Below are 126,122 nucleotides of genomic sequence, written 5' to 3'. Positions count from 1 at the left end.
CCCGATGAGCTTCCCCAGTGCACCCAGTAAGAGTATCAGAGGACTACTTTGAAATCAAGAGAAAATTTACTAATTCGGAGAGTTTCTACCAAGGAAGGGAAAGACAAGCTTACAAGCATTCTCGGGTTCTTTGGCTGCTACACAGATGTCCTGCAGGGGACTTGGGTCGTAGGCATCGGCAAAGGACAGTGCCAGAGCCAAGAGTGCCAACTGGCGGAAAGCCGAACCCTCTTCGTCATTTCGATTTTCTTCTGCCTCTCTTTTACCTAATCTCAAGTGTTCTGATGGATGCGACCACTTGCTTCCAAATGATGCCTATTTATAGATGCCAGAACTCATGCACATCTCATATTTTTCTCCACAAAGCACAGAAACATCGACAAAAAGAAATGTCTTGGTTGTTAAGCAATTGTCCTTCGATGTTAGAGTCAGTACAGATTTTCCATTAGCTACCCACACAATAAATTTTCTCACTCTTACTCAGATCACCTAAATCTTCTCATGGGAAAGCAACAGACAAACCTTTCTGCTTCATATAGCTGTGGTTGTTGACAGGCTGATGTCAATGCAATCTGGCACACTTGAATTGGTTTCGTTCCAATACCGAGTTGCTGATGATACTGATGCTTTGGCATTTTTGAACTAACACGTAGCAAATTCATCCTTGTCCTGATCTGACAATAAAGTAAAAGTCCCGGTAAATTCTAGAGATGAGATCTAGGATCCAGCAAGCTATGAGAGTCGTAGTTATTCAATCTTCGGCCGCGAAAGTTCCAAACCAACGGTGAAGGGTTTGATGTCACAACAAAGTATGGTGGCATAATGAGACGGATGTTTAACGATCATGATTAATAACTCCATCACCATGCAAGTGTTGTGCATGACTTGTTACTAAAGAAGGAGTCAAGTCCTACTCGAGGCAATTGATGGCAATATCAATGTTGCATTCTTGGAAAAATTTCGAACTTGTATGGGCGTTTGAATTCCCTGCAAACCCATTTTTTGAGCTCTTTATCTACTTAAAACGAAATCGTATGCGACGATCGATGTGGAAAATATTTTTCGAGACTTTGTACTCTTCAATCGAATTGTCAAAAAATGCGAGCAGCCATGCGTGGCGGCACGTCTGGCGGTGTCCGGCGACGATCTATCCATAGTTTTGCTTGTCTCAACCAGCACAATTTGAATATGTGATCAAAATTAATTTTTACCAAATAAAAAAATTTCGAAAATTAGTCAAAACGTAATTTTGAGATCTAAATTATGGAGGCTCTAATACCACATGTAAGGTGCGATTAAAACCTTAAGCGGTGCCTCATGATCACCATAATCAGTATCTCGAATCACTAAAATGGAATAGAGGAATTTACGAACCTTGTTTGAGATCCATCATTCTTGATGCGAAATACCGATGAACTAATGATTAAGAGCTTATCCTCTATTACCCTTCGAATCACTGACTTCAATGAGATTGCCGCTTACGTATCGCATTCTATGACAACTACTTTTGTGAGGTTATTTGTGCATTGGGGTTAAAGGAGGGACTTGAGCTATGTTTATAGAGTTTTAGCCAGACCCTTTCATCACAGATCGGGCTTAGATCAGCCCATACTAACCAGCCCCATATTTTACTAATTAAGAAACCTTATATCTTTTCTTATTAGAGTAATTAAATAATGACAATATTAATTAATGTAGCCCACACGAAAACACTCTTACAAGGCTTTATACCCAAGCCCACAACTACTCTCAAGACTAGCAGCCACATCCTAGGTTGGAGTCCCCTAGCAATCTTCAAGACAAGTTACAATCAGCAAGGTTGCATTTCCAATAGATCACAGTATCAGGACTCACATACTGCTATCGCTTTTGTACACTGGCTTTTTTACATGACTACAACATCAGCACCACACACACACATTGATATTAGGAACAAACAGCAACTAACAACAAACATAGAGCAAAGAAGAAGACTCAAAGCACATTACTCATTTTGTTTGTTTCCACCCGACCTTTCTACTTCTCTTGGACTCAATATAGAGCCATACATCCTCATATGACCGTTACCAATCAAAATCCTCAAGTCACCATTGGTTCCACCGTTGTTAGCAACTGGACATCGCCAGAAATCGTTAGAACGGCTCTCTGGCAATCTTTAACGTCTCTCTAACAGTGGCAATTTCCCAAACAATGTTAGTGATTTTTGTCAGACTTGCTCATTTTTGCCATAACTGCTCCAGATCAACTCAGGTGATCTTTTTGTGAATTCCCAGCCTTTGTATTTGTCCAACGAACATCCTCACATGCTCGTCATTCAAACATCACCAATGACCCGATATCTTCAACATCATCATTAATGTCGTCATCAGCTGATCTTTATGTTTGTTGGTGCTATTGAAGAAGTTGTCGATGCTGATGTCCACTTGACTCCCAAAACGACTGCACGAACTAGCGCACGAACCAAGACTTGTCTTTATTGTCGGGTAGTGTTCAAGAGCAATTACTAGTTGAGTTTATCAAGAGTCTGTTCGTACTATGATGTGTGGTTAATATTATGTAAGTACATCATGACTGTATTGAAGTCTTTATTGAAGCGTTGCTTTTAAGAAGTCATTTATGAGTTAGTTCAAGAGTCATGTATCAAGCCTATAGATAGGCATGTCTTATAACAATTTTTTGCAGGGGTGATTCAAGGCGAACACATAAGAAAAGTTTTTCGTCTCCTTCTTGAGTTGTCTTGTGAGTGTTTGTGAGTGCTTCTCTTTCACCTTATCCCCATCGGCCTTACAAAACTAAAGTAGAAATCATTCATCATTTTCAATGTCATAAAACTTGACGAGTCCAAAACTAAATGTCACTATTCATGTTTGGAAACATTTCATTTCATGGATATACCTGCGGCCATCTATGACTATGCTAAGTTAGAATTTGGAGTCTATGTGCATTCACCAATTGACCACGAAGCAGAGAAAAAGGCTGACGAAAATAAACATTTAGGGGTCAACAGTGTCCCTTTATATTGTAGACAGTACAAATGTTCAACATTTGTACATAAAAATCAACCGATTTGCTCTTCCTTAAGCAAACATCACTTTTATTGTCCAAATGATATATATGTCTCTTGGGAAAAGTATACTAGAAGTGCCATAACTTGTGTACAGCATTCACTTGAGTGCCATAACTTTCAAAACGTTAACTTGAGTGTCATAACTTTCAAAAATCGTTCACTTGAGTGCTACGTCAGAGCAAAATCGTTCACTTGAGTGCTACAGTAACTTTTCAGGCGTGCCACGTCAGCTTTCCAGCATGTCACGTCAACTTTCCAGCATGTCACGTCAGCTTTTCCAATGTCCACATTAGCTTGACATTCAAGTGGACGATTTTTAAAAGTTATGGCACTTAAGTGAACGTTTTGAAAGTTATGACACTCAAGTGAATGCCGTACAAAAGTTATGGCACTTCTAGTGTACTTTTCCCTATGTCTCTTGCTTTGCAATTGTTCAAAAACTACACAGCCGGATCTTTCTTCCAGCAATAACATTTTCTCCCACATAAAATGCTCGACCTTGCTCTTCATCTCATGCATATGAGTGGTCCCCTTTGTACTCTAGCACTCCTGATTTGGTCATCTTAGTGCTGATGCTATACTTGCTTTATAGTTATCAGCATGAAACGGAGTTCCTAATGAAAAAGGACAGAAATGGTGGACCGTCTGAGTGAAACAATCGTTTTTGAGATGAGAATTATGCAGCGTTATCATTAATTAATCTATCGTTAAAAAGTCTCATTCATGGAACCTTATGCCTTTTAAATTTCAGAGTTCAGTGCAGGGGCTGAAAGAGTAACAGAAAAGTTGCCAATTTGGTAGTAGGAACTGCACTAATTAAACACTCAAAATGATGAAATCTGGGTTGGTGGAACCTTAATATAGCATCTGTTGGCAACACAGGAATATGCTGAGTAGACTGAGGAAGAATAGTCAGTGTGCTTCAACTAGAAAAATTACTAACATATGTATGAAGAAACCTACATCAGAGCTGTTGTTTTCTTTTTCAGTACTTTTAACACTTACTGACCCCTCTTCTTGTTCATAGATTAAGTAAATATCAAAAGGACAATAAACTACGGTGAGCTAAATCTAAAGGAAATGCAATATGAGAACCCCAACCACCATGTACAACAGAACGTGGAAGAAAAAGAAGGGATGCCAAGTGGTGGATCAAATCAAACTGGCGCGTACAGCAAGCAAACAGCAATAATAGTTTCTCATAAAACAGGAATTTTTTTAGGCTCCATTCCCTATAAACAAATGCAGCATCGTGATCTCCAACACTGCTGAAGTTTTGTCATTCCAGATTGTTCATTATTAGTTGGTTTAGCAGTTCGTGCTTGTAAAGCATTCAGATTGGAAATCCTCTAATCTAACATGTTAGTGTCATGTGCCAATGCAATCTGAAATTTTCAAGTTTTGAAGTCCTCCATCACTTGTCGCGACCTAAAAATAAATTTAGGTTAATGGATTATTAGGTTAATTAGATGAATTAACTAACCTAATACGGACTCTCCCAAGCCCTACCAATTCGCAACTTAGGTTTGATTTTTTTTTTTTTTTGTAGGAGCCGCCACTAATCTTTTTTGGTAGGTAGATTAGGTACCTAAATAAAGTATGGGAGGATACTTTATTTTCTGCTAACCGGAGGTTTAGGGTTCGGGGATTTGATTATGTTAATTTTTAATTAACACCCTTTCGGTACCAAATTTCATGAAAATGCCTTTTTCTTGATTGATGATTTGTGATTTTGATTTCCTCTTTTTTTTTTTATTTTCGAATTTTTGAATTGAAACAGATGAATTTGAACAAGATTAAACAAAAATGCCCATAATATACCTTTAAATCCGATTTTCCGATAAATCTTCTCATTCCCGAAGATCCGGGCCAGAGCGAGATTTTATCCGCTACATCCTCGAAGATTCGAGCCAGTATGCGGATAATATATAGAAATACAACATCCCTTCTCGCCAAAGGGCAGAATACGAATTTCTATATTTAAATCACCATCCCATTCCACGAGATCGTGGCTAAGGCGTGTGATTTAATTTTCCGACAGGACAAGGCACAATGGGAGCATATATTATAGGCATGTTTGTTTAAAGATGTGCAAATATTTATTGAATTTTTTAAAATCCTTAAGGGATTCTGAAATTTTCAAGGAGATAAGCTCCTATCCACAAAGGATTTCATATCTTTTAAAAATTGGAAAGATTATCTTCTGAAATTTTTCAAAATATATCAGATAATTTCCCGAATTTTAAAGATGCGCTCAATATCTAAAAAATTAGATTGGATCTTGAGTTATTTGAATATTTCGAAAATATATCAATATTTTACAAGATATGATTGCCTCAAAATCCAATGTGATCTTATTCTGCAAGATTTTATTTTTTCGAATTTTCGAATTTTCCAAATCAGATTAGGGACAAATCCGAAAAACAAGGGATATACTTCAAATCGGCATCTATCAATCCAAACAAACAGATATCCGAAAATTCCCCTCGTCCACAAACATTCAAATCAAACAAATAATTTCCAGCCCAAGCATGGCAATTTACACGAATTTGATGAACAATTTCAAAGCAATCTGACTGAATCTATGCATAATAACATAACAAAACGCTTGAGCTCCGTCTAGAGGACATGGAACATGCAAAACAACTAAAAAAAACATGCAAACAATGCATGACAACAACACAAAGTAGCAATTTCGATTCTATCAAAAACGTGACAGATTAGCGACCATGAAAACAACGAACGCAGGCGTGTTTTTTTTTGCCTTGAATCAAACGTGCACATGGAAACATCATCAAAAACAGCATGAATCACGTGTAGAACAGCATCTAAAAACAATCAAAGACTCGCCTTTTAGCTCCCGCAAATTCCTACATGAATTAGTTGTCACAGAGCATGCGAAAGCAAATATTTTCAAACCAAACAGCATGCCATAGTAACAGAAACAGCATTAAAACAGCAAACAAATCACCCAGAAAACATGCTTATTTCAACCCTAAAAGTGCGCGAGAGTTACCTTGATTCGTTGGACGAAACTCGAGCTAATTTGATGCGAAAAACTCCACCGGACAGTAGCGAAATAAACCCAAACAGCAGTGTATTATCCTTGGACAGCAGCAGATATTTTTGAATTGAACAGCCGCACGTCGTGAGGTTGAGCAGAAACCAGCAGAGCAACAGGATCGGACTCACAACAACGTCGTTTTAGCCTTTTGGAATTGTTGAGCTCCTTCTCTTTCTCTAGCCTACCTCACGTGAATTCTAAGTATGTGAGCAGAAAAATTTTTGCCGACCCCCCTTAACCCTAGGCATCAAGATGTATTTATATAGAAGAGTAGGGCTTTGAGTTGCAGGGTTTATTTAAACCGTTAGATTAAAAGCTCCAATTAGATGTCGATCGTTAGATCGAAAATTCTGAGCTTGAGGAGTCCTATTGGACTTAGACTCTTACAATTTTCGGCCAAATAAATGAGGAGGGAAAAATGGGCTATTTTTCAATGTTTTATGGGCTCGTTTTGTGATTCCGGACTCACCTAGACCTTAACTAATAAAATGGGTAATTAATTAAGGCCTTTTTGCAATTTTAAGATCTCGAACGGGCTGTTTTGAGTCCAAAATCATAGTAAAAAAATTCCGCACCCTCCCTAATGACTTTCGGGTCGATTTTAACTCGGTCGTCTGTTGGAATCATGCTCAATTGACTCATCTCTGGACCTACCCGACATGACGAAAATTAAATATGCAATGCATGAAAATTTATTTTTTGTGAGAATTATGAATAACTCTCATTTTTATGAATGATTTTCTAAAAATCAAAATTTAGGTGTCAACATCACTCAACCACACTTGAATTGGGTATTTCCTAATGCCAAGTTCCTGATGACACTGATGGTTCGGCATTATACTACTGACAAATAACAAATTCATTGTTGTACAGTTCTGGAAAATAAAGTGAAAAGTTGACAATGAACTCTTAAGATGAGATGTGATATATTCTACGCTATGAAATATTCAATCTTCAGCCCAACCAACAAGTACAACGAAACTTGGAAGAAAAAAGGGACACAAAGTGTCGAATAAAATCAATCTAGTACAAACAGCAATCACAAAGGAGGTTTCGCATTGAACAGTGCATTCGCGATAGTGATGACTCCTGGACTTTGGCTGCTTAGACCGGTGATCATGACTGCATTGGTCTTTCCAACGTTGAGCTGGAAGTGAATCATCCCAATCGGGAAAAAGAAAACACCTCCAGGGTTGAGGACTTTTGCAAATTGAGAATTGTTCAGTTGGTTGGACGCGACAAAGGAGGCCAGTGAAGAGGAAGTCCTTTGCTGTGGCAAGATTGGGGTTCTTGCAGAACTTTCCATTCACAAGCACAACATAGAGAGGAGTTCCTGTTGAGAGGAAATGGTTGCTAACATAATGCCTTTGAGGCACATCCTAGGACACAATAAGGTCGCAGCGAGAAGGAAAAATGTATCAACTTGTACTTAATTGTCCTGTTTTGTGTGAAATTCAATGTCTTGTTCTGAAGATCGTAATGCCTAATGAGCTTCCATAGCGCACCCATTTAGAATGTCGTCTTAAAGGTGGACTACTCTAATATCGAGAATAAAATATATCAATTCAGGAAATTCTTTGACTGCAACACAGATCTCCTGCAGGGGACTTGGGTCATAGGAATTGACAAAGGACAGTGCCAGAGCCAAGAGTGCGAAACCGGTGGAAAGTTGAATGCTCCTCGACATTTTGGTTTTCTTCCCTCTCTTTCTTTCTACTCTCAAGTGCTCTGTCGGATGGGAAAACTTGCTACAAAATGTTGCCTATTTATAGATGCCAGATCTCATGCACATCTCATATTTCTCTCCCCAAAGAACAGAAACATATACATAGAGTAACAATTAGTGTTTATGCCATTGTCTTTCTATATTCAGGGTCACTACAGCTTTGCCAACCGGAGCATGCAAAACTCAATTAATCTTCCCATCCTTAATAAACATCACCGCAATCTGCAAGGGGGACAGCAACAGAATAAACGTTTCTGCTTCATATAGCCGTTGTAGTTACATGCTGATGTCAATGCAATCCGATCTTTTCTAGTTTTGAAGTCCTCACTTAGAACTGGGTCTTTTCGAATGCTGAGTTGCTGATGATACAGAAGCTTTGGCATAATACTACTGACAACTAACAAATTCATCGTTGTACAGATCCGGAAAAAACAAGTGAAAAGTTAACAATAACCTCTGAAGATGAGATCTGGGGTATTCTAAGCTATGAGGGTCCGAGTTATTCAATCTTCAGCACAGGAAGTTGCAAACCTATGGTGCTAGATTGGATGTCACAACCAAGTATCACGGTACTATGAGACGGATTAATATCGATCATGACTAATAACATCTTCACCATGAACTGTCATGCATGACTCGTTTGGAAAGGAAGAAACGAGTCAAGTCCTGCTCAAGGTAATTGATGGCAATACTGATGCAAAGGAAGATATACTCAGAAAGGATTCCAAAAGATAATGTTTATGCTGAATAATGAGTGCCGTTACAATGCCTTAGGTGCCTATTTATAGCGAAGTGGCCTTTAGGAAACAATCATATAATTAAAATCGAATAACACAATTATTTGAAAAGTTGATAAAGGGGGAAGCCTTCAAAACGCGTCCCAAAAAATCTTCTGGAAATGCGTGAATTTGGAGATCAAACGTTGCCCAATTCACCTTAGCCAATTTGCAGGTTCGAAGATCTCACAATCCTCTTTGATTTTATATGTCGTACGCGTCACAACTCCTCCCACATCAAAAGTTACGACCCTTTGAAGCTGTCCTGTCATTTATGGCATGGGTGGAATCGCCCGCTCTTACGACGCTGAAGGTTTCCATATAAGTATTTGCCAGCCAGCTGTTCTACATCAAATATCCATGTTACATTCGTGGAAGAATTTTCGAACTTGTCCGGACACATTTTAGATTCACTGCAAACGCATTTTTTGACCTCTTATATTTACTGAAATGCGAGTTGCACGCTATGATCGACGTGGAATCCATCTCTTGCATACGCCGTTGTCCTATACTTTACTTGAGCACACTCGTATCAGGTCATTTCAATCCTGATGCTATCCTTGTTATATAGTTTTTCCATGAACTGAAGTTCAGTAACAATCGGCATAACAATTACTTTTGAAGATGCCATTTGTGCATTCTTCCAGAATTTCAGAGTCTGTCTAACCTGTCCATATGGGTCCTTGACCCATATTTTGCATAAATAAGTTCTATATGAGTTGTCATCTCTTAGAAGACCCAGTAAAAATGAGTCTAAAATATTGAAGTTAAATCTGATGGGTCAAAAATGGATTACACTAGAACCCACGTAGAACTTATTTTTGATCCATTTTCGACCCATCAAAAGGTTAAGTCATGGACATGTTGTACGCAACGTCACGTCTTTCTTGCCCTCGCAACTCACAAGCAGCCGTCACCCTCCTCCACGCGTGCCTTCGTCGCCCGCCTCCGGTCGTGTCTCCCTTCCCTTCACTCAGATCCTCGTCCTCTCCTTCCCCATTCACGTTTGATCGCCACCGTCGTCAACCTCCGAATCACCCTCTCTTTCCCGACGCCTCCCCTTCTGAACTCGCCAGAGGTAAGCCGTCGTCCTACCACCTTGAAGTCAACCCACAAATGTGTGATCTATGACTTCCCCACCGCCCTTAAGGCCGAGTTGAGTTCGAACCTCCCCCTCGACACGAGCATGTTCCCCTTCTGGAGCTGCGACTAAGTGATCCCTGTGAGCCCGAACACGTGGAACATGAGCAGGACACAGAGGAACGCATAGTGCAAATCCCCCGCCATTTCTTGATCCGTGGTCATCATCAGAGATGCTGCGATGAAATTCCCGTGAGTCAAGATCACGCCTTTGTCCGGGGATGGGCAGCAGGGACGAGCAGCAGCTGCAGCAGCAGAAGGCTGGGTCGTACCCGACCTCCACCACTGTGAGCGGAGGCTACGGGGCGGAGCCGAGCCAGCAGCAGGAGAAGAAGGGGATGATGGAAGATCAAGGAGAAGCTCCCCGAAAATCATTAGCTATAATATTGTATATTGCATCAGTCCCTTGATCAGTACTAGATATCTAAGAGGAATTATCATTTCATAAAGTCAATTTTGGTTTGGACAGAGTGTGCTTATTTCCCACATCTAAATCTGATTTTGTCTTAGACGTTGGTTATATTATTCACTGGATTGGTTTTTTGGCTTTCGCGTTCAATAACTGCAAGAGATACTCAGTTTATGGAGATAAGTACATTGTGAGTGCCATAACTTGTGTACGGTTTTCATACCATAACTTTCAAAATTCATTCATTTGAGTGCTACGTCAACTTTTTCGATGTCCACGTCAGCTTTTCGACGTGCCACGTTAGCTTTCTCGCGTCCACATTAGTTTTCGGCGTCCACGTCAGTAATGGCACTCAAGTGAACGATTTTTCAAAGTTATGACACTTAAATAAACGTTTTGAAAGTTATGGCACTCAATTGAACATCGTACAAAAGTTATTGTACTGAAAATATATTTATCCCCATTTTTTGGTTCTTATGCCTATGCCAGTGGCTTTTGTCTTGATTGCTAGGATGCCAAGAATCAAGTCATGGAGAATTTGGTCGTGGGTTGATGTACTCTGATAGATGATGTGCGTGAATCAAGTAGATGGATTTTGCTTATCACTGGATTCTCTATCTCTCGTCTTGAAATCGAAGAGCACTTGCGAAATTTCGTTTGCTTGGTGAAATAGATTCGAGGTTCGTGTTGACCAGATTGGATTGATTTTTAACAGAAAAACTAGCTAACCATATGAAACTAGGCTCATTAAATATGGGTCACAACCGATTAAAAAAGGGGATCACAACCCATTTTGTGAGCCTTTTTTTCATAAGTATTTGAACTTATAGATTTTTTATATTTTTATTTTATTTATTAATTTTATTATTGTTTAATTTGCTTTTTTATTTGGTATGAATTTTTTATTTATTGGTTTGGTAACGTGGGTCAAAACGGATCGGGTTGGGTATGGGTCGGTTGCTCGTCGGATCAAATATGGATTATTAAATATTGGTCGAAACGGGTTAGACGGGTCAATATGAGTCAGACCATATTCAACCCGATCAATCCATTTGACACATCTAGGACTACGTAAGAGGAGCACATATATGACAATGAATTTTGAAAGTGCAACCAGGATAGCCTATTTGGCAGTGTCTACTGTACCAGTTGAAGAGGCAAAGGTAATGAAAATTGGACTGGCCAGTGGCCACAACCCTAACAGGGTATCTACAAAGGAATATGCTGAAGTAGACTGCGGAAGGATTGTCAATGTGCATGATAAAAACATTGGGCATCATGTAGAACGAGATGGATCGTTACACCAGAAAGATTGGAGTAGTTCGAATCCGTTGATTGTATTCAAATTAGCATTGGGTTTTGAAAGATTAATCAAAGCACTAATAGTAATGAAGCCTTAGAATACTGACTAAAGGAGCAACAATGTATTATTATTTTCCACTTCCTAACACTTGACCAGTCCACAACTAAATATCACTTTTCCACCTGGGAGGCAACTTATTTTATGGATATACGCTTGTGATTCTCACCGTTCAACAATTATGCCGGACGAAGTTACATTTACTAAATCAAGCTTCTATCATCGCAGTGACCAAGGATTGGAACAAAGCTGTACTGACCGGCTTTTGGAATGAAAATCAATTAATTTGCTCTTCCTTAAGCAAACGTCACTCTCGAGATAGGAATTATGCAGCTCATCATTAATTAAGCTATCACTGAAAAGTCTAATTTGTGGAATCTTTTGCTTTGCCTTCTAAAATTTTAGGGTACAGTCTAGGATTTGGAGTTGTAACAGAAAACTGCCCTTTTTGGTAGTAGGTGCTGCACCAATTAAACAATCAAAATGAAATCAGGGGTGGTGGAACCTTAATATAGCATCTGTTGACAACAATGGAATATGCTGAGTAGGCTGAGAAAGAATAGTCAATGTGCTTCAACCAGAAGAAGAGGAATAATTGCACCAGAAAGATTGGATTAGTGGAATAAACTGCAAACAATTTATTTCAGCGATACGCCCTTATGATTTTGATCATTTTTCCGCAATAATGCAAAGGATAAAAATTACAGAAGATTTTCGGACATTAACAATATTGTTCTGCAACTCAGTTGATGGATGACAAATTGATAGTTATAATTCTTACAACTTTATAACCATGCTTTACAGTAGCTCATGCAGCTGCTAATGCAGGAGAAACCTTCCCTGCATCTGCAATTCAACTTATCTTAGCACCTAAGATAACATAAGGAGATTAGCAAATCAATTAGGAGATTCATTCACTAGTGATCTCATTACAATCATGGGGACTTCAGGAAACTTGCTAATATACGTACGAGGAAAACTGCATCATAGCTGTCGTTTTATTTTCTTCATTTCTTTTATTAACTATTTTAGCACTTCTCAAAGATTAAGTAAATAGGAAAAGGACAATAGTCAATGGTGAGCAAAATCTTAAGGAAATGCAATTTAAGAACCCCAACTGACATGTCCAATTCAGGAGAGCCTCTGCTTCATCCTTATTCTCAGTCGCATTGATAGCGGAAATAGAAGCAGAGGAGGCAGAAACGCCTGCACAATGAAATGAAGTGGTGCCAACCAAGAAGAGCGAGAAGAAGAAGAAAACGGCTGAAGGAGACCAGGTGGACAGCAAAAAGGAAGAAACCATAGTTTTGGGGGATAAATGGTTTTTTGGGAGGTGAGATGGTGCAGGTCTATATACACATTGTTTTGTAATTGGACATGTGTATTAATCTTCCCTTCTCGTGTATTTATGTACGTATTCGGTCTAACATCACAAGACTTTGACCCGTTTCGTCAAAATCAACCCGAGTCCATCAGCTCCCACGTTAAAAGTGGAATCATTGCATGATTCGCCAGTTTTATTTTTTCTTACGGGTCGAATTTTTAGTACATAATAAAAATCGTGAATCTATGTTTTCAGAAAAGATGAGAGTCGATAGATAAGATATTAATTTAGATGATATGAACACCGATATTCATAATCTAATTTGGGGGTGGAATTGCAATTGAAAAATCGGTGGGAAATGCACACTAAACTTCACAAATTAAAATCTAGGTACGAATTCCGCATATTTTGGAATTACCAGAAATAAGGCAAGAAAAGAGTGAAAAAAAGAAGAAAGAAATTTCTCCAGTTGCCCAAACCACCACCCCAACCCACCCCCCTCCTCTTCTCTTCCTCTCTCCCGCTCGCTTGGATTCCACACGACCTTGACGCTTATTGCAAGATAAAATCTTTTCCAGTTTCAATCAGTTTATCGGGCACCTTAGGGGATAATGAGTAACTGGTACAGAACGATGATTTACTTTTCCAAGTTTTCTTTGTAATTGACATGTCAAGGAAATTGGTGGAAAATGGTGGATGTGAGTGTCGGTTGTGACGCCCTGAAAATTTGACCTTTGTTTAATAGTAAAATCCAATCGATGGAATGATTGTGGATTCCAGTTCGTTACTCGAGATTGGATATTAAGGAATCAAAAATCAAAAATTGGAAATTTCCCAAATCATTGATCAGATTGGATTAGGTTTCTGTTAATTGAATATTCGCGCTCTAGAACTAGAAATTTTTGTACCATGTCTTATTCTGACTGAATCAGCTCGAGTTTGGATTAAATTACCCTTCATCAGATTTCCGGATGGCTGGATTACCCTAGGATGTAAAATTACCAAAATGCCCCCGGCCAACTTTCAAAATTACAAAAATACCCCCAGCACTTTATGAGCTATGGGACAAGACTATTTAATTAAGTGGGTCTCACCTTATCAATTCAGCCCTTAGTCACCAGATCTCTCTCTCTCTCTCTTGTGTCCACGACAGCCCCCCAAACCAACATTCACCCTCTCTTTCTCTCCTTTTTTCTTCATTTTTCTGTGGCAAAAACTTTTGCACCAAGCCACCACCTCATACTATGACTACCACAGAACGCCACCGTCACCATCGAACCATCGCCACACAGTCGGAGCCGCCGGAAAGTCGGCTGGAAGGAGCTCGAGCAACCTGCCGTGTTTTTGTCGGGTCTGTGTTGCTGCTGCCCCTCTGTCTCTGATTGCTGAAGATCAGCCACCACCACTCGTTCCGACCCTCTCCTCAGATCTTCCCTGACCTCCAACCACCACCACCGATTCCTAAAAGCCGCCACAAAACCGCCGGAGGAGCTAGAACAGCCACCGTCCCAGCCTGCCCTGTTTTGACCCTCTGTTGTACCAGTTCTGTTCTTAACGGCCATCCGCCGCCACACCGCCTTCCTCCGCCCACCTCCGACCACCATATACTCCCCGACACCCCCCTCAGATCTTCGTTACCAGCCCCACGAAGCTCCGACGCCATTAGAGTCCCAGAACAGCCCCCGACCAGCTGCCTTATTTTTGTCCTTCTGCTCTGCTCCGCCTACTGCAGCTTCTGTTAGCTGCTGCCGGTGCCAGCTCCAGCCACCACAAGCCACCGCCGACCGCCTCCAGCTAGCCCACGGCCTCCTCAAGCCTCTTGCCACTCGTCACCTTCTCAACACTCGCTGGAAAGGCTGCCACAGCCGTGAACAGCCACCCCCCCCCCCCAACCTGCCATGTTCTGCTATGCTCTGTTTTTGCGGGCTGGACCGGTTTTGTTGGGCCTGTTCTGTGGGCCTGCGTTTTGGGCCAAGGCCCAATCTGTTGTGGGCTGTGAAGTTGGGCCTTGTACTAGGCCGTGGACCCATTAAGCCGGAAGTTTGGACCGTAGTTCGAGGGTTTTGATACGCGATCCATTCAAGCCTAAAGTCCACGCCGAGGAATTCCGCAGGATCATCGTTGGTCTTGCCTTGCTCGATTAATCGTGAGTTAACCTCTAACCCCCGGTTAGGACGATAATTGTGTTCGGAGTTAGTTCAATTAGATTAATAGGGGGTTTAGGTAGATTAATTAGGGTCGGGATAGGTTAGAGACTCGGCTTAGGTTAAATGGCCATAATTACCTAAGTTAGTTTGAATGTGATTTGTTGTGACTAAATTGACTGATTGATTGGATGATTATGTGTGATCGTAAGCATATGGTAGGTTAGGGGCGAGCGTACGATCAAGTGGACATATGAATTTAATCATGTGCAATTGAATTGATTATTCGTTGCTAAGTTATTATCCCTGCTCGCTTCATGGTTTATATAGATTGTTGGATTAATCATTTTGATGGATGATAGATTGAATTAATTGATAGGTTTAGGGTCGACCACCCCGGTTACAAGTACGTAGTCCGGTGGATAATATTTACATTTGGGTGGATATATGTAAGCATAAGTTGCACGAATTGCATAACGGAGGTTGTGGTTGATCTCGAGCACGTTTGTATGACAATTGGTTAAACGTAAAGATAAAACGAATTGGTTGATAATTGTGCTTGAATGGTCACACGACGGAATATTCCCGACAATGTCATGTCGTATCGATCGGAATTCCATGACTTGTTAGATGCACGCCTTTCCATGTCGTTGAATTGAGCGGATGCCGGTTGTAGCTTGTGACGGACCGAAGCTCTTCTTGGGATTTCAGGTAGTTTTGTGATGTGTCAATCAGAGTCACACGGACTATCAAATGCCGTCGCCGAAAGTAAGGGACAAAGCATGGTCCCGCCAATAGACAATGCCAGTCGTAATGTAAAGTCACACCAGTCGTGTGCAATTGGGCCAGATGACCGTTAATAATCGGACCACATGTGGTGTCTGCGTGTGCGATTGACGTGATGTCCATGGATTGTTATGTGTGGCATACTAAGTCGAGAATTACATACTTGTATGATTTTCAGCAGTGAGCTGCATGTGATTGGAATATTTATATGTCAATATGTGATTGACTGATAGGACCCTCTGGATGAATCAACGCCCTAGCCGGGCTTAGGTGTTGACTCACGGAGATTTTTATCTCACCCCGTGTTAACCATTTCAAGCCCACAGTGATGCAACGACCTGTTAGGTTCGGGATCCCGGTTGACCAATCCTACAATATCATGTATCGTTCGGAACCGGGTACGAATAGGACTTGGGAACTTCACATCACTACGGTCCGGGTCGATGAAGGCTTGCCGTAACGTGTGGCACATGTCTTCAAAGCCTGGTTCTTGGATGATGGGGTGGAAACTTGAGGCCCACTCCATGGACTCAAGGGGCCACCTAACACGGTTCCATCTGTTCCATCCTAAGTTCCGGTGGAACTCGATACGCCGGACGGTGAGATCGTAGACCCCGAGCACAACTCTGACCCCGACCCCGACCCAATTGAGAAAGATATCGTTGAGTCTTCTTCAGAGCATTCGTTGGCTTCCGATTGCGATCCTTCACCATGACTTCAAGGGCTCGTAGTCTTTTGATAGATACCGACAGGATTTTTTTGGGAGTAGATGAGAACTTAACCCTACCTAATCCTCATACCCTTTTTGTTGGTTTTAGAGAGCCGCCCTGAAGAATGGGGTTGTATTTGACTATAGCTCAGTAGGGTTAATAATCATCTGCTTTTGGTATTGTATTGACAGTTGTTCCGGTATATGGCTGATGTTGTTGATATTATTTCTATTCCTAGTGTTTTTCTTGATTTGGGAGAGTTCGCGTTTCCGCATGCGCGCTATAGCATCGACAATCGATAACGTACTCGGGACATTATCTTTTATAATTAGAGGCGTTTTGGTAGAGATGTCGTGTACTCGAGAGTCGGGGCGTAACATCGGTATTCTTGAACCGCTAGTTATTCGGGTCGATTCGTGAGTCTTCCCATCCGGCTCAAATCTTTTAGTCGACATATGGATTTTCGTTCCAAGTAATTTCATTCATTGAATTGGAATCTCTTCTAATTATTTGAGGGATACAAAATTTCGGATTTTTGAAAGAATTTTCGAAATTCCTCATCTGCCCATGGACTTGTTCAAACCGTCGCTTTCAGATGGTGATGGGCCACACAAAAAAAAAAAAAAACCTTTCGGCTGCCCTTTTTCCTGCGGGCTTTGTAAAGACCCTTCAATTTGACAGTAATAAAAGCAAGCGAATAGACACGAACCCTTCCGAAATGGGTCTCGGCTTGCAGATTACTTCCATTCAGTTGCTTCTTTTGACTGATGATATCCAAAATACAATAGTCCTGTGAGGCTTCATTCCCAATAAACTCAACGCAGCATCATGATTCCTCTAACTACTGAAGTTCCAGTTGTTACTGATTCGTTCCTTATAACTAGTAGAACTGACGATGGTTATCAGCAGTTCGTGCTTGTAAAGCATTCAGGTTGGAAATCCTGTGACATGGTAGAGTGTAGTGTCGAGCTTGCTGTCTTTTTTGTGTCTTAGTTCCGTGAAATAAGTTCATCACAAGTAGATGGCCAGGCCCAACGGCAAGTGGTTGCCCAGATGGCAATGCATGATCCATGCGCCTATAACATATACATACCATTTCGAAACGAGCTAAAGGTTAATCAACTAATCAATTAAATTTGGTTGTTATGATTATAATTTGTTCGATGAAAGTCATACGAAACAATAATTAAGAAAAAATTACCAAAACAATCCTAAATTTATTGCAATTATACTAATTAAGTCCTAAACTTTTTTTTTCAATTGAGTCCTAAACCTTTTGTATTTGTGCCAATTCAAGTTATTTTGCCAACCGGCGCCATGGCACCGATGTGGTCAATTTTTAATAATATTTTAATAATATATTTTATTATTTTTTGAATTTATTAATTGATTTTTTTTTTAATTTTTCTTGTCTTTTTTTGTTCTTCCTTTCTGATTTTGGTCGGCGACCGGCTAGAGAGGATTGCCAGAGCTCGTAGGCGACTCGCGAGGGTAGCTGAACTATAAACATTATAGAGAGAATTGTCCAAACCATTGAGGATATAGTTGCGACACACGAAGTCAGAATACTTCCACGCATTTACAGCAGCAATCCTTTCCTTATTTGACTCTCCTTCATTCAACTTAGGAGCATCATCATCAAGGAACGTTACCAAATTCAAAATCGTGAGATAGAACAACATTTTCTGTTGCCATCTCTTGAAATCAACCCCATTGAACTTCTGGCTTCTCTCCATGAGTAGGAATAGACACAATAGGAGTTATTGATGTTGAAGCCATTTATGAAACTAAATGAAAAAGTACCCTTGAAAAATACCCATACATAGGGTTCCATATGCAATTTCCATCCACAAAAGCCTCAAACATGTAACATTAATATGCCACAGTATAGAGCATCTTCATACGAGCACACCGATACAAAAAACTCCCTAATCGGAGTCCGATTGCCTGCTCAAACGCCCGTTTGAAAATCCGGTCAATGAAAGTCAATGCAGTCAATGCGGGTCAATGGTCAACGAAAATCAGCACCGGTCAACGCAAGTCGATGAGTCAGATCGATCCAAACCGGATCAAACCGAACCGGGCAAGTCAATCGATTGAACCGAACTGGTCGGGTCGGGTTCACTCGGGACGAGGGACGCCGACGTCATCATGATGTCAACGAGTTGTTGAAGTAAATCGTTGTTGCACGGTTTCGCGCCAAAGGTGCGTGAGGTCCAAGTGCACTGTCCCACCGACGCTTGGGGGCGCATGAGCCTCCATCAGGTGGCCTCTGGCAACAAACGACCAGTCTAAATACTCGCATCGATGAGCCTTCTCCGGCTATGAGATTATTTCAAAATTTCACCGAAAGAAAATATACAAAATTGACATGAACAGTAACGTTCCTCAGTGATCGTCGCGCACCTCATTGCTTATATCCATGCTCTAGTGCATAAACTCTAAATCCTCTACTTCCAGATGTGTTAAACTAATATTGCCAAATGAACAGAACGAGGAATAGTTTCGTAGTTCTCCAAATGCATCTGATGTAACCTAAAACCCCACAATGGCTCAGTTGTGCTGGAAAATGTGGCGGCTTTCAAAATCTTAACGAGACTAAAGCCGGAACCAAGCAATGAAATTGGATTTCAACCTAATCAATAATCACGCGCCTCATTGCTTTGTAGAACTGACGATGGTTATCAGCAGTTCGTGCTCGTAAAGCATTCAGGTTGGAAATCCTGTGACATGGTAGAGTGTAGTGTCGAGCTTGCTGTCTTTTTTCTATCTTAGTTCCGTGAAATAAGTTCATCACAAGTAGATGGTGCAGAAAGCAAACGGTCTTATTATACTGAAATCCATATAAGATGTTACACAAGGGAACTTTCTTCATGCTTGAACTGGGAACTTCATCAGACGACTTAAAGTTCTTTTAATCAAGTACACAGAGATGACACCTTTGTCAGATGCATCTCTCAGGCTAATTGTCGTACCAGAACTTCTTCTGAAGTGTCTCAACGAGCTTCTCATCCACCTGGAACCCCTTGGCTAGTACCACAGGGGAAATAGGAGGTTTCGCATTGAACAGGTCATTAGCGACCGTGGTGACTCCTGGGTTTTGGCTGCTAAGACCCGCAATCGCGACTGCATTGGTCTTTCCAACATTGAGCTGGAAGTGAATCATCCCGAACGGGAAAACAAAGACGTCTCCGGGGCGGAGGACTTTCTCAAAGAAAGTATTGTTCAGTTGGTTGGACGTGACAAAGCCTGCATAGAGGGTGCCCTCCAGGACGAGCAAAATCTCGGAGCCACGAGGGTGAAAGTGCGGAGGATTTAAACCACCTATTCCAAAGTCAATACGAACCATGGAAATGCCGAGAGTGTTGAGTCCTGGTAGCTGGTCCACGAACACTGTGGTGACTGTGGAGCCCAGTGGATTGGCCGTGCTTCTAGGAACTTGGAGGCCAGAAAAGAGGAAGTCGTTCGCCGTGGTAAGAGCGGGGTTCTTGCAGAACTTTCCATTCACAAACACTGCATAGAGAGGAGTTTCTGTTAAGAAGAAATTGTTGCTGACTTTCTAATGCTTTGAGGTACATCCTAGGATACAATAAGGTCCCACCAAGAATGAGATATGTTCTGGTTTTGTTAACTTAATTGTCTTGTTTTGTTTGAAATTAGTGTACACTATGTCTTGTTTAAAAAACCGATCAAAATGCCCGATGAGCTTCCCCAGTGCACCCAGTAAGAGCATCAGAGGACTACTCTGAAATCAAGAGAAAATGTACTAATTTGGAGAGTTCTACCAAGGAAGGGAAAGACAAGCTTACAAGCATTCTTGGGTTCTTGGACTGCTACACAGATGTCCTGCAGGGGACTTGGGTCGTAGGCATCGGCAAAGGACAGTGCCAGAGCCAAGAGTGCCAAACTGGCAGAAAGCCAAGCACTATTCGTCATTTCAATTTTCTTGTGCCTCTCTTTTACCTACTCTCAAGTGTTCTGATGGATGCGAACACTTGCTTCCAAATGATGCCTATTTATAGATGCCAGAACTCTTGCACATCTCATATTTTTCTCCACAAAGCACAGAAACATTGACAAAAAGAAATGTCTTAGTTGTTAAGCTGATGTGGTTGTTGACATGCTGATGTCAATGCAGTCTGGCACACTTGAATTGGTTCGTTCCAATACCGAGTTGCTGATGATACAGATGCTTTGGCATACTAGTACTGACAGGTAACAAATTCATCCTTGTCCAGATCTGACGATAAAGTAGAAGTTAAGATAAAACTCTGGAGATGAGATCTAGGGTACTGTAAGCTATGAGAGTCCTAGTTACTCAAATCTTCGGCCGTCAAAGTTCCAAACAATTGGTGAAGGATTTGATGTCACAACTAAGTACCGTGGCACAATGAGACGGATGTTTAACGTCTTATAATATTTTATGGATAATGTGATCCCACTTTTGATTCTTCATTTGATTATTTCATTAACGTTTATTGATCGCATTAACTTGAGTGATAACTGTTCTCGCCCAAGAGTCACGATGCCCAAAAGTTACGATAACGTCTTGATGGACGACGTTATTCGAAGGGTTGCGAAGGGGAGAATATAAAAGGATCATCTAAGTCAAACCTCTGTCGTCAGTTTTTATTCTAACGTACATGAATGTACGTTTCTACAGAAAAGACACACCATCGCATAGAGAGGGCAATTGGCTAGAAGCACCCATCGTTGATCGTTTAACGCTCCACGAATTCCGATTTGTCAATCGTCATTTTCAATTTCCTAAAACTTGACCAGTCCAAAACTAAATGCCACTATTCAAGTTTGGAAACATTTCATTTCATGGATATACCTGCGGCCATCCATGACTGTGCTAAGTTAGAATTCGGAGTCTATGTGCATTCACCAACTGAACACGAAGCAGAGAGAAAGTCTGACGAAAATAAACATTTAGGGGTCAACAGTATCCCTTTATATTGTAGACAATACAAATGTTCAACAACTGCACATAAAAATCAACTGATTTGCTCTTCCTTAGGCAAACATCACTTTCATTGTCCAAATGATATATATGTCTCTTGTTTTACAATTGTTCAACAACTACACAGCCGGATCTTTCTTCCAGCAATAACATTTTCTCCCACATAAAACGCTAGACCTTATTCTTCATCACATGCATGTGTAGTCCCCACTGTACTCTAGCACTCCTGAATTGGTCATCTTAGTGCTGATGCTATACTTGCTTTATAGTTATCTGCATGAAACGGAGTTCCCAATGAAAGAAATGGTGGACCGTCTGAGTGAAACAATCATTTTTGAGATGAGAATTATGCAGCGTTATCATTAATTAATCTATCATTAAAAAGTCTCATTCATGGAACCTTATGCCTTTTAAATTTCAGAGTTCAGTGCAGGAGCTGAAAGAGTAACAGAAAAGTTGCCAATTTGGTAGTAGGAAATGCACCAATTAAGCACTCAAAATGATGAAATCTGGATTGGTGGAACCTTAATATAGCATCTGTTGGCAACACAGGAATATGCTGAGTAGAGTGAGGAAGAATAGTCAGTGTGCTTCAACTAGAAGAAGAGGCATAGTTGCACCAAAAGATTGTATTAGTTAGAATTGGTTGATTGTATTGAAACTAGTGTCAGTTTTTTTTTTTTTTTCTCTTTTTCTGTTTAAAAGTACTTGGCAGTACTGATAACTTTTCAGTTGTTTGGTCACATATGGTGTTGATACTTTGGAAAATTGATTAAAGTAGAGAATTTAAAGGTTTTCCCATTTTCTAACCCTTGACCAACAACCATAATAACCATCCATAACTAATAACAACTATCAAAGCATCCATTCATGGGGACACCCTTCGTGTACTGTTCATTGTCCTGTAATTTTGCAAAATGAATTCGCTTTTTTTTTTTTGGGATAACCGTGCTTTACAATCAGGGGACTTCAAGAAACCTGCTTACATATGTATGAAGAAACCTACATCAGAGCTGTTGTTTTCTTTTTCAGTACTTTTAACAGTTACTGACCCCTCTTCTTGTTCATAGATTAACTAAATATCAAAAGGACAATAAACTACGTTGAGCTAAATCTAAAGGAAATGCAATATGAGAACCCCAACCAACATGCACAACAGAACGTGGAAGAAAAAGAAGGGATGCCAAGTGGTGGATCAAACAAACGAGCGCGTACAGCAAGCAAATAGCAATAACAGTTTCTAATAAAATAGGAATTTTTTGAGGCTCCAATCCCTATAAACAAACGCAGCACTGTGATCTCCGACACTGCTGAAGTTTTGTCATTACAGATTGTTCATTATTAGTTGGTTATGCAGCCTTAGCAGAAGTGGCAATGGTCATTAGCAGCTCGTGCTTGTAAAGCATTCAGGTTGGAAATCCTCTAATCTAACATGCTAGTGTCAAGTGTCAATGCAATCCGATATTTTCTAGTTTTGAAGTCCTCCGTCACTCAACCACACTTGAATTGGGTATTTCCTAATGCCAAGTTGCTGATGACACAGATGCTTCGGCATTATACTACTGACAAATAACAAATTCATTGTTGTACAGTTCTGGAAAATAAAGTGAAAAGTTGACAATGAACTCTTAAGATGAGATCTGATGTATTCTAAGTTATGAAATATTCAATCTTCAGCCCAACCAACATGTACAACGAAACTTGGAAGAAAAAAGGGACACAAAGTGTCGAATAAAATCAATCTAGTACATACAGCAATCAAAAAGGAGGTTTTGCATTGAACAGTGCATTCGTGATAGTGATGACTCCTGCACTTTGGCTGCTTAGACCGGTGATCATGACTGCATTGGTCTTTCCAATGTTGAGCTGGAAGTAAATCATCCCAATCGGGAAAAAGAAAACACCTCCAGGGTTGAGGACGTTTGCAAATCGAGAATTGTTCAGTTGGTTGGACGTGACAAAGGAGGCCAGTGAAGAGGAAGTCCTTTGCTGTGGCAAGATTGGGGTTCTTGCAGAATTTTCCATTCACAAGCACAGCATAGAGAGGAGTTCCTGTTGAGAGGAAGTGGTTGCTAACATAATGCCTTTGAGGCACATCCTAGGACACAATAAGGTCGCGGCGAGAAGGAAACATGTATCAACGTCTACTTAATTGTCCTGTTTTGTGTGAAATTCAATGTCTTGTTCGGAAGATTGTAATGCCTAATGAGCTTCCATAGCGCACCCATTTAGAATGTCGTCTTAAAGGTAGACTACTCTAATATCGAGAATAAAATATATCAATTCGGGAAATTCTTTGACTGCAACACAGATCTCCTGCAGGGAACTTGGGTCATAAGCATTTGCTCCTCGACATTTTGGTTTTAATCCCTCTCTTTCTTTCTACTATCAAGTGCTCTGTTGGATGCAAAACTTGCTACAAAATGTTGCCTATTTATAGATGCCAGATCTCATGCACATCTCATATTTCTCTCCCAAAAGAACAGAGACATATACATAGAGTAACAATTAGTGTTTATGCCATTGTCTTTCTATATTCAGGGTCAGTACAGCTTTGCCAACCGGAACATACAAAACTCAATTAATCTTCCCATCCTTAATAAACATCACCGCAATCTGCAAGGGGGACAGCAACAGAATAAACGTTTCTGCTTCATATAGCCATTGTAGTTACATGCTGATGTCAATGCAATCCGATCCTTTCTAGTTTTGAAGTCCTCACTTAGAACTGGGTCTTTTCGAAGATCTCGCAATCCTCTTTGATTTGATATGTCGTACGCGTCACAACTCCTCCCGCATCAAAAGTTACGACCCTTTGAAGCTGTCCTGTCATTTATGGCATGGTTGGAATCGCCCGCTCTTACGACGCTGAAGGTTTCCATATAAGTATTTTCCAGCCAGCTGTTCTACATCAAATATCCATGTTACATTCGTGGAAGAATTTTCGAGCTTGTCCGGACACATTTTAGATTCACTGCAAACGCATTTTTTGACCTCTTATATTTACTGAAATGCGAGTTGCCCGCTATGATCGACGTGGAATCCATCTCTTGCACACGCCGTTGTCCTATACTTTACTTTAGCACACTCGTATCAGGTAATTTCAATCCTGATGCTATCCTTGTTATGTAGTTTTTGCATGAACTGAAGTTCAGTAAGAGTCAGCATAACAATTACTTTTGAAGATGCCATTTGTGCAATCTTCCAGAATTTCAGAGTCTGCTCTAACCTTTTTTGACCCATATTTTGCATAAATAAGTTCTATATGAGTTGTCATCTCTTAGAAGACCCAGTAAAAATGAGTCTAAAAAATTGAAGTTAAATCTGATGGGTCAAAAATGGGTTACACTAGAACTCATTTTTTATCCATTTTCGACCCGTCAAAAGGTTAAGTCTGGACATGTTGTACGGAGCGTCACGTCTTTCTTGCCCTAGCAACTCGCAAGCAGCCGTCGCCCTCCTCCACGCCTGCCTTCGTCACCCGCCTCTGGTCATGTCTCTCTTCCCTTCACTCGGATCCTCGTCCTCTCCTTCCCCATTCACGTTCGATCGCCACCGTCGTCAACCTTCAAATCACCCTCTCTTTCCCGACGCCTCCCCTTCCGAACTCGCCAAAGGTAAGCCATCGTCCTACCGCCTTGAAGTCAACCCATAAATGTGTGATCTATGACTTCCCGACAGCCCTTAGGGCCGAGTTGAGTTCGAACTGTTGGCCGCTATAAACCTCATTGCGGCTATGCCAGGATCACCATAGCTAAAAATGGAACGCTATACTGAAAAAATAAAGAGTTTGTGCACTTGATTTCGAATCCATTGTACTTCAGACGGAATCGCAATGATCCGACGCTCCGGATCTTCTCCTCTATTGCCCTCCGTATGACTAGCTCGATGAGACGCCCTTCACTTTCTCCGAACTTTATGTGAAGTGATTTCTGAATCCTTAAGGGCTAGAGGAGGGACTGAGCGCTATCTATAGAGTTTATGGCGGGCCCTCTCATCACGGGCCGGGCCGAACTCGGCCCACACTAGCCAGGCCCATATTAGGCCCATTAAGAATCTTTATATCCAATCTTTATTAGACCAAGTCAATTATTACAATCCCAATTAATATATGCCCACATTAGGATAACTCTAACATTCTCCCACTTGGGCTATATTAATTGAAAGTGTATTGTAGTGCGCACCTTTATGCTGGTCTAGGGATTATTCTTAATGGCCAATCCGATCCCATAGAGTCTCAAACACCGAATCATGGCAGAATCTGCATAAAATTGTACACAGAGCCATCCATGGTCACAAGTGCCATTAACTCTGCTGATATGGATTCAATATGGTAGTGTGGCAATTGGATGACACCTCATAAAATAGGGATATCTTTTGTGTCATTCCCTTTGTTAGTCACCATTCTCTCACCTTATGTGTCACAAATCTTAATGTGTCACCAGAGAATATCCATATGGTTCCGATGAACCCACATATGTCTTATCTTTATAGTTAACTTTACTTTATGTGTAACAAGACATATTAAAACGGCTAGTAACCAAATGCCCATAGCCAATACTCAAGGTTTACACACACCTCAAGATTTTCATCATATGTATGTACTCATTATAATTATTGTATACAAACTTTAATACATATGAAAATGTTACACTATGTAACAATTACAGATATAATCTTTATTAGAGCAAAACAAAAGGCTCCCACTAGACTACAGCATCCAACGATGCCACTAAGCCCATGCTAATGACATGTCGTTCAAATACACAAGGGCGAAGACCTTTAGTCGATGGGTCTGCAACCATATCATCTGTGGAAATATACTCTATTGCAACGTCACCATTTTGCAAAGATTCCTTTATGGTCAAAAACTTGACCTCCATGTGCTTAGACCCCTTGAGACCTCTGTTGTTGTTAATAAACAACACCGCAGAGTTACTATCACAATACAGTTGTATGGGCCTATCAAAAAAATCAAATACGGTCAACTCCCTAATGAGGTTCCGGAGCCAAATAGCCTGAGTAGCGGTTGTATAGCATGCTATAAATTCCGCTTGCATGGTAGAGGATGATACTATTTTCTGTTTCTCGCTTTTCCATGATACCGCAACGTCTGCTAACATGAAAATGTATCCTAATGTCGACTTTTTGTCATCTTGACAGCCAGCATAATCTGAATCTGAATATCCTACTAGCTGCGGGTCTTGAACGTGTCTGTAAATCAGCATATAGTCTTTCGTCTTCTTTAAGTACCTCAAAACTTTCTTGGCAGCAACCCGGTGATCGTGTCCTGGATTTGACCGATATCTGCCTAGAAGTCCTGTTGCAAAAGCAATATCCGGTCTTGTGCATACATGATACTACCAACTGCTCTTGCATAAGGTACATCCTTCATCCGGGCTTTCTCAATATCCGAATGAGGACACCGTGAAAGACTCAATTTATCACCTTTACAGACAAGAACAATTCCCGGCTTGCAATGCTGCATGTTGAATCTTTCCAGAATATGATCAATATATGCCCTCCGAGATAAACCCAATACCCGGCGAGAACGATCCCTATGGATCTCAATGCCAAGAACAAAAGACGCGTCACCAAGGTCCTTCATATCAAAGTTCTATGACAACATCCGTTTTGTTTCACGCAGTAATTCAATATCGCTGCTCGCAAGTAGAATGTCGTCCACATAAAGAAGGAGAAAAATGAATTTCCTCCCACCGACCTTGCAGTATATACACTGATCCACTCTATTCTCCACAAAACCAAAAGAAGTCATAACGCTATGAAACTTTAAATACCATTGTCTGGAAGCTTGTTTGAGACCATAAATAGACTTTCTCGGTCTACACACAAGCGTATCTGAAACATCAGCTGCAAAACCTTCGGGTTGTTCCATATAGACTTCCTCATCAAGATCCCCATTTAGAAAAGCGGTCTTTACATCCATCCGGTGTAACTCCATATCTAAATGAGCTACTAATGCCATGATCACTCTGAAAGAATCTTTAGAAGAGACTGGAGAAAAGGTTGCTTCATAGTCCACTCCTTCTCTCCGAGTGAAACCTTTGGCTACCAGTCTAGCTTTAAGCTTTTCTATCTTTCCTTTAGAGTCTCTTTTTGTCTTATACACCCATTTGCAGCCAGTTGCTTTATGACCGTCAGACAATTCAACAAGTTCCCGCACGCCATTATGTCTCATAGATCGCAACTCATCTTTCATCGCATCCATCCATAGATCCGATTGAGGACAAGAAACAACATCTGTATAAGTAACTGGATCAACCACACGGCCGATATCGTAGTCTTGCTCTCCCGGATAGACTATATGGTCCGGTGGAATCGCTGATCTTCTCTGCCTAATAGACCTCCTAACCGGAGCTACCTCGCCTTGATCCCGCAATAGTGGGGTCTGAATAACTTCATCAGGAATAATTGGATCCCGAAGCCCAACAGGCTCCATCCGAGGTATAGGAGGCTCCATAATTGTCTGTATTGGTAGAGGAAACGATACGATAGTCTCCACCGTCTTGTTTTCTTCTAAAGTCTTCGAACAGCTACCCTTTTCAGCTACATCAAATTCCAGAAACTTCATTGCCTGTGACTCCACAATTCTTGTACCTCCATTAGGGTTATAAAACCGATACCCCTTTGAATGATCTGGATAAGACACGAAATAACATCGAGCAGTTCGGGAGTCCAACTTACTCAATGTTGGATCATATAATTTCACTTCTGCAGGACAACCCCAAACTTTTAAATGATTTAAACTGGGTTTACGTCCATTCCATAACTCAAAAGGAGTCAATGGAACAGCTTTAGTGGGAACCCGATTTAAAACATAAAGAGATGTTTTCAAAGCCTCACCCCAAAGAAAAGGTGGCAAGTTGGTTCTGCTAATCATACTCCTCATCATATCCATAAGGGTGCGATTACGCCTTTCGGCTACACCATTCCGTTCGGGACTCCCAGGCATAGTAAACTGAGCTATTATTTCGGAATCCTCTAAATATATGGCAAACGGCCCTTTAAGCTGTCCCAGATCGCCATGTCGACCATAATATTCGCCACCTCGGTCGGATCTGACAACCTTTATGACTTTTCCCAACTGTTTCTCGACTTCGATCCGAAATATCTTGAACTTGTCAAGAGACTCGGACTTTTCCTTAATCAAATACATATAACCATATCGGGAATAGTCATCAATAAAAGTGATGAAATAAAAATTTCTACACAAGGTCGCAGTATAAGGTCCGCTGATATCGGTATGAATGACCTCCAATAGGTCAGAACTACGGACTTTTGTCTTCTTCTTTATCTTAGTCATCTTACCTCTACAACAGTCTACGCAAGTTTCCGGGTCACTTTTAAGAGTAAGTAGGATGTTAGCTTTTATCAGCCTTTCCACTCTTTCCCTAGAAATGTGACCAAGACGTTTATGCCACAATGCGTAAGACTGTTCCTTAGGTAGAGTTCTTTTGGAGATAGTATTCTCAACTATATAAGCGACGTATATATCATTGGGAGTTAAACACAATCAGTACAATCCATTGGACATATTGCGGTACCCAACTTTATCTGAATTAAAAAACATAGAAACCACATTGTTCTTTATTTCAAAAGAGTAACCACACATGTCCAAACATGATACGTACACTAAGTCCCGTCTAAAGGAAGGTACATAAAAAGTGTTTCTCAACATCAAGTTGAAACCAGATTCTAAAACCAAGATTATATCTCCCACAAACTCAACGTCGACTTTATTGTTATCTCCCACTTTGAGGTTTGATTCATCCCGATTTGGCTTCCTCCGATTTATGAATCCCTGCATGGTAAACGCAACATGATTAGTTGCACCACTATCTAACCACCATGAACTGGATGGGGTTTCAGATAGGTTGGATTCACAAACAGATGCCAAAGAATCAATACCCGCATCCTCACGTTTAGACAGCCAATTCTTATACTTGAAGCAGTCCTTTTTCTTGTGACCTCTCTTCTTACGTAAGAAGCAGCGGTCATTATCCTTCTTAAAGGACGCTTTCTTATGACCCGTCTTGTCGGATGAACCGGTGGCAAGATTAGTTCCTCTACGAGTACGAAGTTTGAACCCCTTACCTTTCTTAGTGCCAGAACCGGAGGCAACCATGGCGTAACGCCCCCCTTCCTTTTTCAGCTTTTCTTCTTCCGCCACCACCTTGGCAATCAAATCATTAATAGACCAAGTCTCATCCCGTGTGTTGAAACCGGTCTTGATCATACCAAACTCAGGGGGGAGGGTGTTTAAGGCTTGATGTACCATAATAGCATCAGGAATTATAATACCCAGGATCTTAAGTTTTGTTTGCAAATCCAGCATTCTCGGGATATAATCCCTAACTCCTCCTGCACCCATATTATACTTCATGTTAAAAAGTACCTTGACAAGTGTCCCAACCTCAGCATTAGATGATACTCGGTTTCTGGCCATCAAAACTTCCATCATTTCCTTCGCAGTGCAGTCAACCGGCGCAGACTACTCTTTAAATGTTCCCGTATGGATCGCTTCATTGATAACAAGCAGATCCTGTTGCTCTTTTCCCAAGCGGCAAAACGTGCTATCTCAATTGATGTACTGGTCTCAACGAGATTGGCTGGCTTATCTTCATAAAGAGCCACATGAACATCCGCCAGCTCCATAGAGAACAGAAAATCCTCTCTCCATTTCTTAAAATTTGAACCATGAAGAACCTCAATCGTAATGGAGTTGCCGTTCACAGAGAAGGTGACTGGAAAAATAAGCAGTGCATATAATCAACATCCAATGAGTACTGTGTAACTTAAAAATCATATAAGTACACAACTAGAGAGTTACATGCACCATCATACAATCACCTTTGGGTAGATTGTATAACGTGCGATTGTAAACTCTCTACACGTTAGCGGTCATTAGAATATATTCCAATCTTTGTGAATCACCACCTTTGGGTGTATGAACCACTAGGATTAGTCAATCCTTAACCATATGCTGTACATGTATCCCTCCATAACCAATACGCAATCACCTCCTTTGGGAGTATGATCATGCAGTAGAATAGGAGACATCCCATCACAATACGAGACCGATATTTCTCAAACTCAATCAAGTGTGCCACTTTGGCGGTCACGACCCAATTAAGTCTTTGAAACTCTCTCATACCAAGGATATAATCTTTATGTCTCACTTTCATCATATACATGTAGTTTTAAACTTAATGACATGGGCAGTTGTCATTAAAATCACATATGATGCCAATGACATTGCTACATTTATTGATGCATGTTAACCTTTATACATGCCAATACTTAAGGATACTCTACACATCCCGTATGTGGTCATACTCATATGAGCTAGCCTTAGTATTTCCGAGACTATATGGAAATATAAGAAAAATGCCAAAAATGGCCCCAGAAATACACTTATATAGGGTTTTTTATGCATTTTTCAATCCTTAAAAGCTCCCAATATTTAAAATAAATATACCACAATGTAGAGAATCTTCATACGAGCACGCCGGTACAAAAATCGCCGCAAACGGAGCCCGGACGCACCCGCATGCGCCGCCTAAAGCCTCGGCGCGTGGGCCTCACGCGCCACACGTGCCATGCACGTGCTAGCCCCCTTCAGCCGGTCCGACCGGTTTGACCGGTCCACCTAAACCCGATCCGACCGGTTTCCAGTCCGACCATTGACCGGTCACGGGTCGGGTCGACCCGGTTCGACCCGCGGCACAAAGGCGGTGGCCCACCGACGTCAGCGGCCACGTGGGCGCGCCACGTCGCCCGAAGGCGACACGTGTCCGGGACATGTGTAGCACGCGTGCGTGGCAGCTGCCTCGGCGCACGCGTGCTATGCACGCGCCTGAGGCGTGCCGCGCACGCCGCGCGTGGGCGCGCATGACTCGCGCCGTCCGACGCCACGGTGGCGCGCATGCGGCGCCGTGCGGCCTCCTCCGGCGGCCGGCCACCCCTCGAAACGCTCGAAACGACGAGTAGAATCCAAAAATGTAATAAAATTCAACTTTCATCCGTCCAAATTTTCGGAAACAAGCAAAAACTAAATGTTCCAGATTTAGACTATGGAACCGCTTTGATACCAACTGTTGGCCGCTATAAACCTCATTGCGGCTATGCCGGGATCACCATAGCTAAAAATGGAACGCTATACTGAGAAAATAAAGAGTTTGTGCACCCGATTTCGAATCCATTGTACTTTAGGCGGAATCGCAATGATCCGACACTCTAGATCTTCTCCTCTATTGCCCTCCGTATGACCGGCTCGATGAGACACCCTTCACTTTCTCTCCGAACTTTATGTGAAGTGATTTCTGAATCCTTAAGGGCTAGAGGAGGGACCGAGCGCTATTTATAGAGTTTCTGGCGGGCCCTCTCATCACGGGCCGGGCCGAACTCGGCCCACACTAGCCGGGCCCATATTAGGCCCATTAAGAATCTTTATATCCAATCTTTATTAGACCAAGTCAATTATTACAATCCCAATTAATATAAGCCCACATTAGGATAACTCTAACACGAACCTCCCCCACGACACAAGCGTGTTCCCCTTCCGGAGCTGCGACTAAGTGATCACTGTGAGCCCGAACACGTGGAACATGAGCGGGACACAGAGGAACGCATAGTGCAAATCCCCCGCCATTTCTTGATCCGTGGTCATCATCGGAGATGCTGCGATGAAATTCCCGTGAGTCAAGATCACGCCTTTGTCCGGGGATGGGCGGCGGGGACGAGCGGCAGCAGCAGCAGGAGGCCGGGCCGTACCCGACCTCCACCACTACGAGCGGAGGCTACGGGGCGGAGCTAGGCCAGCAGCAGGAGAAGAAGGGGATGATGGAAGAACAAGGAGAAGCTCCCCGAAAATCATTAGATGTAATATAGTATATTGCATCAGTCCCTTGATCAGTACTAGATATCTAAGAGGAATTATCATTTCATAAAGTCAATTTTGGTTTGGACAGAATGTGCTTATTTCCCACATCTAATCATCTGATTTCGTAGTAGACGTTGGTTATATTTGTTATATTTATGTTTCGAGTTTAAATCGTTTATGAATATATATTGATTTGTTAAATTAATTTGGAAAAAGAAAATCTTTAACGAATCAAGAATTGGGACGCGTGGAAAACTTCTGCGGATTTCCTTAGCACTACAAGACAAAAGAAAAGACTATTATCATTATATATATATATATATATATATATATATATATATTAGATCTTGTGTGGACGCAGGTCAAAAACTAGAAGAAAAGTTGTTGACCCTATAATACGAGAAAAGTACACTAGAAGTGCCATAACTTTTATACGGTGTTCACTTGAGTGCCATAATTTTCAAAACGTTCACTTAAGTGCCATAACTTTTAAAAATCGTTTACTTGAGTGTCATGTTGACGTGGTAGCCGGAAAGCTGATGTGACAGCCGGAAGCGATTCTGTAGAGGCCGGAAAAGTTCTCGTAGCACGCTGGAAAAGTTACTATAGACGCTGGAAAGATGACGTGGCACGTCGGAAAAGTTACTGTAGCACTCAAGTGAATGATTTTGCTCCGATGTAGCACTCAAGTGAACGATATTTGAAAGTTATGACACTTAAGTGAACGTTTTGAAAGTTATGGCACTCAAGTGAATACCGTACACAAGTTATGGCACTTCTAGTGTACTTTTCCCCTATAATACAAAAGGTACTATGGCGTGGGTTTAAAAGAGAGTGCACTGTAGCTGCTAGGGGTTCCTTCGTGCTTCTCATCGCACAAAGAAGACGAAAAAGAAGCCGCGCAAATTAAAAAAAAAAAAAAAAAGGGACGCCCAAGTAGCCCTCGTACGAAGAAGAAAGAAAACCGAGAACTCTACGCGTTCTTGGTTTCAGGCTGTACAAAAGATTTCGACCGCAAGGGGATTTGTGCGTAAGTTTATTATATTCACTCGTGAGTTGTTTATCTAGAATAACTTTGGGTTTGGGTATAATCTAAGTGCGGGAAACACGAGCATATTGAGTAATTGTAACTGTGATTTCTCCGATTATAGTAGATTATTCTTGTTGGCTCTCCCCGTGCATGTAGGTACCGATATTCGGACCGAACCATATAATCTCTTATGTCCTTTATCGTTCATCGTTATTTATCCGGGCTTTTCGCATTGACTTATTTGCAAGATCCTGATTAGTTTTTGCGCGTTTATATTATAACAATATTATTCACTGGATTGGTTTTTTGGCTTTCATGTTCAATAGCCGCAAGGGTACTCGGTTTATGGGGATAAGTACACCGTGAGTGCCATAACTTATGTACGGCGTTCACTTAAGTGCCATAACTTTTAAAACGTTCACTTGAGTGCCATAACTTTCAAAAATCATTCACTTGAGTGCTACATCAACTTTTTCGTCATTCACGTCGGCTTTTCCGGCGTGCCATGTCAGCTTTTTGGCGTCCACGTCGGCTTTTCGACGTCCCCGTTAGCGATAACACTCAACCGAACAATTTTTGAAAGTTATGACACTTAAGTGAACATTTTGAAAGTTATGGCATTCAAGTGAATGCCGTATAAAAGTTATGGTACCGATAGTGTACTTATCCCCAATTTATGGTTCTTATGCTTGTGCCGGTGGCTTTTGTCTTGATTGCTAGGATGCCAAGAATCAAGTCGTGGAGAATTTGGTCGTGGGTTGATGTACTCTGATGGATGATGTGCGTGCATGAATCAAGTAGATGGATTTGGCTAATCACTGGATTCTCTATCTCTCGTCTTGAAATCAAAGAGCACTTGCGAAATTTCGTTTGCTTGGTGAAATAGATTCGAGGTTCGTGTTGACCAGATTGGATTGATTTTTAATAGAAAAACGAGCTAACCATATGAAACTAGGCTCATTAAATATGGGTCACAACCGATTAAAAAAAAAAGGGATCACAACCCAATTCGTGAGCTTTTTTTTTTTATAAGTATTTAATCTTATGGATTTTTTATATTTTTATTTTATTTATTAACTTTATTATTGTTTAATTTGCTTTTTTATTTGGTGTGAATTTTTTATTTATTGGTTTGGTAATATGAGTCAAAACGGATCGAGTTGGATATATATATATATATATATATATATATATATAAAATCTTTTCTTGTTTCAATCGGTTTATCGGGCACCTTAGGGGATAGTGAGTAAGTGGTACAAAACGATGACTTACTTTTCCAAGTTTTCTTTGTATTTGACATGTCAAGCAAATTGGTGGAAAATGTTGGTATGTGAGTGTCGGTATTCTTGAACCGCTAGTTATTCAAGTCGATTCGTGAGTCTTCCGATCCGGCTCAGGTCTTTTAGTCGACATATGGATTTTTGTTCCAAGTAATTTCATTTGTTGAATTGGAGTCTCTTTTAATTATTTGAGGGATACAAAATTTCAGATTTTCGAAAGAATTTTCGAAATTCCTCAGCCGCCCATGGACTTGTTCAAACCGTGGCTTTCAGATGGTGATGGGGCAAAAAAAAACAAAAATAATCTTTGGGCTTTCCCTTTTTCCTGCGGGCTTTGCAAAGAACGCTTCAATTTGACAGTAATAAAAGCAAGCGAATAGACACGAACCCTTCCGAAATAGGTCTCGGCTTGCAGATTACTTCCATTCAGTGTAACTGTTATTTACTTCAGTTCTACTAAGGCTGCACAACTAATAAGGAACGAATCAGTAACAATTGGAACTTTAGTCGTTACAGGGATCATGACGCTGCGTTGAGTTTATTGGGAATAAAGCCTCGCAGGACTATTTGTATTTTGGATATCATCTGATAGCAGCCGTATGAATACTTGGGCAATCGGAATTCGTATAACTGTTATTTACTTCATGACTATGTCAATTCGGTCACGCATCCTAACGAATCATGTGGCAGGTCGGCTTCGTCACGGCAACTTGCTGCACTTGCTTCCTGATAAGATGTCTAGTGGTGAGTTACCACAGTACAAGCTCTAGACTTCACTAGTAAAAGCCAGAATCCCCGAGTTCCTAACGGATGTTTACACCGGTCCATCTTTCAGGTCTCTATTTCGGCTTTCCACGACAATGCGGACGTCGACGTCTTGGATCATCCGATTTTGAATCGAATCTATTACACGATAACTTTGTAATATTTGAGTTCTTTTGACTAGGTCAAAACAAGTGGTAGGACCCACTAGTAAAATAAAAAAATAAAAAAATAAGAGAGCAGATGGTTTCTCCAAAAAGTGGCATCAGGAGTCTTCCATCGTATAAAGAGAAGAAAGAAAGAAAACAGAAAGGGGAAAGGGAGAGAAAGAAGAGAAGAAAAAAAAAGGAGAAAGGAGAAAAGGGAAAAAGAGAAATAGAAACCAGTCACGTGCGCGCGCCACCCTCCACGAGCGCCTTGCTGAAGTCGTTTCCCTACGTGTCGCAGCACGTGGTAAGCGCTCGCCCTCTCTTCCCTCTCTATTGAAGTGATTTTTGGATTTAGGGCAAAATTCGGATCTTGAGGGAAACTGAGTTGCTATGTCCTATCTCATGGGCGATTGGCCACGTTTTTGCTTGGGAATGAAACTTTAGGATGTTATGAAACCGTAGGATTCGACGGATCACGATTTCGTGTTATGGTTTGGCCGGACCGAGCAATTCAAATCTGGTGCGCAGACTTACTGCGCGAACAGTGGACTTTGAGGGCTATTTTGTTAGTTTCCAGTTATCGGCTGAAGTTGGCTATGTTGAGACTTTTGTAGTACGTTAAATAATCTTCGTTTTGACTACAATATTGCATCAATCGGACTTCGTTTGATCGAGTTGAGGAAGGTCTTGCAATTAGGGCTGGAAAATCCGAGTTTTGGAGAATTTGATGTCGCAGGGCCTGATTTTGGTTTCGATCAGCCGTGATTATTTTACGAAATAAACTTAAGGATGTTATGGAGCTAATTCTTTTGACGGTTTGTGAATTGGATTTACGGTTTGTCCAAACGAAATTTCTGAAGTTCGGCGTGCGAGCTGTCCAAGTGCACGACCGGTAGTTCTTTGGCCCCTAGGTGTCCGATTGTCGACGTTTATACGTCATTCAAGCAAGTTTTTCGCATGCGTAGTATTTTACAAGCTTTTAATGTTATTTTTCAACTAATTTTTAGGATTTCAAGCTTTGCGGTTCAAATGACTACTATAGGTTGGTTTGCGACTTTTTAAGGTGAGATGTACTTTATCTTCTAAGAATTTATAAAACTCATGCTTTAAAGATGAGCACATGTACTGTGGTTTGATTTTCTTGACAAGGTGAAGTAAGGTGATGTTTCGAGCATTATTTTTGCATAAACCGGATCGAGCTATTACTACCCCTTATATTATTTGATATGGTTGTTGACGATTATCTTGCTGAAATACTGTTTGAGAAATATGTTTCTGAGAAAGGCTATGTATTCGGTTTTTAGCCTTTTGTTTGTGAAACTGGATCATTGTGGTTTTTCTGGATTTTGGTATTGGGTTTCAATACTCATGTCCCTATGATTAGAACCCACCGAGGTGGGGGTAGTATGCATACTGTCAGGACGTCATTGAGCCGAACCACCGGCTAAAATGGGTGGTAGACCTAACCAAGAGGGGTAAACTTGGTCGCCTTGCCACGGCGTTAAACGTGGCCATAGTTGATGATGAGTATGAGATTATTCGATGGATGGACCATCGAAAGTTAGTTTAATGAGATTAATCAATGGTTTAAGCCATTGATAGTTGTTATTACTATGAGTTGCTTTTGTTTTACTTTAACGATTGCATAGTGATTTCTCGATCCGCTTAGAAGATATTGTACTTCTCATCGAGCTGTGGTTGCTCACTCCGTTATCTCTTTTGTCTTTCAGGTTTATCGGCGAGTCGCAAATAGGGTCGAGCGTACGTTAGCTGCAAGACTACTTTTGGATAGTGGGGATATATTTTTTGGATAAATTGTATATAGTTGGTGAGTTCGGGCTAGATGAAAAGCTACGTTTGTTTATCTTTTTGGTTATAGTAGATGAGCTCTACTTTTGTGGACATGTGTGACCTTTTTATCAAATATATATGGAGGTATATATTTGGATATCAGGTTTTAGTTCGAGCTCTGTTTGAGGCTGCGTCCTTTGATTCAAAAGGACGGCCGTGTCATGTCCTTTTTCTCGGAGAATCGGGATGTGACAAACTTCATTATCAGTGATATCATTTATCTATCAGTGATATTGATGTCTGAATATGTGATTCTTATTGCGCCCACGGCAGCAAGAAACTTGATGTGTTCGACGTAATTGCTTTTTGATGCAGTTGGTGGAGATCGTGCCCTCGGCCTTGGTTCTCTATGTCTGAATATGTGGTTCTTTTGACTGATGGATATCCAAAATACAATAGTCCTGTGAGGCTTCATTCCCAATAAACTCAACGCAGCATCATGATCCCTGTAACTACTGGAGTTCCAATTGTTACTGATTCGTTCCTTATTAGTTATGCAGCCCTAGTAGAACTGACGATGGTAATCAGCAGTTCGTGCTTGTAAAGCATTCAGGTTGGAAATCCTGTGACATGGTAGAGTGTAGTGTCGAGCTTACTGTCTAGTTCCATGAAATAAGTTCATCACAAGTGGATGGTGCAGAAAACAAGAGTCTTATTATACTGATATCGATACAAGATGTTACACAAGGGAACTTTCTTCATGCTTGAACTGGGAACTTCATCAGATGACTTAAAGTTCTTTTAATCAAGTACACAGAGATGACGCCATTGTCAGATGCATCTCTCAGGCTAATTGTAGTACCAGAACTTCTTCTGAAGTGTCTCAACAAGCTTCTCATCCACCTGGAACCCCTTGGCTAGTACCTCAGGGGAAATAGGAGGTTTCGCACTGAACAGGGCATTAGCAACCCAGGTGATTCCTGGGTTTTGGCTGCTAAGACTGGCGATCGCGACTGCATTGGTCTTTCCAACATTGAGCTGGAAGTGAATCATCCCGAACGGGAAAACAAAAGCATCTCCGGGGTGGAGGACTTTCTCAAAGAAAGTATGGTTCAGTTGGTTGGACGTGACAAAGCCTACGTAGAGGGTGCCCTCCAGGACGAAAAAAATCTCGGAGCCACGAGGGTGAAAGTGTGGAGGATTTAAACCACCTATTCCATAGTCAATACGAGCCATGGAAATGCCGAGAGTGTTGAGTCCTGGTAGCTGGTCCACGGACACTGCGGTGGCTGTGGAGCCCAGTGGATTGGCCGTGCTTCTAGGAACTTGGAGGCCAGAAAAGAGGAAGTCGTTCGCCGTGGTAAGAACGGGGTTCTTGCAGAACTTTCCATTCACAAACACTGCATAGAGAGGAGTTTCTATGAAGAGGAAATTGTTGCTGACATATACCTTTGAGGCGCATCCTAGGATACAATAAGGTCGCACCAAGAATGAGATATGTTATGGTTTTGTTAACTTAATTGTCCTGTTTTGTTTGAAATTAGTGTACACGATGTCTTGTTTGAAAAAATCGATCGTAATGCCCGATGAGCTTCCCCAGTGCACCCAGTAAGAGTATCAGAGGACTACTCTGAAATCAAGAAAAAATTTACTAATTCGGAGAGTTCTACCAAGGAAGGGAAAGACAAGCTTACAAGCATTGTCAGGTTCTTTGACTGCTACACAAATGTCCTGCAGGGTACTTGGGTCGTAGGCGTCGGCGAAGGACAGCGCCAGAGCCAAGAGTGCGAAACTGGCGGAAAGCCGAACCCTATTCTTCATTTCGATTTTCTTCTGCCTCTCTTTTACCTACTCTCAAGTGTTTTGATGGATGCGAACACTTTGCTTCCAAATGATGCCTATTTATAGATGCCAGAACTCATGCACATCTCATATTTTTCTCCACAAAGCACAGAAACATTGACAAAAAGAAATGTCTCAGTGGTTAAGCGATTGTCCTTCGATAATCGAGTCAGTACAAATTTTCCATTAGCCACACACACAATAAATTTCCTCAGGAAAAGTGCACTAAAAGTGCCATAACTTTTGTACGGTGTTTACTTGAGTGCCATAACTTTAAAAAATCGTTCACTTGAATGTCATGTTGACGTGGACACCGAAAAAACTGACGTGGTAGCCGGAAAGCTGACGCGGCTCGCCGAAAAAATGATGTGGCTCGTCAAAAAGCTGATGTGGCATGCCGGAAAGCTGATGTGGTACGACGGAAAAGTTGTTGTAACACTCAAGTGAACGATTTTTTAAAGTTATGGCACTTAAGTGAACGTTTTGAATTGAAAGTTATGGTACTCAAATGAACGCCGTACATAAGTTATGGTACTCATGGTATAATTATCCCAATTTCCTCACTCTTAACTCACATCACCTAAATCTTCTCATGGGAAAGCAACAGACAAACCTTTCTGCTTCATATAGCTATGGTTGTTGATATGCCGATGTCAATGAGACGGATGTTTAACGGTCATGATTAATAACTCCACCACCATGCAAGTGTTGTGCATGACTTGTAACTAAAGAAGGAGTCAAGTCCTACTCGAGGCAATTGATGGCAATATCGATGTTGCATTCCTGAATAAATTTCGAACGTGTGTGGTCGTTTGAATTCCCTGCAAACCCATTTTTTGAGCTCTTTATCTACTTAAAACCGAATCGTACGCGACGATCGATGTGGAAAATATTTTTCGAGACTTTGTACTCTTCAATCGAATTGTCAAAAAATGCGAGCGGCCATGTGTGGCGGCACATCTGGCGATGTCCGGCGACGATCTACCCATAGTTTTGCTTGTCTTAACCAGCACAATCCGAATATGTGATCAAAATTAATTTTTACCGAATAAAAAAATTCCGAAAATTAGTCAAAACGTAATTTTGAGATCTAAATTGTGGAGGCTCTAATACCACATGTAAAATCAACTGATTTGCTCTTCCTTAAGCAAACATCACTTTCATTGTCTAAATGATATATATGTCTCTTGCTTTACAATTGTTCAACAACTACACAGCCGGATCTTTCTTCCAGCAATAACATTTTCTCCCACATAAAACGCTCGACCTCATTCTTCGTCTCATGCATAAGTGTGGTCCCCTCTATACTCTAGCACTCCTGAATCGGTCATCTTAGTGCTGATGCTATACTTGCTTTATAGTTATCTGCATGAAACGGAGTTCCTAATGAAAAAGGACAGAAATGGTGGACCGTCTGAGTGAAACAATCGTTTTTGAGATGAGAATTATGCAGCGTTATCATTAATTAATCTATCCTTAAAAAGTCTCATTCATGGAACCTTATGCCTTTTAAATTTCAGAGTTCAGTGCAGGAGCTGAAAGAGTAACAGAAAAGTTGCCTATTTGGTAGTAGGAAATGCACTAATTAAACACTCAAAATGATGAAATCATGATTAGTGGAACCTTAATATAGCATCTGTTGGCAACACAGGAATATGCTGAGTAGACTGAGGAAGAATAGTCAGTGTGCTTCAACTAGAAGAAGAGGAATAGTTGCACCAAAAAGATTGTATTAGTTAGAATTGGCTGATTGTATTGAAACTAGTGTCAGTTTTTTTTCTCTTTTTCTGTTTAAAAGTACTTGGCAGTACTGATAACTTTTCAGTTGTTTGGTCACATATGGTGTTGATACTTTGGAAAATTGATTAAAGTAGAGAATTTAAAGGTTTTCCCATTTTCTAACCCTTGACCAACAACCATAATAACCATCCATAACTAATAACAACTATCAAAGCATCCATTCATGGGGACACCCTTCATATACTGATCACTGTCCAGTAATTATGCGAAATGAAGTCGCATTTTTTTTTTGGGATAACCGCACTTTACAATCAGGGGACTTCAGGAAACCTGCTTACATATGTGTGAAGAAACCTACATCAGAGCTGTTGTTTTCTTTTTCAGTACTTTTAACACTTACTGACCCCTCTTCTGGTTCATAGATTAAGTGAATATCAAAAGGACAATAAACTACGGCGAGCTAAATCTAAAGGAAATGCAATATGAGAACCCCAACCAACATGTACAACAGAACGTGGAAGAAAAAGAAGGGATGCCAAGTGGTGGATCAAACAAACTAGCGCGTACAGCAAGCAAATAGCAATAACAGTTTCTCATAAAACAGGAATTTTTTTAGGCTCCATTCCCTATAAACAAACGCAGCACCGTGATCTCCGACACTGCTGAAGTTTTGTCATTACAGATTGTTCATTATTAGTTGGTTATGCAGCCTTAGCAGAAGTGGCAATGGTCATTAGCAGTTCGTGCTTGTAAAGCATTCAGGTTGGAAATCCTCTAATCTAACATGCTAGTGTCAAGGGTCAATGCAATCCGATATTTTCTAGTTTTGAAGTCCTCCGTCACTCAACCACACTTGAATTGGGTATTTCCTAATGCCAAGTTGCTGATGACACAGATGCTTCGGCATTGTACTACTGACAAATAACAAATTCATCGTTGTACAGTTTTGGAAAATTAAGTGAAAAGTTAACAGTGAACTCTTAAGTGAGATCTAATGTGTTCTAAGCTATGAAATATTCAATCTTCAGCCCAACCAACATGGACAACGAAATTTGGAAGAAAAAAGGGACACGAAGTGTTGAATAAAATCAATCTAGTACGTACAGCAATCAAAAAGGTGGTTTCGCTTTGAACAGTGCATTCGCGATAGTGATGACTCCTGGACTTTGGCTGCTTAGACTGGTGATCATGACTTCATTGGTCCTTCCAACGTTGAGCTGGAAGTGAATCCCAATCGGGAAAAAGAAAACACCTCCAGGGTTGAGGACTTTTGCAAATAGAGAATTGTTCAGTTGGTTGGACGTGACAAAGGAGGCCAGAGAAGAGGAAGTCCTTTGCTGTGGCAAGATTGGGGTTCTTGCAGAACTTTCCATTCACAAGCACAACATAGAGTGGAGTTCCTGTTGAGAGGAAATGGTTGCTAACATAATGCCTTTGAGGCACATCCTAGGACCCAATAAGGTCCCAGCGAGAAGGAAAAATGTATCAACGTGTACTTAATTGTCCTGTTCTGTGTGAAATTCAATGTCTTGTTCGGAAGATCGTAATGCCTAACGAGCTTCCATAGCGCACCCATTTAGAATGTCGTCTTAAAGGTGGACTACTATAATATCGAGAATAAAATATATCAATTCAGGAAATTCTTTGACTGCAACACAGATCTCCTGCAGGGGACTTGGGTCATAGGAATTGACAAAGGACAGTGCCAGAGCCAAGAGTGCGAAACCGGTGGAAAGTTGAATGCTCCTCGACATTTTGGTTTTCTTCCCTCTCTTTCTTTCTACTCTCAGGTGCTCTGTTGGATGGGAAAACTTGCTACAAAATGTTGCCTATTTATAGATGCCAGATCTCATGCACATCTCATATTTCTCTCCCCAAAGAACAGAAACACATACATAGAGTAACAATTAGTGTTTATGCCATTGTCCTTCTATATGCTGGGTCAGTACAGCTTTGCCAACCGGAACATGCAAAACTCAATTAATCTTCCCATCCTTAATAAACATCACCGCAATCTGCAAGGGGGACAGCAGCAGAATAAACGTCTCTGCTTCATATAGCCATTGTAGTTACATGCTGATGCCAATGCAACCCGATATTTTCTGGTTTTGAAGTCCTCACTTAGAACTGGGTCTTTTCGAATGCTGAGTTGCTGACGATACAGAAGCTTTGGCATAATACTATTGACAAATGACAAATTCATCGTTGTACAGATCCGGAAAAAACAAGTGAAAAGTTAACAATAACCTCTGAAGATGAGATCTGTGGTATTCTAAGCTATGAGGGTCCGAGTTATTCAATCTTCAGCACAGGAAGTTGCAAACCTTTGGTGCTAGATTGGATGTCACAACCAAGTATCACGGTACTATGAGACGGATTAATATCGATCATGACTAATAACATCTTCACCATGAACTGTCGTCCATGACTCGTTTGGAAAGGAAGAAACGAGTCAAGTCCTGCTCAAGGTAATTGATGGCAATACTGATGCAAAGGAAGATATACTCAGAAAGGATTCCAAAGGATAATGTTTATGCTGAATAATGAGTGCCGTTACAATGCCTTAGGTGCCTATTTATAGCGAAGTGGCCTTTAGGAAACAATCATATAATTAAAATCGAATAACACAATTATTTGAAAAGTTGATAAAGGGGGAAGCCATCAAAACGCGTCCCAAAAAATCTTCTGGAAATGCGTGAATTTGGAGATCAAACGTTGCCCAATTCACCTTAGCCAATTTGCAGCTTCGAAGATCTCGCAATCCTCTTTGATTTTATATGTCGTACGCGTCACAAGTCCTCCCACATCAAAAGTTACGACCCTTTGAAGCTGTCCTGTCATTTATGGCATGGGTGGAATCGCCCGCTCTTACGACGCTGAAGGTTTCCATATAAGTATTTGCCAGCCAGCTGTTCTACATCAAATATCCATGTTACATTCGTAGAAGAATTTTCGAACTTGTCCGGACACATTTTAGATTCACTGCAAACGCATTTTTTGACCTCTCATATTTACTGAAATGCGAGTTGCACGCTATGATCGACGTGGAATCCATCTCTTGCATACGCCGTTGTCCTATACTTTACTTTAGCACACTCGTATCAGGTCATTTCAATCCTGATGCTATCCTTGTCATATAGTTTTTGCATGAACTGAAGTTCAGTGACAATCGGCATAACAATTACTTTTGAAGATGCCATTTGTGCAATCTTCCAGAATTTCAGAGTCTGCTCTAACCTTTTTTGACCCATATTTTGCATAAATAAGTTCTATATGAGTTGTCATCTCTTAGAAGACCCAGTAAAAATGAGTCTAAAAAATTGAAGTTAAATCTGATGGGTCAAAAATGGATTACACTAGAACCCACGTAGAACTCATTTTTGATCCATTTTCGACCCATCAAAAGGTTAAGTCATGGACATGTTGTACGCAACGTCACGTCTTTCTTGCCCTCGCAACTCCCAAGCAGCCGTCGCCCTCCTCCACGCCTGCCTTCGTCGCCCGCCTCCGGTTGTGTCTCCCTTCCCTTCACTCGGATCCTCGTCCTCTCCTTCCCCATTCACGTTCGATCGCCACGGTTGTCAACCTCCGAATCACCCTCTCTTTCCCGACGCCTCCCCTTCCGAACTCGCCGCAGGTAAGCCGTCGTCCTACCACCTTGAAGTTGAAAGGTTTTATCGGAACCGAATCAGATGATCACACAGAGAATCGAGAAAAATTGAAAGACGCACGAGATTACCCAGGTTCACCCCAAGATTAGGGCTACGTCCCGCAAAGAGATTTTCACTATATTTTTCGGTTTTCAGCCAATTCGCTAATTACAATAATAAAACCGAGCAAAATATATATGCCCAAAAACGGGCTAAAAAACCTAAATCTCTTAATCCCAACCATACGGGCCAGCTTAAATAAAAGCCCAAACCCGTAGAGGTTTCAGGGGCACCGCCCCCAAACCCCCGCCCGCTCACCGGCGAGCGGGGCAGCCGTCCGCCGACCCCGAACCCCCGCCCGCTCATCGGGCAGCGGGACACCCGTGTCGGGGGCGCTGCCCCCGAACCCCCGCATCCCGCGCGTAGGGGTCATATGTCGTTAGGTAACACTTCGGTTTCCTTAAGCTCACGTGGGCGTACCCGGTGTGAGAAACAAGGGTCCCCGAAGTATTCGCCAACTCCAACAGAAGTCAACCCACAAATGTGTGATCTATGACTTCCCCACCGCCCTTAAGGCCGAGTTGAGTTCGAACCTCCCCCTCGACACGACCATGTTCCCCTTCTGGAGCTGCGACTAAGTGATCCCTGTGAGCCCGAACCCGTGTAACATGAGCAGGACACAGAGGAACGCATAGTGCAAATCCCCCGCCATTTCTTGATCCGTGGTCATCATCAGAGATGCTGCGATGAAATTCCCGTGAGTCAAGATCACGCCTTTGTCCGGGGATGGGCAGCAGCAGCAAGAGGCTGGGTCGTACCCGACCTCCACCACTACGAGCGGAGGCTACGCGGCGGAGCCGGGCCAGCAGCAGGAGAAGAAGGGGATGATGGAAGAACAAGGAGAAGCTCCCCCAAAATCATTAGATGTAATATAGTATATTGCATCAGTCCCTTGATCAGCACTAGATATCTAAGAGGAATTATCATTTCATAAAGTCAATTTTGGTTTGGACAGAATGTGCTTATTTCCCACATCTAATCATCTGATTTTGTCTTAGACGTTGGTTATATTATTCACTGGATTGGTTTTTTGGCTTTCGCGTTCAATAGCTGCAAGAGATACTCAGTTTATGGAGATAAGTACATTGTGAGTGCCATAACTTGTGTACGGTTTTCATACCATAACTTTCAAAATTCATTTATTTGAGTGCTACGTCAACTTTTTCGATGTCCACGTCAGCTTGTCGACCACTACAAAAAAATAAGGCTTTAGCCACGAAATTTGCCACGAAAATTTTGGCAAAATTAGTCGCTAATGGATTTTGCGACGAATTTTGCCACGAAAAAGAATTCGTGGCTAATACGGCGTCGCAAAAATTAGCGACGAAAAAATGAAATTTCGTCGTTAATTTGCGACGAAATTTGCGACGAATATAGTTCGTCGCCAATTTGCGACGAAATCCTATCATCACCGATTTGCGACGACATTTGTGACGAATTTAGTTCGTCGCAAATTAGCAACGAATTTTGCGACGAAAAAATTTCATCGCTGATTTGCGACGAACAAATTTCGTCGCTAAACGTTGCCACGAAACTTAGCAACGGAAAATAATTCGTCGCCAAGTAAATTTAGCCACGAAAAGTAAGAGTTCGTGGCTAATTTGTGACGAGATTTGCGAGGAAAATATTCGTAGCAAATTAGCAATGAAAGCATTTCGTCACTAATTTGCTTGCGACGAATTCAGCTTTACGAAATTTAGCGGCGGATTTTTTTTTTATTTTTTACCATGAATGTTGTTTAGGGATAAATTTGGCGACGCACTTTGCGACCAAATTTGTTCAACCATGAATTTTGCGACGATCGGGTATGGGACGAATTTTGCGACGAACTTTTATAATTTGTGAGCGTATAATAAAATAATTTATTTTAAATCTAATTAAAAACAAAATTAATTTCTAGAATTTGTATTTAACATTAATAAAGCAAGATCCAAATATTATAATAATATGCAAACAAAATACATTTCATCTACCATTCTCTTTTCGCACAGATTTAGCCAAAAATAAGAGAATGTCGTGAACTAGACCCATTTGAAAATCTTTGTAAAAGCTGCAGCATGTATTGCGTTTGCCAGGTGAGGGACCTTGTTAGTGCTCAGCCCTGCCATGTTGATCATCCTCCTGCATAATAAGACTTGACATGAGACAAGGGATATCGATAATATAGCTAAAGTGAAACTTTTTATTTTGACCAATGTATTTCTCGATTGTTTCTTGTGAGCTAAACCTTCATACGTTATAAGGAAAAGACAGGAGCTTGCTGAACATCCCCGAAAAGAAAAGAACTTTACGGTATAGCAGTTTGCTGAACATCCCTGAATCAAGATACAGTAGAGCCGTTTACTGCATATTCCTGATTCAAGCTTTTAAACATCCAGAACATAACACATTCGTGAAAATGGAAACCTCCAAGTCAATGGTTATAGACCTTGCCTGAAGTATTTTCTTGTTTAAAGCCCAAGATCATGTACATAACGAACTCCATTTTCTACACTTTCTACATTCTACAATAAAAGGACAATAAACTAGTTCTGTTGTTATTTCCCTCTCATCTAGTTAACGATATTAGCTAGGACAAGTAAGAGATGTACTCAACACGCATCTTACATCACATATTCAGGATGAGTAAGACATCAACAGCAGCATTTCGAATTGCCTCTTGCTTTAACTTCCCTTCACTACATACATCCCTCTATTCACACAAAAACCAAACACTAGCTAAGCAAACGTTTCTGTCTTCTCTGCAAAGTACAATATTCAACAAGATCCTGCAATTACATAGCAGTAGAATCCTAAATGCTAAGGTGACAATAAATGGCTTTTCCAAACTACCTATAGACATAAATCACAGGAAGGCCCAACCTTTTTCCATATTGTAAAGCAAGCCAACCAGTAAAAGATACATATGCCACAAACAAACAAGCATGCTTCAATCGGTTTGCAGTAACTGTGCAAGGAAGCATCCTGGTTGGACACAACCAATGCCGAGATTTCATCTGTTGAAAGAGTCTGATAAAACTCATTGATATTAAGGAGGTTGAAAAATCAGTAACCACCCCAGCAATTGTTTCCCATTTCCAATATCTAGCTCTGATCTTGCCGGTAACCAAGGATTTCAAAATCTCTAAGAACCTGATGATGCACAGCCCACATTAAGTACCTTAGAAACCATGATGCAAGAGAAACAAAAGAATGTGTACAGGCTAAATGTAATTCAAGAGTAACTTCAAAAAGAAATGCAAATGCAGCATTTGGAAGGTTACATAATGGCGAATACGATCTTTCATGCCAGAAAAAAATCAGACATTGTGGTCTACAAGTTCAATAACAACTGATGTGTGAGCAGATAAGACAGTAATCAACTATTTGTCCAATAACACTAGCCATCTTGCTTCCACTTTTGTGTATTCAGCTACAGTCGTCATTATCGTGGGGGTGGTGCCATCAAACCGTTGCCATAAACCCTTAAAGGAAACAGAACACTAGACCTAATAGGACATTGAATTATAGCACAACAAACATTGCATTGAACGACCACTTACTTGAGATTCAATCCAGGCTTATTAAGGAGACTGCTTGGAACTTGACCAGTCAAATTATTGTTTTGCGAGAAACTGAAAGACAACAAGCACAAGACATAAGATTCATACCCTGCAAGTTACATCAAAATCTTAGCAGAAGATGAAATGCAGGCAACGCAGGTAAGCGTGAAGCAGGAGCAACCCATCACTACACACTATACATCCATATCTGAACAGAAAGCAGTGAAAATGCCTATATGAGCAAGATGAACAAAAGTTGATGACGACTGTGCTCCCCAGACCAATTCCACTAACAGTGCTCGGCTTCTACAACTGAAAATCCGGAAAGACAAACGATTAGACAAACCAAACAAACCCCTCTTTCGAAGCAATAGCGCAATGAGCTCAATCACCTAAGGAGGGGTGTTGGGTCAAGAAAATAGATGGGGTCGAAGAGAGGGTCGCGGTGCGGTATGGACAGAGGGCGAGGCAGGGTTCTTGGCCGGGGCTGGGGTTGGAGGCCAGCGACAGGACGTGGCGGAGCGACGAGAGGGTGAGGCGATGCGCGGTTGAGTGCTCGAGGCCAAGAGGGTCTGGACGCGGCTTCGGTGGGTGTCGAGGTCCGGCGAGATGGGATCTTGCAAGTCGAGCGAGGGGGCCGCGATGGAAGCGAGAGAGAGGCGAGAGAAGACGATGAAAGGAGAGAGGGTCTCAGACGCGCCTCTCTTATTCTCTGTGGGGTGACCTTTCCGACGAATTTTTATTCGTCGCTAATTTGCGACGAGAACAAGGTATTCGTAGCTAATTTTGCGACGCAAAATACTTATTCGTCGCTAATTTTGCGACGAAAAGATAATTCGTCGCAAATTAGCCACCGTCACATTAGCATTTTAAATTTAGCGACGAAATTGTTATTCGTTGCTAATTAGCGACGAAAACAATCGTTAGTCGCAAATTAGCGACAAATGACAATTTTCGTCGCTAATTTTTAAGAAGAGAATTTCCGAGCTAATTATTCATCGCAAAATTAGCATTTTAAATTTAGTGACGAAATTGTTATTCGTCGCTAATTAGCGACGAAAAACGTGGTTCGTCACTAATTAGCGACGAAATAGATTTTTGTCGCTAAATGCTTAGCAACAAATTTGTGACGAAATTTGGTTTTCATCGGTAAATGCTCAATAGGAGTTTAGCGACGAAAAACACTATTCGTCGCTAATTATTTTTTTATTTTTTTATTTATATCGTATTAGCGACGAAAATAGTGATTCATCGTTAAATTTAACATTTTCTTTGTTATTTTTATTCATAGTTCTAATTTTGCGACGAAAAGAAGAGTTTGTCGCTACATATTGCTAATTTTGCGACGAAATCAATGTTAGTCGCTAAATGCTTAGCAACAAATTTGCGACGAAATTTGGTTTTCGTCGCTAATTGCTCAATAGGAGGTTAGCGACAAAAAACACTATTCATTTCTAATTATTTTTTCATTTTGATTTTGATTTTTATTTATATCGTATTAGCGACTAAAATATTTATTCGTCGCTAATTTTAATTTTTTCTTTGTTATTTTTATTCATACTGCTAATTTTGCGATGAAAATAACAGTTAATCGCTAACTTTTAAGAAAGAATTTGCGACAAAAAAAGACGTTCATCGCTAATTAGCGACGAAACGTTGCCTTTCGTCGCTAGTTGGTGACGAATTCTACTTTCGTCGCAAAGGATATAGCAACGAATAATATTTTCGTGGCCATTTTCGTCGCAAATTAGTGACGAAAAATTTTTCGTGGCCATTTTCGTCACAAATTAGCAACGAAAAATATTTCATGGCCATTTTCATTGGAAATTAGCGACGAAAAATATTTCGTGGCTATTTTTGTCGCAAATTAGTGACGAAATTTGTTTCCGTCGCTTTATTCGTCGCTAATTAGCGACGAATTGTTTCGTCGCCAATTTCGTCGCGAATAGCAATGAATCTTGCTTTTGTCGCTATTTTCGTCGGAAATTAGCGACAAATTTTCTTCGTCGCAAATTTTTCGTGGCAAAATCCGTGTTTTTTTGTAGTGGACGTGCCACGTTAGCTTTCTCGCGTTCACATCGGTTTTCGGCATCCACGTCGGTGATGGCACTCAAGTGAACGATTTTTGAAAGTTATGACACTTAAATAAACGTTTTGAAAGTTATGGCACTCAATTGAACATCGTACAAAAGTTATTGTATTGAAAATATATTTATCCCCACTTTATGGTTCTTATGCCTGTGCCAGTGGCTTTTGTCTTGATTGCTAGGATGCCAAGAATCAAGTCGTGGAGAATTTGGTCGTGGGTTGATGTACTCTGATAGATGATGTGCGTGAATCAAGTAGATGGATTTTGCTTATCACTGGATTCTCTATCTCTCGTCTTGAAATCGAAGAGCACTTGCAAAATTTCGTTTGCTTGGTGAAATAGATTCGAGGTTCGTCTTGACCAAATTGGATTGATTTTTAACAGAAAAACTAGCTAACCATATGAAACTAGGCTCATTAAATATGGGTCACAACCAATTAAATAAGGGGATCACAACCCATTTTGTGAGCCTTTTTTTTTCATAAGTATTTGAACTTATAGATTTTTTATATTTTTATTTTATTTATTAATTTTATTATTGTTTAATTTGCTTTTTTATTTGGTGTGATTTTTTTTATTTATTGGTTTGGTAACATGGGTCAAAACGGATCGGGTTGGGTATGGGTCAGTTGCTCGCCGGATCGGGTATGGATCATTAAATATTGGTCGAAACGGGTTAGACGGGTCAATATGAGTCAGACCATATTCGACCCGATCAATCCATTTGACACATCTAGGTCTACGTAAGAGGAGCACATGTATGACAATGAATTTTGAAAGTGCAACCAGGATAGCCTATTTGGCAGTGTCTACTGTACCAGTTGAAGAGGCAAAGGTGATGAAAATTGGACTGGCCAGTGGCCACAACCCTAACAGGGTATCTACAAAGGAATATGCTGAAGTAGACTGGGGAAGGATTGTCAATGTGCATGATAAAAACATTGGGCATCATGTAGAACAAGATGGATCGTTACACCAGAAAGATTGGAGTAGTTCGAATCCGTTGATTGTATTCAAATTAGCATTGGGTTTTGAAAGATTAATCAAAGCACTAATAGTAATGAAGCCTTAGAATACTGACTAAAGGAGCAACAATGTATTATTATTTTCCACTTCCTAACACTTGACCAGTCCACAACTAAATATCACTTTTCCACCTGGGAGGCAACTTATTTTATGGATATACGCTTGTGATTCTCACCGTTCAACAATTATGCCGGACGAAGTTACATTTACTAAATCAAGCTTCTATCATCGCAGTGACCAAGGATTGGAACAAAGCTGTACTGACCGGCTTTTGGAATGAAAATCAATTAATTTGCTCTTCCTTAAGCAAACGTCACTCTCGAGATAGGAATTATGCAGCTCATCATTAATTAAGCTATCACTGAAAAGTCTAATTTGTGGAATCTTTTGCTTTGCCTTCTAAAATTTTAGGGTACAGTCTAGGATTTGGAGTTGTAACAGAAAACTGCCCTTTTTGGTAGTAGGTGCTGCACCAATTAAACAATCAAAATGAAATCAGGGGTGGTGGAACCTTAATATAGCATCTGTTGACAACAATGGAATATGCTGAGTAGGCTGAGAAAGAATAGTCAATGTGCTTCAACCAGAAGAAGAGGAATAATTGCACCAGAAAGATTGGATTAGTGGAATAAACTGCAAACAATTTATTTCAGCGATACGCCCTTATGATTTTGATCATTTTTCCGCAATAATGCAAAGGATAAAAATTACAGAAGATTTTCGTACATTAACAATATTGTTCTGCAACTCAGTTGATGGATGACAAATTGATAGTTATAATTCTTACAACTTTATAACCATGCTTTACAGTAGCTCATGCAGCTGCTAATGCAGGAGAAACCTTGCCTGCATCTGCAATTCAACTTATCTTAGCACCTAAGATAACAAAAGGAGATTAGCAAATCAATTAGGAGATTCATTCACTAGTGATCTCATTACAATCATGGGGACTTCAGGAAACTTGCTAATATACGTACGAGGAAAACTGCATCATAGCTGTCGTTTTATTTTCTTCATTTCTTTTATTAACTATTTTAGCACTTCTCAAAGATTAAGTAAATAGGAAAAGGACAATAGTCAATGGTGAGCAAAATCTTAAGGAAATGCAATTTAAGAACCCCAACTGACATGTCCAATTCAGGAGAGCCTCTGCTTCATCCTTATTCTCAGTCGCATTGATAGCGGAAATAGAAGCAGAGGAGGCAGAAACGCCTGCACAATGAAATGAAGTGGTGCCAACCAAGAAGAGCGAGAAGAAGAAGAAAACGGCTGAAGGAGACCAGGTGGACAGCAAAAAGGAAGAAACCATAGTTTTGGGGGATAAATGGTTTTTTGGGAGGTGAGATGGTGCAGGTCTATATACACATTGTTTTGTAATTGGACATGTGTATTAATCTTCCCTTCTCGTGTATTTATGTACGTATTCGGTCTAACATCACAAGACTTTGACCCGTTTCGTCAAAATCAACCCGAGTCCATCAGCTCCCACGTTAAAAGTGGAATCGTTGCATGATTCGCCATTTTTATTTTTTCTTACCGGTCGAATTTTTAGTACATAATAAAAATCGTGAATCTATGTTTTCAGAAAATATGGACGTCGATAGATAAGATATTAATTTAGATGATATGAACACCGATATTCATAATCTAATTTGGGGGTGGAATTGCAATTGAAAAATCGGTGGGAAATGCACACTAAACTTCACAAATTAAAATCTAGGTACGAATTCCGCATATTTTGGAATTACCAGAAATAAGGCAAGAAAAGAGTGAAAAAAAGAAGAAAGAAATTTCTCCAGTTGCCCAAACCACCACCCCAACCCACCCCCCTCCTCTTCTCTTCCTCTCTCCCGCTCGCTTGGATTCCACACGACCTTGACGCTTATTGCAAGATAAAATCTTTTCCAGTTTCAATCAGTTTATCGGGGCCCTTAGGGGATAATGAGTAAGTGGTACAGAACGATGATTTACTTTTCCAAGTTTTCTTTGTAATTGACATGTCAAGCAAATTGGTGGAAAATGGTGGACGTGAGTGTCGGTTGTGACGCCCTGAAAATTTAACCTTTGTTTAATAGTAAAATCCAGCCGATGGAATGACTATGGATTCCAATTCGTTACTCGAGATTGGATATTAAGGAATCAAAAATCGAAAATTGGAAATTTCCCGAATCGTTGATCGGATTGGATTAGGTTTCGGTTAATTGAATAGTCGCACTCTAGAACTAGAAATTTTTGTACAGGGTCTTATTCTGACTGAATCAGCTCAAGTTTGGATTAAATTACCCTTCATTAGATTTCCGGATGCCTGGGTTACCCTAGGATGTAAAATTACCAAAATGACCCCAGCCAACTTTCAAAATTACAAAAATACCCCCAGTACTTTATGAGCTATGGGACAAGACTATTTAATTAAGTGGGTCTCACCTTATCAATTCAGCCCTTAGTCACCAGATCTCTCTCTCTCTCTCTCTCTCTCTCTCTCTCTCTCTCTCTCTTGTGTCCACGACAACCCCCCCAAACCAACATTCACCCTCTCTTTCTCTCCTTTTTTCTTCATTTTTCTGTGGCAAAAACTTTTGCACCAAGCCACCACCTCATACTACGACTACCACAGAACACCACCGTCACCATCGGACCATCGCCACACAGTCGGAGTCACCGGAAAGTCGGCTGGAAGGAGCTCGAGCAACCTGCCCTGTTTTTGTCGGGTCTGTGTTGCTGCTGCCCCTCTGTCTCTGATTGCTGAAGATCAGCCACCACCACTCGTTCCGACCCTCTCCTCAAATCTTCCCTGACCTCCAGCCACCACCACCGATTGCTAGAAGCCACCACAAAACCGCCGGAGGAGCTAGAACAGCCACCGTCCCAGCCTGCCCTGTTTTGACCCTCTGTTGTACCGGTTTTGTTCTTAACGGCCATCCGCCGCCACACCACCTTCCTCTGCCCACCTACGACCACCATATACTCCCCGACACCCCCCTCAGATCTTCGCTACCAGCCCCACGAGGCTCCGACGCCATTAGAGTCCCAAAACAGCCCCCGATCAGTTGCCCTATTTTTGTCCTTCTGCTCTGCTCCGCCTACTGCAGCTTCTGTTAGCTGCTACCGGTACTAGCTCCGGCCACCACAAGCCACCGCCGACCGCCTCCAACTAGCTCACAGCCCCCTCAAGCCTCTTGCCACTCGTTACCTCCTCAACGCCCGCCGGAAAGACCGCCACAGCCGTGAACAGCCACCCCTCCCCCCAACCTGCCCTGTTCTGCTATGCTCTGTTTTTGTGGGCTGGACCGGTTTTGTTGGGCCTGTTCTGTGGGCCTGCGTTTTGGGCCAAGGCCCAATCTGTTGTGGGCTGTGAAGTTGGGCCTTGTACTAGGCCGTGGACCCATTAAGCGGGAAGTTTGGATTGTAGTTCAAGGGTTTTGATTCGCGATCCATTCAAGCCTAAAGTCCACGCCGAGGAATTCCAGAGGATCATCGTTGGTCTTGCCTCGCTCGATTAACTGTGAGTTAACCTCTAACCCCTGGTTAGGACGATAATTGTGTTCGGAGTTAGTTCAATTAGACTAATAGGGGGTTTAGGTAGATTAATTAGGGTCGGGATAGGTTAGAGACTCGGCTTAGGTTAAATGGACATAATTACCTAAGTTAGTTTGAAAGTGATTTGTTGGGACTAAATTGATTGATTGATTGGATGATTCTGTGTGATCGTGAGCTTATGGTAGGTTAGGGGCGAGCGTACCATCAAGTGGACATATGAATTTAATCATGTGCCATTGAATTGATTATTCGTTGCTAAGTTATTATCCCCGCTCAGTTCATGGTTTATATAGATTGTTGGATTAATCATTTTGATGGATGATAGATTGAATTAATTGATCGGTTTAGGGTCGACCACCCCGATTACAAGTACGTAGTCCGGTGGATAATATTTACATTTGGGTGGATATATGTAAGTATAAGTTGCACGAATTGCATAACAGAGGTTGTGGTTGATCTTGAGCACGTTTGTATGACAATTGGTTAAATGTAAAGATAAAATGAATTGGTTGCTAATTGTACTTGAATGGTCACACGATGGAATATTCCCGACAATGTCATGCCGTATCGATCGGAATTCCATGACTTGTTAGACGCACGCCTTTCCATGTCGTCGAATTGAGCGGATGCCGGTCGTAGCTTGTGACAAACCGAAGCTCTTCTTGGGATTTCGTGTAGTTCCGTGATGTGTCAATCTGAATCACACGGACTATCAAATGCCGTCGCCGGAAGTAAAGGACAAAGCCTGGTCCCGCCAATAGACAATGACAATCGTAATGTAAAGTCACACTAGTCGTGTGCAATTGGGCCAGATAGCCGTTAATAATCGGACCACGTGTGGAGTCCGTGTGTGCGATTGACGTGATGTCCATGGATTGTTATGTGTGGCATACTAAGTCGAGAATTACATACTGTGTGATTTTCAAAGAGTGAGCCGCATGTGATTGGAATATTTATATGTCAATATGTGATTGACTAATAGGACCCTCTGGATGAATCAACGCCCTAGCCGAGCTTAGACGTTGACTTACGGAGATTTTTATCTCAGCCGGTGTTAACCATTTCAAGCCCACAAGGATGCAACGACCCGTCAGGTTCCGGATCCCAATCGACCGGTCCTACGATATCATGTATCGTTCGGAATCGGATACGAATAGGACTTGGGAACTTCACATCACTACGGTGCGGGTCGATGAAGGCTTGCCGTAACGTGTGGCACATGTCTTCAAAGCCTGGTTCTTGGATGATAGGGTGGAAACTTGGGGCCCACTCCATGGACTCAAGGGGCCGCCTAACATGGTTCCATCTATTCCATCCTAAGTTCCGGTGGAACTCAATACGCCGGACGGTGAGATCGTAGACCCCGAGCACGATTCTGACCCCGACCCCGACCCAATTGAGAAAGATATCGTTGAGTCTTCTTCAGGGCGTTCGTTGGCTTCCGACTACGATCCTTCACCATGACTTCAAGGGCTCGTAGTCTTTTGATAGATACCGACGGGATTTTTTTGGGAGTAGATGAGAACTTAACCCTACCTAATCCTCATACCCTTTTTGTTGGTCTTAGAGAGCCGCCTTGAAGAATGGGAGTTGTATTTGACTATAGCTCTGTAGGGTTAATAATCATTTGCTTTTGGTACTGTATTGACAGTTGTTCTGGTATATGGCTGATGTTGTTGATCTTATTTCTATTCTTACTGTTTTTCTTGATTTGGGAGAGTTCGCGTTTCCGCATGCGCGCTACGATATCGACGGTCGATAACGTACCTGGGACGTTATCTTTTATGATTAGAGGCGTTTTGGTAGGGATGCCGTGTACTCGAGAGTCGGGGCGTGACATCAGCATTCTTGAACCGCTAGTTATTCAGGTCGATTCATGAGTCTTCCCATCCGGCTCAAATCTTTTAGTCAACATATGGATTTTTGTTCCAAGTAATTTCATTCATTGAATTGGAATCTCTTCTAATTATTTGAGGGATACAAAATTTCGGATTTTTGAAAGAATTTTCGAAATTCCTCATCCGCCCATGGACTTGTTCAAACCGTCGCTTTCAGATGGTGATGGGCCACACAAAAAAAAAAAAAAAACCTTTGGGCTGCCCTTTTTCCAGCGGGCTTTGTAAAGACCCTTCAATTTGACAGTAATAAAAGCAAGCGAATAGACACGAACCCTTCCGAAATGGGTCTCGGCTTGCAGATTACTTCCATTCAGTTGCTTCTTTTGACTGATGATATCCAAAATACAATAGTCCTGTGAGGCTTCGTTCCTAATAAACTCAACGCAGCATCATGATCCCTCTAACTACTGAAGTTCCAGTTGATACTGATTCGTTCCTTAATAGTTATGCAGCCTTAGTAGAACTGACGATGGTTATCAGCAGTTCGTGCTTGTAAAGCATTCAGGTTGGAAATCCTGTGACATGGTAGAGTGTAGTGTCGAGGTTGCTGTCTTTTTTCTGTCTTAGTTCCGTGAAATAAGTTCATCACAAGTAGATGGCCAGGCCCACCGGCAAGTGGTTGCCTAGATGGCAATGCATGATCCATGCACCTATAACATATACATACCATTTCGAAACGAGCTAAAGGTTAATCAACTAATCAATTAAATTTGGTTGTTATGATTATAATTTGTTCGATGAAAGTCGTACGAAACAATAACTAAGAAAAAATTACCAAAACAATCCTAAATCTATTGCAATTATACTAATTAAGTCCTAAACTTTTCTTTTCAATTGAGTCCTAAACCTTTCGTATTTGTGCCAATTCAAGTCATTTTGCCAACCGGCGCCACGGCGCTGATGTGGTCAATTTTTAATAATATTTTAATAATTTATTTATTTTAATTTATTAATTGATTTTTTTTATTTTTCTTGTCTTTTTCTGTTCTTCCTTTCCGCTTCTGTTTTTGGTCGGCGACCGGCTAGAGAGGATTGCCAGAGCTCGCAGGCGACTCACGAGGGTAGCTGAACTATAAACATTATAGAGAGAATTGTCCAGACCATTGAGGATATAGTTGAGACACACGAAGTCAGAATACTTCCACGCATTTATAGCAGCAATCCTTTCCTTATTTGACTCTCCTTCATTCGACTTAGGAGCATCATCATCAAGGAACGTTACCAAATTCAAAATCGTGAGATAGAACAACATTTTCTGTTGCCATCTCTTGAAATCAACCCCATTGAACTTCTGGCTTCTCTCCATAAGTAGGAATAGACGCAATAGGCGTTATCGATGTTGAAGCCATTTATGAAACTAAATGAAAAAGTACCCTTGAAAAATACCCATACATAGGGTTCCATATGCAATTTTCCATCCACAAAAGCCTCAAACATGTAACATTAATATGCCACTGTATAGAGCATCTTCATATGAGCACGCCGATACAAAAAACTCCCCAATCGGAGTCCGATTGCCTGCTCAAACGCCCGTTTGAAAATCCGGTCAATGAAAGTCAATGCAATCAATGCGGGTCAATGGTCAACGAAAATCAGCACCGGTCAACGCAAGTCGATGAGTCGGATCGATCCAAACCGGATCAAACCGAACCGGGCAAGTCAATCGATTGAACCGAACTGGTCGGGTCGGGTTCACTCGGGACGAGGGACGCCGACGTCATCATGATGTCAACGAGTTGTTGAAGTAAATCGTTGTTGCACAGTTTCGCGCCAAAGGTGCGTGAGGTCCAAGTGCACTGTCCCACCGACGCTTGGGGGCGCATGAGCCTCCATCGGGTGGCCTCTGGCAACAAACGACCAGTCTAAATACTCGCATCGATGAGCCTTCTCCGGCTATGAGATTATTTCAAAATTTCACCGAAAGAAAATATACAAAATTGACATGAACAGTAACGTTCCTCGGTGATCGTCGCGCACCTCATTGCTTATATCCATGCTCTAGTGCATAAACTCTAAATCCTCTACTTCCAGATGTGTTAAACTAATATTGCCAAATGAACAGAACGAGGAATAGTTTTGTAATTCTCCAAATGCATCTGATGTAACCTAAAAACCCACAATGGCTCAGTTGTGCAGGAAAATGTGGCGGCTTTCAAAATCTTAACGAGACTAAAGCCGGAACCAAGCAATGAAATTGGATTTCAACCTAATCAATAATCGCGCGCCTCATTGCTTTGTAGAACTGACGATGGTAATCAGCAGTTCGTGCTTGTAAAGCATTCAGGTTGGAAATCCTGTGACATGGTAGAGTGTAGTGTCGAGCTTGCTGTCTTTTTTCTGTCTTAGTTCCGTGAAATAAGTTCATCACAAGTAGCTGGTGCAGAAAGCAAACGGTCTTATTATACTGAAATCCATATAAGATGTTACACAAGGGAACTTTCTTCATGCTTGAACTGGGAACTTCATCAGACGACTTAAAGTTCTTTTAATCAAGTACACAGAGATGACACCATTGTCAGATGCATCTCTCAGGCTAATTGTCGTACCAGAACTTCTTCTGAAGTGTCTCAACGAGCTTCTCATCCACCTGGAACCCCTTGGCTAGTACCTCAGGGGAAATAGGAGGTTTTGCATTGAACAGGTCATTAGCAACTGTGGTGACTCCTGGGTTTTGGCTGCTAAGACCCGCGATCGCGACTGCATTGGTCTTTCCAACATTGAGCTGGAAGTGAATCATCCCGAACGGGAAAACAAAAACATCTCCGGGGTGGAGGACTTTCTCAAAGAAAGTATTGTTCAGTTGGTTGGACGTGACAAAGCCTGCATAGAGGGTGCCCTCCAGGACGAGCAAAATCTCGGAGCCACGAGGGTGAAAGTGCGGAGGATTTAAACCACCTATTCCAAAGTCAATACGAACCATGGAAATGCCGAGAGTGTTGAGTCCTGGTAGCTGGTCCACGAACACTGTGGTGACTGTGGAGCCCACTGGATTGGCCGTGCTTCTAGGAACTTGGAGGCCAGAAAAGAGGAAGTCGTTCGCCGTGGTAAGAACGGGGTTCTTGCAGAACTTTCCATTCACAAACACTGCATAGAGAGGAGTTTCTGTTAAGAGGAAATTGTTGCTGATTTTCTAATGCTTTGAGGCACATCCTAGGATACAATAAGGTCGCACCAAGAATGAGATAAGTTATGGTTTTGTTAACTTAATTGTCTTGTTTTGTTTGAAATTAGTGTACACTATGTGTTGTTTAAAAAACCGATCAAAATGCCCGATGAGCTTCCCCAGTGCACCCAGTAAGAGCATCAGAGGACTACTCTGAAATCAAGAGAAAATGTACTAATTCGGAGAGTTCTACCAAGGAAGGGAAAGACAAGCTTACAAGCATTCTTGGGTTCTTCGACTGCTACACAGATGTCCTGCAGGGGACTTGGGTCATAGGCATCGGCGAAGGACAGTGCCAGAGCCAAGAGTGCCAAACTGGCGGAAAGCCAAACACTATTCGTCATTTCAATTTTCTTGTGCCTCTCTTTTACCTACTCTCAAGTGTTCTGATGGATGCGAACACTTGCTTCCAAATGATGCCTATTTATAGATGCCAGAACTCTTGCACATCTCATATTTTTCTCCACAAAACACAGAAACATTGACAAAAAGAAATGTCTTAGTTGTTAAGCTGATGTGGTTGTTGGCATGCTGATGTCAATGCAGTCTGGCACACTTGAATTGGTTCGTTCCAATACCGAGTTGCTGATGATACAGATGCTTTGGCATACTAGTACTGACAGGTAACAAATTCATCCTTGTCCAGATCCGACGATAAAGTAGAAGTTAAGATAAAACTCTGGAGATGAGATCTAGGGTACTGTAAGCTATGAGAGTCGTAGTTACTCAAATCTTCGGCCGTCAAAGTTCCAAACCATTGGTGAAGGATTTGATGTCACAACTAAGTACCGTGGCACAACGAGACGGATGTTTAACGTCTTATAATATTTTATGGATAATGTGATCCCACATTTGATTCTTCATTTGATTATTTCATTAACGTTTATTGATCGCATTAACTTGAGTGATAACTGTTCTCGCCCAAGAGTCACGATGCCCAAAAGTTATGATAACGTCTTGATGGACGACGTTATTCGAAGGGTTGCGAAGGGGAGAACATAAAGGGTCATCTAAGCCAAACCTCTGTCGTCAATTTTTATTTTAACGTACATGAACGTACGTTTCTACAGAAAAGATACACCATCGCATAAAGAGGGCAATTGGCTAGAAGCACCCATCGTTGATCATTTAACGTTCCACAAATTCCGATTTGTCAATCGTCTTCATCAATGGCTGGAGATTCTGATTATACGTGATTTTGTTTGACAACGTATGATCGGAACATTCAGTCGTTAGATTTTCTTACATTTGATATCAGAGCATGCAAAACCTCTGCCTTGATGATTAGCGTTTATTTACGATTGAATTATTGAGTTTTGGGTGAATTTTCGTGGGTTTTGGGTAAATCAAAAATTGGGGTTTTCTGGGTGGAGAGGAAATCGCTGATTCCGGCCAAATTCCGTCAAGTCATGGTTCGCATGGGTAAGCATGTTTATTTTATTTATTATGCAGTTTTACCACCTGTGAATTTCTCTGAATTTAAGAGTGATGTTCCTGTGCAGAATGGTGAAAACTACAAAATTTGAAAGGAGTTAATCCTTTTTCAATTGGGAGACTATGCTATAAGGAAAGACGAACCACCCGCTCCTACTGATACGAGCACTGCAGCTGAGATGGCCCTTTATGAACAATGGGAGCGATCCAATCGCCTTAGTGCGTTGTTAAGCAATTGTCCTTCGATATTCGAGTCAGTACAGATTTTCCATTAGCTACACACACAACAAATTTCCTCACTCTTAACTCACATCACCTAAATCTTCTCATGGGAAAGCAACAGACAAACCTTTCTGCTTCATATAGCTATGGTTGTTGACATGCTGATGTCAATGCAATCTGGCACACTTGAATTGGTTCGTTCCAATACCGAGTTGCTGATGATACTGATGCTTTGGCATTTTTGTACTAACAAGTAGCAAATTCATCCTTGTCCAGATCTGACAATAAAGGAAAAGTCACGGTAAACACTAGAGATGAGATCTAGGATACTGCAAGCTATGAGAGTCGTAGTTGTTCAATCTTCGGCCGCAAAAGTTCCAAACCAACGGTGAAGGATTTGATGTCACAACAAAGTATCGTGGCATAATGAGACGGATGTTTAACGATCATGATTAATAACTCCATCACCATGCAAGTGTTGTCCATGACTTGTCACTAAAGAAGGAGTCAAGTCCTACTCGAGGCAGTTCATGGCAATATCAATGTTGCATTCCTGAATAAATTTCGAACTTGTATGGGCGTTTGAATTCCCTACAAACCCATTTTTTGAGCTCTTTATCTACTTACAACCGAATCGTACGTGATGATCGACATGGAAAATATTTTTCGAGACTTTGTACTCTTCAATCAAATTGTCAAAAAATCCAAGCGGCCAAGCGTGGCAGCACGTCTGGCGGTGTCCAGCGACAATCTACCCATGGTTTTGCTTGTCTCAATGAGCGCAATGCGAATATATGATCAAAATTAATTTTTACCAAATTAAAAAATTCCAAAAATTAGTCAAAATGTAATTTTGAGATCTAGTTGAGTTTATCAAGAGTCTGTCGCGACCTAAAATTCGTGATTGAACTTCGGGTTAATGGATTACCAAATTAATTAAATGAATTAATTAACCTAGCCCGAGCTCTCCCAAGCTCTACCAATTCGCAACTTAGGTTCATATGATTTCAATCAAAATATTTTCGATCTTTGGAGCCGCCACTAATCTTTTTCGGAAGGTAGATTAGATACCTAAATAAAGTATGGGAGAATACTTTATTTTCTGCTAACCAGAGTTTTAGGTTCGAAGACTTGATTATGTTAATTTTTCAATTAACACCCTTTCGGTACCATTCTTGTGAAAATTCTCTTGATTGGCAAATCCAATTGATTTCAATGAATGAATTAAGGTGCAATTTATTTTTGGGTTTTCTTGATTAGATGAATTCTATGCAACTATATGAAATGAGTAATGATGATATTGAGAAAATGTATTTTGATGCATATAAAGGAAAGTGAATTCTAACTACATGATGTGTAACATGAAAACTAACCTATATGACATGCAAGATGATTTATTTACGTTATGTGGTATAAAAAAAATTGCATGAATGGCTTTTGGAAAAATTGAATTTGATGGAACGTGAACATGAACTTCGAACTACACGGCATGCAATATGGATTATATTGATGACATGAAAATGCATGAATGGCATACAATAATGCATGACGAATTAGACTATGTGAAATGCACATGGAATGTCATAACCCTTTAATGAATTTTCGGTTTTATGATTTTTGGTCCGACAATTAACACAAATTGATTAATCAAAATCCAATTTATATTAAGAGTGATCTTAAGATATAATTTCCGAAAAATTCATTTAAGGTCAAGATATGATGATTTTTTTTATGATTTTTTTAATGAAAAAATGAATCAAATAAGAATATAATAAACCTTGAGCATAATACACCTTATAGTCCGAATTTTTCCGATGAGTTCGCCGTGCCGGGAGGTAGGGTCGAAGGTACTTTATTCACGTCGTACCCGGGGGTGGGGTCGGATAGTGAATTTATATATTATGAAATTTGTCAGTCCGGTCCCAAAGTTATGGGATAGGTTAGACAAATTCATGTGCGGATGACGTCGTACTTCGGGAGTGAAGTCAGATAGTCATCCACAATGCACATATTCCGAGGGACAAGGCACAAGGGAGCATGTATTATACTCAAGGTAGATTATAAAAATATTTGAATTAGACTAAGGTATAAAAAAAAAAAATTTCTCGGCCAACTAGGGGTAGGTGCCGAAATTTTAAAGAGGATAGGCCCCTATCCGCAACATATCTTTTAAACTTAGAAAATTATCTCTTGAGATTTGAAAAAAAAGATTTTTTGGATAACTATCCAAACCTAAAAGATATGATCAGGAACCAAATTATATTCAAATCAAATCACATGATATACAAAGATATGCCAATATCCCAAAGCCGAATTCAATGATACTCGAGATATTCACAAGATAACTTCCGATTCAGATTTTTTTAAAATTAGATAATAATCTCATCATATCCGAAAGTCTCATTCATCTAAACATTCAAATTATGCAATCAACTTTCAGAATATCTTGAGATAGAGACGTTACCTAATTCAAGCTTGAATTGAAAACTTGCACACCAAACTTGGATGATTGTACGGCTACACGATGTTGCACACCAAGGATGGTTCAGCCAACACCAATCTTGATTGCGACGTTGCCTTCCCAAACTTGAATTTGCACTGAGTCTTGTGCTCCGATCTTCCGAAAATCACAGCTGGCCCGTGAAGGAGAGTCACGCTCAGCTTGCAAAGGACACGGTTGCAACACTGGACTTGAAGACTTTTATTGGTATTATGGGCTGTAACACGTGCAACCAGAAAAAAGAAAGAAAGGGCACCACTTCAAGGAATTGTCCTCATGTCTTGCCATTCCCCCTTGTCCTTTTCTAGTAGAATTTGTCTCCTGCAAAGAAATCAATAAACTAGAAGAGAACAAGTTGATCTGATGTGTTTGGATGATCTTCGTTTCTTTACTGGGAAGCCAACCTAACGCTGGTGGGATAGCTGAACCGAGACCAATAGCATGCGATCGAGGCAGTACTTTTTCCGGTTTTGATGCAGCACCCGCAAAGATCAATGGGTGTCGTCGCAACCTCCTCGTGGGAAAGCTCCCGATCTTATGACCAATACTTCCTCCTTATTCCCTCTCTCAATCTCACGTGTGTCCCTCTTGATTTTCAGAATAAAATCCCCCCTGTTCACCTAGGTTTCGGGTTCTATTTATAGAGAGCTTAAGTATTCTAAACCTAGTGGAGATAGGATTGAACGTTGACCGTTAGATTGGGAGCCCTAGTAGGACTTTGATTGAGTTTTTAACCATTGGATTAAAAAATCTGCACTTTGAGGAGTCTCACTTGGTTTGCATTCCTTCAAATTTTCGGCCAAATGAATGAGGAGGGCAAAATGGGCTACTTTTCAATGTTTTATGGGCTCATTTTGTGATCCCGGACTCACTTGGACCTTAAATAATAAAATGGGTAATTAATTAAGGCTTTTTTGCAATTTTAAGAGCTCAAACGGGCTGTTTTGAGTCCAAAATTATGGTAAAAAATTCTGCACCTCTCTAGTGACTTTCGAGTCGATTTTAACTTGGTCGTTCGTTGGAATCATGCTCAATTGACTCTTCTACGGCCCTAGGCGACATGACGTACACTTGACTGGTGAAAATTAAATATGCAATGCATGAAAATTTATTTTTTTTTGGGAGAATTATGAATAACTCTCATTTTATGCTTATATGAATGATTTTCTAAAAATCAAAATTTAGGTGTCAACAGCTGCCCCTCTTTGAGTGGAAGCTCGTAGAGGTTTCGCTCAAAGACCAAAGATTGCAACCTAAATTTTGCTAATGCGAGTGATAGCAATTTTTGGTGGGATTGAATCCCTTTTCTTTCTAATTCAACGAAAGTGATGCATGATATGCGGGACTATAGAAAACGTGTGCCAAAACTTCTCTTTTTTCCATATTAGAGAAACTTGCACACGGATCGCATACGAGAATACCTGTTTCACCATATACCTCATAAGATGATGATTCTCTTAATTTCCAAGCTTCTGATGCGAGGATTTCAAGATCTTGGGCCCATCTGTTATCAGAGACCTCTCCCTGACGCGAGACAGCGCAAGATATGTGTAGTGTTAAAGATATGTTTTTCGGGATCACAAGAGCAAATCGAGATTATGAACCTGGAACAAAATCCAGATCACAAGAGCAAATCGAGATTATGAACTAAATAAATATTAGGGTTAATACCATGAAAAACCCTAAACTGGTACACATGTGACAAATTTACCCCAAATTATTTTTTTGACCACAAAAAACCTCAAACTAGTACATCTGTGACAAATTTACCCAAAACTATTTTTTTGACGACCAAAAATCCTAAACTGGTATATTTGTGACAAATTTACCCTAAAATAATTCTTTTGATCACGAAATACCCTAAAATGATACACAGGTGACAAATTTACCCCACGTTAAATTGATTTAATATCACGAAAAATCTCAAATTAATAAACCTGTGACAAACAGAGAGTCAAAACCCCATATTGGTATACCCGTTAACTGTCATGTGTCACCAAATCAGCAATTTAACAGTTAAATTTAACGAAAATTAATATAGGGTAAAATTTTCATATATGTACCAGTTTAGGGTAAATTTGTCACGGGTGTACCAGTTTGAAATTTTTTGTGGTCAAAAAAATAGTTTGAGGTAAATTTGTCACAAGTGTACCGGTTTAGGGTTTTCCGTGGTATTAACCCTAAATATTAAAGCCACAAGAGCAAATCGAGATTATGACTTTAATAAAAATTTATCGAGGCCACGAGAGCAAATCGATCCTGGTTCGATAAATTATCACATGAGGTTAATCATGAGTTGAATAAAGATCCGGACCACAAGAGCAAATCGAGATTATGGAGTGGAAAGTATTCGGATCATAAGAGCAAATCGAGATTATGAACTAAATGAATATTAAAGCCACAAGAGCAAATCGAGATTATGACTTTAACAAAAATTTATCGAGACCACGAGAGCAAATCCATCCTGGTTCGATAAAATTATCTCATGAAGTTAATCATGAGTTGAATAAATATCCAGACCACAAGAGCAAATCGAGATGATGGATTGGAAAACTATTCAGATCACAAGAGCAAATCGAGATTATGATATGAATAAAAGAAATCAAGAACACAAGAGCAAATCCATCAATGAACTTGATAAAGATTTATTGAAACCATGAGAACAAATCCATCCATGGTTTGATAAATACCTCATGAGAGCAGGTCGATCATGAGCAAGATATGTACCCGGACCACAAGAGCAAATCGAGATTATGAACTGGATAAAGATACTATGAGAGCATGTCAATCATGGACTAAAAGCATAAGTATAAGAGGTGTATTACCCGAACCGAATCGGTATTGAAGAAATGTGTCACCCGAGATGAATCAAGTCAATACACAAGAGGTCAAAATGACAACTAAAGTTAATTTTGAAAAGGGTTCAAAAAACTTTCCTGGATTTTCTAAGCAATGAATAGGAATGGGCTAGGCTGACCGCATCATACCTACTTAATGACTTGTGGTGCAATTATGAGCAAATGCAACATCATATGTTAACAAAATTTGTGAGCTTTTTGCTTGCATTATAAAGCTTCATTGGGGAATTCTATCAATGAGGCAAGCTTGTCTGATCCTTTTGATAAATCCGAACAAATTGAATGAGGAACCTTCAATCAGAAAGGACTTTCACTCATTCTCATGAAAAGGCTTTTGAAACCCGACCATTGATGCTAGTACGAGAATCACTCAAAAATTTGCCATCATCACACTTGACAAAGGTCCAGGTATTCTCGCAATCAGCATGACTAGACCAATCCGTGAGGTCTTTTATGGGGACTGTAATTCGGGCTTGGTCAGAGGTTTATCAAAGGGGACTCATATGAGTCATTTTTGGCTTTGAAATGAAATGAGATTCTTGTCGGCTCGCATCGGGTTTACAAGTCGGGAACCCCGCAAAATGAAGTAAAAATGATCTTGCCCACACTTCTTTGAGTGATATTTATAAGCAATTCAAAATCCTACATTAACCCAAGTGCCCTAATCTGAAGAGACTTTTGGTAACGGTTGTAATGTAGGTTCGGGGTAGGCCTAGAAATGAAAGGCTTATTTGCAATAAAGGGTGCATAATGATGAGACTAGTGACCATCTCTTTGCTTAGAATGGTATTCTTGCATACTCTTTGGGGAACATTCTAATGCGTCCAACTGAGACACCCCTTCATTCTAGAGATTTTCCGGGAGTTTTTCCTCTTTTCTTTTACAGGAAATGGCCCCCTTTTGTTTTCTTTTTTTTTTTTTTTTGGGCCGCATTTCTCATTTTTTCTTTTTCCCTTTTTTTTGGGATTTTGGGATGTTCAAAATTTTGCCCACTGTTTTCTTTTCTTTTTTTTTAGTGGTAAACCTTTGCTTTTCTTACTTCCTTCTCTCGACTCTCTTTTTTTCAAAAGGAAGGAAGGGGTCTCGTCCAGGCCCCGCATATTTTGTTGGCAAATCTTTCGAGTTCGAGTTTGCCCCAAGGCATTTTGCTCATTCGTCAGATGATCCGAAATGATTCCTTGCTAGGATGATCACCAATTGGGTTACGAGAAATGAATCCGCTGCTCAAATTGGGTTTGCAAAGGGATAAATGTGTATGATGTAGAGAATGAAATGCTCTTCATCATGTCTAAGGCACTTGGACTAACACAGAATTCGCATGCAATAAATACACTCAAAGATTGATGCAAGTGAGAGCAAGAAAATTTTACTCATTCCTTGATCCGAGAATTGCCCCGGTGTGGGGTTGTTCCTGACGGGGGTATGAAATAAAACCACCGTTCAAAGGGGTTAAGCAAAGGGAAACCTGTAGTGTATGGGTAGATGAAATGAATGCCTTTCATCATTTTGGTCGTCATACTTTTCGCGAGATAACCCTTTACGTTGTGGGCATGGAAATCCTCACTCAGCTCACTGGGGATTGGAAATGCATGACGTGTATGGAAATGGCTTGCCTTTCGTCGTCCTGAGGTTTTCTCATTCGGTATGATCATTTGGACCACAGAGATTGCTTGATTTAAATTATCTCCCAATGAAAATTAGCAATGCAGACAAAAATTTAATGAAATGAAATTCAATTTGATTTAATTTTTCATAAAAAAGTGCAAATCAAGCATATTCAAACGTGAAAGAATTCTCAAGGAATGGGGAGAGAGTGGATTGCCCCCGTATAAAGAGAAATGCGCATGAGATCAGTCAATTGAGGACTCAACATGCTCCAGTTGTTCGAAGATGACCATGTGTTAATCATGTGCTCCTGCAAGGAGGAAAAAGAGTATCATATTGAGAATAATATAAGATAGAGAAAAAGATACTTCCCTTCCCAAATCGGAGTTTGCTGTTGATTTGCCCCATTTTCTATCAAAATGGATCATGTCCAATGATCGTGGTGTTGCCACGATTAGGGTTTGGAAGTGCCCCCGGATGTGCCCCAAGTTGGGAGTTCATGATAGATGTTTCTTCCGTTGATCATGGTCCAATGATTAAGCTTCGATTGTCTAATGGCTTGATGCATGGTTTGCTGCCTGCCCCCAATCATCCATCCGATAGATCTCGTAGTCCGTATACCATCTCATGGCAGCTTCCTTTAGACTAGCCTGGAAAGTCCGAACCATTAGGGGGCCGTTGGTCGCATGCTTGTTCATTCTTGCCCGATACATCCGGACGTGCTGGACCGGGTTGGAAGTCCCATCATACTTCTCGAAATCGGGCATCTTGAACTTCTCCGGCACCGTGACCTTTGAAAAGACAGACAGGTCAATCTGGGGTATCTTGTGTGTTCCTTCCACCTCACGGATCCGCTGCTCCATTTGGGCCAATAACTTGGCCATTTCATCAAACGGTCCCATAGTCACGGGGCTGGCTTGGGAGATGAGAGCTGGTGATGGGGCGCTCGAGCTAGCGCCAGCAATGACAACATCCTCTAGCGGCATGGTGTAACCAAGGACACGCTCGAAAGCCTTCTCGGGATTGCTTGCGGGAAGGGTCGGAGAGGCGACGTTCTAAGGTGTTAGACCGGTCGGGTGCTTAGCAGAAGCAACAGTGGCAGCCATCATACATTCCATCATCTAGCTCATCATACTCTCAAACCTCTGGTTCATAGCCTCGAATTGCTCTCGCAGAGCTTCTTGGACCGCGTTGTTGATTTTAGCCTTGTCCGCCATTTTCTTAGCCACCGATCGGGTAATGTGTGGAGGATCCGTGATAAATTACCTAAAAAGGAGGGTCATATGATGAGTATAATGCATGAGAGACGTTGAGTCGATCCATGGCTATACTAGACTCATGAGCACTTGACTCGTGACCTTGACCTGCAGGTTCCAGCCTCGTCGGGTTTCGGGAAATTATTCATGAAAAATCATCCGATTGTGAAAAATGGTGTGAAAATTTACCATCTTATAGCCAAGAGGCTGATTAACAACTTTTGTGTTGGACGATCGAGCTAGATCTAAGTGGATCAAATCAGTTTAATGCATCTTTGAGAAAAATTACATTCAGAAAACTGTTTCGTCCACCTGTTGTTAAAAGAACGAAGGACCCCTTTAAATGGTGAATTTAATTCCTAAATTTTTCAGGCTGTTAATTGAAACATAGATCAACAACTTTCATGTTTGGAAATTTAACAATACGGCACGTTTACTAGTAGTAAATCGCAAAATGAATCTGTAGTCTGAGAACGTGTCAAATTCCAGCCTGCCTGACTCCGGCCATTAATTCCATAAAAAATAGAAAACACGATGGATCATCACGAAATTTTTTGAATAAATGGTTCAAGATCTTACAAACACTTTTCATTTGAAGCACAGAAATTGAATCCAACTTGAAAGGGGTATAAAAATTCGTACAACTCAGCAAGGTCAGAATAAGAACAAAACTGTTTTATTAATCTGAGAGTGTAATCAAAGGATAACAAGCCTGACATCTGACGAGATTCCCCTAACATAAGACCTAGGAAAATAAAGAACATGACAAGACATCAGAAAGAAAATAATTAAATGCAAGACCAATAATCGAACGACTCAACGACAAGACCATCTCGATCTATGACTTCAGGGAAGCAAGTCTATCCTTCAAACGTTTATTTGCAGTGGTCAACTTTGAGATAGTGCCCTCGGCTTGCTCCAACTTCCGCTTAAGCTCCTCATTCTCGGCCCGACGAGAGGTTGTGACTGACACTGTAGGAATCTTCAGTTGGATTGCCTTGGGAATCACGTGCTTCTTGATGTAAAGCGTCGTAGCATGATATGCTTTCTCGTTGCCCGATAAGACTTTCGTCGGTAGCTTGAGCTTGGTCGGTCGGCAAAAGTCCCATAGGGAACGGACGGTGATCACTGCCTGCTCATGTTTCGGGACACTCTGAGTAAAATCGAACTGGACCCGGTCGGCATCAAGAGGTGGTGGCAACGTCTGAACCACTCCATATTGGCGGGCCACACGAATGGGGTGATACTCGGTCGCTCCGGTAAATCCGAGCAAAGGGATGGGTTTTTGGCCCCCACTCACCAATCTAGCATTCTCTACTTGGAACCAACTAGCTTGCCATCGGAAGACCCTTGGACGCGGATCCGTTAAAAGCAATATCCAATCCGAAAAATGATAATCCGGAATCTCCTCTTGTTTATTTTTAAAAACAGTAATGGGGTGGGAAAATTTTCTAATTTTCTCAACTGAGATGAGATGCTTGCATGGCCTAATATGTGATAAAAACCAGATAAGCAAGAGATCGGCCGATGCTTGCAAAATGTTTCCTTTTTTTTGCTTGAATTTCGTGAGGGAGATAAAAGTCTCAGCCAAGACAGCATGGACTAAGTTTCCCCCATCACATATTTGCTGAACAACAAAAGCAACATGAGGATTGAGGAAGTTCTGAAAATATGGGAAAATGACCATTCCAAAGAAAGCCAATAGAAAAATTCTGCCCTTTTGAATAGGAGATGCCTCATTGAAACATTTTTCTACGAAAGAAAACGGGCAATTCCCATGACCGCCTTTCAAAATCTTGCGAATTTCTTTTACTTTGATTCTCAAAAAATCGGCTAGTGCTATAGCAGGATCTAGCCCAATAGGTGGACTAATCAACTCCGCATCCACAGGTTTTCCAATAAGCATGCCATATTCTTCCAGAGTAGGGGTAAGCTCATGCTTACCGAAGATAAACGTCGAGGTATCGGGACTCCAGAAGTGAGTGAACGCATGAACTATCCCCACACGAATCTTGATATCCAATATCGGCATTAGTCGCCCAACTCTGGATTCGACATATGCACAGGCGGTGCGGTCGAGTCGGGTCGACCACTCACTCAAGTCCGACTTTGGTGCATCCAGAATCCGGATATTCTTAGGATTATCCTTGCTTCCCATGATCAAGACAGAGACTCGACAACCCTAATTGCCATGGACCAACCCAAAATAATAAATGAAAAATGAGTAAATTACAAGACGAAACCTAAGAATTTGCCACGAGGGACCACAATCACAACCACATGCGCATGGATGCAAGTTAATTGATTAATGGTGTTTTCAAAATGAGATTCCAAAAATGGACCATACCAATGGGGTTTGGTCAGGTCTAATTTCCAAAATTTCGGCTATGGTCAAGATTCTACCCGTGCCATGGGGGTATAGCCAGGGGAGAAATCTCCAACACGAAAGAAATTGTCGGAATCGGGGACGGGGTCGCCCGTACCTCGGCGGTGAGGTCGGGGAGATACCCGCGCGATACCTTCCTAGTTACTAGCAATCCGGGTCCAATTGCGGTGACAATGCAATGCAAATGGAATGTGGACATATGGCATATTATACAAATCGGGGATAAAATTAAATTATACTACCCTGCAAAACAAAGGTTAGTAACATTTAAATTTATCCCGCAAAACCATATAACACCTAAATAATCAAGGAAATAAAGCCACAAAAGAAAATCATCGCAAGAATTCGGCCTAGGTCTTCTTGAAAAACAATGAAATTTTCGAAAATTCAAACATCAACCATTAAGATCAACTCTTTCGAAAAATGTCCATTTCAATCCCCGGTGGAGTCGCCAAGCTGTCGCGACCTAAAATTCGTGATTGAACTTCGGGTTAATGGATTACCAAATTAATTAAATGAATTAATTAACCTAGCCCGAGCTCTCCCAAGCTCTACCAATTCGCAACTTAGGTTCATATGATTTCAATCAAAATATTTTCGATCTTTGGAGCCGCCACTAATCTTTTTCGGAAGGTAGATTAGATACCTAAATAAAGTATGGGAGAATACTTTATTTTCTGCTAACCGGAGTTTTAGGTTCGAAGACTTGATTATGTTAATTTTTCAATTAACACCCTTTCGGTACCATTCTTGTGAAAATTCTCTTGATTGGCAAATCCAATTGATTTCAATGAATGAATTAAGGTGCAATTTATTTTTGGGTTTTCTTGATTAGATGAATTCTATGCAACTATATGAAATGAGTAATGATGATATTGAGAAAATGTATTTTGATGCATATAAAGGAAAGTGAATTCTAACTTCATGATGTGTAACATGAAAACTAACCTATATGACATGCAAGATGATTTATTTACGTTATGTGGTATAAAAAAAAATTGCATGAATGGCTTTTGGAAAAATTGAATTTGATGGAACGTGAACATGAACTTCGAACTACACGGCATGCAATATGGATTATATTGATGACATGAAAATGCATGAATGACATACAATAATGCATGACGAATTAGACTATGTGAAATGCACATGGAATGTCATAACCCTTTAATGAATTTTCGGTTTTATGATTTTTGGTCCGACAATTAACACAAATTGATTAATCAAAATCCAATTTATATTAAGAGTGATCTTAAGATATAATTTCCGAAAAATTCATTTAAGGTCAAGATATGATGATTTTTTTTATGATTTTTTTAATGAAAAAATGAATCAAATAAGAATATAATAAACCTTGAGCATAATACACCTTATAGTCCGAATTTTTCCGATGAGTTCGCTTCGTGCCCGGGAGGTAGGGTCGAAGGTACTTTATTCACGTCATACCCGGGGGTGGGGTCAGATAGTGAATTTATATATTATGAAATTTGTCAGTCCGGTCCCAAAGTTATGGGATAGGTTAGACAAATTCATGTGCGGATGACGTCGTACTTCGGGGGTGAAGTCGGATAGTCATCCACAATTCACATATTCCGAGGGACAAGGCACAAGGGAGCATGTATTATACTCAAGGTAGATTATAAAAATATTTGAATTAGACTAAGGTATAAAAAAAAAAAAATTTCTCGGCCAACTAGGGGTAGGTGCCGAAATTTTAAAGAGGATAGGCCCCTATCCGCAACATATCTTTTAAACTTAGAAAATTATCTCTTGAGATTTGAAAAAAAGATTTTTTGGATAACTATCCAAACCTAAAAGATATGATCAGGAACCAAATTATATTCAAATCAAATCACATGATATACAAAGATATGCCAATATCCCAAAGCCGAATTCAATGATACTCGAGATATTCACAAGATAACTTCCGATTCAGATTTTTTTAAAATTAGATAATAATCTCATCATATCCGAAAGTCTCATTCATCTAAACATTCAAATTATGCAATCAACTTTCAGAATATCTTGAGATAGAGACGTTACCTAATTCAAGCTTGAATTGAAAACTTGCACACCAAACTTGGATGATTGTACGGCTACACGATGTTGCACACCAAGGATGGTTCAGCCAACACCAATCTTGATTGCGACGTTGCCTTCCCAAACTTGAATTTGCACTGAGTCTTGTGCTCCGATCTTCCGAAAATCACAGCTGGCCCGTGAAGGAGAGTCACGCTCAGCTTGCAAAGGACACGGTTGCAACACTGGACTTGAAGACTTTTATTGGTATTATGGGCTGTAACACGTGCAACCAGAAAAAAGAAAGAAAGGGCACCACTTCAAGGAATTGTCCTCATGTCTTGCCATTCCCCCTTGTCCTTTTCTAGTAGAATTTGTCTCCTGCAAAGAAATCAATAAACTAGAAGAGAACAAGTTGATCTGATGTGTTTGGATGATCTTCGTTTCTTTACTGGGAAGCCAACCTAACGCTGGTGGGATAGCTGAACCGAGACCAATAGCATGCGATCGAGGCCGTACTTTTTCCGGTTTTGATGCAGCACCCGCAAAGATCAATGGGTGTCGTCGCAACCTCCTCGTGGGAAAGCTCCCGATCTTATGACCAATACTTCCTCCTTATTCCCTCTCTCAATCTCACGTGTGTCCCTCTTGATTTTCAGAATAAAATCCCCCCCTGTTCACCTAGGTTTCGGGTTCTATTTATAGAGAGCTTAAGTATTCTAAACCTAGTGGAGATAGGATTGAACGTTGACCGTTAGATTGGGAGCCCTAGTAGGACTTTGATTGAGTTTTTAACCATTGGATTAAAAAATCTGCACTTTGAGGAGTCTCACTTGGTTTGCATTCCTTCAAATTTTCGGCCAAATGAATGAGGAGGGCAAAATGGGCTACTTTTCAATGTTTTATGGGCTCATTTTGTGATCCCGGACTCACTTGGACCTTAAATAATAAAATGGGTAATTAATTAAGGCCTTTTTGCAATTTTAAGAGCTCAAACGGGCTATTTTGAGTCCAAAATTATGGTAAAAAATTCTGCACCTCTCTAGTGACTTTCGAGTCGATTTTAACTTGGTCGTTCGTTGGAATCATGCTCAATTGACTCTTCTCCGGCCCTAGCTGACATGACGTACACTTGACCGGTGAAAATTATATATGCAATGTATGAAATTTTTTTTTTTTTGTGAGAATTATGAATAACTCTCATTTTATGCTTATATGAATGATTTTCTAAAAATCAAAATTTAGGTGTCAACAGAGTCTGTTCGTATTATGATGTGTGGTTAATGTTATGTATAAACATCGTGACTGTATTGAAGTCTATATTGAAGCGTTGCTTTTAAGAAGTCATTTATGAGTCAGTCCAAGAATCATGTACCAAGCCTAAAAATAGGCATGTCTTATAACAATTTTTTGCAGGGGTGATTCAAGGCGAACACATAAGAAAAGTTTTTTGTCTCCTTCTTGAGTTGTCTTGTGAGTCTTTGTGAGTGCTTCTCTTTCACCTTATCCCCATCGGCCTTACAATACTAACTAAAGTAGAAATCATTCGTCATTTTCAATTTCCTAAAACTTGACCAGTCCAAAACTAAATGTCACTATTCAAGTTTGGAAACATTTCATTTCATGGATATACCTGCGGCCATCTATGACTGTGCTAAGTTAGAATTCGGAGTCTATGTGCATTCACCAACTGAACACGAAGCAGAGAGAAAGTCTGACGAAAATAAACATTTAGGGGTCAACAGTATCCCTTTATATTGTAGACAATACAAATGTTCAACAACTGCACATAAAAATCAACTGATTTGCTCTTCCTTAAGCAAACATTACTTTCATTGTCCAAATGATATATGTGTCTCTTGCTTTACAATTGTTCAACAACTACACAGCCGGATCTTTCTTCCAGCAATAACATTTTCTCCCACATAAAACGCTCGACCTTATTCTTCATCATATGCATGTGTGGTCCCCACTGTACTCTAGCACTCCTGAATTGGTCATCTTAGTGCTGATGCTATACTTGCTTTATAGTTATCTGCATGAAACGGAGTTCCCAATGAAAAAGGACAGAAATGGTGGACCGTCTGAGTGAAACAATCGTTTTTGAGATGAGAATTACGCAGCGTTATCATTAATTAATCTATCGTTAAAAAGTCTCATTCATGGAACCTTATGCCTTTTAAATTTCAGAGTTCAGTGCAGGAGCTGAAAGAGTAACAGAAAAGTTGCCAATTTGGTAGTAGGAAATGCACCAATTAAGCACTCAAAATGATGAAATCTGGATTGGTGGAACCTTAATATAGCATCTGTTGGCAACACAGGAATATGCTGAGTAGACTGAGGAAGAATAGTCAGTGTGCTTCAACTAGAAGAAGAGGCATAGTTGCACCAAAAGATTGTATTAGTTAGAATTGGTTGATTGTACTGAAACTAGTGTCAGTTTTTCTTTTTTTTTTCGCTTTTTCTGTTTAAAAGTACTTGGCAGTACTGATAACTTTTCAGTTGTTTGGTCACATATGGTGTTGATACTTTGGAAAATTGATTAAAGTAGAGAATTTAAAGGTTTTCCCATTTTCTAACCCTTGACCAACAACCATAATAACCATCCATAACTAATAACAACTATCAAAGCATCCATTCATGGGGACACCCTTCGTGTACTGATCATTGTCCTGTAATTTTGCAAAATGAATTCGCATTTTTTTTTTTTGGGATAACCGTGCTTTACAATCAGGGGACTTCAAGAAACCTGCTTACATATGTATGAAGAAACCTACATCAGAGCTGTTGTTTTCTTTTTCAGTACTTTTAACAGTTACTGACCCCTCTTCTTGTTCATAGATTAACTAAATATCAAAAGGACAATAAACTACGGTGAGCTAAATCTAAAGGAAATGCAATATGAGAACCCCAACCAACATGCACAACAGAACGTGGAAGAAAAAGAAGGGATGCCAAGTGGTGGATCAAACAAACTAGCGCGTGCAGCAAGCAAATAGCAATAACAGTTTCTAATAAAATAGGAATTTTTTTAGGCTCCAATCCCTTTAAACAAACGCAGCACTGTGATCTCCGACACTGCTGAAGTTTTGTCATTACAGATTGTTCATTATTAGTTGGTTATGCAGCCTTAGCAGAAGTGGCAATGGTCATTAGCAGTTCGTGCTTGTAAAGCATTCAGGTTGGAAATCCTCTAATCTAACATGCTAGTGTCAAGTGTCAATGCAATCCGATATTTTCTAGTTTTGAAGTCCTCCGTCACTCAACCACACTTGAATTGGGTATTTCCTAATGCCAAGTTGCTGATGACACAGATGCTTCGGCATTATACTACTGACAAATAACAAATTCATTGTTGTACAGTTCTGGAAAATAAAGTGAAAAGTTGACAATGAACTCTTAAGATGAGATCTGATGTATTCTAAGTTATGAAATATTCAATCTTCAGCCCAACCAACATGTACAACGAAACTTGGAAGAAAAAAGGGACACAAAGTGTCGAATAAAATCAATCTAGTACATACAGCAATCAAAAAGGAGGTTTCGCATTGAACAGTGCATTCGCGATAGTGATGACTCCTGGACTTTGGCTGCTTAGACCGGTGATCATGACTGCATTGGTCTTTCCAACGTTGAGCTGGAAGTGAATCATCCCAATCGGGAAAAAGAAAACACCTCCAGGGTTGAGGACTTTTGCAAATCGAGAATTGTTCAGTTGGTTGGACGTGACAAAGGAGGCCAGTGAAGAGGAAGTCCTTTGCTGTGGCAAGATTGGGGTTCTTGCAGAACTTTCCATTCACAAGCACAGCATAGAGAGGAGTTCCTGTTGAGAGGAAATGGTTGCTAACATAATGCCTTTGAGGCACATCCTAGGACCCAATAAGGTCCCAGCGAGAAGGAAAAATGTATCAACGTGTACTTAATTGTCCTGTTTTGTGTGAAATTCAATGTCTTGTTCTGAAGATCGCAATGCCTAATGAGCTTCCATAGCGCACCCGTTAGAATGTCATCTTAAAGATAGACTACTCTAATATCGAGAATAAAATATATCAATTCGGGAAATTCTTTGACTGCAACACAGATCTCCTGCAGGGGACTTGGGTCATAGGAATTGACAAAGGACAGTGCCAGAGCCAAGAGTGCGAAACCGGTGGAAAGTTGAATGCTCCTCGACATTTTGGTTTTCTTCCCTCTCTTTCTTTCTACTCTCAAGTGCTCTGTTGGATGCGAAGACTTGCTACAAAATGTTGCCTATTTATAGATGCCAGATCTCATGCACATCTCATATTTCTCTCCCCAAAGAACAGAAACATATACATAGAGTAACAATTAGTGTTTATGCCATTGTCTTTCTATATTCAGGGTCAGTACAGCTTTGCCAACCGGAACATGCAAAACTCAATTAATCTTCCCATCCTTAATAAACATCACCGCAATCTGCAAGGGGTACAGCAACAGAATAAACGTTTCTGCTTCATATAGCCGTTGTAGTTACATGCTGATGTCAATGCAATCCGATCTTTTCTAGTTTTGAAGTCCTCACTTAGAACTGGGTCTTTTCGAAGATCTCGCAATCCTCTTTGATTTGATATGTTGTACGCGTCACAACTCCTCCCGCATCAAAAGTTACGACCCTTTGAAGCTGTCCTGTCATTTACGGCATGGTTGGAATCGCCCGCTCTTACAACGCTGAAGGTTTCCATATAAGTATTTTCCAGCCAGCTGTTCTACATCAAATATCCATGTTACATTCATGGAAGAATTTTCGAACTTGTCCGGACACATTTTAGATTCACTGCAAACGCATTTTTTGACCTCTTATATTTACTGAAATGCGAGTTGCCCGCTATGATCGACGTGGAATCCATCTCTTGCACACGCCGTTGTCCTATACTTTACTTTAGCACACTCGTATCAGGTAATTTCAATCCTGATGCTATCCTTGTTATGTAGTTTTTGCATGAACTGAAGTTTAGTAAGAGTCAGCATAACAATTACTTTTGAAGATGCCATTTGTGCAATCTTCCAGAATTTCAGAGTCTGCTCTAACCTTTTTGGACCCATATTTTGCATAAATAAGTTCTATATGAGTTGTCATCTCTTAGAAGACCCAGTAAAAATGAGTCTAAAAAATTGAAGTTAAATCTGATGGGTCAAAAATAGGTTCCACTAGAACTCATTTTTGATCCATTTTCGACCCGTCAAAAGGTTAAGTCATGGACATGTTGTGCGCAACGTCACGTCTTTCTTGCCCTCGCAACTCACAAGCAGCCGTCGCCCTCCTCCACGCCTGCCTTCGTCGCCCGCCTCCGGTCGTGTCTCCCTTCCCTTCACTCAGATCCTCGTCCTCTCCTTCCCATTCACGTTCGATCGCCACCGTCGTCAACCTCCGAATCACCCTCTCTTTCCCGATGCCTCCCCTTCTGAACTCACCAGAGGTAAGCCGTCGTCCTACCACCTTGAAGTCAACCCACAAATGTGTGATCTATGACTTCCCGACCGCCCTTAAGGCCGAGTTGAGTTCGAACCTCCCCCGCGACACGAGCATGTTCCCCTTCTGGAGCTGCGACTAAGTGATCCCTGTGAGCCCGAACACGTGGAACATGAGCAGGACACAGAGGAACGCATAGTGCAAATCCCCCGCCATTTCTTGATCCGTGGTCATCATCAGAGATGCTGCGATGAAATTCCCGTGAGTCAAGATCACGCCTTTGTCCGGGGATGGGCAGAAGGGACGAGCAGCAGCAGCAGCAGCAGCAGCAGAAGGCTGGGTCGTACCCGACCTCCACCACTGTGAGCGGAGGCTACGGGGAGGAGCCGGGCCAGCAGCAGGAGAAGAAGGGGATGATGGAAGATCAAGGAGAAGCTCCCCGAAAATCATTAGATGTAATATTGTATATTGCATCAGTCCCCTGATCAGTACTAGATATCTAAGAGGAATTATCATTTCATAAAGTCAATTTTGGTTTGGACAGAATGTGCTTATTTCCCACATCTAATCATCAGATTTCGTCTTAGACGTTGGTTATATTATTCACTGGATTGGTTTTTTGGCTTTCGTGTTCAATAGCTGCAAGAGATACTCAGTTTATGGAGATAAGTACATTGTGAGTGCCATAACTTGTGTACGGCTTTCATACCATAACTTTCAAAAATCATTTATTTGAGTGCTCCGTCAACTTTTTCGATGTACACGTCAGCTTTTCGACGTGCCACGTTAGCTTTCTCGCATCCACATCATTTTTCGGCGTCCACGTCGGTGATGGCACTTAAGTGAACGATTTTTGAAAGTTATGACATTTAAGTAAACGTTTTGAAAGTTATGGTACTCAAGTGAAATCATACAAAAGTTATTGCACCGATAATATATTTATCCCCACTTTATGGTTCTTATGCCTGTGCCAGTGGCTTTTGTCTTGATTGCTAGGATGCCAAGAATCAAGTCGTGGAGAATTTGGTCGTGGGTTGATGTACTCTGATAGATGATGTGCGTGAATCAAGTAGATGTATTTTGCTTATCACTGGATTCTATATCTCTCGTCTTGAAATCGAAGAGCACTTGCGAAATTTCGTTTGCTTGGTGAAATAGATTTGAGGTTCGTCTTGACCAGATTGGATTGATTTTTAACAAAAAAACTAGCTAACCATATGAAACTAGGCTCATTAAATATGGGTCACAACCAATTAAAAAAGGGGATCACAACCCATTTTGTGAGCCTTTTTTTTTCATAAGTATTTGAACTTATAGATTTTTTATATTTTTATTTTATTTATTAATTTTATTATTGTTTAATTTGCTTTATTATTTGGTGTGATTTTTTTTATTTATTGGTTTGGTAACATGGGTCAAAATGGATCGGGTTGGGTATGGGTCGGTTGCTCGCCGGATCGGGTATGGATCATTAAATATTGGTCGAAACGGGTTAGATGGGTCAATATGAGTCAGACCATATTCGACCCGATCAATCCATTTGACACATCTAGGTCTACGTAAGAGGAGCACATGTATGACAATGAATTTTGAAAGTGCAACCAGGATAGCCTATTTGGCAGTGTCTACTGTACCAGTTGAAGAGGCAAAGGTGATGAAAATTGGACTGGCCAGTGGCCACAACCCTAACAGGGTATCTACAAAGGAATATGCTGAAGTAGACTGGGGAAGGATTGTCAATGTGCATGATAAAAACATTGGGCATCATGTAGAACAAGATGGATTGTTACACCAGAAAGATTGGAGTAGTTCGAATCCGTTGATTGTATTCAAATTAGCATTGGGTTTTGAAAGATTAATCAAAGCACTAATAGTAATGAAGCCTTAGAATACTGACTAAAGGAGCAACAATGTATTATTATTTTCCACTTCCTAACACTTGACCAGTCCACAACTAAATATCACTGTTCCACCTTGGCGGCAACTTATTTTAGGGATATACGCTTGTGATTCTCACCGTTCAACAATTATGCCGGACGAAGTTACATTTACAAAATCAAGCTTCTATCATCGCAGTGACCAAGGATTGGAACAAAGCTGTACTGACCGGCTTTTGGAATGAAAATCAATTAATTTGCTCTTCCTTAAGCAAACGTCACTCTCGAGATAGGAATTATGCAGCTCATCATGAATTAAGCTATCACTGAAAAGTCTAATTTGTGGAATCTTTCGCTTTGCCTTCTAAAATTTTAGGGTACAGTCTAGGATTTGGAGTTGTAACAGAAAACTGCCCATTTTGGTAGTAGGTGCTGCACCAATTAAACAATCAAAATGAAATCAGGGGCGGTGGAACCTTAATATAGCATCTGTTGACAACAATGGAATATGCTGAGTAGGCTGAGAAAGAATAGTCAATGTGCTTCAACCAGAAGAAGAGGAATAATTGCACCAGAAAGATTGGATTAGTGGAATAAACTGCAAACAATTTATTTCAGCGATATGCCCTTATGATTTTGATCATTTTTCCGCAATAATGCAAAGGATAAAAATTACAGAAGATTTTCGTACATTAACAATATTGTTCTGCAACTCAGTTGATGGATGACAAATTGATAGTTATAATTCTTACAACTTTATAACCATGCTTTACAGTAGCTCATGCAGCTGCTAATGCAGGAGAAACCTTGCCTGCATCTGCAATTCAACTTATCTTAGCACCTAAGATAACAAAAGGAGATTAGCAAATCAATTAGGAGATTCATTCACTAGTGATCTCATTACAATCATGGGGACTTCAGGAAACTTGCTAATATACGTACGAGGAAAACTGCATCATAGCTGTCGTTTTATTTTCTTCATTTCTTTTATTAACTATTTTAGCACTTCTCAAAGATTAAGTAAATAGGAAAAGGACAATAGTCAATGGTGAGCAAAATCTTAAGGAAATGCAATTTAAGAACCCCAACTGACATGTCCAATTCAGGAGAGCCTCTGCTTCATCCTTATTCTCAGTCGCATTGATAGCGGAAATAGAAGCAGAGGAGGCAGAAACGCCTGCACAATGAAATGAAGTGGTGCCAACCAAGAAGAGCGAGAAGAAGAAGAAAACGGCTGAAGGAGACCAGGTGGACAGCAAAAAGGAAGAAACCATAGTTTTGGGGGATAAATGGTTTTTTGGGAGGTGAGATGGTGCAGGTCTATATACACATTGTTTTGTAATTGGACATGTGTATTAATCTTCCCTTCTCGTGTATTTATGTACGTATTCGGTCTAACATCACAAGACTTTGACACGTTTCGTCAAAATCAACCCGAGTCCATCAGCTCCCACGTTAAAAGTGGAATCATCGCATGATTCGCCATTTTTATTTTTTCTTACGGGTCGAATTTTTAGTACATAATAAAAATCGTGAATCTATGTTTTCGAAAAAGATGGGAGTCGATAGATAAGATATTAATTTAGATGATATGAACACCGATATTCATAATCTAATTTGGGGTGGAATTGCAATTGAAAAATCGATGGGAAATGCACACTAAACTTCACAAATTAAAATCTAGGTACGAATTCCGCATATTTTGGAATTACCAGAAATAAGGCAAGAAAAGAGTGAAAAAAAGAAGAAAGAAATTTCTCCAGTTGCCCAAACCACCACCCAACCCAGCCCCCTCCTCTTCTCTTCCTCTCTCCCGCTCGCTTGGATTCCACACGACCTTGACGCTTATTGCAAGATAAAACTTTTCCAGTTTCAATCAGTTTATCGGGCGCCTTAGGGGATAATGAGAAAGTGGTACAGAACGATGATTTACTTTTCCAAGTTTTCTTTGTAATTGACATGTCAAGCAAATTGGTGGAAAATGGTGGATGTGAGTGTCGGTTGTGACGCCCTGAAAATTTAACCTTTGTTTAATAGTAAAATTCAGTCGATAGAATGACTATGGATTCCAGTTCGTTACTCGAGATTGGATATTAAGGAATCAAAAATCGAAAATTGGAAATTTCCCGAATCGTTGATCGGATTGGATTAGGTTTCGGTTAATTGAATAGTCGCGCTCTAGAACTAGAAATTTTTGTACGGGGTCTTATTCTGACTGAATCAGCTCAAGTTTGGATTAAATTACCCTTCATTAGATTTCCGGATGCCTGGATTACCCTAGGATGTAAAATTACCAAAATGCCCCCGGCCAACTTTCAAAATTACAAAAATACCCCCAATACTTTATGAGCTATGGGACAAGACTATTTAATTAAGTGGGTCTCACCTTATCAATTCAGCCCTTAGTCACCAGATCTCTCTCTCTCTCTCTCTCTCTCTCTCTCTCTCTCTCTCGTGTCCACGACAACCCCCCCAAACCAACATTCACCCTCTCTTTCTCTCCTTTTTTCTTCATTTTTCTGTGGCAAAAACTTTTGCACCAAGCCACCACCTCATACTACGACTACCACAGAACACCACCGTCACCATCGGACCATCGCCACACAGTCAGAGTCACCGGAAAGTCGGCTGGAAGGAGCTCGAGCAACCTGCCCTGTTTTTGTCGGGTCTGTGTTGCTGCTGCCCCTCTGTCTCTGATTGCTGAAGATCAGCCACCACCACTCGTTCCGACCCTCTCCTCAAATCTTCCCTGACCTCCAGCCACCACCACCGATTGCTAGAAGCCACCACAAAACCGCCGGAGGAGCTAGAACAGCCACCGTCCCAGCCTGCCCTGTTTTGACCCTCTGTTGTACCGGTTTTGTTCTTAACGGCCATCCGCCGCCACACCGCCTTCCTCTGCCCACCTCCGACCACCATATACTCCCCGACACCCCCCTCAGATCTTCGCTACCAGCCCCACGAGGCTCCGACGCCATTAGAGTCCCAAAACAGCCCCCGATCAGTTGCCCTATTTTTGTCCTTCTGCTCTGCTCCGCCTACTGCAGCTTCTGTTAGCTGCTACCGGTACTAGCTCCGGCCACCACAAGCCACCGCCGACCGCCTCCAACTAGCTCACAGCCCCCTCAAGCCTCTTGCCACTCGTTACCTCCTCAACGCCCGCCGGAAAGACCGCCACAGCCGTGAACAGCCACCCCTCCCCCCAACCTGCCCTGTTCTGCTATGCTCTGTTTTTGTGGGCTGGACCGGTTTTGTTGGGCCTGTTCTGTGGGCCTGCGTTTTGGGCCAAGGCCCAATCTGTTGTGGGCTGTGAAGTTGGGCCTTGTACTAGGCCGTGGACCCATTAAGTTGGAAGTTTGGATTGTAGTTCAAGGGTTTTGATTCGCGATCCATTCAAGCCTAAAGTCCACGCCGAGGAATTCCAGAGGATCATCGTTGGTCTTGCCTCGCTCGATTAATCGTGAGTTAACCTCTAACCCCCGGTTAGGACGATAATTGTGTTCGGAGTTAGTTCAATTAGACTAATAGGGGGTTTAGGTAGATTAATTAGGGTCGGGATAGGTTAGAGACTCGGCTTAGGTTAAATGGACATAATTACCTAAGTTAGTTTGAAAGTGATTTGTTGGGACTAAATTGACTGATTGATTGGATGATTACTTGTGATCGTGAGCTTATGGTAGGTCGGGGGCAAGCGTACGATCAAGTGGACATATGAATTTAATCATGTGCCATTGAATTGATTATTCGTTGCTAAGTTATTATCCCCGCTCGGTTCATGGTTTATATAGATTGTTGGATTAATCATTTTGATGGATGATAGATTGAATTAATTGATCGGTTTAGGGTCAACCACCCCGATTACAAGTACAAAGTCCGGTGGATAATATTTACATTTGGGTGGATATATGTAAGTATAAGTTGCACGAATTGCATAACAGAGGTTGTGGTTGATCTTGAGCACGTTTGTATGACAATTGGTTAAACGTAAAGATAAAATGAATTGGTTGCTAATTGTACTTGAATGGTCACACGATGGAATATTCCCGACAATGTCATGCCGTATCGATCGGAATTCCAAGACTTGTTAGACGCATGCCTTTCCATGTCGTCGAATTGAGCGGATGCCGGTCGTAGCTTGTGACAAACCGAAGCTCTTCTTGGGATTTCAGGTAGTTCCGTGATGTGTCAATCTGAATCACACAGACTATCAAATGCCGTCGCCGGAAGTAAAGGACAAAGCCTGGTCCCGCCAATAGACAATGACAATCGTAATGTAAAGTCACACTAGTCGTGTGCAATTGGGCCAGATAGCCGTTAATAATCGGACCACGTGTGGAGTCCGTGTGTGCGATTGACGTGATGTCCATGGATTGTTATGTGTGGCATACTAAGTCGAGAATTACATACTGTGTGATTTTCAGCAAGTGAGCTGCATGTGATTGGAATATTTATATGTCAATATGTGATTGACTAATAGGACCCTTCGGATGAATCAACGCCCTAGCCGAGCTTAGACGTTGACTTACGGAGATTTTTATCTCAGCCCGTGTTAACCATTTCAAGCCCACGGTGATGCAAAGACCCGTCAGGTTCGGGATCTCAATCGACCAGTCCTACGATATCATGTATCGTTCGGAATCGGATACGAATAGGACTTGGGAACTTCACATCACTACGGTGCAGGTCGATGAAGGCTTGCCGTAACGTGTGGCACATGTCTTCAAAGCCTGGTTCTTGGATGATAGGGTGGAAACTTGGGGCCCACTCCATGGACTCAAGGGACCGCCTAACATGGTTCCATCTATTCCATCCTAAGTTCCGGTGGAACTCAATACGCCGGACGGTGAGATCGTAGACCCCGAGCACGATTCTAACCCCGACCCTGACCCAATTGAGAAAGATATCGTTGAGTCTTCTTCGGAGCGTTCGTTGGCTTCCGACTACGATCCTTCACCATGACTTCAAGGGCTCGTAGTCTTTTGATAGATACTGACAGGATTTTTTTGGGAGTAGATGAGAACTTAACCCTACCTAATCCTCATACCCTTTTTGTTGGTCTTAGAGAGCCGCCTTGAAGAATGGGAGTTGTATTTGACTATAGCTCAGTAGGGTTAATAATCATTTGCTTTTGGTACCGTATTGACGATTGTTACGGTATATGGCTAATGTTGTTGATCTTATTTATATTCTTACCGTTTTTCTTGATTTGGGAGAGTTCGCGTCTCCGCATGCGCGCTATAGTATCGACGGTCGATAACGTACCTGGGACGTTATCTTTTATGATTAGAGGCGTTTTGGTAGGGATGCCGTGTACTCGAGAGTCGGGGCGTGACATCAGTATTCTTGAACCGCTAGTTATTCGAGTCGATTCATGAGTCTTCCCATCCAGCTCAAATCTTTTAGTCAACATATGGATTTTTGTTCCAAGTAATTTCATTCATTGAATTGGAATCTCTTCTAATTATTTGAGGGATACAAAATTTCGGATTTTTGAAAGAATTTTCGAAATTCCTCATCCGCCCATGGACTTGTTCAAACCGTCGCTTTCAGATGGTGATGGGCCACACAAAAAAAAACAACAAAACCTTTGGGCTGCCCTTTTTCCAGCGGGCTTTGTAAAGACCCTTCAATTTGACAGTAATAAAAGCAAGCGAATAGACACGAACCCTTCCGAAATGGGTCTCGGCTTGCAGATTACTTCCATTCAGTTGCTTCTTTTGACTGATGATATCCAAAATACAATAGTCCTGTGAGGCTTCGTTCCTAATAAACTCAACGCAGCATCATGATCCCTCTAACTACTGAAGTTCCAGTTGTTACTGATTCGTTCCTTAATAGTTATGCAGCCTTAGTAGAACTGACGATGGTTATCAGCAGTTCGTGCTTGTAAAGCATTCAGGTTGGAAATCCTGTGACATGGTAGAGTGTAGTGTCGAGGTTGCTGTCTTTTTTCTGTCTTAGTTCCGTGAAATAAGTTCATCACAAGTAGATGGCCAGGCCCAACGGCAAGTGGTTGCCTAGATGGCAATGCATGATCCATGCACCTATAACATATACATACCATTTCGAAACGAGCTAAAGGTTAATCAACTAATCAATTAAATTTGGTTGTTATGATTATAATTTGTTCGATGAAAGTCGTACGAAACAATAGCTAAGAAAAAATTACCAAAACAATCCTAAATCTATTGCAATTATACTAATTAAGTCCTAAACTTTTCTTTTCAATTGAGTCCTAAACCTTTTGTATTTGTGCCAATTCAAGTCATTTTGCCAACCGGCGCCACGGCGCTGATGTGGTCAATTTTTAATAATATTTTAATAATTTATTTATTTTTTAATTTATTAATTGATTTTTTTTTATTTTTCTTGTCTTTTTCTGTTCTTCCTTTCTGCTTCTATTTTTGGTCGGCGATCGGCTAGAGAGGATTGCCAGAGCTCGCAGGCGACTCACGAGGGTAGCTGAACTATAAACATTATAGAGAGAATTGTCCAGACCATTGAGGATATAGTTGAGACACACGAAGTCAGAATACTTCCACGCATTTATAGCAGCAATCCTTTCCTTATTTGACTCTCCTTCATTCAACTTAGGAGCATCATCATCAAGGAACGTTACCAAATTCAAAATCGTGAGATAGAACAACATTTTCTGTTGCCATCTCTTGAAATCAACCCCATTGAACTTCCGGCTTCTCTCCATAAGTAGGAATAGACGCAATAGGCGTTATCGATGTTGAAGCCATTTATGAAACTAAATGAAAAAGTACCCTTGAAAAATACCCATACATAGGTTTCCATATGCAATTTTCCATCCACAAAAGCCTCAAACATGTAACATTAATATGCCACTGTATAGAGCATCTTCATATGAGCACGCCGATACAAAAAACTCCCCAATCGGAGTCCGATTGCCTGCTCAAACGCCCGTTTGAAAATCCGGTCAATGAAAGTCAATGCAATCAATGCGGGTCAATGGTCAACGAAAATCAGCACCGGTCAACGCAAGTCGACGAGTCGGATCAATCCAAACTCGATCGAACCAAACCGGGCAAGTCAACCGATTGAACCGAACTGGTCGGGTCGGGTTCACTCGGGAGGAGGGACGCCGACGTCATCATGATGTCAACGAGTTGTTGAAGTAAATCGTTGTTGCACGGTTTCGCACCAAAGGCGTGTGAGGTCCAAGTGCACTGTCCCACCGACGCTTGGGGGCGCATGAGCCTCCATCGGGCGGCCTCTGGCAAAAAACGACCGGTCTAAATGCTCGCATCGATGAGCCTTCTCTGGCTATGAGATTATTTCAAAATTTCACCGAAAGAAAGTATACAAAATTGACATGAATAGTAACGTTCCTCGGTGATCGTCACGCACCTCATTGCTTATATCCATGCTCTAGTGCATAAACTCTAAATCCTCTACTTCCAGATGTGTTAAACTAATATTGCCAAATGAACAGAACGAGGAATAGTTTTGTAATTCTCCAAATGCATCCGATGTAACCTAAAAACCCACAATGGCTCGGTTGTGCAGGAAAATGTGGCGGCTTTCAAAATCTTAACGAGACTAAAGCCGGAACCAAGCAATGAAATTGGATTTCAACCTAATCAATAATCGCGCGCCTCATTGCTTTGTAGAACTGACGATGGTTATCAGCAGTTCGTGCTTGTAAAGCATTCAGGTTAGAAATCCTGTGACATGGTAGAGTGTAGTGTCGAGCTTGCTGTCTTTTTTCTGTCTTAGTTCCGTGAAATAAGTTCATCACAAGTAGCTGGTGCAGAAAGCAAACGGTCTTATTATACTGAAATCCATATAAGATGTTACACAAGGGAACTTTCTTCATGCTTGAACTGGGAACTTCATCAGACGACTTAAAGTTCTTTTAATCAAGTACACAGAGATGACACCATTGTCAGATGCATCTCTCAGGCTAATTGTCGTACCAGAACTTCTTCTGAAGTGTCTCAACGAGCTTCTCATCCACCTGGAACCCCTTGGCTAGTACCTCAGGGGAAATAGGAGGTTTCGCATTGAACAGGTCATTAGCGACTGTAGTGACTCCTGGGTTTTGGCTGCTAAGACCCGCGATCGCGACTGCATTGGTCTTTCCAACATTGAGCTGGAAGTGAATCATCCCGAACGGGAAAACAAAAACATCTCCGGGGTGGAGGACTTTCTCAAAGAAAGTATTGTTCAGTTGGTTGGACGTGACAAAGCCTGCATAGAGGGTGCCCTCCAGGACGAGCAAAATCTCGGAGCCACGAGGGTGAAAGTGCGGAGGATTTAAACCACCTATTCCAAAGTCAATACGAACCATGGAAATGCCGAGAGTGTTGAGTCCTGGTAGCTGGTCCACGAACACTGTGGTGACTGTGGAGCCCACTGGATTGGCCGTGCTTCTAGGAACTTGGAGGCCAGAAAAGAGGAAGTCGTTCGCCGTGGTAAGAACGGGGTTCTTGCAGAACTTTCCATTCACAAACACTGCATAGAGAGGAGTTTCTGTTAAGAGGAAATTGTTGCTGATTTTCTAATGCTTTGAGGCACATCCTAGGATACAATAAGGTCGCACCAAGAATGAGATATGTTATGGTTTTGTTAACTTAATTGTCTTGTTTTGTTTGAAATTAGTGTACACTATGTGTTGTTTAAAAAACCGATCAAAATGCCCGATGAGCTTCCCCAGTGCACCCAGTAAGAGCATCAGAGGACTACTCTGAAATCAAGAGAAAATGTACTAATTCGGAGAGTTCTACCAAGGAAGGGAAAGACAAGCTTACAAGCATTCTTGGGTTCTTCGACTGCTACACAGATGTCCTGCAGGGGACTTGGGTCATAGGCATCGGCGAAGGACAGTGCCAGAGCCAAGAGTGCCAAACTGGCGGAAAGCCAAACACTATTCGTCATTTCAATTTTCTTGTGCCTCTCTTTTACCTACTCTCAAGTGTTCTGATGGATGCGAACACTTGCTTCCAAATGATGCCTATTTATAGATGCCAGAACTCTTGCACATCTCATATTTTTCTCCACAAAACACAGAAACATTGACAAAAAGAAATGTCTTAGTTGTTAAGCTGATGTGGTTGTTGGCATGCTGATGTCAATGCAGTCTGGCACACTTGAATTGGTTCGTTCCAATACCGAGTTGCTGATGATACAGATGCTTTGGCATACTAGTACTGACAGGTAACAAATTCATCCTTGTCCAGATCTGACGATAAAGTAGAAGTTAAGATAAAACTCTGGAGATGAGATCTAGGGTACTGTAAGCTATGAGAGTCGTAGTTACTCAAATCTTCGGCCGTCAAAGTTCCAAACCATTGGTGAAGGATTTGATGTCACAACTAAGTACCGTGGCACAACGAAACGGATGTTTAACGTCTTATAATATTTTATGGATAATGTGATCCCACATTTGATTCTTCATTTGATTATTTCATTAACGTTTATTGATCGCATTAACTTGAGTGATAACTGTTCTCGCCCAAGAGTCACGATGCCCAAAAGTTATGATAACGTCTTGATGGACGACGTTATTCGAAGGGTTGCGAAGGGGAGAACATAAAAGGGTCATCTAAGCCAAACCTCTGTCGTCAATTTTTATTTTAACGTACATGAACGTACGTTTCTACAGAAAAGATACACCATCGCATAAAGAGGGCAATTGGCTAGAAGCACCCATCGTTGATCATTTAACGTTCCACAAATTCCGATTTGTCAATCGTCTTCATCAATGGCTGGAGATTCTGATTATACGTGATTTTGTTTGACAACGTATGATCGGGACATTCAGTCTTTAGATTTTCTTACATTTGATATCAGAGCATGCAAAACCTCTGCCTTGATGATTAGCGTTTATTTACGATTGAATTATTGAGTTTTGGGTGAATTTTCGTGGGTTTTGGGTAAATCAAAAATTGGGGTTTTCTGGGTGGAGAGGAAATCGCTGATTCCGGCCAAATTCCGGCAAGTCATGGCTCGCATGGGTAAGCATGTTTATTTTATTTATTATGCAGTTTTACCACCTGTGAATTTCTCTAAATTTAAGAGTGATGTTCCCGTGCAGAATGGTGAAAACTACAAAATTTGAAAGGAGTTAATCCTTTTTCAATTGGGAGACTATGCTATAAGGAAAGACGAACCACCCGCTCCTACTGATACGAGCACTGCAGCTGAGATGGCCCTTTATGAACAATGGGAGCGATCCAATCGCCTTAGTGCGTTGTTAAGCAATTGTCCTTCGATATTCGAGTCAGTACAGATTTTCCATTGGCTACACACACAACAAATTTCCTCACTCTTAACTCACATCACCTAAATCTTCTCATGGGAAAGCAACAGACAAACCTTTCTGCTTCATATAGCTATGGTTGTTGACATGCTGATGTCAATGCAATCTGGCACACTTGAATTGGTTCGTTCCAATACGGAGTTGCTGATGATACTGATGCTTTGGCATTTTTATACTAACAAGTAGCAAATTCATCCTTGTCCAGATCTGACAATAAAGGAAAAGTCACGGTAAACTCTAGAGATGAGATCTAGGATACAGCAAGCTATGAGAGTCGTAGTTGTTCAATCTTCGGCCGCAAAAGTTCCAAACCAACGGTGAAGGATTTGATGTCACAACAAAGTATCGTGGCATAATGAGACGGATGTTTAACGATCATGATTAATAACTCCATCACCATGCAAGTGTTGTCCATGACTTGTCACTAAAGAAGGAGTCAAGTCCTACTCGAGGCAGTTCATGGCAATATCAATGTTGCATTCCTGAATAAATTTCGAACTTGTATGGGCGTTTGAATTCCCTACAAACCCATTTTTTGAGCTCTTTATCTACTTACAACCGAATCGTACGTGATGATCGACATGGAAAATATTTTTCGAGACTTTGTACTCTTCAATCAAATTGTCAAAAAATCCAAGCGGCCATGCGTGGCAGCACGTCCGGCGGTGTCCAGCGACAATCTACCCATGGTTTTGCTTGTCTCAACGAGCGCAATGCAAATATGTGATCAAAATTAATTTTTACCGAATTAAAAAATTCCAAAAATTAGTCAAAATGTAATTTTGAGATCTAGTTGAGTTTATCAAGAGTCTGTCGCGACCTAAAATTCGTGATTGAACTTCGGGTTAATGGATTACCAAATTAATTAAATGAATTAATTAACCTAGCCCGAGCTCTCTCAAGCTCTATCAATTCCCAACTTAGGTTCATATGATTTCAATCAAAATATTTTCGATCTTTGGAGCCGCCACTAATCTTTTTCGGAAGGTAGATTAGATACCTAAATAAAGTATTGGAGAATACTTTATTTTCTGCTAACCAGAGTTTTAGGTTCGAAGACTTGATTATGTTAATTTTTCAATTAACACCCTTTCGGTACCATTCTTGTGAAAATTCTCTTGATTGGCAAATCCAATTGATTTCAATGAATGAATTAAGGTGCAATTTATTTTTGGGTTTTCTTGATTAGATGAATTCTATGCAACTATATGAAATGAGTAATGATGATATTGAGAAAATGTATTTTGATGCATATAAAGGAAAGTGAATTCTAACTACATGATGTGTAACATGAAAACTAACCTATATGACATGCAAGATGATTTATTTACGTTATGTGGTATAAAAAAAAATTGCATGAATGGCTTTTGGAAAAATTGAATTTGATGGAACGTGAACATGAACTTCGAACTACACGGCATGCAATATGGATTATATTGATGACATGAAAATGCATGAATGACATACAATAATGCATGACGAATAAGACTATGTGAAATGCACATGGAATGTCATAACCCTTTAATGAATTTTCGGTTTTATGATTTTTGGTCCGACAATTAACACAAATTGATTAATCAAAATCCAATTTATATTAAGAGTGATCTTAAGATATAATTTCCGAAAAAATTCATTTAAGGTCAAGATATGATGATTTTTTTTATGATTTTTTTAATGAAAAAATGAATCAAATAAGATAATAATAAACCTTGAGCATAATACACCTTATAGTCCGAATTTTTCCGATGAGTTCGCTTCGTGCCCGGGAGGTAGGGTCAGAAGGTACTTTATTCACGTCGTACCCGGGGTGGGGTCGATAGTGAATTTATATATTATGAAATTTGTCAGTCCGGTCCCAAAGTCATGGGATAGGGTAGACAAATTCATGTGCGGATGACGTCGTACTTCGGGGGTGAAGTCGGATAGTCATCCACAATGCACATATTCCGAGGGACAAGGCACAAGGGAGCATGTATTATACTCAAGGTAGATTATAAAAATATTTGAATTAGACTAAGGTATAAAAAAAAAAAAAAATTTCTCGGCCAACTAGGGGTAGGTGCCGAAATTTTAAAGAGGATAGGCCCCTATCCGCAACATATCTTTTAAACTTAGAAAATTATCTCTTGAGATTTGAAAAAAAAAGATTTTTTGGATAACTATCCAAACCTAAAAGATATGATCAGGAACCAAATTATATTCAAATCAAATCACATGATATACAAAGATATGCCAATATCCCAAAGCCGAATTCAATGATACTCGAGATATTCACAAGATAACTTCCGATTCAGATTTTTTTAAAATTAGATAATAATCTCATCATATCCGAAAGTCTCATTCATCTAAACATTCAAATTATGCAATCAACTTTCAGAATATCTTGAGATAGAGAAGTTACCTAATTCAAGCTTGAATTGAAAACTTGCACACCAAACTTGGATGATTGTATGGCTACACGATGTTGCACACCAAGGATGGTTCAGCCAACACCAATCTTGATTGCGACGTTGCCTTCCCAAACTTGAATTTGCACTGAGTCTTGTGCTCCGATCTTCCGAAAATCATAGCTGGCCCGTGAAGGAGAGTCACGCTCAGCTTGCAAAGGACACGGTTGCAACACTGGACTTGAAGACTTTTCTTGGTATTATGGGCTGTAACACGTGCAACCAGAAAAAAGAAAGAAGGGCACCACTTCAAGGAATTGTCCTCATGTCTTGCCAATCCCCCTTGTCCTTTTCTAGCAGAATTTGTCTCCTGCAAAGAAATCAATAAACTAGAAGAGAACAAGTTGATCTGATGTGTTTGGATGATCTTCGTTTCTTTACTGGGAAGCCAACCTGACGCTGGTGGGATAGCTGAACCGAGACCAATAGCATGCGATCGAGGCCGTACTTTTTCCGGTTTTGATGCAGCACCCGCAAAGATCAATGGGTGTCGTCGCAACCTCCTCGTGGGAAAGCTCCCGATCTTATGACCAATACTTCCTCCTTATTCCCTCTCTCAATCTCACGTGTGTCCCTCTTGATTTTCAGAATAAAATCCCCCCTGTTCACCTAGGTTTCGGGTTCTATTTATAGAGAGCTTAAGTATTCTAAACCTAGTGGAGATAGGATTGAACGTTGACCGTTAGATTGGGAGCCCTAGTAGGACTTTGATTGAGTTTTTAACCATTGGATTAAAAAATCTGCACTTTGAGGAGTCTCACTTGATTTGCATTCCTTCAAATTTTCGGCCAAATGAATGAGGAGGGCAAAATGGGCCACTTTTCAATGTTTTATGGGCTCATTTTGTGATCCCGGACTCACTTGGACCTTAAATAATAAAATGGGTAATTAATTAAGGCTTTTTTGCAATTTTAAGAGCTCAAACGGGCTGTTTTGAGTCCAAAATTATGGTAAAAAATTCTGCACCTCTCTAGTGACTTTCGAGTTGATTTTAACTTGGTCGTTCGTTGGAATCATGCTCAATTGACTCTTCTCCGGCCCTAGCTGACATGACGTACACTTGACTGGTGAAAATTAAATATGCAATGCATGAAATTTTTTTTTTTGTGAGAATTATGAATAACTCTCATTTTATGCTTATATGAATGATTTTCTAAAAATCAAAATTTAGGTGTCAACAGCTGCCCCTCTTTGAGTGGAAGCTCGTAGAGGTTTCGCTCAAAGACCAAAGATTGCAACCTAAATTTTGCTAATGCGAGTGATAGCAATTTTTGGTGGGATTGAATCCCTTTTCTTTCTAATGCAACGAAAGTGATGCATGATATGCGGGACTATAGAAAACGTGTGCCAAAACTTCTCTTTTTCCCATATTAGAGAAACTTGCACACGGATCGCATATGAGAATACCTGTTTCACCGAGATACCTCATAAGATGATGATTCTCTTAATTTCCAAGCTTCGATGTGAGGATTTCAAGATACTTGGGCCCATCTCATTATCGAGACCTCTTCCGACGCGAGACAACGCAAGATATGTGTAGTGTTAAAGATATGTTTTTCGGGATCACAAGAGCAAATCGAGATTATGAACCCGGAACAAAATTCAGATCACAAGAGCAAATCGAGATTATGAACTGAATAAATATTAAAGCCACAAGAGCAAATCGAGATTATGACTTTAATAAAAATTTATCGAGGCCACGAGAGCAAATCGATCCTGGTTCGATAAATTATCACATGAGGTTAATCATGAGTTGAATAAAGATCCAGGACCACAAGAGCAAATCGAGATTATGGAGTGGAAAGTATTCGAGATCATAAGAGCAAATCGAGATTATGAACTGAATGAATATTAAAGTCACAAGAGCAAATCGAGATTATGACTTTAACAAAAATTTATCGAGACCACGAGAGCAAATCCATCCTGGTTCGATAAAATTATCTCATGAAGTTAATCATGAGTTGAATAAATATCCAGACCACAAGAGCAAATCGAGATGATGGATTGGAAAACTATTCAGATCACAAGAGCAAATCGAGATTATGATATGAATAAAAGAAATCAAGAACACGAGAGCAAATCCATCAATGAACTTGATAAAGATTTATTGAAACCATGAGAACAAATCCATCCATGGTTTGATAAATACCTCATGAGAGCAGTCGATCATGAGTAAGATATGTACCCGCACCACAAGAGCAAATCGAGATTATGAACTGGATAAAGATACCATGAGAGTAGGTCAATCATGGACTAAAAGCATAAGTATAAGAGGTGTATTACCGGAACCAAATCGGTATTGAAGAAATGTGTCACCCGAGATGAATCAAGTCAATACACAAGAGGTCAAAATGACAACTAAAGTCAATTTTGAAAAGGGTTCGAAAAACTTTCCTGGATTTTCTAAGCAATGAATAGGAATGGGCTAGGCTGACCGCATCATACCTACTTAATGACTTGTGGTGCAATTATGAGCAAATGCAACATCATATGTTAACAAAATTTGTGAGCTTTTTGCTTGCATTATAAAGCTTCATTGGGGAATTCTATCAATGAGGCAAGCTTGTCCGATCCTTTTGATAAATCCGAACAAATTGAATGAGGAACCTTCAATCGAAAAGGACTTTCACTCATTCTCATGAAAAGGCTTTTGAAACCCGACCATTGATGCTAGTACGAGAATCACTCAAAAATTTGCCATCATCACACTTGACAAAGGTCCAGGTATTCTCGCAATCGGTATGACTAGACCAATCCGTGAGGTCTTTTATGGGGATTGTAATTCGGGCTTGGTCAGAGTTTTATCAAAGGGGACTCATATGAGTCATTTTTGGCTTTGAAATGAAATGAGATTCTTGTCGGCTCGCATCAGGTTTACAAGTCGGGAACCCCGCAAAATGAAGTAAAAATGATCTTGCCCACACTTCTTTGAGCGATATTTATAATCAATTCAAAATCCCGCATTAACCCAAGTGCCCTAATCTGAAGAGACTTTTGGTAACGGTTGTAATGTAGGTTCAGGGTAGGCCTAGAAATGAAAGGCTTATTTGCAATAAAGGGTGCATAATGATGAGACTAGTGACCATCTCTTTGCTTAGAATGGTATTCTTGCAGACTCTCTAGGGAACATTCTAATGCGTCCAACTGAGACACCCCTTCATTCTAGAGATTTTCCGGGAGTTTTTCCTCTTTTCTTTTACAGGAAATGGCCCCCTTTTTTTCTTTTTTCTTTTTTGGGCCGCATTTCTCATTTTTTCTTTTTCCTTTTTTTTGGGATTTTGGGATGTTCAAAATTTTGCCCACTGTTTTCTTTTCTTTTTTTTTAGTGGTAAACCTTTGCTTTTCTTACTTCCTTCTCTCGCCTCTCTTTTTTTCAAAAGGAAGGAAGGGGTCTCGTCCAGGCCCCGCATATTTTGCTGGCAAATCTTTCGAGTTCGAGTTTGCCCCAAGGCATTTTGCTCATTCGTCAGATGATCCGAAATGATTCCTTGCTAGGATGATCACCAATTGGGTTACGAGAAATGAATCTGCCGCTCAAATTGGGTTTGCAAAGGGATAAATGTGTATGATGTAGAGAATGAAACGCTCTTCGTCATGTCTAAGGCACTTGGACTAACACAGAATTCGCATGCAATAAATACACTCAAAGATTGATGCAAGTGAGAGCAAGAAAATTTTACTCATTCCTTGATCTGAGAATTGCCCCGGTGTGGGGTTGTTCCCGACAGGGGTATGAAATAAAACCACCGTTCAAAGGGGTTAAGCAAAGGGAAACCCGTAGTGTATGGGTAAATGAAATGAATGCCTTTCATCATTTTGGTCGTCATACTTTTCGCGAGATAACCCTTTACGTTGTGGGCATGGAAATCCTCACTCAGCTCACTGGGGATTGGAAATGCATGACGTGTATGGAAATGGCTTGCCTTTCGTCGTCCCGAGGTTTTCTCATTCAGTATGATCATTTGGACCACAGAGATTGCCCGATTTAAATTATCTCCCAATGAAAATTAGCAATGCAGACAAAAATTTGATGAAATGAAATTCATGAAATTCAATTTGATTTAATTTTTCATAAAAAAGTGCAAATCAAGCATATTCAAACGTGAAAGAATTCTCAAGGAATGGGGAGAGAGTGGATTGCCCCCGTATAAAGAGAAATGCGCATGAGATCGGTCCAATTGAGGACTCAACATGCTCCAGCTTGTTCGAAGATGACCATGTGTTAATCATGTGCTCCTGCAAGGAGGAAAAAGAGTATCATATTGAGAATAATATAAGATAGAGAAAAAGATACTTCCCTTCCCAAATCGGAGTTTCCTGTTGATTTGCCCCATTTTCTATCAAAATGGATCATGTCCAATGATCGTGGTGTTGCCACGATTAGGGTTTGGAAGTGCCCCCGGATGTGCCCCAAGTTGGGAGTTCATGATAGATGTTTCTTCCGTTGATCATGGTCCAATGATTAAGCTTCGACTGTCTAATGGCTTGATGCATGGTTTGCTGCCTGCCCCCAATCATCCATCCGATAGATCTCGTAGTCCGTATACCATCTCATGGCAGCTTCCTTTGGACTAGCCTGGAAAGTCCGAACCATTAGGGGGCCGTTGGTCGCATGCTTGTTCATTCTTGCCCGATACATCCGGACGTGCTGGACCGGGTTGGAAGTCCCATCATACTTCTCGAAATCGGGCATCTTGAACTTCTCCGGCACCGTGACCTTTGAAAAGACAGACAGGTCAATCCGGGGTATGCTGTGTGTTCCTTCCACCTCACGGATCCGCTGCTCCATTTGGGCCAATAACTTGGCCATTTCATCGAACGGTCCCATAGTCACGGGGCTGGCTTGGGAGATGAGAGTTGGTGATGGGGCGCTCGAGCTAGCGCCAGTAATGACAACATCCTCTAGCGGCATGGTGTAACCAAGGACACGCTCGAAAGCCTTCTCGGGATTGCTTGCGGGAAGGGTCGGAGAGGCGACGTTCTAAGGTGTTAGACCGGTCGGGTGCTTAGCAGAAGCAACAGTAGCAGCCATCATACGTTCCATCATCTAGCTCATCATACTCTCAAACCTCTGGTTCATAGCCTCGAATTGCTCTCGCAGAGCTTCTTGGACCGCGTTGTTGATTTTAGCCTTGTCCGCCATTTTCTTAGCCACCGATCGGGTAATGTGTGGAGGATCCGTGATAAATTACCTAAAAAGGAGGGTCATATGATGAGTATAATGCATGAGAGACGTTGAGTCGATCCATGGCTATACTAGACTCATGAGCACTTGACTCGTGACCTTGACCTGCAAGTTCCAGCCTCGTCGGGTTTCGGGAAATTATTCATGAAAAATCATCCGATTGTGAAAAATGGTGTGAAAATTTACCATCTTATAGCCAAGAGGCTGATTAACAACTTTTGTGTTGGACGATCGAGCTAGATCTAAGTGGATCAAATCAGTTTAATGCATCTTTGAGAAAAATTACATTCAGAAAACTGTTTCGTCCACCTGTTGTTAAAAGAACGAAGGACCCCTTTAAATGGTGAATTTAATTCCTAAATTTTTCAGGCTGTTAATTGAAACATAGATCAACAACTTTCATGTTTGGAAATTTAACAATACGGCACGTTTACTAGTAGTAAATCGCAAAATGAATCTGTAGTCTGAGAACGTGTCAAATTCCAGCCTGCCTGACTCCGGCCATTAATTCCATAAAAAATAGAAAACACGATGGATCATCACGAAATTTTTTGAATAAGTGGTTCAAGATCTTACAAACACTTTTCATTTGAAGCACAGAAATTGAATCCAACTTGAAAGGGGTATAAAAATTCGTACAACTCAGCAAGGTCAGAATAAGAACAAAACTGTTTTATTAATCTGAGAGTGTAATCAAAGGATAACAAGCCTGACATCTGACGAGATTCCCCTAACATAAGACCTAGGAAAATAAAGAACATGACAAGACATCAGAAAGAAAATAATTAAATGCAAGACCAATAATCGAACGACTCAACGACAAGACCATCTCGATCTATGACTTCAGGGAAGCAAGTCTATCCTTCAAACGTTTATTTGCAGTGGTCAACTTTGAGATAGTGCCCTCGGCTTGCTCCAACTTCCGCTTAAGCTCCTCATTCTCGGCCCGACGAGAGGTTGTGACTCGACACTTGTAGGAATCTTCGGTTGGATTGCCTTGGGAATCACGTGCTTCTTGATGTAAAGCGTCGTAGCATGATATGCTTTCTCGTTGCTCGATAAGACTTTCGTCGGTAGCTTGAGCTTGGTCGGTCGGCAAAAGTCCCATAGGGAACGGACGGTGATCACTGCCTGCTCGTGTTCCGGGACACTCTGAGTAAAATCGAACTGGACCCGGTCGGCATCAAGAGGTGGTGGCAACGTCTGAACCACTCCATATTGGCGGGCCACACGAATGGGGTGATACTCGGTCGCTCCGGTAAATCCGAGCAAAGGGATGGGTTTTTGGCCCCCACTCACCAATCTAGCATTCTCTACTTGGAACCAACTAGCTTGCCATCGGAAGCCCCTTGGACGCGGATCCGTTAAAAGCAATATCCAATCCGAAAAATGATAATCCGGAATCTCCTCTTGTTTATTTTTAAAAACAGTAATGGGGTGGGAAAATTTTCTAATTTTCTCAACTGAGACGAGATGCTTGCATGGCCTAATATGTGATAAAAACCAGATAAGCAAGAGATCGGCCGATGCTTGCAAAATGTTTCCTTTTTTTTGCTTGAATTTCGTGAGGGAGATAAAAGTCTCAGCCAAGACAGCATGGACTAAGTTTCCCCCATCACATATTTGCTGAACAACAAAAGCAACATGAGGATTGAGGAAGTTCTGAAAATATGGGAAAATGACCATTCCAAAGAAAGCCAATAGAAAAATTCTACCCTTTTGAATAGGAGATGCCTCATTGAAACATTTTTCTACGAAAGAAAACGGGCAATTCCCACGACCGCCTTTCAAAATCTTGCGAATTTCTTTTACTTTGATTCTCAAAAAATCGGCTAGTGCTATAGCAGGATCTAGCCCAATAGGTGGACTAATCAACTCCGCATCCACAGGTTTTCCAATAAGCATGCCATATTCTTCCAGAGTAGGGGTAAGCTCATGCTTACCGAAGATAAACGTCGAGGTATCGGGACTCCAGAAGTGAGTGAACGCATGAACTATCCCCACACAAATCTTGATATCCAATATCGGCATCAGCCGCCCAACTCTGGATTCGACATATGCACGGGCGGTGCGGTCGAGTCGGGTCAGCCACTCACTCAAGTCTGACTTTGGTGCATCCAGAATCCGGATATTCTTAGGATTATCCTTGCTTCCCATGATCAAGACAGAGACTCGACAACCCTAATTGCCATGGACCAACCCAAAATAATAAATGAAAAATGAGTAAATTACAAGACGAAACCTAAGAATTTGCCACGAGGGACCACAATCACAACCACATGCGCATGGATGCAAGTTAATTGATTAATGGTGTTTTCAAAATGAGATTCCAAAAATGGACCGTACCAATGGGGTTTGGTCAGGTCTAATTTCCAAAATTTCGGCTATGGTCAAGATTCTACCCGTGCCATGGGGGTATAGCCAGGGGAGAAATCTCCAACACGAAAGAAATTGTCGGAATCGGGGACGGGGTCGCCCGTACCTCGGCGGTGAGGTCAGGGAGATACCCGCGCGATACCTTCCTAGTTACTAGCAATCCGGGTCCGATCGCGGTGACAATGCAATGCAAATGGAATGTGGACATATGGCATATTATACAAATCGGGGATAAAATTAAATTATACTACCCTGCAAAACAAAGGTTAGTAACATTTAAATTTATCCCGCAAAACCATATAACACCTAAATAATCAAGGAAATAAAGCCAATCAAAAGAAAATCATCGCAAGAATTCGGCCTAAGTCTTCTTGAAAAACAATGAAATTTTCGAAAATTCAAACATCAACCATTAAGATCAACTCTTTCGAAAAATGTCCATTTCAATCCCAGTGGAGTCGCCAAGCTGTCGCGACCTAAAATTCGTGATTGAACTTCGGGTTAATGGATTACCAAATTAATTAAATGAATTAATTAACCTAGCCCGAGCTCTCCCAAGCTCTACCAATTCGCAACTTAGGTTCATATGATTTCAATCAAAATATTTTCGATCTTTGGAGCCGCCACTAATCTTTTTTGGAAGGTAGATTAGATACCTAAATAAAGTATGGGAGAATACTTTATTTTCTGCTAACCAGAGTTTTAGGTTCGAAGACTTAATTATGTTAATTTTTCAATTAACACCCTTTCGGTACCATTCTTGTGAAAATTCTCTTGATTGGCAAATCCAATTGATTTCAATGAATGAATTAAGGTGCAATTTATTTTTGGGTTTTCTTGATTAGATGAATTCTATGCAACTATATGAAATGAGTAATGATGATATTGAGAAAATGTATTTTGATGCATATAAAGGAAAGTGAATTCTAACTACATGATGTGTAACATGAAAACTAACCTATATGACATGCAAGATGATTTATTTACGTTATGTGGTATAAAAAAAAATTGCATGAATGGCTTTTGGAAAAATTGAATTTGATGGAACGTGAACATGAACTTCGAACTACACGGCATGCAATATGGATTATATTGATGACATGAAAATGCATGAATGACATACAATAATGCATGACGAATTAGACTATGTGAAATGCACATGGAATGTCATAACCCTTTAATGAATTTTCGGTTTTATGATTTTTGGTCCGACAATTAACACAAATTGATTAATCAAAATCCAATTTATATTAAGAGTGATCTTAAGATATAATTTCCGAAAAATTCATTTAAGGTCAAGATATGATGATTTTTTTATGATTTTTTTAATGAAAAAATGAATCAAATAAGAATATAATAAACCTTGAGCATAATACACCTTATAGTCCGAATTTTTCCGATGAGTTCGCTTCGTGCCCGGGAGGTAGGGTCAGAAGGTACTTTATTCACGTCGTACCCCGGGGGTGGGGTCAGATAGTGAATTTATATATTATGAAATTTGTTAGTCCGGTCCCAAAGTTATGGGATAGGTTAGACAAATTCATGTGCGGATGACGTCGTACTTCGGGGGTGAAGTCGGATAGTCATCCACAATGCACATATTCCGAGGGACAAGGCACAAGGGAGCATGTATTATACTCAAGGTAGATTATAAAAATATTTGAATTAGACTAAGGTATAAAAAAAAAAAATTTCTCGGCCAACTAGGGGTAGGTGCCGAAATTTTAAAGAGGATAGGCCCCTATCCGCAACATATCTTTTAAACTTAGAAAATTATCTCTTGAGATTTGAAAAAAAGATTTTTTGGATAACTATCCAAACCTAAAAGATATGATCAGGAACCAAATTATATTCAAATCAAATCACATGATATACAAAGATATGCCAATATCCCAAAGCCGAATTCAATGATACTCGAGATATTCACAAGATAACTTCCGATTCAGATTTTTTTAAAATTAGATAATAATCTCATCATATCCGAAAGTCTCATTCATCTAAACATTCAAATTATGCAATCAACTTTCAGAATATCTTGAGATAGAGAAGTTACCTAATTCAAGCTTGAATTGAAAACTTGCACACCAAACTTGGATGATTGTACGGCTACACGATGTTGCACACCAAGGATGGTTCAGCCAACACCAATCTTGATTGCGACGTTGCCTTCCCAAACTTGAATTTGCACTGAGTCTTGTGCTCCGATCTTCCGAAAATCACAGCTGGCCCGTGAAGGAGAGTCACGCTCAGCTTGCAAAGGACACGGTTGCAACACTGGACTTGAAGACTTTTATTGGTATTATGGGCTGTAACACGTGCAACCAGAAAAAAGGAAGAAAGGGCACCACTTCAAGGAATTGTCCTCATGTCTTGCCATTCCCCCTTGTCCTTTTCTAGTAGAATTTGTCTCCTGCAAAGAAATCAATAAACTAGAAGAGAACAAGTTGATCTGATGTGTTTGGATGATCTTCGTTTCTTTACTGGGAAGCCAACCTGACGCTGGTGGGATAGCTGAACCGAGACCAATAGCATGCGATCGAGGCCGTACTTTTTCCGGTTTTGATGCAGCACCCGCAAAGATCAATGGGTGTCGTCGCAACCTCCTCGTGGGAAAGCTCCCGATCTTATGACCAATACTTCCTCCTTATTCCCTCTCTCAATCTCACGTGTGTCCCTCTTGATTTTCAGAATAAAATCCCCCTGTTCACCTAGGTTTCGGGTTCTATTTATAGAGAGCTTAAGTATTCTAAACCTAGTGGAGATAGGATTGAACGTTGACCGTTAGATTGGGAGCCCTAGTAGGACTTTGATTGAGTTTTTAACCATTGGATTAAAAAATCTGCACTTTGAGGAGTCTCACTTGATTTGCATTCCTTCAAATTTTCGGCCAAATGAATGAGGAGGGCAAAATGGGCCACTTTTCAATGTTTTATGGGCTCATTTTGTGATCCCGGACTCACTTGGACCTTAAATAATAAAATGGGTAATTAATTAAGGCTTTTTTGCAATTTTAAGAGCTCAAACGGGCTGTTTTGAGTCCAAAATTATTGTAAAAAATTCTGCACCTCTCTAGTGACTTTCGAGTTGATTTTAACTTGGTCGTTCGTTGGAATCATGCTCAATTGACTCTTCTCCGGCCCTAGCTGACATGACGTACACTTGACTGGTGAAAATTAAATATGCAATGCATGAAATTTTTTTTTTTTTGAGAATTATGAATAACTCTCATTTTATGCTTATATGAATGATTTTCTAAAAATCAAAATTTAGGTGTCAACAGCTGCCCCTCTTTGAGTGGAAGCTCGTAGAGGTTTCGCTCAAAGACCAAAGATTGCAACCTAAATTTTGCTAATGCGAGTGATAGCAATTTTTGGTGGGATTGAATCCCTTTTCTTTCTAATGCAACGAAAGTGATGCATGATATGCGGGACTATAGAAAACGTGTGCCAAAACTTCTCTTTTTTCCATATTAGAGAAACTTGCACACGGATCGCATATGAGAATACTGTTTCACGGATACCTCATAAGATGATGATTCTCTTAATTTCCAAGCTTCTGATGTGAGGATTTCAAGATACTGGGCCCATCTGTTATCAGAGACCTCTCCCTGACGCGAGACAGCGCAAGATATGTGTAGTGTTAAAGATATGTTTTTCGGGATCACAAGAGCAAATCGAGATTATGAACCCGGAACAAAATTCAGATCACAAGAGCAAATCGAGATTATGAACTGAATAAATATTAAAGCCACAAGAGCAAATCGAGATTATGACTTTAATAAAAATTTATCGAGGCCACGAGAGCAAATCGATCCTGGTTCGATAAATTATCACATGAGGTTAATCATGAGTTGAATAAAGATCCGGACCACAAGAGCAAATCGAGATTATGGAGTGGAAAGTATTCGGATCATAAGAGCAAATCGAGATTATGAACTGAATGAATATTAAAGTCACAAGAGCAAATCGAGATTATGACTTTAACAAAAATTTATCGAGACCACGAGAGCAAATCCATCCTGGTTCGATAAAATTATCTCATGAAGTTAATCATGAGTTGAATAAATATCCAGACCACAAGAGCAAATCGAGATGATGGATTGGAAAACTATTCAGATCACAAGAGCAAATCGAGATTATGATATGAATAAAAGAAATCAAGAACACGAGAGCAAATCCATCAATGAACTTGATAAAGATTTATTGAAACCATGAGAACAAATCCATCCATGGTTTGATAAATACCTCATGAGAGCAGGTCGATCATGAGTAAGATATGTACCCGGACCACAAGAGCAAATCGAGATTATGAACTGGATAAAGATACCATGAGAGTAGGTCAATCATGGACTAAAAGCATAAGTATAAGAGGTGTATTACCGGAACCAAATCGGTATTGAAGAAATGTGTCACCCGAGATGAATCAAGTCAATACACAAGAGGTCAAAATGACAACTAAAGTCAATTTTGAAAAGGGTTCAGAAAACTTTCCTGGATTTTCTAAGCAATGAATAGGAATGGGCTAGGCTGACTGCATCATACCTACTTAATGACTTGTGGTGCAATTATGAGCAAATGCAACATCATATGTTAACAAAATTTGTGAGCTTTTTGCTTGCATTATAAAGCTTCATTGGGGAATTCTATCAATGAGGCAAGCTTGTCCGATCCTTTTGATAAATCCGAACAAATTGAATGAGGAACCTTCGATCAGAAAGGACTTTCACTCATTCTCATGAAAAGGCTTTTGAAACCCGACCATTGATGCTAGTACGAGAATCACTCAAAAATTTGCCATCATCACACTTGACAAAGGTCCAGGTATTCTCGCAATCGGTATGACTAGACCAATCCGTGAGGTCTTTTATGGGGATTGTAATTCGGGCTTGGTCAGAGTTTTATCAAAGGGGACTCATATGAGTCATTTTTGGCTTTGAAATGAAATGAGATTCTTGTCGGCTCGCATCGGGTTTACAAGTCGGGAACCCCGCAAAATGAAGTAAAAATGATCTTGCCCACACTTCTTTGAGCGATATTTATAATCAATTCAAAATCCTGCATTAACCCAAGTGCCCTAATCTGAAGAGACTTTTGGTAACGGTTGTAATGTAGGTTCGGGGTAGGCCTAGAAATGAAAGGCTTATTTGCAATAAAGGGTGCATAATGATGAGACTAGTGACCATCTCTTTGCTTAGAATGGTATTCTTGCAGACTCTCTAGGGAACATTCTAATGCGTCCAACCGAGACACCCCTTCATTCTAGAGATTTTCCGGGAGTTTTTCCTCTTTTCTTTTACAGGAAATGGCCCCCTTTTTTTTTCTTTTTTTCTTTTTTTGGGCCGCATTTCTCATTTTTTCTTTTTCCTTTTTTTTGGGATTTTGGGATGTTCAAAATTTTGCCCACTGTTTTCTTTTCTTTTTTTTTAGTGGTAAACCTTTGCTTTTCTTACTTCCTTCTCTCGCCTCTCTTTTTTTCAAAAGGAAGGAAGGGGTCTCGTCCAGGCCCCGCATATTTTGCTGGCAAATCTTTCGAGTTCGAGTTTGCCCCAAGGCATTTTGCTCATTCGTCGGATGATCCGAAATGATTCCTTGCTAGGATGATCACCAATTGGGTTACGAGAAATGAATCTGCCGCTCAAATTGGGTTTGCAAAGGGATAAATGTGTATGATGTAGAGAATGAAACGCTCTTCGTCATGTCTAAGGCACTTGGACTAACACAGAATTCGCATGCAATAAATACACTCAAAGATTGATGCAAGTGAGAGCAAGAAAATTTTACTCATTCCTTGATCCGAGAATTGCCCCGGTGTGGGGTTGTTCTGACGGGGTATGAAATAAAACCACCGTTCAAAGGGGTTAAGCAAAGGGAAACCCGTAGTGTATGGGTAAATGAAATGAATGCCTTTCATCATTTTGGTCGTCATACTTTTCGCGAGATAACCCTTTACGTTGTGGGCATGGAAATCCTCACTCAGCTCAGTCGGGGATTGGAAATGCATGACGTGTATGGAAATGGCTTGCCTTTCGTCGTCTCGAGGTTTTCTCATTCGAGTATGATCATTTGGACCACGAGATTGCCTTGATTTAAATTATCTCCCAATGAAAATTAGCAATGCGAGACAAAAATTTGATGAAATGAAATTCATGAAATTCAATTTGATTTAATTTTTCATAAAAAAGTGCAAATCAAGCATATTCAAACGTGAAAGAATTCTCAAGGAATGGGGAGAGAGTGGATTGCCCCCGTATAAAGAGAAATGCGCATGAGATCAGTCAATTGAGGACTCAACATGCTCCAGTTGTTCGAAGATGACCATGTGTTAATCATGTGCTCCTGCAAGGAGGAAAAAGAGTATCATATTGAGAATAATATAAGATAGAGAAAAAGATACTTCCCTTCCCAAATCGGAGTTTCCTGTTGATTTGCCCCATTTTCTATCAAAATGGATCATGTCCAATGATCGTGGTGTTGCCACGATTAGGGTTTGGAAGTGCCCCCGGATGTGCCCCAAGTTGGGAGTTCATGATAGATGTTTCTTCCGTTGATCATGGTCCAATGATTAAGCTTCGACTGTCTAATGGCTTGATGCATGGTTTGCTGCCTGCCCCCAATCATCCATCCGATAGATCTCGTAGTCCGTATACCATCTCATGGCAGCTTCCTTTGGACTAGCCTGGAAAGTCCGAACCATTAGGGGGCCGTTGGTCGCATGCTTGTTCATTCTTGCCTGATACATCCGGACGTGCTGGACCGGGTTGGAAGTCCCATCATACTTCTCGAAATCGGGCATCTTGAACTTCTCTGGCACCGTGACCTTTGAAAAGACAGACAGGTCAATCCGGGGTATGCTGTGTGTTCCTTCCACCTCACGGATCCGCTGCTCCATTTGGGCCAATAACTTGGCCATTTCATCGAACGGTCCCATAGTCACGGGGCTGGCTTGGGAGATGAGAGTTGGTGATGGGGCGCTCGAGCTAGCGCCAGCAATGACAACATCCTCTAGCGGCATGGTGTAACCAAGGACACGCTCGAAAGCCTTCTCGGGATTGCTTGCGGGAAGGGTCGGAGAGGCGACGTTCTAAGGTGTTAGACCGGTCGGGTGCTTAGCAGAAGCAACAGTAGCAGCCATCATACGTTCCATCATCTAGCTCATCATACTCTCAAACCTCTGGTTCATAGCCTCGAATTGCTCTCGCAGAGCTTCTTGGACCGCGTTGTTGATTTTAGCCTTGTCCGCCATTTTCTTAGCCACCGATCGGGTAATGTGTGGAGGATCCGTGATAAATTACCTAAAAAGGAGGGTCATATGATGAGTATAATGCATGAGAGACGTTGAGTCGATCCATGGCTATACTAGACTCATGAGCACTTGACTCGTGACCTTGACCTGCAAGTTCCAGCCTCGTCGGGTTTCGGGAAATTATTCATGAAAAATCATCCGATTGTGAAAAATGGTGTGAAAATTTACCATCTTATAGCCAAGAGGCTGATTAACAACTTTTGTGTTGGACGATCGAGCTAGATCTAAGTGGATCAAATCAGTTTAATGCATCTTTGAGAAAAATTACATTCAGAAAACTGTTTCGTCCACCTGTTGTTAAAAGAACGAAGGACCCCTTTAAATGGTGAATTTAATTCCTAAATTTTTCAGGCTGTTAATTGAAACATAGATCAACAACTTTCATGTTTGGAAATTTAACAATACGGCACGTTTACTAGTAGTAAATCGCAAAATGAATCTGTAGTCTGAGAACGTGTCAAATTCCAGCCTGCCTGACTCCGGCCATTAATTCCATAAAAAATAGAAAACACGATGGATCATCACGAAATTTTTTGAATAAGTGGTTCAAGATCTTACAAACACTTTTCATTTGAAGCACAGAAATTGAATCCAACTTGAAAGGGGTATAAAAATTCGTACAACTCAGCAAGGTCAGAATAAGAACAAAACTGTTTTATTAATCTGAGAGTGTAATCAAAGGATAACAAGCCTGACATCTGACGAGATTCCCCTAACATAAGACCTAGGAAAATAAAGAACATGACAAGACATCAGAAAGAAAATAATTAAATGCAAGACCAATAATCGAACGACTCAACGACAAGACCATCTCGATCTATGACTTCAGGGAAGCAAGTCTATCCTTCAAACGTTTATTTGCAGTGGTCAACTTTGAGATAGTGCCCTCGGCTTGCTCCAACTTCCGCTTAAGCTCCTCATTCTCGGCCCGACGAGAGGTTGTGACTGACACTGTAGGAATCTTCGGTTGGATTGCCTTGGGAATCACGTGCTTCTTGATGTAAAGCGTCGTAGCATGATATGCTTTCTCGTTGCCCGATAAGACTTTCGTCGGTAGCTTGAGCTTGGTCGGTCGGCAAAAGTCCCATAGGGAACGGACGGTGATCACTGCCTGCTCGTGTTCCGGGACACTCTGAGTAAAATCGAACTGGACCCGGTCGGCATCAAGAGGTGGTGGCAACGTCTGAACCACTCCATATTGGCGGGCCACACGAATGGGGTGATACTCGGTCGCTCCGGTAAATCCGAGCAAAGGGATGGGTTTTTGGCCCCCACTCACCAATCTAGCATTCTCTACTTGGAACCAACTAGCTTGCCATCGGAAGCCCCTTGGACGCGGATCCGTTAAAAGCAATATCCAATCCGAAAAATGATAATCCGGAATCTCCTCTTGTTTATTTTTAAAAACAGTAATGGGGTGGGAAAATTTTCTAATTTTCTCAACCGAGACGAGATGCTTGCATGGCCTAATATGTGATAAAAACCAGATAAGCAAGAGATCGGCCGATGCTTGCAAAATGTTTCCTTTTTTTTGCTTGAATTTCGTGAGGGAGATAAAAGTCTCAGCCAAGACAGCATGGACTAAGTTTCCCCCATCACATATTTGCTGAACAACAAAAGCAACATGAGGATTGAGGAAGTTCTGAAAATATGGGAAAATGACCATTCCAAAGAAAGCCAATAGAAAAATTCTACCCTTTTGAATAGGAGATGCCTCATTGAAACATTTTTCTACGAAAGAAAACGGGCAATTCCCACGACCGCCTTTCAAAATCTTGCGAATTTCTTTTACTTTGATTCTCAAAAAATCGGCTAGTGCTATAGCAGGATCTAGCCCAATAGGTGGACTAATCAACTCCGCATCCACAGGTTTTTCCAATAAGCATGCCATATTCTTCCAGAGTAGGGGTAAGCTCATGCTTACCGAAGATAAACGTCGAGGTATCGGGACTCCGAAAGTGAGTGAACGCATGAACTATCCCCACACAAATCTTGATATCCAATATCGGCATCGCCGCCCAACTCTGGATTCGACATATGCACGGGCGGTGCGGTCGAGTCGGGTCGCCACTCACTCAAGTCCGACTTTGGTGCATCCAGAATCCGGATATTCTTAGGATTATCCTTGCTTCCCATGATCAAGACGAGACTCGACAACCCTAATTGCCATGGACCAACCCAAAATAATAAATGAAAAATGAGTAAATTACAAGACGAAACCTAAGAATTTGCCACGAGGGACCACAATCACAACCACATGCGCATGGATGCAAGTTAATTGATTAATGGTGTTTTCAAAATGAGATTCCAAAAATGGACCGTACCAATGGGGTTTGGTCGGGTCTAATTTCCAAAATTTCGGCTATGGTCAAGATTCTACCCGTGCCATGGGGGTATAGCCGGGGAGAAATCTCCAACACGAAAGAAATTGTCGGAATCGGGGACGGGGTCGCCCGTACCTCGGCGGTGAGGTCGTGGAGATACCCGCGCGATACCTTCCTAGTTACTAGCAATCCGGGTCTGATCGCGGTGACAATGCAATGCAAATGGAATGTGGACATATGGCATATTATACAAATCGGGGATAAAATTAAATTATACTACCCTGCAAAACAAAGGTTAGTAACATTTAAATTTATCCCGCAAAACCATATAACACCTAAATAATCAAGGAAATAAAGCCAATCAAAAGAAAATCATCGCAAGAATTCGGCCTAAGTCTTCTTGAAAAACAATGAAATTTTCGAAAATTCAAACATCAACCATTAAGATCAACTCTTTCGAAAAATGTCCATTTCAATCCCAATGGAGTCGCCAAGCTGTCGCGACCTAAAATTCGTGATTGAACTTCGGGTTAATGGATTACCAAATTAATTAAATGAATTAATTAACCTAGCCCGAGCTCTCCCAAGCTCTACCAATTCGCAACTTAGGTTCATATGATTTCAATCAAAATATTTTCGATCTTTGGAGCCGCCACTAATCTTTTTTGGAAGGTAGATTAGATACCTAAATAAAGTATGGGAGAATACTTTATTTTCTGCTAACCAGAGTTTTAGGTTCGAAGACTTAATTATGTTAATTTTTCAATTAACACCCTTTCGGTACCATTCTTGTGAAAATTCTCTTGATTGGCAAATCCAATTGATTTCAATGAATGAATTAAGGTGCAATTTATTTTTGGGTTTTCTTGATTAGATGAATTCTATGCAACTATATGAAATGAGTAATGATGATATTGAGAAAATGTATTTTGATGCATATAAAGGAAAGTGAATTCTAACTACATGATGTGTAACATGAAAACTAACCTATATGACATGCAAGATGATTTATTTACGTTATGTGGTATAAAAAAAATTGCATGAATGGCTTTTGGAAAAATTGAATTTGATGGAACGTGAACATGAACTTGAACTACACGGCATGCAATATGGATTATATTGATGACATGAAAATGCATGAATGACATACAATAATGCATGACGAATTAGACTATGTGAAATGCACATGGAATGTCATAACCCTTTAATGAATTTTCGGTTTTATGATTTTTGGTCCGACAATTAACACAAATTGATTAATCAAAATCCAATTTATATTAAGAGTGATCTTAAGATATAATTTCCGAAAAATTCATTTAAGGTCAAGATATGATGATTTTTTTTATGATTTTTTTAATGAAAAAATGAATCAAATAAGAATATAATAAACCTTGAGCATAATACACCTTATAGTCCGAATTTTTCCGATGAGTTCGCTTCGTACCCGGGAGGTAGGGTCAGAAGGTACTTTATTCACGTCGTACCCCGGGGGTGGGGTCAGATAGTGAATTTATATATTATGAAATTTGTTAGTCCGGTCCCAAAGTTATGGGATAGGTTAGACAAATTCATGTGCGGATGACGTCGTACTTCGGGGGTGAAGTCGGATAGTCATCCACAATGCACATATTCCGAGGGACAAGGCACAAGGGAGCATGTATTATACTCAAGGTAGATTATAAAAATATTTGAATTAGACTAAGGTATAAAAAAAAAAATTTCTCGGCCAACTAGGGGTAGGTGCCGAAATTTTAAAGAGGATAGGCCCCTATCCGCAACATATCTTTTAAACTTAGAAAATTATCTCTTGAGATTTGAAAAAAAAAGATTTTTTGGATAACTATCCAAACCTAAAAGATATGATCAGGAACCAAATTATATTCAAATCAAATCACATGATATACAAAGATATGCCAATATCCCAAAGCCGAATTCAATGATACTCGAGATATTCACAAGATAACTTCCGATTCAGATTTTTTTAAAATTAGATAATAATCTCATCATATCCGAAAGTCTCATTCATCTAAACATTCAAATTATGCAATCAACTTTCAGAATATCTTGAGATAGAGACGTTACCTAATTCAAGCTTGAATTGAAAACTTGCACACCAAACTTGGATGATTGTACGGCTACACGATGTTGCACACCAAGGATGGTTCAGCCAACACCAATCTTGATTGCGACGTTGCCTTCCCAAACTTGAATTTGCACTGAGTCTTGTGCTCCGATCTTCCGAAAATCACAGCTGGCCCGTGAAGGAGAGTCACGCTCAGCTTGCAAAGGACACGGTTGCAACACTGGACTTGAAGACTTTTATTGGTATTATGGGCTGTAACACGTGCAACCAGAAAAAAGAAAGAAAGGGCACCACTTCAAGGAATTGTCCTCATGTCTTGCCATTCCCCCTTGTCCTTTTCTAGTAGAATTTGTCTCCTGCAAAGAAATCAATAAACTAGAAGAGAACAAGTTGATCTGATGTGTTTGGATGATCTTCGTTTCTTTACTGGGAAGCCAACCTGACGCTGGTGGGATAGCTGAACCGAGACCAATAGCATGCGATCGAGGCCGTACTTTTTCCGGTTTTGATGCAGCACCCGCAAAGATCAATGGGTGTCGTCGCAACCTCCTCGTGGGAAAGCTCCCGATCTTATGACCAATACTTCCTCCTTATTCCCTCTCTCAATCTCACGTGTGTCCCTCTTGATTTTCAGAATAAAATCCCCCCTGTTCACCTAGGTTTCGGGTTCTATTTATAGAGAGCTTAAGTATTCTAAACCTAGTGGAGATAGGATTGAACGTTGACCGTTAGATTGGGAGCCCTAGTAGGACTTTGATTGAGTTTTTAACCATTGGATTAAAAAATCTGCACTTTGAGGAGTCTCACTTGATTTGCATTCCTTCAAATTTTCGGCCAAATGAATGAGGAGGGCAAAATGGGCCACTTTTCAATGTTTTATGGGCTCATTTTGTGATCCCGGACTCACTTGGACCTTAAATAATAAAATGGGTAATTAATTAAGGCTTTTTTGCAATTTTAAGAGCTCAAACGGGCTGTTTTGAGTCCAAAATTATTGTAAAAAATTCTGCACCTCTCTAGTGACTTTCGAGTTGATTTTAACTTGGTCGTTCGTTGGAATCATGCTCAATTGACTCTTCTCCGGCCCTAGCTGACATGACGTACACTTGACTGGTGAAAATTAAATATGCAATGCATGAAATTTTTTTTTTTTGTGAGAATTATGAATAACTCTCATTTTATGCTTATATGAATGATTTTCTAAAAATCAAAATTTAGGTGTCAACAGCTGCCCCTCTTTGAGTGGAAGCTCGTAGAGGTTTCGCTCAAAGACCAAAGATTGCAACCTAAATTTTGCTAATGCGAGTGATAGCAATTTTGGGTGGGATTGAATCCCTTTTCTTTCTAATGCAACGAAAGTGATGCATGATATGCGGGACTATAGAAAACGTGTGCCAAAACTTCTCTTTTTTCCATATTAGAGAAACTTGCACACGGATCGCATATGAGAATACCTGTTTCACCGGATACCTCATAAGATGATGATTCTCTTAATTTCCAAGCTTCTGATGTGAGGATTTCAAGATACTGGGCCCATCTCTTATCAGAGACCTCTCCCCGACGCGAGACAGCGCAAGATATGTGTAGTGTTAAAGATATGTTTTTCGGGATCACAAGAGCAAATCGAGATTATGAACCCGGAACAAAATTCAGATCACAAGAGCAAATCGAGATTATGAACTGAATAAATATTAAAGCCACAAGAGCAAATCGAGATTATGACTTTAATAAAAATTTATCGAGGCCACGAGAGCAAATCGATCCTGGTTCGATAAATTATCACATGAGGTTAATCATGAGTTGAATAAAGATCCGGACCACAAGAGCAAATCGAGATTATGGAGTGGAAAGTATTCGGATCATAAGAGCAAATCGAGATTATGAACTGAATGAATATTAAAGTCACAAGAGCAAATCGAGATTATGACTTTAACAAAAATTTATCGAGACCACGAGAGCAAATCCATCCTGGTTCGATAAAATTATCTCATGAAGTTAATCATGAGTTGAATAAATATCCAGACCACAAGAGCAAATCGAGATGATGGATTGGAAAACTATTCAGATCACAAGAGCAAATCGAGATTATGATATGAATAAAAGAAATCAAGAACACGAGAGCAAATCCATCAATGAACTTGATAAAGATTTATTGAAACCATGAGAACAAATCCATCCATGGTTTGATAAATACCTCATGAGAGCAGGTCGATCATGAGTAAGATATGTACCCGCACCACAAGAGCAAATCGAGATTATGAACTGGATAAAGATACCATGAGAGTAGGTCAATCATGGACTAAAAGCATAAGTATAAGAGGTGTATTACCGGAACCAAATCGGTATTGAAGAAATGTGTCACCCGAGATGAATCAAGTCAATACACAAGAGGTCAAAATGACAACTAAAGTCAATTTTGAAAAGGGTTCAGAAAACTTTCCTGGATTTTCTAAGCAATGAATAGGAATGGGCTAGGCTGACTGCATCATACCTACTTAATGACTTGTGGTGCAATTATGAGCAAATGCAACATCATATGTTAACAAAATTTGTGAGCTTTTTGCTTGCATTATAAAGCTTCATTGGGGAATTCTATCAATGAGGCAAGCTTGTCTGATCCTTTTGATAAATCCGAACAAATTGAATGAGGAACCTTCAGTCAGAAAGGACTTTCACTCATTCTCATGAAAAGGCTTTTGAAACCCGACCATTGATGCTAGTACGAGAATCACTCAAAAATTTGCCATCATCACACTTGACAAAGGTCCAGGTATTCTCGCAATCAGTATGACTAGACCAATCCGTGAGGTCTTTTATGGGGATTGTAATTCGGGCTTGGTCAGAGTTTTATCAAAGGGGACTCATATGAGTCATTTTTGGCTTTGAAATGAAATGAGATTCTTGTCAGCTCGCATCGGGTTTACAAGTCGGGAACCCCGCAAAATGAAGTAAAAATGATCTTGCCCACACTTCTTTGAGCGATATTTATAATCAATTCAAAATCCTGCATTAACCCAAGTGCCCTAATCTGAAGAGACTTTTGGTAACGGTTGTAATGTAGGTTCGGGGTAGGCCTAGAAATGAAAGGCTTATTTGCAATAAAGGGTGCATAATGATGAGACTAGTGACCATCTCTTTGCTTAGAATGGTATTCTTGCGGACTCTCTAGGGAACATTCTAATGCGTCCAACCGAGACACCCCTTCATTCTAGAGATTTTCCGGGAGTTTTTCCTCTTTTCTTTTACAGGAAATGGCCCCCTTTTTTTTTTTTTTTTTCTTTTTTTGGGCCGCATTTCTCATTTTTTCTTTTTCCTTTTTTTTGGGATTTTGGGATGTTCAAAATTTTGCCCACTGTTTTCTTTTCTTTTTTTTTAGTGGTAAACCTTTGCTTTTCTTACTTCCTTCTCTCGCCTCTCTTTTTTCAAAAGGAAGGAAGGGGTCTCGTCCAGCCCCGCATATTTTGCTGGCAAATCTTTCGAGTTCGAGTTTGCCCCAAGGCATTTTGCTCATTCGTCAGATGATCCGAAATGATTCCTTGCTAGGATGATCACCAATTGGGTTACGAGAAATGAATCAGCCGCTCAAATTGGGTTTGCAAAGGGATAAATGTGTATGATGTAGAGAATGAAACGCTCTTCGTCATGTCTAAGGCACTTGGACTAACACAGAATTCGCATGCAATAAATACACTCAAAGATTGATGCAAGTGAGAGCAAGAAAATTTTACTCATTCCTTGATCCGAGAATTGCCCCGGTGTGGGGTTGTTCCTGACAGGGGTATGAAATAAAACCACCGTTCAAAGGGGTTAAGCAAAGGGAAACCTGTAGTGTATGGGTAAATGAAATGAATGCCTTTCATCATTTTGGTCGTCATACTTTTCGCGAGATAACCCTTTACGTTGTGGGCATGGAAATCCTCACTCAGCTCACTTGGGATTGGAAATGCATGACGTGTATGGAAATGGCTTGCCTTTCGTCGTCCCGAGGTTTTCTCATTCAGTATGATCATTTGGACCACAGAGATTGCCCGATTTAAATTATCTCCCAATGAAAATTAGCAATGCAGACAAAAATTTGATGAAATGAAATTCATGAAATTCAATTTGATTTAATTTTTCATAAAAAAGTGCAAATCAAGCATATTCAAACGTGAAAGAATTCTCAAGGAATGGGGAGAGAGTGGATTGCCCCCGTATAAAGAGAAATGCGCATGAGATCAGTCAATTGAGGACTCAACATGCTCCAGTTGTTCGAAGATGACCATGTGTTAATCATGTGCTCCTGCAAGGAGGAAAAAGAGTATCATATTGAGAATAATATAAGATAGAGAAAAAGATACTTCCCTTCCCAAATCGGAGTTTCCTGTTGATTTGCCCCATTTTCTATCAAAATGGATCATGTCCAATGATCGTGGTGTTGCCACGATTAGGGTTTGGAAGTGCCCCGGATGTGCCCCAAGTTGGGAGTTCATGATAGATGTTTCTTCCGTTGATCATGGTCCAATGATTAAGCTTCGACTGTCTAATGGCTTGATGCATGGTTTGCTGCCTGCCCCCAATCATCCATCCGATAGATCTCGTAGTCCGTATACCATCTCATGGCAGCTTCCTTTGGACTAGCCTGGAAAGTCCGAACCATTAGGGGGCCGTTGGTCGCATGCTTGTTCATTCTTGCCCCGATACATCCGGACGTGCTGGACCGGGTTGGAAGTCCCATCATACTTCTCGAAATCGGGCATCTTGAACTTCTCCGGCACCGTGACCTTTGAAAAGACAGACAGGTCAATCCGGGGTATGCTGTGTGTTCCTTCCACCTCACGGATCCGCTGCTCCATTTGGGCCAATAACTTGGCCATTTCATCGAACGGTCCCATAGTCACGGGGCTGGCTTGGGAGATGAGAGTTGGTGATGGGGCGCTCGAGCTAGCGCCGCAATGACAACATCCTCTAGCGGCATGGTGTAACCAAGGACACGCTCGAAAGCCTTCTCGGGATTGCTTGCGGGAAGGGTCGGAGAGGCGACGTTCTAAGGTGTTAGACCGGTCGGGTGCTTAGCAGAAGCAACAGTAGCAGCCATCATACGTTCCATCATCTAGCTCATCATACTCTCAAACCTCTGGTTCATAGCCTCGAATTGCTCTCGCAGAGCTTCTTGGACCGCGTTGTTGATTTTAGCCTTGTCCGCCATTTTCTTAGCCACCGATCGGGTAATGTGTGGAGGATCCGTGATAAATTACCTAAAAAGGAGGGTCATATGATGAGTATAATGCATGAGAGACGTTGAGTCGATCCATGGCTATACTAGACTCATGAGCACTTGACTCGTGACCTTGACCTGCAAGTTCCAGCCTCGTCGGGTTTCGGGAAATTATTCATGAAAAATCATCCGATTGTGAAAAATGGTGTGAAAATTTACCATCTTATAGCCAAGAGGCTGATTAACAACTTTTGTGTTGGACGATCGAGCTAGATCTAAGTGGATCAAATCAGTTTAATGCATCTTTGAGAAAAATTACATTCAGAAAACTGTTTCGTCCACCTGTTGTTAAAAGAACGAAGGACCCCTTTAAATGGTGAATTTAATTCCTAAATTTTTCAGGCTGTTAATTGAAACATAGATCAACAACTTTCATGTTTGGAAATTTAACAATACGGCACGTTTACTAGTAGTAAATCGCAAAATGAATCTGTAGTCTGAGAACGTGTCAAATTCCAGCCTGCCTGACTCCGGCCATTAATTCCATAAAAAATAGAAAACACGATGGATCATCACGAAATTTTTTGAATAAGTGGTTCAAGATCTTACAAACACTTTTCATTTGAAGCACAGAAATTGAATCCAACTTGAAAGGGGTATAAAAATTCGTACAACTCAGCAAGGTCAGAATAAGAACAAAACTGTTTTATTAATCTGAGAGTGTAATCAAAGGATAACAAGCCTGACATCTGACGAGATTCCCCTAACATAAGACCTAGGAAAATAAAGAACATGACAAGACATCAGAAAGAAAATAATTAAATGCAAGACCAATAATCGAACGACTCAACGACAAGACCATCTCGATCTATGACTTCAGGGGAAGCAAGTCTATCCTTCAAACGTTTATTTGCAGTGGTCAACTTTGAGATAGTGCCCTCGGCTTGCTCCAACTTCCGCTTAAGCTCCTCATTCTCGGCCCGACGAGAGGTTGTGACCGACACTGTAGGAATCTTCGGTTGGATTGCCTTGGGAATCACGTGCTTCTTGATGTAAAGCGTCGTAGCATGATATGCTTTCTCGTTGCCTGATAAGACTTTCGTCGGTAGCTTGAGCTTGGTCGGTCGGCAAAAGTCCCATAGGGAACGGACGGTGATCACTGCCTGCTCGTGTTCCGGGACACTCTGAGTAAAATCGAACTGGACCCGGTCGGCATCAAGAGGTGGTGGCAACGTCTGAACCACTCCATATTGGCGGGCCACACGAATGGGGTGATACTCGGTCGCTCCGGTAAATCCGAGCAAAGGGATGGGTTTTTGGCCCCCACTCACCAATCTAGCATTCTCTACTTGGAACCAACTAGCTTGCCATCGGAAGCCCCTTGGACGCGGATCCGTTAAAAGCAATATCCAATCCGAAAAATGATAATCCGGAATCTCCTCTTGTTTATTTTTAAAAACAGTAATGGGGTGGGAAAATTTTCTAATTTTCTCAACCGAGACGAGATGCTTGCATGGCCTAATATGTGATAAAAACCAGATAAGCAAGAGATCGGCCGATGCTTGCAAAATGTTTCCTTTTTTTTGCTTGAATTTCGTGAGGGAGATAAAAGTCTCAGCCAAGACAGCATGGACTAAGTTTCCCCCATCACATATTTGCTGAACAACAAAAGCAACATGAGGATTGAGGAAGTTCTGAAAATATGGGAAAATGACCATTCCAAAGAAAGCCAATAGAAAAATTCTACCCTTTTGAATAGGAGATGCCTCATTGAAACATTTTTCTACGAAAGAAAACGGGCAATTCCCACGACCGCCTTTCAAAATCTTGCGAATTTCTTTTACTTTGATTCTCAAAAAATCGGCTAGTGCTATAGCAGGATCTAGCCCAATAGGTGGACTAATCAACTCCGCATCCACAGGTTTTCCAATAAGCATGCCATATTCTTCCAGAGTAGGGGTAAGCTCATGCTTACCGAAGATAAACGTCGAGGTATCGGGACTCCGAAGTGAGTGAACGCATGAACTATCCCCACACAAATCTTGATATCCAATATCGGCATCGCTCGCCCAACTCTGGATTCGACATATGCACGGGCGGTGCGGTCGAGTCGGGTCGACCACTCACTCAAGTCCGACTTTGGTGCATCCAGAATCCGGATATTCTTAGGATTATCCTTGCTTCCCATGATCAAGACAGAGACTCGACAACCCTAATTGCCATGGACCAACCCAAAATAATAAATGAAAAATGAGTAAATTACAAGACGAAACCTAAGAATTTGCCACGAGGGACCACAATCACAACCACATGCGCATGGATGCAAGTTAATTGATTAATGGTGTTTTCAAAATGAGATTCCAAAAATGGACCGTACCAATGGGGTTTGGTCAGGTCTAATTTCCAAAATTTCGGCTATGGTCAAGATTCTACCCGTGCCATGGGGGTATAGCCAGGGGAGAAATCTCCAACACGAAAGAAATTGTCGGAATCGGGGACGGGGTCGCCCGTACCTCGGCGGTGAGGTCGGGGAGATACCCGCGCGATACCTTCCTAGTTACTAGCAATCCGGGTCCGATCGCGGTGACAATGCAATGCAAATGGAATGTGGACATATGGCATATTATACAAATCGGGGATAAAATTAAATTATACTACCCTGCAAAACAAAGGTTAGTAACATTTAAATTTATCCCGCAAAACCATATAACACCTAAATAATCAAGGAAATAAAGCCAATCAAAAGAAAATCATCGCAAGAATTCGGCCTAAGTCTTCTTGAAAAACAATGAAATTTTCGAAAATTCAAACATCAACCATTAAGATCAACTCTTTCGAAAAATGTCCATTTCAATCCCAATGGAGTCGCCAAGCTGTCGCGACCTAAAATTCGTGATTGAACTTCGGGTTAATGGATTACCAAATTAATTAAATGAATTAATTAACCTAGCCCGAGCTCTCCCAAGCTCTACCAATTCGCAACTTAGGTTCATATGATTTCAATCAAAATATTTTCGATCTTTGGAGCCGCCACTAATCTTTTTTGGAAGGTAGATTAGATACCTAAATAAAGTATGGGAGAATACTTTATTTTCTGCTAACCGGAGTTTTAGGTTCGAAGACTTAATTATGTTAATTTTTCAATTAACACCCTTTCGGTACCATTCTTGTGAAAATTCTCTTGATTGGCAAATCCAATTGATTTCAATGAATGAATTAAGGTGCAATTTATTTTTGGGTTTTCTTGATTAGATGAATTCTATGCAACTATATGAAATGAGTAATGATGATATTGAGAAAATGTATTTTGATGCATATAAAGGAAAGTGAATTCTAACTACATGATGTGTAATATGAAAACTAACCTATATGACATGCAAGATGATTTATTTACGTTATGTGGTATAAAAAAAAATTGCATGAATGGCTTTTGGAAAAATTGAATTTGATGGAACGTGAACATGAACTTCGAACTACACGGCATGCAATATGGATTATATTGATGACATGAAAATGCATGAATGACATACAATAATGCATGACGAATTAGACTATGTGAAATGCACATGGAATGTCATAACCCTTTAATGAATTTTCGGTTTTATGATTTTTGGTCCGACAATTAACACAAATTGATTAATCAAAATCCAATTTATGTTAAGAGTGATCTTAAGATATAATTTCCGAAAAAATTCATTTAAGGTCAAGATATGATGATTTTTTTTATGATTTTTTTAATGAAAAAATGAATCAAATAAGAATATAATAAACCTTGAGCATAATACACCTTATAGTCCGAATTTTTCCGAGGAGTTCGCTTCGTACCCGGGAGGTAGGGTCAGAACGCACCCGGGAGGTAGGGTCAGAAGGTACTTTATTCACGTCGTACCCCGGGGGTGGGGTCAGATAGTGAATTTATATATTATGAAATTTGTTAGTCCGGTCCCAAAGTTATGGGATAGGTTAGACAAATTCATGTGCGGATGACGTCGTACTTCGGGGGTGAAGTCGGATAGTCATCCACAATGCACATATTCCGAGGGACAAGGCACAAGGGAGCATGTATTATACTCAAGGTAGATTATAAAAATATTTGAATTAGACTAAGGTATAAAAAAAAAAAAAATTTCTCGGCCAACTAGGGGTAGGTGCCGAAATTTTAAAGAGGATAGGCCCCTATCCGCAACATATCTTTTAAACTTAGAAAATTATCTCTTGAGATTTGAAAAAAAAAGATTTTTTGGATAACTATCCAAACCTAAAAGATATGATCGGGAACCAAATTATATTCAAATCAAATCACATGATATACAAAGATATGCCAATATCCCAAAGCCGAATTCAATGATACTCGAGATATTCACAAGATAACTTCCGATTCAGATTTTTTTAAAATTAGATAATAATCTCATCATATCCGAAAGTCTCATTCATCTAAACATTCAAATTATGCAATCAACTTTCAGAATATCTTGAGATAGAGATGTTACCTAATTCAAGCTTGAATTGAAAACTTGCACACCAAACTTGGATGATTGTACGGCTACACGATGTTGCACACCAAGGATGGTTCAGCCAACACCAGTCTTGATTGCGACGTTGCCTTCCCAAACTTGAATTTGCACTGAGTCTTGTGCTCCGATCTTCCGAAAATCACAGCTGGCCCGTGAAGGAGAGTCACGCTCAGCTTGCAAAGGACACGGTTGCAACACTGGACTTGAAGACTTTTATTGGTATTATGGGCTGTAACACGTGCAACCAGAAAAAAGAAAGAAAGGGCACCACTTCAAGGAATTGTCCTCATGTCTTGCCAATCCCCCTTGTCCTTTTCTAGCAGAATTTGTCTCCTGCAAAGAAATCAATAAACTAGAAGAGAACAAGTTGATCTGATGTGTTTGGATGATCTTCGTTTCTTTACTGGGAAGCCAACCTGACGCTGGTGGGATAGCTGAACCGAGACCAATAGCATGCGATCGAGGCCGTACTTTTTCCGGTTTTGATGCAGCACCCGCAAAGATCAATGGGTGTCATCGCAACCTCCTCGTGGGAAAGCTCCCGATCTTATGACCAATACTTCCTCCTTATTCCCTCTCTCAATCTCACGTGTGTCCCTCTTGATTTTCAGAATAAAATCCCCCTGTTCACCTAGGTTTCGGGTTCTATTTATAGAGAGCTTAAGTATTCTAAACCTAGTGGAGATAGGATTGAACGTTGACCGTTAGATTGGGAGCCCTAGTAGGACTTTGATTGAGTTTTTAACCATTGGATTAAAAAATCTGCACTTTGAGGAGTCTCACTTGATTTGCATTCCTTCAAATTTTCGGCCAAATGAATGAGGAGGGCAAAATGGGCTACTTTTCAATGTTTTATGGGCTCATTTTGTGATCCCGGACTCACTTGGACCTTAAATAATAAAATGGGTAATTAATTAAGGCCTTTTTGTAATTTTAAGAGCTCAAACGGGCTATTTTGAGTCCAAAATTATGGTAAAAAATTCTGCACCTCTCTAGTGACTTTCGAGTCGATTTTAACTTGGTCGTTCGTTGGAATCATGCTCAATTGACTCTTCTCCGGCCCTAGCTGACATGACGTACACTTGACCGGTGAAAATTATATATGCAATGTATGAAAATTTATTTTTTTTTTGTGAGAATTATGAATAACTCTCATTTTATGCTTATATGAATGATTTTCTAAAAATCAAAATTTAGGTGTCAACAGAGTCTGTTCGTATTATGATGTGTGGTTAATGTTATGTATATACATCGTGACTGTATTGAAGTCTATATTGAAGCGTTGCTTTTAAGAAGTCATTTATGAGTCAGTCCAAGAATCATGTACCAAGCCTATAAATAGGCATGTCTTATAACAATTTTTTGCAGGGGTGATTCAAGGCGAACACATAAGAAAAGTTTTTTGTCTCCTTCTTGAGTTGTCTTGTGAGTCTTTGTGAGTGCTTCTCTTTCACCTTATCCCCATCGGCCTTACAATACTAACTAAAGTAGAAATCATTCGTCATTTTCAATTTCCTAAAACTTGACCAGTCCAAAACTAAATGTCACTATTCAAGTTTGGAAACATTTCATTTCATGGATATACTTGCGGCCATCTATGACTGTGCTAAGTTAGAATTCGGAGTCTATGTGCATTCACCAACTGAACACGAAGCAGAGAGAAAGTCTGACGAAAATAAACATTTAGGGGTCAACAGTATCCCTTTATATTGTAGACAATACAAATGTTCAACAACTGCACATAAAAATCAACTGATTTGCTCTTCCTTAAGCAAACATCACTTTCATTGTCCAAATGACATATATGTCTCCTGCTTTACAATTGTTCAACAACTACACAGCCGGATCTTTCTTCCAGCAATAACATTTTCTCCCACATAAAACGCTAGACCTTATTCTTCATCACATGCATGTGTGGTCCCCACTGTACTCTAGCACTCCTGAATTGGTCATCTTAGTGCTGATGCTATACTTGCTTTATAGTTATCTGCATGAAACGGAGTTCCCAATGAAAAAGGACAGAAATGGTGGACCGTCTGAGTGAAACAATCGTTTTTGAGATGAGAATTATGCAGCGTTATCATTAATTAATCTATCATTAAAAAGTCTCATTCATGGAACCTTATGCCTTTTAAATTTCAGAGTTCAGTGCAGGAGCTGAAAGAGTAACAGAAAAGTTGCCGATTTGGTAGTAGGAAATGCACCAATTAAGCACTCAAAATGATGAAATCTGGATTGGTGGAACCTTAATATAGCATCTGTTGGCAACACAGGAATATGCTGAGTAGCGTGAGGAAGAATAGTCAGTGTGCTTCAACTAGAAGAAGAGGCATAGTTGCACCAAAAGATTGTATTAGTTAGAATTGGTTGATTGTATTGAAACTAGTGTCAGTTTTTTTTTTCTCTTTTTCTGTTTAAAAGTACTTGGCAGTACTGATAACTTTTCAGTTGTTTGGTCACATATGGTGTTGATACCTTGGAAAATTGATTAAAGTAGAGAATTTAAAGGTTTTCCCATTTTCTAACCATAATAACCATCCATAGCTAATAACAACTATCAAAGCATCCATTCATGGGGACACCCTTCGTATACAGATCATTGTCCAGTAATTATGCAAAATGAAGTCGCATTTTTTTTTGGGATAACCGTGCTTTACAATCAGGGGACTTCAAGAAACCTGCTTACATATGTATGAAGAAACCTACAACAGAGCTGTTGTTTTCTTTTTCAGTACTTTTAACAGTTACTGACCCCTCTTCTTGTTCATAGATTAACTAAATATCAAAAGGACAATAAACTACGGTGAGCTAAATCTAAAGGAAATGCAATATGAGAACCCCAACCAACATGTACAACAGAACGTGGAAGAAAAAGAAGGGATG

General features: G+C 40.6%; 4 protein-coding genes and 1 long non-coding RNA gene across 7 annotated transcripts; 1 reads left to right on the top strand and 4 right to left on the bottom strand.

Annotated features, from left to right (window-relative positions):
* Nucleotides 1-19,306: 19,306 nt before the first annotated feature.
* LOC125316395 (germin-like protein subfamily 1 member 20) lies at nt 19,307-20,442 on the bottom strand. 2 transcript variants are annotated; one of them, XM_048284650.1, is made up of 2 exons: nt 20,292-20,442; nt 19,307-20,019 (listed from the first exon to the last, which is right to left on the bottom strand). In XM_048284650.1, exons 1-2 carry the CDS (start codon nt 20,440-20,442, stop codon nt 19,469-19,471), a joined length of 702 nt encoding a protein of 233 aa, XP_048140607.1. In that variant the 3' UTR covers nt 19,307-19,468. The 2 variants fall into 2 exon arrangements, with proteins under 2 accessions (XP_048140607.1, XP_048140610.1); XM_048284653.1 differs by having other exon boundaries at nt 20,316-20,442.
* A 17,641-nt stretch (nt 20,443-38,083) lies between these two features.
* On the bottom strand, nt 38,084-60,326 carry LOC125316398 (germin-like protein subfamily 1 member 20). 2 transcript variants are annotated; one of them, XM_048284664.1, is made up of 3 exons: nt 60,311-60,326; nt 39,083-39,229; nt 38,084-38,788 (listed from the first exon to the last, which is right to left on the bottom strand). In XM_048284664.1, the coding sequence occupies exons 2-3, from the start codon at nt 39,207-39,209 to the stop codon at nt 38,238-38,240; spliced, it is 678 nt and encodes a 225-aa protein (XP_048140621.1). In that variant the 5' UTR covers nt 39,210-39,229; nt 60,311-60,326; the 3' UTR covers nt 38,084-38,237. The 2 variants fall into 2 exon arrangements, with proteins under 2 accessions (XP_048140621.1, XP_048140619.1); XM_048284662.1 differs by lacking the exon at nt 60,311-60,326 and having other exon boundaries at nt 39,083-39,264.
* LOC115755338 (germin-like protein subfamily 1 member 20) lies at nt 59,167-60,300 on the bottom strand. Its single transcript, XM_030694694.2, has 2 exons — nt 60,153-60,300; nt 59,167-59,856 (listed from the first exon to the last, which is right to left on the bottom strand). Exons 1-2 carry the CDS (start codon nt 60,277-60,279, stop codon nt 59,306-59,308), a joined length of 678 nt encoding a protein of 225 aa, XP_030550554.2. The 5' UTR covers nt 60,280-60,300; the 3' UTR covers nt 59,167-59,305.
* On the top strand, nt 59,282-77,881 carry LOC125316421. Its single transcript, XR_007199645.1, has 2 exons — nt 59,282-59,397; nt 77,756-77,881. It is a non-coding gene; the product is annotated as an uncharacterized LOC125316421 (long non-coding RNA).
* Nucleotides 77,882-89,314: 11,433 nt separating this feature from the next.
* On the bottom strand, nt 89,315-90,464 carry LOC125312877 (germin-like protein subfamily 1 member 20). Its single transcript, XM_048272677.1, has 2 exons — nt 90,301-90,464; nt 89,315-90,004 (listed from the first exon to the last, which is right to left on the bottom strand). Exons 1-2 carry the CDS (start codon nt 90,425-90,427, stop codon nt 89,454-89,456), a joined length of 678 nt encoding a protein of 225 aa, XP_048128634.1. The 5' UTR covers nt 90,428-90,464; the 3' UTR covers nt 89,315-89,453.
* Between the last annotated feature and the right edge of the window lie 35,658 nt (nt 90,465-126,122).

The sequence above is a fragment of the Rhodamnia argentea genome, chromosome 1 (genome assembly GCF_020921035.1).
Source record: "Rhodamnia argentea isolate NSW1041297 chromosome 1, ASM2092103v1, whole genome shotgun sequence".
Classification (NCBI taxonomy): domain Eukaryota; kingdom Viridiplantae; phylum Streptophyta; class Magnoliopsida; order Myrtales; family Myrtaceae; genus Rhodamnia; species Rhodamnia argentea.
This window is presented reverse-complemented; position numbering and strand designations above follow the sequence as displayed.

What these genes read in the sequence shown, in the direction of transcription:
- LOC115755338 (XM_030694694.2), bottom strand. Translation starts at nt 60,279, where the DNA reads ATGACGAATAGTGTTTGGCTTTCCGCCAGTTTGGCACTCTTGGCTCTG. An exon ending in CGAAGAACCCAAGAATGCTT is followed by an intron (nt 59,857 to 60,152) that starts GTAAGCTTGTCT and finishes CTCTCTATGCAG; the next exon opens with TGTTTGTGAATGGAAAGTTC.
- LOC125312877 (XM_048272677.1), bottom strand. Translation starts at nt 90,427, where the DNA reads ATGACGAATAGTGTTTGGCTTTCCGCCAGTTTGGCACTCTTGGCTCTG. An exon ending in CGAAGAACCCAAGAATGCTT is followed by an intron (nt 90,005 to 90,300) that starts GTAAGCTTGTCT and finishes CTCTCTATGCAG; the next exon opens with TGTTTGTGAATGGAAAGTTC.
- LOC125316395 (XM_048284650.1), bottom strand. Translation starts at nt 20,442, where the DNA reads ATGACGAATAGTGCTTGGCTTTCTGCCAGTTTGGCACTCTTGGCTCTG. An exon ending in GCTTGTCTTTCCCTTCCTTG is followed by an intron (nt 20,020 to 20,291) that starts GTAGAACTCTCC and finishes CTCTCTATGCAG; the next exon opens with TGTTTGTGAATGGAAAGTTC.
- LOC125316398 (XM_048284664.1), bottom strand. Translation starts at nt 39,209, where the DNA reads ATGAAGAATAGGGTTCGGCTTTCCGCCAGTTTCGCACTCTTGGCTCTG. An exon ending in CAAAGAACCTGACAATGCTT is followed by an intron (nt 38,789 to 39,082) that starts GTAAGCTTGTCT and finishes CTCTCTATGCAG; the next exon opens with TGTTTGTGAATGGAAAGTTC.